Source organism: Vitis riparia, chromosome 12 (assembly GCF_004353265.1).
Source record: "Vitis riparia cultivar Riparia Gloire de Montpellier isolate 1030 chromosome 12, EGFV_Vit.rip_1.0, whole genome shotgun sequence".
Classification (NCBI taxonomy): Eukaryota; Viridiplantae; Streptophyta; class Magnoliopsida; order Vitales; family Vitaceae; genus Vitis; species Vitis riparia.
Window position 1 is genome coordinate 5557482 of NC_048442.1, and position 144179 is coordinate 5701660.

The window sequence follows — 144179 nt, forward strand, 5'->3', positions numbered from 1 at the left end:
ACAGTAGAAAAGCGTAAATATCAGTGACCAGTGGTATTAAATAAATAGTTAGATAACCACAGCAATAATGTGAAATCTAATGAGGTAGGGTGCAGCAAAAATAGTTTGCAAAGAACATCAATCATACCTCCACAATTTCATTAAAATATTGCTTGGCTTTGGTTGCTTTAGCTTTGCCTTTGCCTTTGGTTGCTTTCGCTTTGGCTTAAAGAAGTGAACTTTTGTACGTGCAAGCAAGAATCAATGCAATAGTTCTTTCACTGCAAGACCAATTGTATATGGTTATGAACAAGCATACACCTGTGCATACTATATTTAACATCAACAGTTAGTAGACTAAAGGAATTCTACCTTGATCTCATTCCCTTTTTTTTAGGAAATGACTTTACAATTTGTGTACTTTTCTTTAGGCTGAAATTAAAAATCGCATCATCCTTACTGCAAAGGATGAACAGTTAGTTGATGAAGGTGCCTGCTGCAAATGGACCTTTGCTCTCATATCGTTAAAAGGTGGTTGATCTTCTTCCATTGAAGTGAATAAACAAATGAAAAACCCTTTCAGCCGTCCATTTTTACTCGATGATTGATCAATACTGAATACTTCTCGAAGACACTCCTGGATAACTTCAGAAGCTTCAGAGTTGACTATAATAGAGGTAAGAAACAACTATCAGTGCTAAAGGAACTGAACTAGGGTTTGATGCAAGAAAAGAAACGAATGATCTAGATGTACATGGATCGACAAATAGCTTTCTGGAATTATTTATTTTTGGAGCAATCTGAAGCTTGATGGTGATCAAATTTCTCAGCTTTATTCCATAGAGACAATGCCTGATACTTTTACAGTAGATTCGCTAGTCATTTATGATTTTCAGAAGTAATTCCAACTTAATCGAAATGAATGGTAAACTTAATAATGTCAAACTAAACAATCAGAAAGAAATATATAAAATTTAAGCCCCCAGAACTCAAAAACATTATAGCTTGGTGCAACGCCATCAGACACAAGGCTTTGAAATTTTCTTAACTCTTCTTGTAAGGTTCATTTTTGTGTTTGGAATAATCAAATTCTACCAGCCAAAAACATAAGCATTCTTCCAAGAAACCTCCTCAAACTCTCAAAAACTAGTGGTTCCATTGTGACAAAAATGCAAATCCTAATCTTGATGCAGACGTAAACATGCTGGGATAAATTTGAGTAAAGTATTAATTCAAATAAGTTTTTCTATACAGTAATTCATCACATAGGAAAAGACAGTAAAAGTTGCTATAACTGCTAAATTATGCCTGATAAGGCTTTAGGAAAAATAAAAATTACTTGGTGGTTTTCCTCCTTCCTTCTGGTTACTCTCAAGTTCATTCTAGAAATATTGTATCTCCAAAACTGTCTATCTTATAACAAGCAATAAATTTCATTGAGTTTTCAATGAGCCTAGATGTCCTCTTACAGAGGATAGTGAAACATCTGATTTCATGTCTACATTGATCATTATGTCAAACACAACTCTCCTTCAATAGTCCTGGATATTTATTGGTCATAAAATTACCTTCAAATTCCGAAAATTTTCAAACATTTATCAAAATAAGAACTAAATCTCTTTACAAAAGATCTTTCAGCTTCTCTCTTCTTTATAGTGTTGGTGGTGAGTAGACATTAGTAGACCTTTGATCGGCCACAACATATATATATAAATGGGAATTTTTCTTGAGTTTGCCAGATATCAAAATTTCCAGCAACCACCACAGCAATCAATATACTCATATTGATGCGGGCAATATGAATGTTTTTGATAGAGAATAACACATAACCTAGTTAGGCTATAGATAGCTCAATCTATAAAAATCCCTATTCTCAATTTTACTTACGACTATTACCATACCAAATTTAGGCAGACAAAAGTAGGTTAATGGAAGTTCGGAAAAAAACACTAACAAATTTTTGGCGTGGCCACGACTAGAACCGGAGACCTTCAGTGTGTTAGACTGACGTGATAACCAACTACACCACGACACCCCAATGAAAATTCCAACTGAATGTCATGTTTCTCATTCAGATCAACACCCTAAAGTATATAAACCTAACTCTCAATTCGTATACCCTTCATTCGAAACCCATCAAATCCTTTAAATTGTATCATGTAAACAGTAATACATGATAATACATACATATATAGTTATATATATAGCCAAAGTAGAATCAAAACAACATTGAATAAGGCTTCCAACCAAACTCCAGCATTTCCCGCCACAAAACAGCGATATTGTGGATGCAGAGTGCAGAATCACTTGTGAGTCTAGACTTTGGGAGAGGGTTTGAAGTGAATTCTAAAGACATGGTGAGAGAGTTTTAGAGGCACATTCAACTGAGACAAAGTTCTTTTCTAAGAAGATATGTCTAAGTGTTTCTTGGTACTTAGCCAATTTATTTATGGACAGCAACCAAACATGGCCTTTAGTGTTTTAAATGTTGGATTTTTCTGACATTCTGCAGTTCAAAACTCCTAATTCAATCTTTGACGTAGAGGAAAGAATTAAAAGAAATATTACATGCAAATAAAGCTAAACCCTGAAATAATCTAAGCTAAAACATGAAGAAAAATGAGGAAATTTTAAACACTAAAGATGATGAAATCTGGGCTGTTAACACTCCTCTCTCCATACATGTGACTTTCAATGTTGGAAATTCTGTTGTGACACCATAAGTGGGGAAGTGATTTTTCTTTTCCCTTTTCCTTTGTCTGTGTGTGTGCGTGCGCGCTTTAATGTAGAATCAAAGTCAAATTCTGTTTGAGATTAGAGATTGTCATTTTCGTGGAGCATCGAGGTGGAGATTGGTGCAAAGATGATTAAGTTCAAGAGATTGGGGTGAAGTTGATCAAGTGGTGATCAATGTCATTGCTACTGAGTTGCACAGAAAAGAAGAGGATGAGTAGCCTAAGACATGCTATGGTTTTTAACCATTATGATGTTTTCCACATAATTCTCTCTATGTTGTGATTTATTAGTTGTGATTACAGCAAAGACAACCTAGTCTCTACAAACAGAGAGCATTTAACTCTTCAAAATCAACATTATCCTCATATCTTCGCATGTAGATCTATTTCATACTTGATTGAATTGGCATTCAAAAACCATATATGTTCATTTGGTAATTAATTCTTAACAACTAAATATCAATTAGCCCATATTGCTTCAACATTAGAAAGTTAAAGAATTATGAATTGAGATTAATTGGGTGACTTGTGATATGATGAGATATTGATTGGTTTAAGAGCATAGATCAGACACTTTTTTCATTAATTGATTTCAGTTTACTTCAATATTTTATTCATTTGCCTTATGTATTGATCATCTTAATGGTCTATGTGGATAAGTAACACATATAACTAACCACATACATGATTAGGGCAAAAAACCAATGGTAATAAAGTACACAAAATTCAATCTTTTCTGACAAGTGCTATTTGTAGTTGTTGCCCTAGGTTAGATTTCTAATAATTAAGTTTCAAATTAGAAAATAATTTAATAGAAACTCAATAATCCAAATACCATTCATGAAAATAAAAGACCACTTCTAATTGAAATTGCACATGAGATTTATAAATGCAAAAGATAACAAAATCTATAAATCAATTAAAAATTATGCACAAATAACTTAGGATCAGATATTTTCATTTGAATTTTTAATCAATTCCTTTATCAAAATGATGTGGGTCATCCCATCTAGATATTTAATAGTGGAACATAACTCAATGATATCAAAACTAGAAATTGAAGCTTTTTCTATCAATTCATGATAAATAACTCCAAATTAACCCAAAACAAACAAGTTACTTAATGCTAAATCATTGGTTCAATCAAACGAAACCATATATAGCCTCAAGACAAACATTGTTGCTATCACCATTGTTATCTTCATCTTGGTGCTCTTCTATTATACAAACAATAATTCTTATGCCCCTAAAGTTAAATGATTCTTCGGCGATGAACCATTAGCATCTCTCTCTATAAATACGATAAGCCCTTATACAAGAAAATGAAAAATAGGCTATGATTAGATAGGGTTAACATTACCTAGTAGTGGATGAAAAACATAGATATGTCATTAATTGTGACATTTGTTTGTCTATAAATATATACATATACATAAATTGAATATATTATTTTGATCAAGAATGAAAAAGGTACTTAGCATGTCCAAGTGTTTTGGGTTGTTGATCAAGTATAATAGTGATTCAAGTATAGGGGAGTAGCAATTACTTTCCTCTATTTGCATATACCATATTCTCTCTTTTCTCTTTTTCTTTTTTTCATAGAAATAAATAATTTGAAACTTGGGATTTATCTAGAAACTCATTTGTGGAATATTAGTTGCATCCTCAAAGAGGTTCTAAGAAACCCCTTTGTCCTTTTCTAATTTTATCAATCTCTATTTGATTGATTCCATAAATCACATGGTAGTAAGGTCAAAAATCATATCTGAAGCTTGATTTATGTATTATACATATCCTCAAACTAGTCAATTGTATGCTACCTTGCATATGCTCAGCCTTCTCACATTTCCCATTAGTTATTGATGTTTATAGCTATTTTCATGAATAAGGATCAAAGTCACATGGAGATCAAAGACATTGTCCTAATTTGATTAATAAAAAGTTTTAATCTGGTTGAAAGAGTTAGACAAGTTCAAATGAATTCAAATAAATTTTGTCAAACTCCAGACTCCTTGAAGTGAATCTCAACCAAATTTTAGAAATTTAATTTGGATGTCATTTGCCTAGGTGAATAAATTGGGAAACATTAGTGAAGAGCAGGGAAGGTGCTAAAAGGTTGAGAAAGTTTCTGGTAGAATGGGTGCCACAGTGGTGCAATAGTGGCGCCAGAACTGAAGTTGCTACCACTACTTTTTGTAGTGAGCAAGGTGAGCCACTGGAGAAAGTAGTACTAGGGTGGTGCCATAGCCCATGGTACTGCCACTTTGTCTAATGTTACCGCCGCTTTTTGCTGATGATGTGAGAACACGTAGAGTTCACCTTATTTAGACTTTTCTAATTAACCATTAGATCTTCCACTTCATATTTGGATGCCTCCACGCGGTACACCCATCTAGGACAAGAATGCAGAGCCTATAAAAGGGATTTTAGCAGCCTTTCTTAAGGTTCTTCTTTTCCCATGGAGAAAGCTTTGAGGAGAAGACCTTGTGGCGGCTAGAGCTTAGGTTGCCTCATGTTTTCTCATCTTCTTTTGCATATTTTAGTTGCTTTGCAATATTCTAAACTCGTTTCCTTTGATTGTAATTGGATATAATCATTTTCAAGCCTTAAATTAATGCATTTTTGGATATGAATCACAGGTTTCAATGTTCATTTTCTCATGCTATGTTTTTTTATCTTAAATCTAGTCTTATTTCCATGTCTTTTGAGTAGTTGAATGGGCTAAGAAAAAGGGACCTTAGGCTATTCTTTTTACCCTTGAAATGATCCCCCAATTTTGGTTGATTATTCATTTAATCAAATTTTAATTTAAACCTCTCTATTTTTAATGAAAATGTCATACCTTGATGTTTGTAAATTGAAGTTTAGGGGCTCCTTTAAGGGTATTTCAAGTGCTTGATAGTGAGAACCATTTTAACTTGATACAATTATTATTCAACTCTTAATACTACAATTTAGCAAGGAAATGGGTAGAGGGTGCTTTAAGTATTTTACTAGGAATTCTAACTAACAAATTTGAGACTTTAGTTCAAGTAAATTGTGATTTTATTGAAAATATTCCGACTAAGAGAACCAATATGTATTCTGTATTGACTTAATTTTATTTAAGGATCTTTTCATGGTAAGAAGGAAGCCCAAAGGATCCCTCAATCGTCAACATTTTTTTATTTTTTATTTTTTTATGGGTGATTCGTTAAAAGAAATGTATATATACAATTTGTATAAGTTCTAGAAGATTATAATGGAACTGCATCTAGGGTTGCACTTTCTACATTGTTTTTACCCCTTCATTAATTTCTAAAAACAATAAAAATTAACTTACAAGAAATGATCAAAAAGTATGCAACATGCATGAATGTAAAGTTTTCAAAATAAAGGGAAAGTAATCATAGAAAGATAAAAATTGATAAATTACGAAACTATCAAGAAAGCTAAAATCCTTGTTTTGGTTATACAAAATGGCTGAGTGACAAGTTACTACTACATATCATGGTTCAATGTTGGTCTAATTGTCTGTTGAATACATTTTTTTCTTCTTGAAAGAAGTCCATTGTATTACATATGTATACAATGATTTTAAATAAATTTTGTATGATAATTTGCTGCTCAATCTACTGGTTTTTACACCTTAAAGCACTGCTAAACCCGTTAAACCAAGCCTTGAAATCTCTTCAATCATGGCTTGCTTCCTAAAGGATCATCAAGATTTGAGGAAGAAATCGACAATAAAGCAAGCACTTCTTCCATATTTTCCACTTCCCCGGTTTCAATTGTTTCATGCGTGGGAGACTTGTTAGTGTTTCTGTCACCAGACTGTGAACGCCTAGCTGATGTGCTTGGTGCTTCTCTTGGTGCAACAGGCTTTGTACTTCGCACAAGTGGAAGAAACGGTTCTTTTATTAGGTTTACCAAAGCTTCATTCTGAGTGAATGGGGAAAAGAACATTATTAGTTGTTTTATTCGCTAATACAAGTAGAACAAAAGAAGTTATGTAGATTCTCAAAGCAAGTTCATAAAGAAAAATAAACATTAATCATGGAAAAAGGTATGTAAAATTAAGATGCCAACTACTATTTTATCTAGGTGTATGTGAGTGATCAGAGCCACTATGCCTGAGATTTGTTATTCTTTCTTTTCTCAGCTACCTCAAATAGATTTGACTTCATCAACCCTAAAATTGACACCTCATTGAACTGATAAACATATAGTTCTGTAATTGCCTAACATTACATGGTGATAATGATTACTAATGAACTAACAAGCTTTTATTGGGTTTGCGCAGTCTAAGGTACCATTTCAATGTAAGATCTTTATAGTAGTTGGTTTAAAAGACTTATTCCATTTTCATATGGTAATTTCAAAACTTCCTCTTTGAAATTCACAACTATTCCCAATGTGTAGTTCAACCCCCCAAGAGACAAAAAGATGGGAAATGATGGAGTATCTAGAGAAAATTCCAATTATGCAATTGTAAAGCTTTCGTCTAAGTCCTAAACGTGCATCCATGCAGGAAAGATTATTCTAAGAATCTTTAGAAACATTAGAAAAGTAAACTACCTGCTCCCGCATCCGTGTAAACTTGTCTCGCAGTTTCTCTTCACAAATCTGTGGGCAGAAATGAAGAGGGGTTAAAAATTGAGGAAACTCTGATTTAGTAAAACTAAAATGTGAGAAGAAAGGTAAGAAGGAACAAACGCGAATATTTTCTTGTGCTTCCTCATTACATGGATCCAATTGTACAACTGCAGAAGTGGGAACAAAAATTAGGGCAAAGATTAGTTTAGATTTATAAATGTAATGATTTTTCATGTTGATCAACGTAAATGGAAGAGGTAAATGATACAGAAAATATATGATAATGCACTTGAAACTAGGGCTGAAGAAAATCAAACTCTAAAACTAAAAGAATAAAAGAAAATAAGTAGGAGTGAAAAGAATTCAAGGCTATGTTGTAATCAAACTAAGACTAACCTTTCACAAATCCATGGCAAAGAGCATCGATAATGTTTCCTTGTTCAAGACGGATGTGACCAAAGTGACTATATGCCTCAATGCACTTAGGGTTGATTTCTATTGCTTTCATACAGTCACACAAAGCTGCAGCATACTTTTGATTCCCATAATGAGCAGCCGCTCTGACAGACATGCATTGTTTTAGATCCCAGACAAATTACAAAGGGAAGAACATATGAAATAGGAGGCATCCATATTTGCATGAAATTAATCTAGATTACATGGATCCATAACAAACATGACTAAATTTACTGTTTTATACTACTCCCTACTTTGTCAAGAGCTTGTTTTCAGCCCAGAACCATTAAACCCATGATGTTTTCTTCCAAACAAATTTCGAGCATCCTTGAAAGAGTATTTTAGAGTTCACCAAATAAGGTATGTATGTGTATGTGCATCTGCATGCTTTCCCAACAATAGTATTTATTGGCCTCTTCAATGCTTAACAAATTGTTGCTTTATCTTTACAATATCAAGTACAATTTTATCCATAAAGGCCTACTTAGCATACCTATTGCAGTAGAGGACATCCTTGTTGTCTTCAGAAAGGGCAATGGCACAACTACACAGGTCGACTGCTTTTGTATACTGCTCTAACTCCATTGCCATTTTTCCTAAATAGAGAAGACAATAGTTTCAATCACAATGAAGCCAAATATATTAATCTGCATGAATAATAATAATAATAATAATAATAATAATAATAAAATCTTAATGTCTCTTTATATAGACTTTGGAACCAAGCAAGTCCCTAGAGCCCGCGTGCACTCTCAAAGAAGGCATCCAGAATCCAATGGCAGTTCAATTATTCTTTGCAACTTACACAATATTTCCAATGAACTTAAGCTGAACAGGAATTGAAAAGTGAGTTTCAGCATTCAAACACTAAAATAAGTGGAGTGTGACTATGGTTCAAAGTCGCAATATCGATCATCGACTCGGAGGGTCACGAGGCATATCGGTCTCGGTATCTTGGTTCGGTATCGGGCGATACTTAAAATAAGATAATTAAAATTTTCAAAAAATTATAAAAATATTATATAAATTAAAAAATAAAATAAATATAATTAAATAACCTGAAATTTTTAATAAAACAATTTTTTTTTTCACATTTAGCTCAAAGTTATTTGTGATAATATTAAAAAATTGAGGATTTAATTCTCACTTTGCCATATAAACATTTTAATTTATCATTAAACCTCATCTATATCTTTCATATCATTTTACTTCAGCAAATCGGGGACTCAATTCTCCTAATATGTTACTATTAAATCATATTAAAGTGTTTATATGAAAGGTATTTTCCATGTAAATCGGGGACTCAATTCTCCATGTAAATCCATATAAAAGGCGGTTTTTTACTTTACTAATTTCAGCCCCCAATCTCCCACCCTCGCACACCACCATTATTGTCAAGACCCACAATAAAAGACACCACCTGCAATCGCAAATTTGCAATTGTGCAAGACCTAACACGGGAGGAAGATCAATCTGACTATGAGGGGGTTGTCTTGTCGATGTTGTTGGTGAAAGATTCAGTCCACTTGACGAGTCACCACTACTGACACCAAAGCTCCACCCTCCGGTAATGTTCGATTTTGAGGAAAATCAGGTAACTAAATCCTAAATCATGCCCTCATCCTTTAGTGGTTTCTCCGCTTATTTCTGAACGGGTCACGAGTTGGGTTTTTTCTTCTTCGTCTTCTTTGATCTTTTCATTGATGGTTTAAAATTTCAGAATAAGTGTTTGCATTTGAAAGAGCAATCTCTAATTTTTATTTTTTTATTTTTAAATTATGAAAATGTTATGATATTTTATTGTGATTGGAAATAAAATTTGAAAATTCTCTGTAACCTAACCGAGTCAGCCGAGTTAACTCAGAAACTCAGACGAGTCAACCGAGTCTTATCGATTCCTAGCCGAATTCATGCATTATACTGTATCTAGTATCGGTCTCGTCACAGCAGGTATCAAGGCGGATACAACTCGGCCGAGTCATACCGGACTCGGCGGATACAACTCGGCCGAGTCATACCGGACTCGGCCGATACTTTGAACCTGAGTGTGACTTCATTGCCTTGGATAACTTTCCAGCTACTATGCTAAATATGGATGTTCAACATAATGGTATACGATCACTAATGTAAGACAAATTATGTATAGCCAGTATTGATGAGACAGACAATATTTACAATAGCATAGAAAAGGTAGGCTTTGAAGGACCAATGATGTAGGGTTTGAAGGAGACTCACACTCATTAATGTACATGCAGCTAGCTAGATAGCATAAGAGTACCTTGTGATATTATTGTTTCTGCCAGATTGTTGATGGTAAGGGCTCGAGATGCATTTTTCAGCTCCTGGCATTGCAATTATAACAATATTATTGTCAACAAAAAGGTGTGTAGAAACAATATTATAGAACATCGGATCATTTTATTCATACTCCAGAATTAAATAAGAACTTCTTGTTTTCATTTTTTATTTGTTTATTTTTCACTTTCCAACTGAAGCAGTTGAGGTGAGGTAAGTACCTTACAGATATTATTTAATGTCTCTAAACACTGTTGGCAACATGTAGAGGTTGGTGAATATAATACCATTAGATACGCTTTTCTTAACCATGAAATTAAAACCACCAAGCCAAATCAAACCAATCTATCATGATCTCTTTCTCAGCTCGTCTTTTCGTTCACTCCATCAGAGGAAGGTAGGCGAAGGGTTATCTTTTCAAGACAGGAATAGTTAATTAAGAAAGATCTTCAATACAAAAAATCTAAAAAATTATCCAAATGGGAAATAATCAAAATCATCAGGAATATGGACATCAACTCATTTAATTCATGGTATAGTAGCAGATAGATATGCTTTTAAAAGTGCTGGCAACACATGGGGATGAATGACTAGAACACAACAAGATAAGCTTTTCTTCAAGAGAAATAATCTAGAGAGGCCTTTCTTGACAGTTTTTTCTTCAAGAGCAGAACAGACATATCTCATCCTACTGCAAAATTTATGTTGATATATTCCTCACATTAAACACACAATATATTCATCCTCATGCAACATTAGAATCCTATGAAGAATAAAGGTTACACAAAACTAATTGACTCTTAATTAGCTGAATGTCTCACACAAAAACTTGAAAGTTAGTTTACTTGGATTTGGTTCCTCATATTTTGGGTTCTTGGGACCATGCTCTACCTTTTTAGGAGTGGAAGGTTTTTAAATACGATTCCAAAAAGGTCAAAAGTAGGATCTCAAATCAAAATGAAACTCAACTAATCTTGAGCTCTCAATTGATTAAGCCCATCCCTTTAACCAACTATTGTTTACAATCTAAATGGAGAATGATAGTAAAAAAAACAAAGAACTTTCATTCAATTAATCAAACTAAAGCTTGATTCATGGGGAGTCGATATCACATGTTTGCTCACACAAATTTTAAGATCCAATTTTGATAGTAAAAAATTAGGATATTTATGAGGCTAGTATGAACAAAAGGTCACTTAAGGTGGCTACAATGCAAGATAAATGTTCTAAATCGATGGTTGCCAATATCTCAGGATGTGAGGCTTGTTTTCATAGCTTAGAAGGAAACTCTAACCCAATGAAACTTGTAAATGAATGTGCAAATTCTAGATTCCTAACAATCCCTATCAATGATTCACTATATGTGATTCATTTCCCAATTAATGCACTTACTGTAAAAATCTAGATAGGGATACAACTGGACACAACATGCATGAGTGAGGGTAAAGTAAAAATGCGATTGTTTGCGGCAATCTTAACATAAACAGTGGGGGCTCTTCCCTATAATCAAATGATAGGATGATGTAAAAAATGACTACATGTTTCTTAATAGAGTTCAAGTTTGTGGATCATGTATTTACATATGCATATACATTAAATACTAGTTGAAAACCTACTGTGGTAATTTAACAGCTAAAAGAACACACTTTAGATTACTTTTATAAGACAAGACAAAAAAAAATGTCCATATAAAAATTTTGCTATTTCTATCTAAAAAAAAATAAGAACAAGAAATTTATTGTGGCAGTAGGACACTTGATGCTGCTAAGAGTTGCAAGTAAAAGCCTTAAGAATGATGGCCAAAACATAGAAATATTAAGGCCAAGACAATGTCACAACTAAAAGCCAAAAACCTTAAGTTGTTCAGGGTGATGTATTGATTGCCTCCAATATATAATTAACAAGTAAACCATTTGTTGGCAGTAATTTTCCTGAGCAAATGAAGCAAGAGTTGGAGGGGTTTATAGGCAACCATTCAATGACAACCCTTCATTAGCAGAAATAATGTGAGATTGGAATATAACAGGCCAAAACTATAGTGTAGCTTAGTGATATTCTCATTTTGACTTTTCAATACAAGAAAATATTCTGGCCCTTTCACTCTTATTCTCTTGGATTATTGTATGATCTGGGAAGAAAAGCAATAAAAACACTGAGAATAATTAAGAATAGAAGCTGCAGGGTGAAAAACAATGAAGGCACTGATTGTCATTGGGTACAGAAGTTGCACAAGTGCAATGTATCACAAACTAGTTGATTATATCAAAAACAAAAGTAGAAACAATATAATTCTATGCAACAACATAAATGCCAGCAGGCAGCAGTATAAATAAATAAATAACCATATAACAATGGCAAAGCGGTGATATCTAGTGAGATATAGTTCAGCAAAATAGTTTGCAAATAACATCAATCATACCTCTACAGCATCATGAAAATATTTCTTCACTTTGGTTGCTCGGGTATTAGCATCTTCTGTAGGCCTTGGCTTGAAGAAGCGAGCTTTCGTAAGCGCAAGCAAGAACTGATGCAACAATTCTTTTACCGGAAGACCTGTGGACGACGAATCACCTGCTGGTTGTATATGGTTATCAAGAAGCATCAACATGTGCAAACAATATTTGACATCAACAGTCGAGAGTCGAGACAGACTATTAATTCTATGTTGGTCTTTTTTTTTTTCATCTTTTCAGCAATCACTTTCCAATTTATATACATTTCTCCAAGTTAAAAGTAAAAATTGCATGCATCCTTACCTCCAGAGGATGAATTTTCAGTGGATGGAGCTGGAGCTGCCTGTTGTGAACAGGGCTGTGCTCTTGTATCATTACCGTGTCGAGCTCCTTCCATTGAACTGAATAAACTAATGAAAACCCCTTTCGGCACTCCACCTGCACTTGAGGATTGATCAATATGGAAAACTTCTCGAAGACATTCCTGAATGACTTCAAAAGCTTCAGGATCAACTCCTGCTGCAGGAGTAACTGTAATAAAGATAAGCTATGAGTGCTAGAGGAACTGAACTAGGGTTGTGATCTTAATGTGGAAATTAAAGAAACAAATGATCTAGAAATGCAGTGCTGAAAACTTACTCAGTCCATGATCATCAAAGAGCTTTCTAGAACAATGACTACTGGCAAAGCATTTACAAATTTTTTTTTTTAAGCAATCTGAAGCCAATGGTGATCAAAATTGAAAGCAACAATGCCTAACACTTTTAAAATAGACTCCATAATCATTTACGATTTTGTAAGTATTTCTAATTTAATCCAAATGGATGATAAACAATCATACCAAACTAAACAATCAGTAAGATATGATACTTAAGCAACAACACTCAAAAACATTGTAGCTTGGTTCAACTCTATCACCTAGATTCTCAAGGCTTCGAGAAATCCAAAATGCGCATTTTTTCTAGAAACCTCCTCAAACTCCCAAAAACTAGTCTTTCGTTATCACAAAACTGCATGCAAATCCTAATCGTCATTGTAGACCTGAACATGCATGCTTCAATAAATCAAGTCAAATATTAATTAATTAAAAAATTTATGTTTGTCTATGGAGTAGGAAAGAAAGATAAAATTTACTGTAATTAAGGAATGCCTGAGAAAGAGTTAGGAAAAAGTAATAATTACTTAGTCGCTCATCTCCTTTCTTCTTGTTCTCCTTAGTTTCATTACAGAAATATTCTATCTCCATTGTGTATCTTGTATTAGGTAATAATTTGTAACAATTTTAAGATAAACCTAGGTGTACACTTACAGGAAATTTTAGTTGTACACTTACAGGAGAGGGTGAAATGTCTAAACAAGTTTCATGTCTGTACTGTCACTATGTCAAAAATGGCACTCCGATGGTCCTCGAATTTTACTGGTCACAAACTTATGATTGAGTCTGGAAATTTTCCAAACATCTGTCAAAATAGAGAACAATAAGATCTTCTAGCAAAAATTGAGTTTGGATGTGAGTGGGCTTGGGTGGTAACCGAAAAAAAATCAATATTATTAATGTTTGTGATCAGCAAAGCAAATAAATAAATGGATATTTTTCCTGAGGTTTTCCCATTGAGATAATCTATCACATATTAGCAGTATCAAAGTTTTCTGGCAACCATCACAATAATCAACATACCTGCATTGATGGACATTTTAAATGGATTTGAGGCTAAAGAATGTCAGTCTCCATGACAAGAGAATATCGCACAATAACCTAGTTTACTACAGATACACATTTTTGAAAATCAGAAACTTCAGTCATATAAAGCATCTCTTATAAAATAAAATAAAAAATAAAAAGCCAGTAGAAATCCCAGACTTTATAAAGCCCTAACCACAATTTTTCTTATGAATCTTACCAATTTTAGGCAGACAAAACTATATACATTCTTATAGAAATTCAATATAGTAAAAACCTAACCAAAAATTAAGTTTATATGGTATTTCTCAGTCAGGAGAAAAACCATAAATTGTAGAAACCTAACACTATTCATATTCATGCAAAACCCATCAAACCCTTTGATTAAATCCATGTAAAATACCAAAGATGAACCATATAGATCAAAACCACACTGATATGGGCTTCCAACAAAATGCCAACTTTTCTAGACACGCAGTTCCCTTCATGCAACAAAGATCCCATATCCCAACACCAAAAGACAAACCATCAAATCTCAATTCAACAATAAATTAAATCATCAAGAGACACACTGTAGGGATACCAACAACAATGGCTACATAAAAAGGGGAATTATCAAAAACTTGGACAAAAAATGCACTAAAAAATGAAAAGGTTATGTGAAGATTTATCATTTTGTAGGATCAGCAAAAAGAAAAAGAGAGATCAGAAATCCCTGTGGACTAACCGGAACTAAGAAAATCTAGAAAAGCAAGAACAATGCGGATGCACAGAGGAGAATCACTGCTGAGTCTAGGCATTTTGAAGAGGGTTTGATGTGAATTCTAGAAAGAGAAAAATGATTTTGAAGAGGGTTTGATGTGAACTCTAGAGGGAGGGAAATGAGAAAGTTTTAGAGAGAAACAACTGAGACAAAGTGCTTTCCAAGGAAGATATGTTTGAGTGTTTCCTCACAATTCTCCTGCCTGGCCTATGTATAAACTGACAGAAACTGATGTGTTATAGTGCTGCTCACGTGTTTGTAGCCATCAAATTTTTAACCATTGGATCTTTCTAGAATTTTACAGTTTTGATACCCCAACCCTGGTGAAAGCCCCTCATTGGATGTTTGACTTGGGATTGGTCCTGGAATGAGCATATTAGGTTCAATGTCCAAAAAAGGATAGATGTTATTAGATAGAGGGCCTGTTTGCTATGTCTGGGAGTCACAATTAATGATAATTTGTGGGGGTTGATTTCTTTACTACATTTTTTAATATATATGCACAATCAATTATGACATTTACAAATCTAGAAAATTTATGTGTTTTGTCTTATTAACAATTGTAGAATTTTCTATATCCCTATTTCATTAACTTATTTGGGAAGAACATAACATAATTGACCCTAAATGAAAGACCAATTTATCATCAATTTTTGGACCACTGAAGAACTATTAAGAAAAATTCAATAGTTATTACACAAATCACTAGAATTCACCTAATGAAATTAAGGTTTTCTGTTCTGGTCGCTGACTTTGTTAACATGTATCTTAAGTTAATTCAGTAATGAACTAGTTTTACGTTAATTATAATTTGTTTTGAAACTTGTAAGAACAAACCCTTGTCTACTAGGGTTCTGGTAAGGTGCTTATGGTAGAGTAGTTGTGTAATACATCCAATGGACCAAAAAATTAACACCTAATCCTTATTTTGTCACCACATATGATTTCTGAGACAAATTGTTTTGATAGATCAAATAAAGATATATGGTTAAGATATTAGCATCCTCTGAAATGGTAGGAAAAAGTTTCATATTTCACTTCAGTCGCTTGTTCATCGTCAAAATAAGATAGGATGTCAATAATTTTTTGCTGGCTAAGAATATGAAAAGGTAACATTGATTAAGTAAATGCCTTCTGGTGATGACACAGTTTTTCACTAAGAACTAGCCATGTGCACTGTTTTATTTAACTTTCTTCGTCTCTTTGCTTTTGTTGCTATTTTTTGTACTTTAGTTATTGTTAGCATTACTGATGACTTATAATGACCAGTTCTCCCAAGAAGATTTAAGAGCATAAGATGGAGAGTTTGATAAGGATGGTTTACCTACAGGAGTTAAAAAGGCTAAAAATATAAATTGGAAGTTGGTTGTCTAAGAGTGTTAGGCCACAAAAGAATGCTTTGAAATATGTTGGTGCGGTACATATTCTTCAACCACAGGCTGCCTAGTTAAAAATGGACCTAAAGTTGCAATTTTAGCCATCGAGAGGGGAAAAAAAATGCTTTCCAGGCAATAAGAAGTCTTTTTTCATCAAGTGGAAGGGTGGACCGGAGAGGCTATAAGTTTCTCAATCCATTATACTCCCTCTTGGAATGAAACCAATAAAGTGGACCATGATAACCCTGCTATTGGATATCGAAAGTCATTATGCCATTTTCATTTTTCTTTCAGGAAGTTTTCAGTCGTTTTTTAATTTTTTACTCGAGTATTGTTTTCAAATACTTGGCAGGACCTTTTACACTTTCAGTCAACTTGCAACTTTCATTAAGTTTCCTGTTTTTAATTGCAACAGTGTCATTGTTGTTTTTGTGGACGTCCTACACTTGAACCTCCTTGCTGAACCTACATAGAAGAAAACAAGTAACACAGGGAATTTCTGACTAGGCGTTTGCCCAGAATTTGATGCTTAAGTTAGGGATGAGAATTTGGAAACTAAAGAAGTTAATAGCAGAGAGCAGAAAATTTTATCATACTTGGTTTAGCTGGAGGTCCTTCTACAAAAGGGTTCGTAATAACTTTAATTACTGCTAATGTTACTTTGACATGGTACTGGTGTCTTCTATTGCATGCCTTATTTTTAATTGCACCATTGACGGAGTTATGCTTATCAATGAGGATGGAATAATGCATATAGGGTGTAATTAGTCTACACAGGAACTAATCTACATAGGGCACATTAATTACTTCCTCAATCACATGGATTTGAGTCATGCTAGTGTTTCCAAGAAACCCGTTTGTCATTTTCCAATGTTAACAGTATCCAAATAAAATCTGGTCTTGTTTATGATACATAGCATGCCATGGTCGTATTAATATGGCTTTGTAAATTCCTATTTTGTATTACATCTTTGAAAGTTGTGAAAGAATTCTCCTGTGTATGGTCTCCTCACTTATGGCTAGCTATAACTCTTTTATTCTTTCTTTTTTGTACCAAGGTTGTCATAACTCAATTTCCTACTAAGATGAGAAGTCTTGAGGGCCCTTGTGTCTCCCCTTAGCATATGGTTTCAACTAATAAAATAACCCAACGTGATGGGTGTCCAATCCATAGGGAAAAGGGAGAAGAGGGGTTGTCCAAGTGGAAGTTTAAAGGTAAATGAAGGTGAAATGGGTGAAATTTATAGAGATTTCAAAAAACAAGGAGAAATTGAAGGATATTAATAATTGAATGTTCAATACAGCCAACACATTGGGGGGTGAATTCAGCATTAACCATATTATGATACCTCAAGTAAGCGCAGTTATCTTATTTTCCATGATTAATGCATATTTCTTTTAAGCCTATATATGAGAAACAAAGATATTCATGGATCACTCAATGTGAGTTTGGGCAAAACAGGATTAAGAGATATCTTCGCAGGCCATGGAGGAGTAGGCTATAAAAAAATAATGGCACAAATGTTGTCGTTCCATAGCTGCCACCATTTTTGCCATAACCTAGAGGAGCATTGTACCAAAAACAGTAGCACGGATGGCATCACTCTTAGTGTGCCACTATCCCACCCCAATGTACTGTTAAAAATGGTGCCACTCAAATTAGTCAACCTTTTACTTGTTTCTCAGTTCACCCTTGAATCTTCAACTACTTTTTGGATGCCCTCCCATGGTCAAACAATCAGGGAAACCTTTGGAGCATTATTTAATCTTATTTTCTAATTAAGAGAGAATGTGTGGTGCCTTGCAAGGTGTTCTTCTGGGAGCTCCAACAGTTGGTTCAAGGTTGTTCTCTATTGTTTCTTAGATAATTTGTGTAGTTTTCTTTGCTTTGATTTTATTAATTTCAACTTAAGTACTTAATTGGGTTTAGTTTAATTATTTACAAGTTTTGTGCACTTTGAATAGTCTTAACTTGGCTTTTAATAGCATTTCATTTCCAAATTTGTGTTTATGCATTTTTGCTTTCATGCTAATAGCTAACGAGTAGTCTTTCTTAACTCAGAAGAAATGGTCTTTGGAACCCTCTTCTAGGGCGTTAGAAGTACCTCTTATGTTGGGGTAAATTGTTTGATGGATATCTCTTTGAAATGAAAGCTTAATTGTTGCTTTAAGGGATTTCAAGTACTTAGTGCTATTTTAACCTCTCATGTTTGCCTCTACACTTTACTTGCAAGAAAATCAACCAAAGAGTTTTTGTTCATCTAAGATCCTATTCAATTTCTTAATCTCACTACCTCTCCCTGCACCTCTCTAACCCTTATTTAAAAAATTATGGAAAGAATGCCCATTAAGTTCAAATGAGGGAAAGCTTCGCCTAACCATTGAAGGAAAACATTAGAGGACAACCTCTCCTCCTCAACAATTGTCTACATATGTTCTTCCTCTTAGGAAGACATTAGAGGACATCCTCAATAGATTCATTTTGAAACCAATTTTAACAACCACACCATTTGGCCTATTGATTAAATTAAAGCCTTTTTGTCCATGTTCACTAATTGATACCATAAATTATGTGGTAATAAGAGCAAAAATCATATCTTAAGCTTGATTCCAACATTGAACACTCTCTCAAACTAATCAAATTTATGCTACCTTGCATATTTTCTATTTTCTCACATTTTCCTTTAGTTATCGATGTTTACAACAATTTCATGGATAAGGATAATCTTGGGATCCCCTTGGGATATCCCGAAGGTAAAAACAAAGTATGAGTAGAGCTAAAGGGTTAAAGACACATAAAAGTCAATGACACAGTCCTATTTGGAGCAATCTAAAATTTAAGGATAGTTGAAGAAGTGATTCGTTCCCAATTGGTGTCTCAGCTGATTCGTGTCCAGCTGGTATCCCTTGATTGTGGTTCTCAGGGAGTAATCAACAAAATTTATAACCTATTACACCATGTACTAGGATAGCCTTAGCTAGCATAGCATAGTGGCTCTAGGGTCGTTCACTGGGAAGGGTTTTCAACTCACAACTGATACCAATTCAGAGTTAAATGGGTGCTTTTTCATTTCAAGGTTAGCTTTAAAAGAAAACATAATCTTTGGTTGAAAAGGTTTGGTTTTAAACTAACCAAAAATAAAATAATGGAAATTACTTATGAAGAAAAACATTCCTTGGAGGCTTGGGTTCACTGGGGAGGTTTCTCATGCAAAAACAGAGCTCCGATCATTTGGTTCATTTCCTCGCATTAGAGAATTAACATATAGTCAATTCTCTAACCGGTGTTGTACAGATGTATCCTTTAAATGTATTTCAGCTTTAATTCCCTCTCATTGATGCAACTTGCAATGGCTCGTGCCTCTCACTAAGCATTTTCCATTCAAGATGATCTTTAACTTTGGACTTCCCTTCTCAAGCTCGCAAGAGATAACTAATGGATGTCTCCTTGGAGTCCAAAAGCTTACCAAGTGTTGGCAATTCTAGAAAATCCTACCTTCAAGTCACTTCCCAAAAGTTCGCAAGAGATAAACAAGTGCATCTCAATGGATGGAGATCACTTGCCTTACCAAGTGTTGGCTCAAGTGAATTGAAGGTGTTTTAAGTTAACTAAAAGCATAGAAATCATTAAAGGATCACACTTTCTCTTCATTAATGGCTGAAACCACAAAGCTATAAATTCTTGCACTTGGAACCTTTCCCGGCAACCTTAGCTCCAAGAAACTAAAAGTCTAGCCATTCATTCTCTGAGGAAACTTCCTCAGAGCTTGTTTGGCTAGTGAGGAAAATTAACAAGAAAACACAAATATATATATAAAAAGCAGAGCAAGTGCTCTATAGATATATTACTTATACAAAAGGTTGTCTCTGAGAACAAGCTCCCCAGAATGTTACATGATATCCTGTGTAAAGGAAATTACAAACTATATATAAGAGGTTATTCACCCCTCTGTTCTTACTTAAAGACTAAGGAATCCTATGATAGGTGGGTTACAAGGAGACTTTGGGGATTTAGACATCAAATATCTAAAGCAAAATATCCAAAAATATCTCAAAATGTCGGTCGGAAATATCAGGAAGCTTCAGGAAAACACTATAGCTGTGCATGATGGGGACTTGGTCGTCAGTGTTATCAGAGTTTGCTTTTGATTACGGGCGGAAATGGATCCAGCGAATCGCAAGTGTCTGACGAGCCAAGCTGTCCGGGGAATCTGAAATGTCGGCCACGGATGCTCTCCGGGTAAACGCTATCAGAGGATCCGGATATGTCTGACCGGGGAAGTTGAAACGTCCTCCTCTCCCATCCAGCTGTGAGACATTCGAATGTGAAATGTTGGCGGACGGAATTCCAGATGTGAAACATCCGGAGAAGATGAAACATCGCATGGGGGTCCGTCTGCATGTACAAGGTGTAAAGACCCCTCCCCCTGATGACACGGAGCTCGCATTGCTATCCGGAGCAACTTCATCCGGATCCCCGGGTGGAATGAGCTATACCGCGCATTGCTACCCGGAGCACTACATCCGAATTCCTCCAAGCGGACACATGGCGGCGCTCCCCTATCTGGACTCCCTCAGGGAGAAGCACACGGCAATCGTGAGCATCACTCCCCGGATGATAGCTTATCCTATCCGGATATGTTGTCCGGATCATTGACTTAAAGTGAGCAAGCCTTTCTACAGCCCACGTTCCTCCGCCCTCCTATGGTGTGTCCGGACGCCCTATCTGGACATCTTTTGTCATGGATTCCAAAGAACTCTCCTGAATCTCTGATTGCTTTGGTGATTAAAAAGCTATCAAAACACCAAAACTTAACACAATTTGATTAGAATTGATTGCAAGGGTCCTTAACATGCCAATTGAGTTAAAAGGTAATAACTACTACTCAAAAGTGTTTAAAAGAGTTAATTACAAGCTATTGAAATAGCACTTTTTGAGTAGTAATCAAGAAGTTAGATAAGTCCACATGAGTTTAAATAAACTTTCTTAAATTCTAAACTCTTTGAAGATCAATCTTACCATTTGTCAAAATATTTAGACATTGTTTGCCTATAAAGATTGGTGAAAAATAGAAAAACACTAAAGAAGCTTAGGAGCTTTCTTGAGCAAATGGTGTCAGGATGGCACCACAACAAGCCTTAGTGCAATTTCCTTCCATACCAATGCCATTTTGAGCAAATGAAGCCCACCTATGAGAAAAAATGGTGTCACCTTATAACTTAGTGTTATTTTCTCCAAAAGTGTTATCATTTTATTTTAGAACTCTGAGAATGCATAAGACCAATGTTTTTTTTTTTTTTTTTTTTTTTACTTTTTGTAAGCCACCATTATAACTTTCACCTTGTTTTTTATGCTTCCAAGTGCTATACCACTTAGAGAAACAAGGAAGGGCCTATTTAAAGAGATTTTGTAGCTTGAAAAAGGGGATTTTTAGGAGGAAACCCTTTGGTAGGGAGCTTTTCTTCAACCTCCAACCTTGGGATTTGCTACAACTTCAACCTTTGTTATATTTTCTGAATTTTAAGAGCTTTTTAATGTATTAAACTCCTTTATCTTAATTGTGTTTGCATTTAGTTATAGTAACTCTATAGTTATTAAAATGTGAATCTTAATTTTGGATTTTAATAATTCTTATTTCATGCTCTATTTTTGTTTCTTATTTCAATGTTGAGTTTATATCTATTGAGTAGTTTTTTTCTTCTTTTACTGTTTTTTTTTTTTTTCTTTTTGATTGAAGAGAAAGGGGGTTTTAGGACCTCCTTTATGCCCATGGAATGACCCTTAAATCTTGGGTATTTAAGGATATAATCAACTTGTAAATTGAACCTCCTCATTTTTAATTAGAAAATTAACGCCTTAATGCTTGGAAATCGAAGTTTAAGGGCCCCTCTGAGGGTATCTCAAGTGCTGATTACTACTCAAAAAGTACTCTTTTATAGCTTGAAACTAACTATTTTAAACACTTTTGAGTAGTAGTTAATACCTTTTAACTCAATTGGCACATTAAGGAACCTAGCAAGGGTTACTAATCAGTTTTTGGCAAGTTTTCGTGTTTTTGGTAGCTATTTGATCATTGAAACGAGCCAAGAATGAGAGAGAATTTCATGAAATCCATGGCAATGCAAGTTGAAGCTCAAATACATGAAGAATCCGGGATTTAGAGCACTTCATAGCCCTTTGCCAAGCTTGGCAATAGGTTGCCAAGCTAATCAGAGATGCAAAGAAGAAAGCCAGAGGAAGAAATCCAACAACCAGCATTTTCGCATGGCTATGCGAAATCAAGAGGAGGAGCAGTTGCAGGACTGAGCGAAAGACAATTTCGCACACCATGTGAAACCACAAGAGGCAGCCAAAGAAATTTCGCACACCATGCGAAATCTTCCTGTGCACCGACTCTATTAGATTTTTATCTCCAGATATTTTATATAATTGCCTATTTTCTCCTTGTAATCAACCTAGATATTTTCTTATATATCTTTTTATATTTTTTTTGTAACATCAGGGGGGGGACACACAGAGAGAGGTATTCATTTTAACATTTGTAAAAAATTCTGGTAGTAAGAAATATACAGAGCTTTTGCTCTACTTTTCCTTCTCATTTTGTTTTCACTTTTCTTTCTAGCCAAACAACCTCTGAGGACGATTTCTCAAGGGATGAGTGGTTAGGTTTTACCTTTCTTGGAGTAATGGAAGCTAGGTGAAGGACCCGAATGCAAAGGTGGGAGTTGTCCTTGCTTTAAATGAAAGTAGTTGTTAACCATTAATGGTTTTTATTTCAAGGTTTAGATTTAAATCCCTTAAAATCACCTTGAATGGCCAATACTTGGTAAGCTTTTCGGATTCTATGGATGCTTATTGCTAGATCCATGGATGTCTATTAGTTATCATTTGCGAGCCATTGGAAGGTGGTTCAAGGTGAGGGTCTTTAGTGTTTGAAGCCATTAATGGGAAGCAATTACCATTTTTCATGAACCCTTTGGATCAAATCTTAATTGCTAAATACAAAACCGGTTCGGGAGATAACCATCCTTTATGTTATTGTCCCCAACGCAAGGAAAAGATCCGGAATCTCCCCCTTTGCCTAAGGAACCCGATCCTAGTGACCTAAAGCTCCAAGAGACCTCTTCTTTATAGTTAACTTCACTTATTATTTTTGCTTAACTTAAAATCAATCTTTGCAACCACAATTCCATTTTCTTTAAAAGCTAATTTTCATAAGGAAAAGCACCATTTTATTTTCTTCACTAAAGTCAATTGTACGATGAAAACCCATCCATGTGGACGATCCTAGAGCCACTATACTATGTTAGCTATGCTATCCTAGTGTAAGGTAATTTAAGTTTTATAAATTTTGTTAATAACACCTATCTAGGCCAGAATCAAATGGCACGACTGCAATGGGGACGAATCAAGTGCTCCATAGTTGAGAGCTATCTTGACTTGAGAATACTACTCAATGGTTGAGAGCCATCTTGACTCTAGCATACCATTATGGAGTCCTTAATGCTATGATTTGGAAGTAAATGGATGGTGGAGGTTTCAAGGATATCATAGATGGTCTATTTTTAATTAGAATATTATGTATTGATGCTTAGAAATTAGAGTTTAGGGGCCCCTTTGAGGGTACCTCAAACACTTAATGGTGAGATCTATTTTGATTTGAGACGATGATTATTAAACCCTTAATGCTACAATTTTTCAAGCAAATGGGTGTGGAGGCTTTAAGGATTTTATAAACAGGTTCAACTCACAAGTTTAAAGCATTGGGCTTACAACAAAAAATTTGAGTTTTGTCAACCCACTAAGTTTACTTTTGTAATGGATTTCAGTTATCATAAATTTCTAACACACCTATCCCATTGCAAATTGAGATACCCATCGCTTATATGTAATTTTTTTTATCAACAGTACTTGCAACAATAAATATCTATCAACAAAATGTATTATTACAATGGATTTTAACCATTGCAAATCAACTAATATACTTTGTTATAAAAATAATTTATTCATAAAAATACAAATGAACTTTCACAAATAATTTTCTTTAGATAATAGTTATATAATAAATATAATCTAGCAAGTAACTAGACAATATAATGATGATTTTTTTAATTCAATACCAATTTATAAGAAACCATATTTTTTAATCATAACATTTTAAGTATTTTCATAACCATTTTTTTTTTTTTTTTTTGTCTATTTTAGAAGAAATTATTTAAAATATTAATATATTTTGAAATATTTTTAGCACTCAAGTAGTGTTTTGTTGTATGAAATGGATAATATACTTGATTTATATTTTTTTATATTTTGCAAATTTAAGAAAAAAGTCATGATTTTTAATTTTTTTTTATTACTTCATTTTTAATCATAATTTGATTAAAACAATTATGTTTTTTTTTAATAAAAAAATAATTTCTCATATGATAGTTTTGTAGAGAAAAATTCATGATTTAAAAAAAAAAAATCGTAATTTTTTCCCAATAATAAAATAAATATGAATTTGATTTAAAATTTTATATATTTTTAAAATAGATATTTCATTATTTTCTAAAAAACTTTCATAATTTATTATCATAAGATATTAACTAACATTCATAAGCAAACATAAATTATTTTAATCATAATATTTTTAAAACTCAATTGCTATTCGCAACACCATTTTTACTAATGCAACATTTTACATTCCTAAACTACCCTCCCTTATTCCTTTCCCCTCTCTCTCCTCTTTCCTCTCTCCTCTCTCCTCTTCCCTCTTTCTCCTCTCCCCTCTCTCCTCCCCAACCTCATGTCCCAATTGCACCTTTTTTTTTTATTATTTCCCAACCCCCTCCCCACATTTTAACATTTTTTTTCTTTTATTTGTATCTTCCTTTTCATCTCTACCCACCCAACCCCTACCCCACGTAAACCTTTTTTTTTTTTCTTTTCGTCGATGGTCATTGACTTCCATCCCTACTCCAAACCCTAATCGCCGCCATTACCACCTCCTAGGACATCAGAGCCCCACCCAAGTTGCCGATTATATATATATATATATATATATATATATATATATATATATATATATATATATATATATATATATATATATAAATATATACATTTCTTTATAAAAAAAAAATGAAAGTAATAAATCTTACTTGAAAATTGTCATCAGATGATTGAATTTCGTTATTCATTATATTTTGTATGTGATTCGCAACCTTAATAAACTAGAATTTAGATTCAATATGTTGAGAGAAGGTTAGAGAGAGTTCTTTATTAAAAATGGTATATGTAGAAAAAATATGACAAAAAAATCTTACCTTTAGCAAAAGGGATGTTGTGAATAGCAACCCTCTTTTTAAAATTATGAATATTTTATAATTTGCCTTCCAATATTTATTTTTATAGGGAAAGTCATAAAATATTATTAATATAATATTTGAATATCACAATTTTGTATGATCTAATACCATTAAAAGTTTCATAATTTCTTATAATACAATGCTAATTAAATTGGATTTTAAATTTTCCATTTCTACTTTGTAAATTTTAAGAAAAATGAAATATTTTTTATTTTTTATCCTTTTTATAATTTCTTATTATATTGTACATAGAGTATGAATTTATAATGATTAATTGATTAAAAGGGATGAAAAGATCCCAAATTTTAGAACTAACCTCTCCCATTTTTAAACTTAAAGAATAACCTATTTTTGATATAAATACCTTTCAACATTTCAATTATTTACATGTTTTTTAAAGGAAAAGGTTATTTCTTGCAAGGAAAAAAATGAGGGCATTCTTGTCTAAAATGGGTATTCTTTAGGGTGAAAAAAAGTGGAAAGTTAGTTTTACAAATTGGGGATGATTTCATCCCTTTTAATCAAATTGGGGATGAATTTTTATAATTTCAATTCTAAAAGATTTTAAAAAAAAATTGTGATAAAATATTATTAATTTAAAATTTAGTAACTTTAGATTATTTATTATTTCCTTATTATGATATATTTTATCAAATATTATATTTCCTTATTATGTAGATATTTTACAAAATATTATTTTTCTTATTTATTATTTCTTTATTGTGTATAGATTTTGTAAAATATTATTTCCTTATCACGTTGTACTTAATTAATATTATTAATTTATAGGTGGACATATTTTTAAGACTTAATATTTTTTAAAATTTTAATGTTTTTATGTTTTTGAATTTCTTTTAGAAGAAAAATCATAAAAATTTTCATATGTTCTCATTTTTAAAAATTATTGAACATGAATTTGACTTCTATTTATATTTCTCTATTTTATATATTTTAAAAATTACCATCCTATAACTACTATTTCATAAAATGTGTAGTTCTATTAATATTTTTATGATATTTTGTTATAAAATATTAATAATCATAAATTTGATATATATTTTACTTTCTTTATTTAATATACCTTAACAAACAAATTGTTCATGGTCCTTCCAAAATTTTTGATGACTATTAAAGAAACCTAGACTAGGTTTTTTTTCTATCTATTTCCCCCAAATATTAAAACTCAATACTTCTCATTTTCTCAAACCATATCTTCTTCAAAAGGCATCTTTTGAATATCTCTCTCCTCTCCTCTCCTCTACCTCACATTTACTTTCAAGTGGGCTTTAATTCATCCTTGTCATCACATATGTGCACTTTATATTGCTTATTGTGAAGTGGAATATCTTCTTTTTTCCTTGGTGAAGTGGAACATGTACTCCTAAAGCTGTCAATTCCCCACTTAACTAATTCTTTATTTTTCCAAATTTTTCTTCTAGCTAATAATTTTTTCTTTTTCTTTTTGATTGAAGATGCTCTAGATTCACTTCAACTAAGTTTGGTAACCTAAGAAGTGTTATGGAGACGTAAGAAATTTTTAACCAATACCATACTCTATACATTATTAAACTTTTGTTATTTCGTAATAAGTTGATGTATAATTTGCATTAGTTTAGCAATGATCTTTTATAACTTTCTTTTTGTTTTTTTTTTTTTTTTTGTTGATAATAAACTAATAAGATATTATTTAATATTGCAGGTATTACATAGAGAGATATGTCATCAAGAAAGAAGATTTACAATAGAATGAATGTAGCCTTTAGGGTTTAGGTTTTGATTCTTGAGACCTTGTAGATTAAATGAACATTTTGTGATGGAAGAATAATTATTGAAATTTATATTATTTTTTAATGATGTTATTTAAATATTTAAATTTATTTTATATTTGTGTATAGATAAGTTTAAATTTCTACTATTTTCAATTGGTTAAATATAATTTAAATTACTCTAAAGTGTAGAATATTAATTTATATGAAATTGTTTTTATTAATTTTCAAACATGCCATAAAAATAATAAATAATTGTTTGATTTGTTCGTTATTGATACAACATCTTCTTCAACAAAAAAAAAAATGTTGGTGATAGTGACATACATTATCAGTTGATAAATTAATGAAAATTAATTATTAAATCCTCTTTATTCTTTATTTATGGGGACCAACTTACCACGTTGATAAGAGTGATAGTTTTATTTGTATTTTTTCAACCGACTTAATCTAATGGCAATAGTGATGGTAAAACTCAATTAGATAATTTGTTGCTAAAAAGTTTTGTTTTATTTACATTTTCCAATTGACTTAATCCGGCCATTGGCAATAGCAATCGTAAAACTCCATTAGAAAATCTGTTGCCAAAAAAAATTTTTAGCAACAGATTAAAAATACCATCACCAAACTTTTAGTAACACACCTACCCTGACTACCATGTGTCAAGAATACCTATTGAGAAAAGTTTTTTAGTTGGCAAAAGTCAAATTTCTTATAGTATTAAATTGTCCTTGTATTAAAAATTCTCTAGGTGAGAGCACCTTTCAGTAGTCCCAACTATATTGGCTTCATTGCTAGTCTTTTCATGAAAAGAATGGAGCCCATTAGACTCTCCTATCCTTAGCACTTTTGCAAATCTTGTTAAGTCAGATTTCAATTGAAGTTCACTTAGTTTTTCCCTTGTTTTTCACAAAATTAATCAATATCTTTTTTTTTTAAGCAATTGAATGAAAGATTTTGCCTTTTAAACCTCTCCATTTCCCCTATACACCAAATATCACCTCCTTGTGATTTGACACTCAACTCAACGAGACTTTAAAACTATAACTAGCTCCCTATACTTGGGGGATCACACTTTGGCATACATATCTGAGAGTGATTATTCACCATTGCTAGAGACACTCAAGAGAAAGACAAGTTCCCTTCCCAACCATAACCAAATCATAACTAGAGGCTAATTTGAGGTGGATGAAGGTATACCTAGTAAACCTAAAGTTAATTATGTGAAAGCTATTACCTTTTACAAAAAGTAAAAGGTTACTAAAAAGCCAAAGATAAAAGTTGAGAACAAGGAAAAATGTGTAGACAATAAGAGAGAAGAGAAAACAAAATTATGAGAAAATGATTGAGGATGTAAGACCATTAATGGAGATAAAGGAGATCCAATAAAGACTTCCAAACCCATCCTTTTTCCCCTAAGCCTTGCAAATGAGAGATGAAAAGATATCCTAATTAATCCATAAATCATAGAGATGTTGAAGCAAACAAAAATTAGAATCCCCCTCTTAGGTGCTATCTCCTAAACCCCTCCAAATGCTAAGTTCTTAAAGGATTAATGGACACTAAAAAGAATGATTATTGTTCAAAAGAAGACATTTTTTACCAAGAGAGTTCCACAATCCAAAACAAACTACATCCTAAGTAAAAAAAAAAATCTAGGAAGCCCTAGAATTTCATGTGTGATTTGAAATTCAAGGGTTGATAAAGTACTCCATGACCTTAGAGGAAGCATGAACTTACTTCTATTTTTGTTCTTCAAACTATTAAGGTTAAAAGAACATATCCCTATGAAGATGCCAAAGGGGGATAGTTTAGGATGTTTTAGTTTAAGTAGATAAATTCTTCTATTTGATAGACTTCATTATGTTGAATACTCAATTAGTAGTGACTAGAATCAATCTCGTCTCTACAATCTGAAGAGGGTCTTTTTTAGAGACATTCAATGATGCTACCACAAAAACAAATTATGGTGTTGCTATTAAAATAATGACACTATAGGATCGTAAATTTGTAAAGGTGATGTATGACATAAAATATTTGCATTTAGATATTTTAGTGACACTATTTTTGGATTTATAGTGTTGTTATTTAAAATAAATAAAAAACCATAAGGTAGTAAAAATTTTAAATACGATGACATAAGAACACTTTTCTAAGAAATGGGATAAGACTCTTTTAGAAAATTGATAAGACAAAAGTAGGTCCTTAAATATATATATATATATATATATATATATATATATATATATATATATATATATATATATATATATATATATATATATATATATCTTTTTCCCACATGACCATAACCCGCAATCCCATAACTCCCTAACCATGAAGACTTCTTCTACCTCTTTGAAAAACTAATGATCCAGTAGGGAAACACCTAGAGGGAGGTAAATGGGTGATTTTTAAATATTTAAATTTACGCGTTGAAAGGTTTGATCTAATTAATCCTTTTTAATTCAAATAACCTAGCTCTGAAAGACATTATGAATGATCAATAATAATCCAACACAAATGAGACAAGAGGTTTTTTTACGTGGAAAACCCTCTTACAATAACTATTGAGATAAAAAACCATAGGGTCTAAGACCTTAAATCACAAATCCACTATATGAGATCATGATGCATAGTTTTACTTGATAGATACTACCTAAGACTTACTCTCCAACACATATATCATGATCCAAGTTCCTGAGGCACCTCAAGTGCTCCAATGAATTCATCTCAACTCCTAAAGGGATGCAAGTCCTTTTAACAACCAAAAATTTAATTAAACAAATTGATAAGAGCTTTTGGAAATGGTAGGGCAAGTTAGAGAGTTTTTTCAAAGAAAGCATCCAAGCTTAAAACACATTTTAGAATGGTATATAAAGGCCTAAGAGTCCAAAGGATCAAAAATGGAATTTTTCATAAAAAAATTAAATCCTAAGACTTCAAACTAATGAATTGCTATAATTTGGTAAATTCTGGAATGAGCGCTCGAGCAAACTCAACCACCGTTTGAGCACCTTGAGCGCTCAAATGTTTATTTAAGCACTTGAGCATTGGCTTCAACACTAAAGTGCTTTGGCTAGCACTTAAGCAGTCCTACAATTTTCCATAAATTAATTTAAACAATTTTGCTCAATTTTAAAACGTCTATTCTAACTCTATCTTTTCGAAAACTAACTTGACTTTGCTCAAACCTCTTTAGACTTATCTTTAAAGATCTGATTGATGTATCAGCAACCTTGAATCTTCAAGGTCACTGTCTAAGAAGATCTTGAGGTAGAATGAAAAGGAACAAAATTTTCAACAACCAGAAACAATACATAATTTCCTAACACTCTCTACAACAAGTCTTTGTTTTGAAACCCTAGAATTACCATCATTGACCTTCAAACCCATCTCCATGGGGTTGTTGGGAAAGTTCTTTAGTTGTAGAAGAACAAGACATCAAGAAGCTTGGTTCATTCTAGCTTTAGTGACTTCAATCAAGTACACCTTCGATTCTTGTATCAAAACTAGGGTTGTTACAAAAGCTTTATTTTAAGACCAAGTGACCTCTTTCTCATGGTTGATTTCACTATATTTCATAATGTAAATACAAATATTATTTTGCAGCTTTCAGGTAATTTGGATTTATTGTTTATTTCAGGTTTGATTTTGTAAATATGGGAATGATGTTCTGCGGACCTTATTTTTCACTTTGTAATAAGAGTTCAATTATATAATAACAGTATTCTAATTTTGAATATCTATTAGGGCCTAATGGGGGTTATGTGGATTTCATTTTATATTATTGAATATTGTAATCTAGGTTGAATAATAACTTTGGAGTTCATGATATTTTGACATGCTTTAGAAAATCACCATTGCAATTTTAAAAGATCTCAACCATAAATATTGTCATATATGGTTGTCTAGTTATAAATTTTTTTATTCATCTAGTTTACGTGTTTAAGGATGACTTATGATTTGTAGAATTGTGAAGTGTCTTGCACTGACAACTCAAAATCATAATGGCACGCCTATTCCTCTCTCGGGTCTACAATCACCCTCCTAGAAATGGGTATATTTAGTAAGATAAGGCAATCCTTATTTACGGTTAGTAGGATGGAGCTATATGCAAGCCAATGCCAAGCATTTTGACTTTTAAGGAGAAACCTTCTCTTTAAAAGTGTAGACGCAATCAATGATGGCGTAGAGGACCAAATGCTTCCGCAAAGTTACTGGTGAGATAGATGTTTGTTTATACAACATGTTAATGTTCATGACGTTTAGTAAATAGAAAATAGCAAGAAAGGAAAGACTCTACTTTAATTATTTATCTGCTAAATAATATATAGTATTATAAGATGTTATGTTTAAAAATATAAATAATGACTAGAATAAAATAAAACACTTAATGAATTAGTATATACAAAGATATTATGTTTTATAAATTAAGATAAATGACTTTTGATTTCTATTTATTTATTTTAATTTTAATATTTGTACATTAAAATTTTAGTACTTAAAAGCTAATTTTTGCAATTTATACGATAGACCAATAACAATATACTGCAATTACAAAAAATATTATAATTATTATTACTAATTCAACATAATATATAAATATATTAAAGGAGTGTAAACAGAATTTAAAACTCAAAATAAATAAAATTTTAAATCTCATTAAAAATTTGAAGTTCAATTTAAAATGTACTAATAAACTATCAAAATTTTATAAGGAAAAAAAAACAAAGAACATTAACCATATTTATTAATTAATGAAAATATTTAGAATTTTTAAAAATAAGAAAAAAAAATCACAAAAGTTTCAATGATAACTATAACATTTCACAAAAGCTTCAACAACAAATTTACATGATCGTGATAAGTAATATTAGGAGCTTATTTGTATATGTATTAAAATATTGTCATATTAATTTTTGTCTTGTGATACAGCTTTATTGGCTGTAACAGAAACATATTTGCTCATTATTCAGTAACTTAGTAAACTCAACAAATCAATTAAAGTTATTTAGGATACTTTGGAAATTGTTATTGAAAACAATTTGTTACTATTAGAATAAAAATAAAATTTAAACTTTAAAAAAAAATAAAAAAAATAAAAAATAAAAAAACATGTTAAACTTTTGAATAGAAATAGTTTTTAAAAAAAATTGACAAGAGAATAGGTTATTTTTTAAAAATAAATTTATCATATTTTTAGCTATTTTCTTTAGCATATTACTTTATATTTTTAAATTTCAAAAGATATTTTTTTTGCTTTTAATACTTACAACTTTTTAATGTTTATAAATTATAATTCTAGCACTTAAATTAATATTTGTAACTTATGCAAATTACTTGTAACATACAATATATATAAACATTCATGTCCATACTTGAATATTGCACCTTTTAGATTATTTAATTTAATTTAATGGGGATGAATATTAAGTTGAAAAGTGACAATTTATCATTGAAAATATGCATAGACAGATGCTTTTATTTTTTTGGTGGAATGATGTTTATTTTGTTTATTGGAATTTTTTCCTCTTTCTTAGGCCGGGTTGTAAACTCCTTAAGAAGTGTAGGTTTTGATTTTTACAATGTAAAATATTTTCCTTTATTTTGGATGGGTTGTAAGCTTAATTTGAAGAGCATAGGATTTTTATTATGTTGTTAAAATTTTATATTTTAATTCATGTATGGTGACCAAAGAGAAGAAAAAAGAGGTTCCAATGGCATTCATAGAGGAAAACCATCCAAGAAATGGTGAGTCTTTTTATGGAAACAAGGTTCCCTTTTTATGGTTGTATAAGGAGTAGTGGTATTTCTACCTTTGTATGGTTGAATCCTTCTCATTAGAGAAAAAGGTTGGTGGAGGTGTTCTTCTAGTTGAACTCCAATGGCAATAGTTGTGATTGGTTAATAATGGTGGTGGTTTCATCAACGAAGATGTTGATTTGTAGTGTAAAGAACATCAATATTAGTCATAGTGGTAGCCTTGGCTTTCTTCAACAATAATGGTGTTACACTTGTCCAAGTCAATGTTAAACTCTGTTCAATTTTTGGCCTCAATAATGACTATCCTTTTAGCAATACTTTGATAGTCTACTCATAATTTTGTTGAAGCTCCATAGACTTTGCATTAACTAGAATTTTTGTGTATCACTTCTTTCACTAATTTCTACAACTTCATGGTTAGAAATTCTTCTCAAGGCATCACTCGTCCTCTTATTATATCTACTTCAACTAAGACAACATTTACATATATACCTTGGATTAGGTTTCTATTGTCTAGTTAATTGTTTTGTTCAAAATCCAATTTCTCCTAGTTGACTTGTATGTACTTCTATTGTGGTTTTATGATGTTAAGTTGTTAGTCTACCATGGACTTATAAGTTGACTCATCATTTTTGGTAGACAGACTTTTGATTTATCATCTTCTAGACTCAAGTTTGCTTACTCAATTTCTCTTCCAATCCTATCATGCAAAATTTCTTCCAAATTTTTAGTATTTAGCAAAACTATATATTACATTGTCCACCAATCATAGAGTTAGACGTTAACGCAGGCAATTTGTGGATTCATCAAATATAGCATTCCTCAATATGTAACACCAATCAATTATAGAGTCAGAACATCTGCATCCTTCCTTTTCTCTATCATATCCTAAAAATTTGTAGGACATTATCTTCTTATCAAACTTGCTTCATAGGTGATTAGGCATGAACATGTAGCAAACAAATCATTCCATAACTTTTGTAAAGGGTAAACAAACCCTAGCTTTACCTATGATAACCTATTAATTAAATAAGTTGTTCTAATATACTCAATCCAAAATCTACTAAGTGATATATTTCTACAAGTTGGCTTTCCTTTCTTCCAGGTTAATTTGCTCTGGAGTGCTCAGGGAAGTTAATTAACTAATGCTAAATTTTACATTCCCTTAGATATTTTGAGAATCCATATAATATATACTTGATCTCATTATTTGTATGAAGGTATGTCATTTTCTTTTCACCTTCGCTTTAACTTTACCCTTGAACATTGTGGACCTATTCAAAACTTCTAATTTTTGTTTCCAAAAAGAAACTCATGTATACTATGGGAAATCATCTATACATATCATCATATACACAACCCACTAATTAATGCTTATTTTACTACACCTAACACATCTAAAGGGATGAGTTCCAAAGGTTCTTTAGCTATAAATTTTAAATATTCAAATGGAAGTTGAAACACTTCACCATATGAACACTTAGCAAAAATAGTATTTCCATGAATATTGAGATGAGGGAGACCATTGAGCATTGACTTATATACCATTCGCTTTAGCTTGTGATAACTAACATGCCCTAGTTGTGCATATTGCAAATTTTTAGTCTCATTCTTTTGCGCCTTATCTACATATATAGATTATATTTACATCACATAGATAAACTTTAATTTTCTTCCTTCCATGACTAGTATGCCTAGTGGCTTAAGGATCTAAAATACCTTGACATATTTTCTCTAAACACCGTATAATTGTTTTTTGTCAATTGTGATTGCACTCACAAATTTCGTGGAAGTCCTACAAGGTACGTAAACAATAGAAAAATATGTGAAACAAAAAAATTTATTAAAATTAATAATTGTGGAGTACAATCTCAATGTTAATATTCTTTATAAAAGAATAGTTCCGTTTGATTCTTTCATTTTAATCACAATCTGAAGTAGATGTTGAAAGTGCTTTCTTGATTTAGAAAGTCAATCAAGGGCCTAGAGTGGCTTATTCTTGAATGACTTTATCACAAGCAGAAGAACACATGTGTTATTTTTTTATGATTTCTTGAACTTGCAAGCATATTCTGTGAAGCCTTAAGTCAATTAAGGGCCTATTGTGGCTTATTCCCGAATGACTTTAATCATAATCCAAAAGCAGGTGACAAAAGTGTTTTCTTTATTTTGAAAGTCAATCAAGGGCCTAGAGTGACTTATCCTTGAATGACTTTGTTGAAAAGCAAGGAACGTGTGTGTAGTTCTTCTGTGATTTCTCGAACATGTAAGGAGATTTTGTGAAGCCGTTTTTTTCTTTACAAAGTCTCTTTACTAGTGTAGTCATTTTGTTGATCCGAAGTCTCCTCATTGAAGGAAGTCACCCCTATTTATAAGTAAAATTAGGGAATCAAATTTGAAATTCCCTAAGATTTAGTTGTTTAATTCAAAGAATTTGGTTCCTTGATTTCAACAACTTATCTTCTTCATTAAGGAAACTTGCTAATAAGAGAATTTTTTTTTTTAAAAAAAAAAATTGACTTCAATTGGAAGTTTGATTTTATTTGTGAGACTAAATTTTGTAGACTTCCAAATTTTTGCCACATGTCAACCTTTTAATATATATCACATGTCAAATATGTGTATGACCCACACTTGTTGAGCCTAAATTTTGTTGAATTGAGAAGCCATTATTTTGGAGGTCAATTTAGTGATAATTTAAATTTTGAGGTCTACAAATGCCTCCACTTCAAGACGTATTACATGCATGCCCTATCATGTCTACGAGGTAGGTCTTGAAGTTTAGCCTTCATTTTTCTTTGACTTTACTTTTTTTTCAAAGAAATATTTTAATAGGAAGTTTTCTATTTTAAAAATATCTCTTTCCCACTTTTCCCAAACACTATTTTGTTTTCTTCCTTTCTTTCCACTTAGTATCAAAGGAAGATTTTGCGTGAACAGAAAAGTTTCTAATTTGAACATCCACTTTCCTTTTTTAATGGCCATTTTCCCTTCCAATTTATCTTCCCTATATTTTATATAAAGACGACAACAATTTAAAAAATCCAACTTGAACTCACTTTGAGAAGTCTTTCATCCTTAGAGCATGGGGATGTGGAAGCATGCGTGGAGTAGCACTAGTGGAGCCACACCACGACAAGTGGATGGCACACAATGAAGATGACTTTACATGGATGACTCACCATGAGAATGATGACATGGAAGACTCCTTAACATATATAAATATATGTTATAGTGGAGTTGCCCAATGGACCCTCACCATCTTGTACACATGTCAATCTTCATCATTTACAAAGACGAATTTGCTTTCAGGTATTTAATTTTTTTTTTATAAAAAAAAAAAAAAAAAAGATCAACACTTGAGGAGAAAATTTTAATAAACTTAAATATCCACAAAAAAAAATGAATATTTAAAGTTTAACCCTCATGTAATCAAGTTGTAGCCCTAACGCAAAGCAATGTCGTATTTTCCGCACTTATGTACTAAAGTCTTCACCCATATGAATTAGTTTGATTTGAATGTATAGTAGTGTCCAAGTTTTAACATTTAATTAAAATCAGAATTATATTTAACACTTATGTAAACAAATCATGGCTTTGATGTTGCACAATGTTATCCTTTTGGCACTTAATGTGACTTAAGTGTTAAGGTCCTTACTCAATTGACTTGACTTGACTTGAATGCATAATGGTATTCAAGTTCTAACATTTAATTAAAACTTGAATTATATTTAACACCTATGCAAACAAGTCATGGCTTCGACACTATGCAATATTGTACTTTCAACACTTAATGTGGTTGAAGTGTTAAGGTCTTCACTTATGCAAATTGATTTGACTTGGATGCATAATAATATTCAACTTCTCAAAACTTGATTAAAATTGAAACTACACTTAACACTTATGTAGGCAAGTCATAACCTTGACATTGCACGGTATTGTACTTTCAACACTTAATGTGGTTTAAGTGTTAAGGTCTTTATTCATGTGAATTTGTTTGACTTGGATGCATAGTGATATCCAACTTCTCAAAACTTAATTAAAATTGGAATTACACTTAACATCTATGTAGGCAAGTCATAACCTTAACACTACACACTCAAATCCCTTCCAAAAGAGAAAAAGGTAATTAGAGTAAGACAAATATACAAGGCAACGAAGAATCCAAAAGGAGAAATAAAGAATATAAAGCAAGATTAGCGGCTAAGAGTCATAAGAAATAACAAGGCATCCACTATGTAAACAAGAAATCAACAATTGCATTATCAAAAAATCTAGTTTTCCATTATCAAAGTAGGCACATCAATACAAGATATCATTTTATTAAAAAGTGCATTATGAGAAGGAATTGCAATTAAAATTTGCAAAACCTCAAGATCCAATTGTGGATATTTTTATCAAGCCTCTAAAGTTTGAAGATTTTAGAAGGTTAAGGATGTTATTTAGAGTCATAAATCAAGTTTAAGGGGGCATATTTGAAAGTTAAACTTGATTTGGAAACTTTCTAAATATTAGAATTAAATTTAGTATTTAAAAGTCAATGAGAATATTTTATTTTGAGTGGTTATTTTAGTTTCTATTTTTTAGTAATCAAGTCTTAGAAGGCTTCTATATTTTATTATTAAGAGTTTCTATTTTGTTAAGTGTGAGTATCTATAAATAACATATTATATAATATTGATAAGAGAGAGTAGTAGAAGACAATAAAATTTTAAGTTTCCTTAATTTTTTACCTTCTTTTGTTTTTGTGTGTTTCCATTTCAACCCTATTACTCCAAAAACAAGAAACTTGTCACTAGCCTAAAAGATTGAGTATAAAAACAGGACTATAAATGGTCTAGTCTAGGTAAGGCCTAATAAGAAGTGACTCTTTCATTAAACTAACTAAATTAGGGAAAATGAGTGAAGCCAACTTTCATGACCATAGGATGTTTACAACCCAAGCATAGGATTGGCAACAGGGCGGGTTTGGGCGAGGCCACCCCTACCCCATTCCTGTCCCAATTATATAAATCTATTTCCCATCCCCGTCCCATACCCTGGGCGGGACGGGTTAATGGGATCCCATCCCCGTACCTCTCGGCACGAGGCGGGGTCGAGTGTTGGCCCATGCCACCGGGACCATCAGCGGCATCTTCCAATTCCGGAACAGCTTCAAAATCTCGACGACCTCCCTCAACACATCGGAGTTCTTGATGTTGGCACAGTGGTTGCCGTCGTCCCGAACCACGCGGCTCGGGTGCAGGATCGCTAACGTGAGGACAATGTCGGCAGACATGAAGCACATAAACCCAATGTAAGTATCGTCGTTCATAAACACAGCCTCGCTCCAGTTGTAGTTCAGAATGAAGAGGATGAGCCCGCCGATGACGCCCCCCATATTGAAGATGCTCCAGAACAGCGACATGTATGAACCTTTCCTCCCCGACGGGGGGTACGAAGTCATGATAGCTCCCTGCCCCACCTAGAGCAGTCCTGCTCCGATTCTAAGGATGGCGCCGGCGACAATGGCGAAGCCCTGGTGCTGGTAGTGGTTGTAGTAAAGGAAAAAGCCGACGTAGAGAACATAGGTTGAGAAACTGACTCTTCATCTTCCCCAAACCCCATTTCTCTTCTTACCCACTAGATCATATCAGATCAGAATCAAATTCAAACCCAGAGTCTCTATGTATGTTGCTAATTATAATTTCGAGGCGGGGCGGGGCGGGGCGGGTAACTACAAACCCATACCCGCCCCAAACCAAATTCGGGTTTCACAAAACTATCCCATACCCATCCCATACCCGATTAATTTATCCCATACCTGTCCCAATAGGGGCGGGGCGAGGCGAGTGACCCAATTGACCCATGAAATTGCCATTCCTACCCAAGCACCTATATATGCTAAAAACTATGAATATGTTTATATGAAACTATAGCTAACCATGGTTAAACCATAATTCATAATTAAACAACCTTGGACAAATAGAAGATAGAATGCCAAAGTAAAGCAAGTGAGTGTTATAGCAAAAATACAAGTATTCGTACTCTCTTTTTTCTTTGTCTTTATTATAATTACTCAACTCCACATCCATTCTTTGGTCCTTTTTGTTTCACCTTTACTTTCCTTCTCATGGGAGACATTATTTGACTCTTTTAAGACAACTATTAGCTCTAGTTAGATATGTCACATAGTTCCATATTATTATCAAGAAAAGTTGCTCCAACAATGGTGTTCAAGCTTAGTATTGTTAGAAAGTATCTCAAATTCCTATTTAATATATATTTCTTTTCGTAAAAAATATCATACAAAATATCTCAAAGATTAATATTTACTTATTAAAATAAGTTTCCTTACATAATAAGATAAGATGATAAAAATATCCTTATAAATATTCCATGGCATGAGGGAAAAAGATTATGATCATTGAGAAGAGCTTGTAATGACTATATGGGATTTGATAGATCTAACTATAACTACTATTTTAAAAATAGTGGATTGATCTCCCATCTCCTATTTGATCATCATAGAATCATGCTAAAACCTTTTGTACTTTTGTGTGGATTTATTTTAATCTTTATATTATTATACTAGTACATGCTATTGAAGTTTTCATTGTTATAATAGGTGATATTAGAAATTAACATTTCTTGAAGGATAATATTCAAGATTAAAATATACAAATAACATAAAGTCCTATTCTTTCATGCATTTGTATGTGATACATGGACCAAGTGCAATCAATCCCACAAAAGATGCATGATTTACGTGGAAAATCACCCATAGAGTATCCTAAAAAATCTACACATGTAAAACATAGGTTAATTAACTACAAAAAAAAATTTACTAAGTATGAAAAAATGAGTACACAATTTCACCAATTTCACCTAGACTAAACTCTACCTTCTCACAAGGTCTTCATTTTCTGACACCGGCACTAACCTTGACATCGACAATGCAACTCCCATTTATTTCTGTAGTGAAAGCCTCAACAACTAGAGGAAGATACGATCAATCATCATGAATAAACTCAAACAAGATTTGAGTTTTGAGAGTGTTAGGAATGCACAAAGATAATAGTAATAAACTCTAATAAACTCTAAGGCATAGGAGTGTATAATAGCATAACCAATAGATGAATTCATAGGTAAATAACCCTATTGGACCAAGTGTATTTTGGAAACAAAACTTAACAAAAACCAATTTGGAAATTAATTTCCTTAAAATTAAAACTACACTAAAAAAGGCACAAACACTTGAGCACTCTTTATTGGCACTCTAACGTTACATTTTAAATTTTTATTTTCATGCCCAATAAATTCTAAATCCATGGTGTACCTTATATTGGTCATTATCCTCCAAACAACTCAACCATACTTAAACAACTTAGTAAATGAATTAGCAATGACTTAGTATCCTTAAGGTCAATGCAAAACTGAGCGAAGTACACAGTTGAATCTAAGAATGTATAGAACAAAATTTTCAACTTAAACTAACTAGCCTAACACACTAACAATCTTCCCCTTTAGCAAGTTTTTGATAAAATAACAATTATACATAAACCCTTCAGTATTCTTAATAGAGTTTATATACCACTTTATAATACTCAAATCTAAAACAAACATTCTATATAATGATTTTCAAATTTTCAATAGCAAATCCTAAAAGTTCTTGAAAGTGTCTTGGAACATGTGACCTACACTTTGATGCATATATACAAAACCATTACTTCCAAAGTTAAATCTTCACTTTGAAGCTTCGGAAAGAGATTGACGCATACAAATCAATAATTTGTAGGCCATTTGAAAAAAAAAATAAAAGAAATAAGATAAATGCACAATTATTGAAAAGAGTCAAGGTTGCAGTCCTTTGAGCATGTTAGCAAGATCCTAGCCTTCAGTGCGAAAGGTGGATAAAATGGTTGTGGTTAGCCAGATCAAACTTGACCTTGGGCATTGCAAATCACCAGTTGTAATAAGTGCATCTTTGTTATCATCTTCCACAAAGTTGTATGCATCTTAGAACTGACAACTGAAATGGTTACAGGGGAAAAATCCTTACCAGAAGCCTAAACTTTTGCCGGGATAGATCTGAAAGGCAGCCAAGAATTTTCAAGGAATAATTAGCCTAAATTTAAACTTGAAAAAACAGAGAAGAAGGTGAAAAACCAGTGAAAATTTTTCAACCATATGACTGGCTGTTTATGGTCAATTTCACATTAATTTCTTTTCAAGGGAATTATTGAGCATGGAACAAGTACCTGGCTCTAAACCGTTGTAGCATGAAGTTCATTAGAAAGCTTGGTCATCAATCACTATGCATGGAATGTGGCTTATATAGTGCCAATCTTGCCCTTCCCTAAATTTGCACCTACGTTTCAGCAAGGGGCAGTATCTTATTTCTAGAAAAGAGAGGGATGCAGGAAGCCTCTCTTCTGTCAAGCATTGGAGCTTATGGCAGCCACTGATGCACAATCTTCTAAGACAGTTAAGGTGCTGAAGACCTACTTGTGTTAAGGACTGGAGACTAGCACAATCGCTGATCCTTAATTCTTTAAGAGAAGTAAGATGTTCAAACCCCTGTTCTGCCAAGAATTGAAGCTTGGGGCACCAGTCTACCCATAAATTTTCAAGAAGAGCAAGGTGCTTAAGCCCATTGTTGTCAAGAGACTTGAGATCTGGAAGACGCGAGATTTGGAGAGAGGTAAGATTGGAGGGCAGCAGGCAATCCTTTGGAAATGTCTCCAAGCCTTCACATCCACCACTGATTCTGAAATGAGTAAGAGAGGAGAATCTTTGCAAACCCCAATCCTCCTGGGGACTCAGTTTGTTGCAGTTGTGAATTTCAAGAGAACGTAGTTTCGAGGGAAAACCCTCTCTAGGGAACAACAATTCAGGACAATCATGAAGAGTCAACGTCTGCAAAGATGAGAGAGCGTGCCCTACCGACTGTTGAGAGCTGGCAAGTAGAGGGCATGACGAGTCAAGAGTTGGCAATCCAATAGACACAAGATTAGTACAGCCTTGGATGAACATCCACTGAAGAGACGTGAGACCCGCTTCTGGAATTGTAATTGAAAGAGATTCAAGCCGCTCAAGATCACTGATTTCAAGATGAGTCAACCTTGGGAAAAAGCCGAATGAGAAGGACGAAAGAGAATTACAAGTACCATGGATGCTCAGCCGTTCAAGGAATGGGTGGTGGCATTTCAGAAACTCCTGTAGTAGAAACTCTAGTTTCTTAGAGTTATAGATACTTAGGGATTTCAATGTAGTGGGTAATCCACCTCTCTGCAAGAATCTAGAAAAAGAGCAATGCTTTATTTCCAAATATTGAAGATGAGTGTTGCTTTGCAGCATTCTCTCGAGTGGAGACTCCACAGACTCACAATTATTAATGGAGAGCCAGCGCAGTCCTGGGGGCAATTCTTTCAACTGTGAGATGTCTGAAACTACCAAACTCTCAAGAGAAGTGAAGCCAGAATATTGGATCTGGCACAGCACTTTGCCACATTTGAGCATCTTCAATTTGCGTATTGCTGGAAACCTTGGAAGTGAAACCAGAAGCTGATTACATCCTTCAATCTCAAGTTTTATCAAGGAAGGGAGCTGGATTGGCAAGTCCCCTGTAAGCTTGGGACAGTTCTTTATGTAGAACTCCTGGAGACGAGGGAACTCTCCACCTTCACCTCTAAAAGATAACCATTCTTTCCACTCAGGCAAATCTTCAAATCTTAGGGTTTCTAGGGATGTGAAAGGCTTAGCTGGTAGATAATCATTCCCATAGAACTCACTTCCCACCCTTTCGACTCCGTTCATCCCTCTTATATCAAGAACTTGAAGAGAGGGAAGCGGCAAGAATGGGCAGTGTTTACATTTGTAGAGATGCAGGGTAACAATATTGAAGAATGAAAGATCTCCAAGCCAAACTGGAAATCTTGTACCACCAAAGCAATTAAATGAGGCTGTAACTTGTTAAGTACGTCTGTTCCATGTTGCAGAACACCGTCAGTACTGTGATTCCACTGCAGAAGTAACTCATCCAGGTACCGCTTGTCCTTCAAATTAGCCTCCAAGGCATCCCTAAAACCCAACACATTCTGCAGCCCCGCAATCTGAAGCTTTCCACTAATATAGGGAAGCTCCCTTAACTTTCCAATACTAGACCGATCTCCTTGGCCCACCATAAAAGTACTCAGTGTCTGCAAACTTTTTAGTTGACCCATATCAGCAGGCATCTTTGTTACTTTGGTATCAGTAATATCAAGATGACGCAAGTTAATCAATTTGCCCATCCCCACAGGCAATTCAATGAGAGAAAAGCATCCTGATAATATCATTGTTTGTAAATTGTGCAAGGTACCTATTGATTTAGGTAACCTTATAAGGAATATACAATTGGAAAGATCCAGATACCGTAAATGTTTCAGATTACCTATTGAATCAGGCAAATCAATTATTTTATAATCACACAAAGACAATACCCGCAGCCATCTCAATGTTGGTAGTAGATCATGTGAAACTCTTTTACTCAAGTGGGAGACTGATCCAGAAGCTTGAATTTGTAAAGATAAGAAGGTCCGAAGACAATTTATGTCGTTAAAGGCCTCAAATCTCCCAAAGGCATCACATTCTGTTCTAAAATATGATAAGTGACGAACCTTTTCAAGAGTTTCATGCCTCTCATCATTCTCCAATCGGATACCAAATTCTCCGGACACAAGTTGAGCCAAGTCATTCATGAGGTCATGCATTACAAAACATGATCTATTGTTACTTGATTTCTGGAAAAAAGACCTCGATAACAGTTCATTAAAGTTCTTATCTCCCACTTCCTCCAGTTTAGAGACCCCTTCTTCTCTTTTCTTGCTACTTGGTTCTTGCAAAAACCCTTCTGCCATCCACAAAAGAATCAGCTTCTCCTTTTGGAATTCATAATTCTTAGGAAAAATTGAACAATAAGCAAAACAACGCTTTAAATGTGAAGGAAGATAGTAGTAGCTCAATCTTAAAGAGGAAAAAATTTCATTAGTCGGCAACTTCCACATTTCCTTGTTCAATATATTCTCCCATTCCTCTTCTGCTACCTTACAATACAAGATCCCCCCCAATATTTTTGCAGCCAAAGGGGAACCATTACATTTTCCCACTATTTCTTTGCCAATTGCTTCTAATTTCGGATGTAGACTAGAATCTCCACTTCCAAATGCATGTTTAGCAAAAATAGACCAGCAATCTTCAAATGGCAACTGCCCCAGATGATGAATTCGAGTGGCACGCATGATTAGCGCAACCTTCTCGCTACGGGTAGTCACAATAATTTTACTTCCTTTGGAGCCGGCTTTGAGGGGAGTGTGTAGCAGGTCCCAGTTATTATAGTTTTCATTCCAAACGTCATCAAGAACAAGTAGAAATTTCTTTCCATTAACACTCTCCTTCAATCTAACTTGAAGCAGATTTGGATCCTTCGCTTTGGAATTCAGGGGACTAACTTGTCTAAGAATTGCCTTCATAATTTTCAAAAGATCAAATTCATCTGAGACACATATCCATGATTTGAGGTCAAAATGTGTGTCCAGTCTCTCATCATTATACACAAGTTGACTAAGTGTGGTCTTACCAAGACCACCCATGCCCACTATGGAGATTACACATGCCTCATTGCCCCTTTGATTATCTCACAATAAAAATTCAATTATCTCCTCTTTGCTACCACCCCTACCGTACACCCCAGATTCATCTACCAAAGATGCTGATGGCCATCTTTGTGACCGTTTCTCTCCTACTCCTTCTTTCAACCCAAGAACATCTTTTTGCTGTGCAAGAAATTCTAGTCTATCAATGATGCCCTCTACTGTGGACTCTATCCCTTCACCAAGTGAATCAAGCGAGGTAGAAATGATGCTCCATACCTGAGTTGCACTAGTTTGAGAATCAGACTCCATCTTGCATCTTAAAGCTTCAGTAGCAATCTCATCTAGTAGATCCTCCGCTTCATAGACAACATGTTTAAGCTCCTCTACCCACTTTGTGACCGGTGGATTCGTAATTTGCTTCACCTCCGCATCGTTAAGCACTGTATAGACAGTGAGCAATGTTATCTCCATCTTCTTTAGGAGTTCTGGGTTGAATCTCTGTCCCCGGACGAAGTTCACAACCTCACGAGAAGCCAACCTGTCGAATAGAACTTGAAGAGAAGCCGAGAGAAATGCTCCTCCCACCACAGCCTCAGCCATGTCTGTATTTCCACAGAGGAATTAAGTAAATTTTCACAAAGATGTAAACAAGAAGGAAAAATTCTCTAATGGCAATGTTGACCAAAACAGCAAGCAGAATCTTTCCTTCATCTAACAGTCAGCCAGATAATACAAAAGGGAGGCGCTAGAATAAATGAGACAAATTACAAAGACTGGTTATAAAGGGAGATTTGCCATTATTTACATTAAAAATATATAATTATATGATACATAACAAATATATATCAAATGATAATTGAGGAAAAGACTTTTTCTTTTCCTCTGTACATTGCTTTCTTTTTCTCTTTCGGTGAATTGGAATCCTAGAATAGTGGAAAAGCGTGCAGCTTTGGGAGGCATTATTGTTCCTGTGCTTTTTTCAAATTTAAAATGGCAGCCCGTCACTTTAAATTGAAGTGGCTGCGAAGGGGATTCAAACCCGAGTTTTGGATCAAAATGGCCCCTTTATATAAAAAAGTATATTAGATTTAACCACTTTATAAAACTTATATTTAAATTAGTCTCTTTGATGCCACATAAGAGTCATATCATAGAAATATATTTTTTTTCAAAATTTTAGTTAAAATCTCAATTGGCAACTAAGACTTCATTTTTTAACTGAAGCCGTAGCTACCAACTAAGGTTTCAGTTTTTAAACTAAAATGGCAGTTGTTAACTGAGACTTCAATTTTTGAACTAAAGTTGCAATTGTCAATTAAAACTTCATTTTTTAATTGACGTTTCAATTGACAATTGTGGCTTCATTTTTTAACTAAAACCTTAATTGTCAACTGAGGCTTTAGTTAGTTTTTGTTTTTTTACTTTAAAATTTAATTAAAATTTATTAAATTATAATTTATTATTGAAATTAAAAATATATACTTTAATAATAAATTATTTATATTTAAGTTTAAAAATCTAGTATTGCTTCAACAAACATAAATTAATAAATAGAAGATCTTATAAATTAATATTTTATTTATTAATTTAAGATTTAATTTGTTGTTTTTTAAAATATTAATTTATTTATATTATGACAAATTTATCTTTATCGAAATAATAGTATACTCCTAAACCGCAGTTGACAACTAAGGCTTCAATTAATATTTTTTTTTTTTAGTTTCAAATTTAATATAAAAAACTATTAAATTACAACTTATTATTGAAATTAAAAATATATACTTTAATAATAAATTATTATATTTAAACTTAAAAATCTAGTATTACTTCAATAAACATAAATTGGTAAATATAATATAATAAATTAATAATTTTAAAATAATAAAATTATATGACATACAAATAAGCTATAAAATTTTATAATTTATTAATTTAAGATATTTAATTTATTATTTTTTAAGATATTAATTTATTTATATTATAATAAATTTATCTTTATCGAAATAATAATATACTCTTAAGTTTTAATATACAGATTTTTTGACAAAATTAGTTAATAAAATTAATTAAAAAAAATCTACTTCAAAATATAATTTTTAGTAGCTTCATCAAAGTCACAAAAAATACCCACTAAACATTTATATGCTGAGGGGAAAAAAAAAAAAATATATATATATATATATATATATATATATATATATATATATATGCCTCCACAAGGAGGGAACTTATGGATAAATTTGATATAATATAAATAAATTAATATCTTAAAAAAAACAACAAATTAAATATCTTAAATTAATAAATTATACAATTTTATATCTTATTTATATATTATATAAATTTATTATTTTAGATTATTAATTTATTAATAAATAAAATATTCATTTATAATATCTTCTATTTATCAATTTATGTTTGTTGAAGTAATACTAGATTCTTAAGTTTAAATATAAATAATTTATTATTAAAGTATATATTTTTAATTTCAATAATAAATTATAATTTAATAGTTTTAAATTAAATTTTAAAGTAAAAAAAAATAATAATAACTTAAGTCTCAATTTACAAGTGAGGTTTTAATTCAAAAATGAAGTCTCAGTTGTTAATTAAGGTTTTAATTAAAAAATGAAACCTCAATTGGCAATTGTGACTTTAGTTTAAAAATGAAACCTCGGTTGCCAATTGAGGTTTTAACTAAAATTTTGAAAAAAAATATATTTCTATGACATGGTTTCTACATGGCACTAAAGAGACTAATTTGAACATAAGTTTCATAAAGTGTTTAGATCCAATATTTTTTATATAAATGAGTCATTTTGACCCAAAACTCTTCAAACCCAGGCCAACATTCAAGCTTGTTGCCACTAGAACAAGTTATTATTGGTTAATATATGATAATAATAAATATGTTAAAATTTATTATTAAATAATAAATAAATAAATTTTAATTATTTTATTTTAAATTTTATTTAATTAATTAATAAATATATAAAAACCATCATTATAATTTTTTAAAAAAATATTTTTTAATATCATTTATATGATAATTAAATATTAAAAAGTCGTATGTGCATTATCATTTATTTTACATTATTGAATGCATTTGAATTCAATAAATTATAGTTTAAATATTAAATGTATCATCATTTATCTCATTAATCCTATTTTTTAAAAAAATTACTATCACTTCACTTTTAAAAAAATTTTATTTATCCTTTTAATTTTATTTAATTTTGAATGTTTTTATTTTAAAATATTAAAAATATAAAGTTATTCAAAAAATACTAAAATATGAAAAAAAAAAAAATAATAAGTTGTAATATTTTATAAATTAAAATTAATTTGATTAGATAAATAATAAATTATTAATACCGACATATCTTGCTTATCGATATTTTTCTCTTTAATCATACCTATATCAATTACAGTTAAACAAATAAATTTAACATTTTTATTTATTTTATCATTTTTTATATTTCTCCAAATATTTTCATGAAGTTCGAATAATTTTTATCTTATCGATATTTTTGTCAAAATATCCACCGATATTTTTCAATATATCCACCGATATTTTTTCAACATATCTGTAAAATCCCGATATATTTATATTTATCAATATTTCAAACCTTGGTTCTACTACAACGAACTAATTGTGAGGTTGGTTGTATGAATATGTATATACACACATATGAATATTCTATCTAGGAAACCAATTGTCTAATTATAATATATAGAAGCTATTTTTCATTTGTCTAATTATAGTAGAAAGTTATACTTTCTCTATAAGAATAGAAAGATCTCTTGCGGAGATTATCATAATTGCAAAATATGAAAGAATTAGAAATTACTTAGAAAAGGGAATTTGAGGCACTTTTCTACAATCTTCGTCTAGGTTCAAATTCTCAAACTTGTAGATATTGTCTCATTTACAATAGGACCAAGTTGTACTTCCTTTAAGTTCATTTTCATTTTATCATCAATGCTTCACATCGATATGTCTTATTTTACCATGAAAAACTTGATTATTTGTTAAATGAATGACACTCTGACTATCACAATATAACAATACACTCCCCTTTTCAAAATTAAATTATTCGTCAAAGCCTTTCAAACGAATAACATTAACATCCTTTACGGCTTTACTAACCATCGTTTATTTTGCCTTCGTCATGGAAAATGTAATTGTATACCTCCAACAAATGAGTTTACTCGTAAATCAAATAAATAAATAACCAATCATAAACCTCTTAGCATTAAGGTCTCCTGCATAATTCAACATATCCAACAACTTCAGCAAATACTGCTTCTTTATGGTACTAACTCTATTGACCAGAGCTATGTGTCTTCAATAATCTAAGTATTAATAGAAAGATTGAGATGTAGCACTATGAGGTGTTGAGATGGTCTTCTAAGATCCAAGCTCTATATTCACAGAAAGAATAAAACGTGGCACCATGAGGCATTCAGATATTGAGCCACTCCCTGAAGACAGTCTGAAAATTCTAGCCACTCCATCGGAGTTCCAACCTGGAATCAATTCTTCACTGCTTTACTGCTAGAGTGAAAAACAGCCAGTGCATGCAAGAACAGAATGGGTAACAGCTCTGAGACCTTCCTCTCCTCCAATTCTAGCTGCTTTTGCTGCTGCATGCCAACAGATGATTTGTGGAGTTCCATAAATAAATCTGTAACCTGCTTTAATTGATCACCTCTTCCAACATTTCTATCCTGCAAGTTGTAAATGATAAAATCAATAACTGATGAACTATAATCCTGTTTAAGAGACAGGTAGAACAAATGAAATAAATTTGGACCAAAAAGATAAGCTGAACTAAACAACTACACAGAAATAGACAAATCCACACATGGGTCATAATTCAATACTGTTGGGTATTAAATCAGGTTATACTGCTGCTTGAGAACATTATTGCAGTGTACCACATTGTAGGGGAGACACAGCAAGAATCCCAACGAGTCCTTCATCTGGTAACCAGTCCGAATTTGTGTGATCCTGACCTCCAATTAGTGACTGACCCAGGTTAGACCAGCTCTTGCATAACGCAAACCCAAAGGTCACTTTTGCCTCCTTGTAACTGAACCACCAAAGAAGTGATGGAGAGTTTTAGAATTACTCTCCTGTTATTAATGCAGCCACAAAATCTGTCGACTGTGGCATGTAACACAAAGCCTGATCAGGTATGCAGATAGCCCTGCAAGTGGGTGACATCCAAACTTTTGACATCTCAGCTTAATATTTTTTCAATGGACTGATGTATTGATTATCTCAATGATCCATATACTGCAAAATGCTGATAGCACCACTGTGCATGAATAGGGAAGTACACCTAGCACAGCCTCTTAGACTTGGGTGAAGTGGTGATGGTTGAGAAGGGTGTTATTCTAGGTTTGATTCCTCATAGAATAGTTTCTAAACAAAGAATGAATGATGCAGTAGACCAATCAATCATTTGAATAACAATGATGATGCTCAAATATATCAAAAGCACTCAAAAATTACACTCCCAGCTCAAGTTAAACATGAATTTACTGAATAAGAAATCAATGATAGAATCTATAATATGATAAACAAAATACCAAAAAAAAAACCAATAGTTAACATATATAACTTAGAAAACCAGATGTGCCTCCTCTATTGTTGACTTGTTGCTTTCCTAGACTGATAGGAACAACTGGATCTGAATAACGAATAATAGAACATAATTCAATGCTATCATATGAATCAGGGTTAATCTAACTTTATTTTACAATTTGTTATATTAGAAACAAAAATATTTTCATTAACCGAGTAAAAAAGAGAAGGATGAGAATCCTTCCCTAAAAACAAAACCTAGTCAAAACAAAGGAAAAAAAAAAAAAAAAAACCAGAAGACATTACAAACATCTCGATATTTCTATTTTAATCCTTTTGATCTACATATTGAAATTCAATTAAGTTGAATAAAGTTGAGAGGAATGCCTTTAAAAGTTGTAGTAGTCGATGCCCCAAAAGATGAATAGAAATAGATTAGATTCCATAATGTTTTGGAAGTCCACCACTTGTCCTCAAAGATCCTTGCATTTCTTTCCCACCATACTATCCAAATCAATGTAGCACTCCCTAGGAAATCTCCACAATCACTCCCCTAATTAGAGGGCCGTATTTCTCAAAGAAATGTTCCTGAACACTAATCCTCCTTTCCCCTTAGGCTTGTACATTTGGATCCAGCTAATAAGATGATCTCTCTTTCCCTCCCCAAACCCTAACCAAAGAAAATCCTTTTGCATATTCTCAATCATTGCTACCACTGAGAATGGAATCTTGCACACTAAAAGGAAATAGCTAGGTATGTGAGACAAACAAGACTAAATTAGATGGAAAACGGACTCATACAAAAATTCATAAAAAAATAAAAAAAATAAAAAACCTTGGAACTACAAGTTTCCTGTATGTTGAATCACTGATCCCAATCAAATCAAACCCTATATCAAAGATTATCCTCACCATCATTTCATACTTTTCTAGTTTGCTAGTAGCACATTTCATGTCCACAAACTTAACTCTCAATTTTTGTTTCAAAGAATAAATCACCAATATCTCTAAATATACAATGAACCTTATATGATAAGAAGAAAATTAAGGTTAAGGTTAGGACACGATTATAGTTATCTTGTACTGGAAGAGAGCTGTCTTTTATTCTCACTAAAAATAACCTTGTTTTTTCCATCTCTACAAGTCAAATTTTGCATAGATGTGCTGGCAATACATTTGCCTTGACAATATTAAAATTACAATTTTTTAAAATACTTTGAAGAACATTTACACCATTATTGCATCTATGTTTAAATTAAAATATAAAAATTTATACATTTATAGATAAAAAAATATTCAAAAATGTAAAAAGTACAATTTCTTAATCATAATAGTTGAAATCAAAACAAGTATATGTTTATAAACTTTAAGATTTAAAAATAATTATTTTGAACTATCAATAAATATTTTTTTCTTTGTTCATTTTGTATAGGATTTTATAATTTTTTTTAGTTTCTAAACCTTTTTTTTTCTAATTATACTTTGCATCAGATAGCGATAAGGAATAAATGGGGAAAGAAATATTCATTGATAATGGTAGTGATTTGTACTGATGTGGGTCTAGAAATCAATTTCCTAAATTACATGATGCACCATTTAGCAAATAACCAATCCAGAACTCATTTTCTTGTAAGCAAGGGATAAAACAAATGTCTATTGCATAACCTGAGGATAATGCGAGTTCAGAAATTTGTTCTTGGTGTTTCCATTTATTCAAACATACATATATAATTGAATACCATTATAGGTGCAGTAGACACATGTTCATATTGACTGCTAACCAAATTTGTTTCTCTGTTGCCTGAAAATTTTATCAAATTCAAATAGGAAGTGCTATCCTACAATTAAAAGAGAATAGGACAATTATTAAACAATGTGTCAGTACAGAAAACATCTAATCTTCTAGGAGAAGAAATGGAGGTCCATTACTTTGCCACACAAGTTATAATCATTTTTACTTAACGCTAAAACATGCATTCAAACTGTGTCTCTAGTAAAAGTCAAATCACACGTATAAGTAGCCTGTGTTGATAATGATTAATGGGATAAATTATGCCTGCAACAGAAATGCATCTACAGCAAATAAGAAGAGGAAACAGAAAAAAAAAAAAAAAAAAAAAAAAAACAGCTCTATATTCACAGGAAGTTTGAAAGGTGGCACAATGAGGTGTTGAGACATTTGAAACATATAAGTAAAGGACACAAAAGACAAATAAGAGAAGTAGAAGAAAAGCTCTGTATTGACAGAAGATTGAAATGTGGTACAATGGGGATTTAAGATAGCCCCTACCAAAATAGAATTATTCCAAATTCAAGCTTTGATCCCCTCAATGTTAGCTGGAGACAAAACCATAATCCAAGCAAAATACTTAGAAATTTTTGCAGGTGAAAGTGCCCAACAACCATGGTAACAGGGATACTTACAAATGTAAATCCAGATAAAAGGATTGACTCTGCACTTTGCCCCAGTTTTCTGGGATCATGCTGCAATATTAGAAGCAAGAAAATGGTTAGTTCTTGCAGTACTTCATGATATAAGATTAGCAATTTACAAGAAAACCATGGTGTTTGAAAACTTATAATACATGGATGTTGGTTGCTGTATCAAGGTGAAAATCTTCTCAAACCGAACTGTTTGTAAAACAAACTCCCAGTCTGTATTTGAGGCTTTGGGTTTTATACATTTCATAAACTTCCACGAACTAATTCCATCTGTCTAAGTAAACAGAGTTCAATATTGAGGTCAAAATTTGAAACGTCAGTCGAAGCTAGTATAGGATGACCACAAATCCCTTCAGATTAACTCCAATATTTCACCCAATACACAAAATGGAGATAAGATACCCGTGCTGATGTCATCTTAATTGACACAACTTCAAAACTTAGTGTCCTCCTTGCATGGTCACCAATAATCTCCGCAAGAACAAGAACCATCTTTGAAGCAATGGAACCGATTCAAATCTCTCACAATTATCTCCCGCTCATAGATTTTTGATATGAACTTAGTAGCCGCATGGCAGTCTCCACAAATTCGAAGGTTTTTTGTTACTCGGAGAACTACTCCAGGGCTGGTGTTAAGAAGCCCAAAAGCAATTGCCAGCTTCTCACTGTGCGTTGTAAGGTTATATTCTTTTTCTTCTTCACTAATATCATGCAACACAAAGCTAGTATCTGGTATGTACCCAGCCATCTTAATCTTTTCAGGCAGGGCCTCCAAAAATTTGTAAATTTCCTTAGCCTGTGGGTGAGATTTATCAGCCCCCATAAACAAATGGGATTTCCCATTAATCTTGATCCAACTGCATCCAGGACTCTTCTTCATGCCTTGATATTTTAAAAGAGCCCTCAACTTCTTTACCTCCTCCCACATCCCAGCTTCAGCATACAAATTTGATAGCAGAACATAATTCCCACTGTTATCTGGTTCTAAAACAAAGAGCCTTCTAGCTGCCAACTCTGCTATCTCCAAATTCCGGTGGCTCCGGCAAGCAGCCAACAGTGCACCCCAAACGCTTGGTCCAGCTTGCATCGGCATTTGACTAATCAGCTCCTTTGCTTCCACCAATCGCCCAGCACGGCCGAGAAGATCTACGACACATGCATAATGCTCAACTCTTGGTTCAACTGAGTGAATTGTACTCATATCATTGAAGTACTTCAAGCCAGCATCAATAAGACCTGAATGGCTGCATCCAGATAACAATCCCATGAATGTTACAGCATCAGGTTGAACCCCAGCTCTTAACATGTTCTCAAAAATTGAAACTGCTTCTACACCACAGCCATGAGAGGCATAAGCCGTTATCATAGTGTTCCAAGCAATCAAATTCTTTCCATTTTGAGCTATCGTATCAAAACAGCGCCGAGCTTCAACGAGGCTCCCACATTTGGCATACATCCCAGCAAGTGCAGTCTGCACTGATGAATTCAAATGCAAACCAATTCCATTAGCAAAATTATGAATCCGCCTCCCACGCTCAAGAGCAGCTGACTGAGCACAAGCAGGGAGAACACTCACAATAGTTACCCAATTGGGCTTCATCTCTGAACCCTCTTGCAACATCTCATCAAACAAACCCAGTGCTTGCTCCGCAAAACCATTCTGTGTGTAGCCTGATATCATAGCAGTCCAAGAAACAATATTCCGGCGCTCCATCCGTTCGAACAAATCCTCAGCAACACCAATCTCGCCCTCTTTCATATAACCCGCAATCAAAGCATTCCAAGAAGCCACATCCCTAACAACCATTTTATCAAACAGCTTACGGGCATCACCAATCACACCACATTTCACATACATATCAATCAAAGAAGCCCCCACGTAAAAATCACCCTCCAATCCAACTCTCAAGCCCTGCCCATGAACGCATCTCCCCATACAAACACGCGACAAGTCCGCACACGACTTGAGAACAAACGGGAGCGTAAAATTATCACTAAGAAGTCCCAGAAAATGCATCCGGGCATAAGCTTCGAGGGTTTTTTCAGGAAACCCATGTCGAGTATAAGCCCGAATAATCGAATTATACAACAAAGAAGATGGGTTATCAATCCTATCAAAAACGACCACAGCGGAATCAAGATCCCCGGAGCTGGCATACATTGCCACCATTTTGGCGGCGAGGAATGCATTGGGTTGAAGGCCACGGAGGACTATTTGGGCGTGGGCTTGCTGGCCTAGTTTGATGAAGTTGTGGCGAGTAAGGAACTGGAAAATGGGTGCATAGGATGAAGGGTGAGGAAAGTGTTGGAGGATGGGTTGTAGGAGGATACGCAACTGAAGGTTTAGGGAGGGTTTTGGAGTAAATTCAGGTGAAGGTGGAGGTGGAGGTGCTGGTGGCGGAGGAATTGGGTGAGAGAGGAGAGATTTGAGTGGTAGGATTGTTGCTGAGACTGGTCTGCGAAGTCCATGTTGCATTGACTGAGGATTTTGAAGGACTTTGGCAGAGAAAATGCGTTAACATTCGGTGGTAGAGACTAGTTTTTCGCTAACTCCACAATGCTTCATAAGATTTTCTTAATGTCAGGATGTTTAAAATTCTACCCTCTAAATTTTGTTTGCCATTTTTGTTGTATTTTCTCTTTTTTAAGAAAATAAAAATGTATTTAATAATTATATAATAAGAAGTAGGAAAAAAAAACTTAGGGAAAACCCACTAATTAAAAAAAATAGAAAAAAATAACCCTAAATTCTATAAATCAAATTTATCTTCATAAATTTAATAATATTTTAAAATACATATAATTTTAAAATGATCATTTTACTTATTAGGTATCAACTGACAATTTTTTTTTTATTATAAAAACTAATTTAAGACCAATAAAATAAAATTAAAAATACAATTAAAATTTAAAAACTTTAAATCTAAAAATATAACAATAAAATATTAACTTTCAGATCAAGCACACTAATAAAAAATATAGATATCCAAAAAATTTTGAAATACAATAGGAGTCAATATTTTTTTTTTAATTTTTAAGTATTTTTGTTTTAATCCTATTTAATTTTTATGTTTTTTATTTTAATTGTATTTAATTTTTAAGTATTTTAGTTTTAATTTAATTTTTAATTTTTAAAATTTCTTATTTTATTGTAGATCTCAACTAAAATTTTTTTTATTCAATTTTATCAAAAAAAATTGAAAAGATTAATGAATTAATATAATACAGGATATAAAATGTTTATTAATTAGAGAATTAGAAAGATTTTATTTACGAGATAATTTATATCTTATATAATTAAAAATTTATAATATATTTATTTGTAAGATAGTTTTATCAAATTACACTAATAAATTAATTTTTTTATAATTTTATTTTAATATTATCAAGTAAAATAGTATTTTAGAAAATAATTATATGATTTATGAAAAAGTGTATGTATTTTAAAATATTTTTAAATAGACGAAGATAAAATTGAATTATAAAAGTTCTCAGTTACCTTTTCCATATTTTTTCAAATTAGTAAAATATTTTTATAATTTTGTTTTTTGATATTTTTTTTTTCAACAGGTAAATAATTTGGAATAATTAACTAGTAGGTATTATCATCTCATTTTGAAATTTGGTTTTAAAATTTTGAAAATCCAGATATTTTTAGAGTGGTACTTTTAATTTAGCATAAAAATTATTATTTTTTTAAAATAAAATAAAAAAGCTTGAATGTGAATTTAATATTATTTATTAAAAAATAATCAGTTTTCCAATTTGGAATGTACTAGGCCAATTTCTTTCTTTCTTTCTTTCTTTCTTTTTTTCCTTTTTTTAAGACACTTCTAGACCAAAATTATTGTGGAATTTTAGCCTAAAAACTGGTACTCTTGAAATCTTGCAACATATTTGTTGAGAACTTTTTTTAAAAGGTTTAAAAGTATTTTTAGGGGGTGTTTGGTAAAATTTAATACTTATTACTTAATTATTTAAATTAAATTTAAGTTAAATTATACTTAAGTTATTGATTTAAAACTTTTTACTTAATTTTTACTTTAAATATTAAATTTTTTTTTATAAAATTAACTTAAAATTTATTCTAAATTATCAAATTGATATATTTATCCTCATAAATTATAATTAGGGCAAAGGACCTTTAGTAACAATAGAGATCGTGGAGTAACAAAAAATATCATGAAGGTAACTAGGATAAATGGAGTAAAAAGATAAAATGAAGATTTAAATTTAAGAATGAATTAATTGTTTTTACTTATTACATAAAGTTATTTTTGACTTTTAAGTCATACTATTAAGTTATTTTATCGAGCATAATTTATTTTATAACTTAAATGAAGTTATTAAGTCACTTTAAACTATTCAATTACTTCATCAAACACCAAGGTTTGAGAAATTGTTTTTTTTTTTTAATTTCCGAGGCCAAAAATCGGTTATAGGCGGTCAAAACAATTTTGGCCATTGAGAAAAAAATTGGTCAAATATAATAATAATAAAAAAAATCGTTGGTATATCAATAAAATTTTGATTTTAGAGCGAGATTTCACGAAAAATCGAGCATGGGGCAATGCGCATGTGAGTAGGGTGGTCTCAAAAAATATTTATTGCCCATTTTTTTGACAATTTTAAAAAAAAATTATATGTATTAAAGGAATTTAAGCTATTTTTTTTTATAAAAATTTGATAAATATTATTTTTAATCATACTTATGTTAATTAAACTTATAAAAAAACTTTAATATGTGTATTTTTACTTATTTTATCATAGTTTTAAAGTTTTCTAAATATTTTCATGAATTTTGAACTATTTTTTATATTTTTGTTAAAATATCCACCGATATTTTTCCGATACTTTTTGTATATCCATAAAATTCAAGTATCAATGTATCTGTATTTACCAACATTTTAAACCTTATCAAACACTCACTTAATGTTTTATAAAATTAGACATTTAACCCTATTTTAAAAATCACTTTTAAAAAGCTAAAAAATCATTTAATGTGATTTTTTTTTTATCTATATTTGATATATACTCCTAAAAGTCACTTTGCTTTTGTTACGTAATTGTTATAAAAAAATATTTTCAAAACATTTTTTATTTGCATTAAAATATTTTCATAAAAATGTTTCTTTTCTAATAAAAGTGTTATCAATAAAAACCCAATAGGTTAAAAACCCCTTACAAAATTTAGTCCCAAACAGACCTTAAAACTATGTTTAATTCCCAAAAAAATTGAGGAAAAATGAAAGGAAAAAAGAAAAAAAATTAAAATCAATAAATTATTATGATATATTACTTCATGTTCATTTCGATTATTTTACCACAAAGTTAAATAACTTAAAAATATATAAGTTTTTAATTAATTTTAATTATATTTTATTTTCTTTCATACTTTTTATAACAAAACCAAATATGAAAAGATCAAATTGTCAAACATTCTTTTTCTTTTCTTTATACTTTCCACGAACCAAAGATAATCAAAATGAACAGAGCTATCGACTTGGTGCTCTAGCTTGACTTGCTTGCATCCTAACGAGACTAAACAAGCCAAACTCAAAATTGAAAATCTAGATTTAGTAACACAAGGTGCAGCTAAACCAAGGCTCAAGAACAGTTTAGATAGACTTGGCACAATCATATTAACATAACCCTCAAGAAACTAATACTATATTTCTATCAAGGAAGAACTTGATCCAAGTCAAACCAACTTAACCTTGAACAGCCCTAATCCTAACACTTCATCTAACCAATTACACCCATATAAAGATACATGCCAGCAAACATCAATTTACATTACAACCCTAAGGGAAAAGCCAACTTCACATCTGCACCCAAGGCAAGACTGGGCTGATTGCTCACTTTTGTTGTGCTACAAAAGAGAGGGAGATATGAGTCTAAAAGGATGGTGCATGCGTCAGCCAGTCAATTAACTCAAAAATGTGTGACTTGGGTTAGTTGGATCTGCCCATATCTTGATCAACTTCTGGCTCCACTTGGATCCTTGGCAGCAAGATCCCAATAGAGTTTGCATATTGGTGGAACTACATACATGTACACACAAGATTGGGAATTGTCTTTGTTCTCATATTTATGAAACTATCTTCAAACATCAAACAAGTATGCATTTATAAACCAAAAGAAGTGTCAAGAGATAAGAGGAAAGTTATATGCAAGGAAGTACGAGGGGCTCTTCCATCATATGAAACCATGGAAGTAAGGATTACAAGGAGCCCAAAAACCCCTATATAGAAAATGATGCAGTATTGTGAAGAGTAGAGATAATCCCTAATAAAGCTCAAGGAGGACAACAGCAGTCAAAATATTTGTCTGGTTTCCTTGGTCCCATTCCAAGAACAGGATGAGCATATTGAACGGTGTTTATGTGTGTTGCAAACTTTGGTAAAATTTAAATTTTATCTCTGGGTCTTGGTGCTGGTTGAGTCAAGCACGAAGTCAGAATTTCAGTTACTTCATAGTTTCACAAACATAACAAAGAAAGGATAGCAATGGAAGTGTACCTCTTTCACAATCTCTTCACCCTTGTGGGCCAACTTTTGCTGTTTAGCTGCTCCAGATTCTTTTACTGAATTAATCTTTAAAGTTGTAGCATCAACCTGAAAATTGAAAGGCAAGAAGAAAAACACAGATGTCTAACAATTTCAGGTAAAGATGATTTGAATCAGGGTAAGAATCATACTGCAAGAACAGTACCTCTGCTGCCTCAGCTTCAACCTTCCTCTGCCTTGCTTCTAACTCACGCCTTTTTGATTCCACTGCCAACTTGACATTATTTAATTCTTTAGCAGCCTCCTCACACTTAAAATTTCGTTCTTTTTCTAATTGCTTTCTTAGTTCATCTAACTGTTCTACTGAGAAAAGAAGTGTTGTAAGTTCTAGCTGAATTATGGACAATGACCCATGGTAGCCCAAATGAAACAGTACCTTTTCTTTGTCGTTCAAGAAGTTTGGCCTCAAAAGACTTATCCAAGACTCCCTCTTCACTCAGCTTAGTTTTTAGAACCTTGAGATCTTTTTCTATGGCTTTGGCAGAGTTCACCTGTTACAGGGGCCAATCTTAATAACTCATCTTTGATAATGATCACAGGAAATGGAGATAGGCATGCACAAACTTTTCTCAGGAGGAAAACCTTGGTGAATGCAAGTAGACTATCAGCACACCTGAATATATTATTGAAACTCTCCAGTCTATCGTACCATTTTGAACAATAGCAAAGAGTAATGATGTTGGCCCAAGAAGTTCCTTGGCTAACATTAACTCTGAATGCCAGTTCAAGGGCACCATATCGCTGGCAGCGGATCTGATTTCTTTCATTAAGAGGTTTCTTCTCCTAGGGCCATCAGTAACATTAAATCTGAACTCTGTTTCAAGGGCACCATATTGCCCACAGAGGATTTGATTTCTTTCATTAAGAAGTTTCTTTTCATATGGCCATCAAACCAAACCATGCATTGTAGAAAGGAAGACCAGCTAAGATTCAAGCTAACCTGTTCTTGTATAGCCTGCATTTGCGCAAAATGCTTGGACATTTTTTTGCCAGCCTGAGAAACAAAAAGAATAAAAGCAGCATCAATAACCTTTTTGACTAGAATTCAATACAGAGGAATTCTTGTATATATTTGTGTGTAAGCATTCATGCATGCATGTTGTCTCAATTTTTTTTATTTTTCTTCCAAGTTTCACCAGTAAGTAATACAAAAGATTTTGAACACCTAGTTTCTTGAGAAAAATCGAGTTGAAAATTGATATTTAGGAAGCAGTTTGTTCCAAAAGATTTATCTAAAAACACATGAAAAGGATTCAGATACTATAAAAGCTTCAAAAAGACAAAGGCAGTCTTTAGAGCTTTTGAACAAGGAACTTAGTATATGATGGGATGTAGATGGTCCAGAGGCAAACTTTTAACAGTCTGGAGGAAGATGCTCACCATGCTGTTTCTTTAAGATAATATTGTTCAGGGTAAGGTAGTGTTTCTTTTGGAGCACAGGTGAACTTAATGGGCATGTTAACCCTCAATGAGTAGAAATGTAAACTTTAAATCTTGAAACCCATAAGAGAGATTTTATGATAGAAGATTCAGAAACCTGCCCTTGAATAATCCTTAGTAGGCTTAGAGAAGGGTTATTGTTCAGATTCATTAGCAAAGTATTAGCACAGAGACACATGCATTTGGTGACTCCATATCAATCACCTTTGGATTTCTCAGGGTAGGCTTGTAGGCAGCTGAATGCAGAATCATTGATCTTAATAGGGTTGTGACAATTCCTTCTTTTGGAAACCTAGGTTGTCCAATTACGTTGGGTTCACCTGGCTAGGCAGGAATTTCCTTCTAATGAGTTTGTTGAGTTGGTCTTATGGGTATGTAGGCATATGCTCCAGCCTTTTCCTTTTTCCTTGTTTGGTTTGAAGAGTAGCCCATCATTAATAGTACTTCCTCCTTCAAATAAAAGGTTTCAAGTTTCCTATTCTCTTATTTAGAAAGTAAACAAATGGGCAAATGGTTTCAACATCCACCAGAAGTATGCAGCATTCACAATTTAGCCATCAATCAATAAGAAAAAAAAAATACTCGTAAAAAATAAAATAAAATAAACTTATCTTATTCCCCAACCGCATAGAATTTGGTAACTTGTCCATCACATTAGTTCTGAAACGGTTTTCCAAAATTCAAATTCTAGATGTTCTTAAGGGGAATACACTTCCTACTTTTGGATATTAATGGAAGTTGATAACTAAAATACTATTTTGTTATATAATAATTGAAGTTCAATGCGCCTCATCATTATACAAGGGGATTCAATTCATGGAAGTTCAGGGAAATTAATGGAATCTTAAAGAATATTTGTCCAATACCATATTTACAATTTTACGTACAAGAATTCAGGGATCTCAAAGATATCAACCAAATGAGTATTCTAATAGTATCAACATTATTGCTAAACACATTAAGGCAATAAGACACCTTTTATGAAGCAAAGCTACATTGACACGTACACTGTAGAAAGTTTAGGCCATGTTTGGTAACTGTTTTAAAACATAATTTTCTATTTTCCAAAAAAAAAAAGAAAAATATGTTTGGTAACCAAAAAATAAAAAACGGTTTTCTATTCTTAAAAACAGAAATGATGGTGTTTTCAGATAACATCTTTTAATTATTTAAGTTGTCTTCACTTATTTTCTTAAGGTTATTTTAAAAAATAATTATACAAATATAAAGAATGATTAAAAATAAAACACTACATATAAAAGTTATTTTTTAAATATATTTAAAAACATAGAAAAAAAAGGTTAAAAATATTTCAAATACCTAAGCAGACATTTACTTCTACAAAATATCATATAATAGTTTTTAAAAATTGTTCAAAAACTGTTTTTCAAAAATAGTTACCAAACAGGGCCTTAGAGTGCCTTACAAATAAATAAACAAAACTAGCAAAATATATAAGCTCTTTTCTCCAAGATGCAAGGTAGATAAAAGACAGTAAAAGGTTAACATATTATTTTATAGTGAAGTACCTTTGTGTAGACCTCAACAATGGCAGACTTCTCCTGAAAAGATTGCATTGCTGATCTTTCTGCATTCTTTGCCTCAACTCGAACAGATTTTTTCTCCTCTAAAGTCCTCTTTAAGCAAAAAAAGTGGTAAACCATTAAAGTGTGATTGAGGAAAAAGAAACTACTAAAAACAATAGAAACAACCAACAAAAAGAAAATCCATGGTTTGACAATTAATTGAAGCTAAAAGACATTCTCTGAGTCTGATCAAAAAAAGAAAAAATAAAAATAAAAGACAATCTCTGAGCAACATAATAGCAAAAAGTTAAAGACATCACTCAAACAGAAAAGAATGATAATGAAAAGGAATGATATAATAGGCCCCTTCTTTAGAAACCAGAAATACATGAGATCAAGGATCATAGCCACTGCCACATGATTGAAAAGGGAAATATATCGCTTTTTCATACCTCTCCATGAAGCCTATGTAACAAAATAACTCCAATTTCAGTATTTCGCTTATTTTATTTTATTTTTATTCTTTTGCCATTTCAATCACACTGACACATGAATGTTGGGAACTACTTCAGGCACAACAGCCAAACTTATGCTGGAATTCGTTCTGTTTTGTTTTGTCTGGAGTTCTCAGTTGTACACTTCAAACTAGTATTGGACCAACATCATCTTTGATCTTCTCATGTGCCAGGGTATATAATAGGTATTACATTTGATATTAAGTATTGCTCTCATCGATCCAGAACATGAGTTGATACTTCTTTGAAGATTAGCATTCAAAGATGCTAATTGATGGCCATCTCTGATCCACAGAACCCATGTTCATCTTCCTGAGTCATTGACTCATTGTTCCTCCAACCGCATTCTTCAATTTTATCATGTTGCATATTCTCCCCTTTTAGGGAGTTTCAATTTCATTTGTCCCACCCCAAATTGATAAAAAAGATTAGAGAAATAGGAGGGATTGAGAGGAGACACGTAATAAGTTTTTCAACATTCCTTTCCCTCTCAACAATTAAAACAGGTAGCATATAGACCCTCTTCTTAATGAACTCGTTAATCATCTTAGTTTTTAGCATTGGAAAAAGGAGGACGTAAATATTTCACTCACATTACAAGCTGACATCATACAGCTGCTTGGGTTATTGACTTTTTCTTCTCCTTTTTATGGGTGGTTTCTTCATTTTTATGAAGAAATTTAATACCACTATTTAGAAGGGTAGGTGATGCAGCCTAGTCCATGAAGAGTTTTGGCAGCAGCAGGAATCCCTGCAGCATGTCTGTAGACCCCAAGCAAGTCCACAATGTCCTAAAAAAAATTTATTGTTTTCTAGTATTCCTCTTAATTTTTTGATTTCTATTTTTTAGTTTTTCATCTTTTACATTATTTATCCTCTTTAAATTTTCCATTTTAGTTTTAGATAATTAAGCTTACTACAATTAGGATTATTTTGCTACTAATTTTGGATTGGGAGGATTATGAACATTTCATAAAAGATTTATGAATATTTTATTCCTACATCTGTTTTTATTTAGTAACATGAATTGCATTAACTTTCTCCATGTTCTCCTTCTCTTACTTTTGTCTATTGTTGCAATAGATAGTAGATTCTCCACTTGATATGGCAACATCATAGGACATGGGCTCTTAAGCTCCTAAAAAATCATACTTAAAAGGTTAATTAATAGGAACTAGATAATACATACATTTAACATATTTTGCTAAGGGACATTGCAAAATTATCCTTTGTATACCTAAGTTTTATCCCCAGTTTTGGCATTACATTGTACAACATTCTCAATAACACAGTAAAGGTTAGTGATATAGTCATGTAAGGCATTGTATTTTTTTCATTTACACATGCATGTTGGAGATCATCTTTAACTTGTAGCTGAAAATACCTCATATGCAAAAGTTCACGAACCTTATATAAGGATATCATACAACCAACAGCAGTGTATTAACAATAGTGTAATACAAATTTGTATGTTATAACTTTCTAAATAAATTTAATGAAATCAAGAGAACCTGTAGTTTATCTGGTGATTGTACAATTTTCGAACGTAGATTGGCATTTTCTTGGACACTTTGTACAAGGGCAAACTCCGCACTAGAAATCTGAGCAAAAGGAAAAACAAAAGACAAATATAGTAACAACAGTAAATGGTTCAATTTTTTTTAAAAAAGAAAGAAAACCAATAACTGAACTTCAGGGTGAACCTAGCAAAGAAATTTTAAGCAAAAACATGGTAATAGCACCCTTCTAAAAGAACATCATAGTTGAAATGCACAAAAGAAAAGCCCCAAAAAAACTGAATTGAATACACAATTTGTTCACTGAGTTGATATATGATAATAGTCTGTGACCGCAAAAAAGTGGCCTCCAAAAATTAAGCAACGGATATCACAACAGGAAGAAACTTCCAAATGTTGTGAAAGTAGACACGAAACTTCACAAATGATGATGCTGATAAAATTTTGGTAACTGATAAAAAAGGAGAACTCTATACCTTAAGGAAATTACGAATTTGAGATGAGACGTAAAATCTATAATCTTTAATTGGAGCTTATTCAATTGAGTCAAAGAGAAATAATAAGTGCTATGTGTCAAAACCTGACCTTCTCATCCATTTCTGCAACCTTCTCCTTCATTTTTCGGAAAGATGTTCTCAATGACATCTGCTGATTGTTGAGGCTTGGAATGGCCTGACGCAAGTCTTTAACCTTTACCTCTATCTCCTGAACAAGAGGCATCGCTCTTTCTCTCGCTTCATTGTAGTCTGTAATCTCTGCATCCAACTGCAAGGCATATGCATAACGTCAAAATGAATATTTGATAAAAACTAATGCTTGCATTCAAAGTATTTCTCTGTTCTTTTTTCAGGAGAGATACCTGGGAAATTCTATCTTCCAACAGCTTTCGCTCCTCATCTAGAAGATTTGATTCCTCTACAATTGGTCTTAGTTCATTCATTTTTGAATCTCTGAGGGTGGAAGAATCAATGAAGAATAAAATGAAGCTTGAATAATTGTAGAACAAAAAAATATGTTTTGTGCATAGTAAAATCATGAATCTATGTTGTGTGAATAATAAAATCATGAGTTTGTATTTGTATACTTAAAAGTAATACAATAAGACCATCATTATAAGTCAACCTAGAAATCATTTTTGTTTCCTTCATGAGATTCTGCATCTAAAAATGTAGTCACCAATTCAGAGTCACACAGAGAAATTCATGTCATTTAAAAGACCCTAACATTTCATTAGCACAATTCATTTTTCCATATATTTGTTCACTGGAAATCTTCCTTATTCAAAACTAGAAGAATACTCCATATATGAGGGTTGGAATTGTACTCTATTTTTATAATGTAAGATTGGTATCTCTCTAGATCAATTGGTATGTAAATCAAATGTAAAGTTAGGGCTCCAAAGTACGAAAAAGGAAACAAAAAACAAACTACACCTAGAAGATTGTTGGACTGACCACTACAAATGGATATGAAAAATCATTTAAATTGGTAGTTAAGATTGAATTTGAGTTGATGAGAAATGTTGTGGTTTGGAGTAAGGTTGGTTATATAAGTGCAATATCAATGGCATCATATAATATTTGGAATAACCACAGCAGATCTATCAATTCAATGGGAACCATTTAGGTTGAACAGCCAGCCCCATCAAATCAATTTATCTGTTACTCTATTGAGTGAAGCAGATATAAGCACCTAAGAATTTTTTTATAGGCAAATTTTTGTTCCCATTGGGATTTGAACCCTAAACCATCCACAAAGAGATTAGGGGCTTGGTGGTGGGCAGGTGGTGACTTATATTTCCTTGTTAGGGAAACAAACCTTTTCTGCCATTTTCTAGACAGTCAAGATACACTTACAAAACTAAATGCCACCTAGTAAAACTAAGTAATATTTACTGGTAGTTCCCACTTCCCACAAAAAGTTTAAGATGAAACGGTAAATAGTTCCCGGCACTTTCTAAGCACATTGTGAAGTGTCAAAACCCCTTTTATAAGCATGTGTTGCCTAATACCTCGATGCCAACAAGACAATGACACTGATGGATCACCCACTGTCACTACACCGAAACCAAATGACTTGTCGGTAGTGGAAATAAAAATGGGTTTTTTCATAAAGCTTTTCATTTTCAACAATGAAATTGTTCAATTTTTGGATCACTTAAAACCGATAAGAGTGCATGAATTTTTAAAATATTTTTAATACTTTCTAACACTGACCTATTTTATGACAGACTGAATAAATTTGTAAGCATCACTTATATTTTTCTTTCTTCAAAAAGTCAAGAATTCTTATTTTCACCACCCCACATTATGTATCTTTTTCTTTCTTTCTTTCTTTCTTTCTTTCTTTTTCCTTTTTTTCTTTTTTTTTTTTTCAGTTGTTGACAAAATCTCAAGAACTGCTTCAACAAACCTTCACCTATAATTCTAACGCAAGTAACCCACACAATTATGCATGCAAGCCCAGACTTACTCTCATTTTCCCAAATACAGAACTCCCATTTCTTTTTTTCAAGTTTTATCGGGAACCAAACAGCCAAAAACTCAAAATAAAAATAAAAATTCTATTAAAATAAATCAGTAAAAATCAAAATTGAAATGTGCAACATACTTGTGAAGAAAGAAATTCAGTATAGTGCCGAGAAACTTCTCGGTCCTGTCCCTATCGGGGCGTATGAGATCTTTGAGGGTAAACTTCCAAGGGCAATCCAGCGAAGCCACAAGCTCCTTAATCTTGCTGTACAAATTCATGATACGAACAGAATCACGGTGCCAATCTGGGTTCTCGAGCCGCTCCAAGGCGGCAAATTCGACTTGCCCAGGATCTTCCCTACAGAAACCACAATACCCAGAAAGACAAAATTTTCAGAAACCCAGATAGCAAAGAAGGGTTCAGAGACCCTAGAAAAGCATAGCAGAGCGAAGTTCGCTAAAGGGTGTTTTGGAATCTTAGACAAGGGAAAAACGGAAGAGAGGAAAAGGGTAGTACTGGAGAGAGTCGAGGTGAATGAGGAGCCTGGTGTAGAGATCGGAGACGAAATCGGGGTTGGGATTGATGAGATCCTCATCGTAGACCGTTGCAATTTTGGACTCGTTAAGGATTGCTATGATTTCTGAGCGTGGAATCATTGGGTATTCGAATTTCGACATTGTTGCTTGGGAGATCAACTTGAAATGTATCAGAGAGACGAGTGAAGTTTGATTGCTCTTCAGCGAAACAAGGAGATAGAAGAGATGGAAAGAGATAGAGAGAGATTTCCCGCTCTAAAGGGTGGACTTTGATTTTAGTGAAACCGCTACAAAATATGGCGGTTTCTTAAGAGATTGCTAAATAATAAGTTCCCATTTGATTATCGTTAGTCAATATGACATAATGTTTTTAAGCAACGAGACCCACCTCAAGAACCGCCTTGAGTGGAATTGACGAGTTTTTATCAATAATACTCTTTTTTTAAAAAAAAAAATAACATTTACATTATAAAATTATAGTTGATAATTATAATTTTAAATTTTTTAAAAAATAATAAAAAATGCAATCATCAATTACGAAATTAAATTTAAGTTTAAGCGATGATTTCGGTTTAAACTTGATTTTTGAGTCTTAATTACTAATTACAGTTTTAAGTTTAAATTTAAGTGGGAGACCCATCCCAAATTGGGCCCTTACCATCCCTAGTAAGATAGCCTAAATTACTCATAACATTGATCAGTCTAAATACTCCATATATTCACCAACAAAAAACATGAAGCAATCAACTAGTCATTGGAGTATATGTAGGGACTAAATCGGTCATAAACTCAGACATCATAAACACCAAAATTTTGCACATTCATCCTATGTACGATCATTACAATTATTTCATGTGTCATCCATGTGCCATATCATGAAAAATTTTGTAATCAATGCAACAACATGCAGCTTTTGATTAAATAATGGAAGAACTTATTCTCAGATGATTTGTCAATAGTACTTGTACAACGTCTTCTATGCATCCACTGCATAAATATGAGATTTAACTGGAGATTCTTGGGAGTACAATTATCATTATTATTTTAGCCCTCTAAATTCCTGAAGCAAATGATGATAGCTCCAAGAGAGCCATTGCTATATAGTCTAGTTCTTTGGAGGAATAAGAATGGTGCTGTTTTTGGTCTTTGACATGAAAAGTTGCTTAAACTCTGGAGCCACATTGAGAGCGGCTTGTAGAACTTGTGGGGATAATACTCCCCATACTGAAGTCTTCCCAGTAAGTTCACCAAATACAGGCCTGCGGACAACAGGAAATAAAGCAATTAAGAAATAGTAAATGTCTGTAAAATCACAAGTTGGTCAATAAAAGTTTGTAAAAGCAATGAAATTTGGTCCTTTCAGTGTAGAGTGGAAAGGAAACCATTCTTACTGTGTAGATGTTGTAATGGAGAAACACTCCATTCCTTCACCATCTGCAATGGCAGAAGCCACAAAGAACCTTGGCACAACGCACATGTGACCAGCCTTCATTTTCGCGTCCAAGGCACGCTCACCATTGATACCAACAACTTGAATTCTTCCACTCCCTTTTGTAACATAAATTGCTTGAACTGATGAATCCGCAGCATACATTGGTGAGGACATGGCATTGGCATGCAGTTTTAAGCGGGTGGCACTGAGCCCAACTTGTCCAAGGAAGGGAAACTTCATCTCAGTCAGTGCGGTAAGTGATCCAGCATTTTTGACATCGATATCAGGTAACGCAGCATCAACATCGTACACAATTTTATCAATGCTATTGTTCTCACATGGTTGGGGCATTTTTTGGCCTTCGTCTAGCTTAATTATCAAAACACTAGTCTGGCTTTTTGCAAGCTTTTTTGCTTCTTCCTTGTTGATATTATAGGCTCTAGAGTTAAATATAGTGGAAAATCCTCCGAGGATTCCTTGAGTTCCAGTTAATAGGAAGTATGTGAACTCTCCAGGAACATAGGCATTAGAAGTTTCACCCAGGAATACAATATCGAGTTCTGAGTCTCCTTGATTGTACCACCATGAGACTACTCCAGAGGGCACCGGAATGGTATCTCCTTTTTTGAGTTTCAGCACCACTTCTTCTGATGCTTTGGGGAATACCATCCCAACTATTCCACAGGTTCCTGCATGTGGACAAACTATATTGTGAATAAACTAAGTTTTGTAAAGTGAGCAAGCACTTCATTCTTGATGGAGACAATATTAAAGATATATGACATGCTATTTAATATTAGAGAAACATTTAAGAAAGTTGTTTGAAGTGTTGGAATTCAGGATCTAGCAATCTCATCTAAAAACCAATTGGTTGTTTGCAAGATTAAGCTAATCTTTTTAATTTATGTGGTTCAATGTTACACTCATCGTGAGGCTTAATCATCTAGAAGTATACAATTCGGACTAGAGCTGTCCCAAACAACACACCCATCTTGGGGCCTTGACTCATTGCTTATAGTAATGCTCAACCATCTTTGACCTTACACATTCAAAAACCATTTTTTTTCCTTAGGGAGCTGATTTGTTGCATACCTAATACTAGCTAGATTAATAAGAGATAAAAGCTTGGGTATGCACAAACCTTGAAGAACATAACCGATTTTGTTGCAATCAGCATAGTGAGGCAGGCCAAAGCCACGAGGCTGCAGCACAAGCCTTCCACCACCAACCTTTGCCTCCTTCAGCAACTCAAATTCAGTACTCGACCAACTGTAATATGATCCACCTTCTCCTTCAAAGGCCTTCTGTGCAAACTTGGGTGATAAGTTCGACTCCATTGGGTATATGTCTGTATATTTCTCCCAACAAAGCAAATTAATTAAGAACAAAAGTATCTTCAGTCAGCCCTGAGGAGAGAGATGAAAATCATCAGGATAAATCAAGCTCAGGTAGATTTGAAAAGGGTGTGCTTAGCTTCAATCAAAGAAAATGGAAAATGCTGTAGGGCAGGTGTGGGACAAGCCCTCAAAAGTTTTGCTAGTCAATAAGAATTAATTTCACTCATCTTCACTCATGCATGAAGTTTTGATTACATACATCTCTCCTTTGTTATCTTTCTCATTTTAGAGGGAAGAAAGGTGAAAATAACAAATGAGAAGGGTAAAAGGGTATTTAATGAAATTTCAAATTAATCAAGAACTCGGTGCATTTAACACTAGACAGTAAAGAATTATATATATTACTCGCTTAGAAATGATAAGATGGAGAAATCAATAAAAGATCAATAAGAGGCCAACAACCATATATCAAAATTCACTTAAGGAGAGAGAGTACCTTGATTTTATGAGAAAACAATAGAAAGAAATCTGAAGGTTAATATGGAAGAGATAGAAAGGCTGAGGCATATGACTACAAGGAAGACTACAGGAGTATATATAGAGTTGAGAAAGAGGTTGAATGGTGGTGCTGCCCATCTTCTAGGTATGATCATTTTTCCACGTTTAACATACATTATCTTATTATTTTATTCAATTTATACACGCAACATTATTGTTCACAGATGTCCTTATCTTATCTTCATGGTTAAAATTTGGCGTATATAAAATATATTTAGCTTTGTTTCCCCTTAAATTATGGTTTTTTCCTTTCAAGATACTGCCAATTGTTGGAGAGGGGATGGTGGCCACGTCTCACTCAACAAAAATACAAATGAATAATTTGAATTTTTATGGGTCGGCAGGCAGAGTGGTCCTAAAAATAAATCCAAAACCTCCTCTCCTTATCAACTGATTACCAAATGACCATATCAGCTTTCAACCCTTATTGTGAGATATTATTTCTTACAAAATATTATCCATGACACTCTCTCGGACTCTTGGTAATGCTTATCCATGATTGAACAACCAATTTTGCTTGGGAATAAGATTCTCAGCTTCCAAAGTGAGTATTAATGGTAATAGCTAAAAGAAAAGTATCTCCTTATGATGATATTGAAGAAGTCATGGAATCAGAGACCGCAACATGGTAAAAAAAAAACAAGTAGGGGGAATTATGTAAACATGCATTATTTACAAAATATGATTAAAAAGAGAACCCAAAAAAGTCATTTTCATGGAAAATCCATTTTGAAGAAAATAATTCTCATTTCACGCACTAGAATAATTTCTACCTTATATTACCCAAAAATACCCTTACAATACTCAATGCATAAGCAAAATACCCTTACTTTTTGAGGTATCTAAGTTTGCCCATGGAAAAAGGAATTTTATTTACTAAAAATTCAAATCATCAAAGTGTAGATGTATATATTTATATTGACTTGCTGGAGTAGTAGATGACAAATGATACACTTCTGGTTACTGTACTTTTGTAGGTGGTAACCTCATTATAGGGAGAAGCAAGAAACAGAATGTTGTAGTTTGCTGATCAAGTGCAAAAGCTAAATACAGAGGTATGACCCTTGGACTCTGTGAAGCATTGTGGCTAAGGATGCACTTGAATGATTTGGGCTATCCATCTCAACAACCAATTTGATTTTATTGTGACAACAAAGTTACATGTGATATTGTCCATAATCCAATTCAACATGATTAAACAAAGCATGTAGAGGTAAAAAATTCTTCATTAAGAAGAAGTTAGATGAAAAAATTGTCAAGTTGGCCAAGATTCAATCAAAAGACTAAATGGTTGACATTCTCACCAAAGGGGTGTCAAATCGAGTGTTCTCAAAGTTTTTAGACAGGTTGAGCATATGTGACATTCATACACCAACCTGAGGGGAAGTGTTGAAATTTCTTGATTAATTATAATTATCCTTAATTCTCTTTGTTTTCATTTATAGGTTGATTGACTGTAAATCTTGTTGTACAATATTAGTTGTAGATAAGTCATTAGAGTGGTGATAGAGCTTAATTTTAAGTACTCTAATTGAGATTGATCCCTATAAATATTGATGTATCATTTCACTACAGACGTATGAATGAAAATGAATATTCCCTTCTATTTTGAGTTAATACATTGTGACCGACTATTGTACGAACTACCTTCTCCTTTAAAGATTTTTTGTGCAAACTTCCATTGAATATATAATGTGGGTGTATTTCCTCCAACAAAGCAAATTAAAAACTACATTTAAGGAGTTAATAAAATCATTAAGCAATGCTCCGTATGTATCAAGAAGTTTGAGGAAAAGAAAATAAGGAAAGAAAAGAGAACTAAAGAAAAAGTATAAAATTTTTATTTTATTTGATTGTTTATGAAAAAATGAAAGAAAAAAATTATGAGGAATGGTTTTTTTATTTTAATTTTTTTATTATTATTTTAATTTTTAATTTTTTTGTTTTAGAAAAAAAATATGAAAGATAATCTTTTAGTATTTACTCTATTTTTTCCTACACTTTTTCATGGTATGCATATGTGAAAAATCTTTTTTACTTATCATCTAATTATTTTAATTAATTTATACGTGTAACATTATTGTCCATAGAGGTTCTTATCCTTTAGGTTTTCAAATTCATCTTGTATACACCATGGAAGAAAATATCGCCGATATTTCATGGAGAAATATCGGTCTAGCGATATTTCGGAATAAATCGTGAAAAATCGCCGATTTCTCGCGATAAATCGGCGATTTTCACGATATATCGCCTGGTCAACGCGGGTCAAACGAAGTCAAACCCGCTACAGTGCAGTCAACGCGCTACAGTGCTCCACAGTGTCCCCGCTACAGTAACTTCCCATTTGCTGCCGAGGGGATTTGAACCCCAAACCAAAAGGTTTGGGGTTCAACCACTTACCGTTTGGGCTAACTAGCCCCTTATTATATAATGCGCAAAACATATATATATACTTAAACTCAATATGAAAATATTAAAAGAATATTTTAAAAAGCAAATTAATTATAATTAAATACAAGATCTTTTAATTAATTACCAAAAATATAAAAATTATATAATTCTCTTCATAATGTTTTTAATATCATTAATAATTAATTAAATATTAAAAAAATTATATAGATATCATAATTTATTTTATATTGTTTAATACAATTGAATTAAAAGGATCATATTTTAATATTAATATATATTTTAAAATTAGACATATTATAATCAAATATCATAATATTAGGTATAATTTAATAATAAATATACACTTATAAAATTCATATTTTTATCGATACATACGATATTATTATCAAATATAATAAATCATGATATACATATATCAAAATTTTCAATAAAATAACTTTAGAATGTCTATTATACTTCTAATTATATTATTATGAGATTTTCCTTATATTTTTATGAGTTTTTAACAATTTTAAGCTTATCAATATTTTTTTCCAAAATATCCACCGATATATCTCCGATATATCCGATATATCCGTAAAATCGAAGTACCGATATATCCGTGATTACCGATATTTTCATCCTTGGTATACACCCTTAAATTATAAGTTTTTCCTTCCAAAATACAACCAAGTTGGACAAGGGATGGTGGCCAAGTCTCTCTCAACAAAAGTACAAAAGTAATAATTTGAATTTGTTGGGGATGGTGGCCAAGATGGGTCCTACACGAGGGATGGCGGTGCCTGCATTCTTGGTTATTTCCCCTTCTGGCTCTGAAAAAATAAAAATAAAAAATAAATCCGAAAGCTCCTCTCCCTATCAAATGATAATAACAGATTTCAACCCATATTGAGAGATATTATTTCGTACAAAAAATCATCCATGATATTCTCTGGTACTGTTGATAATGTATATGAAGTAGAGTGTGACACTCTCCAAGATTGTACAACCAATTTTGCTCGGAAGTAACATCCTCAGATTCCAAAGTTAGTATGAATTAAAGGTAATGCAATCAGACACTGCAACATGGTAGAAAAAATGTCTAATTATTTAATTAACTGCATGTTATAAGGACCCAGATTTCTAGAAGAGCACATCATAAAAATTCCTTGAAAAGATAAGAAAAATATCCAAAGTTCAAATGGAACACACAAGAGGATTGCACAAGAAATTTTGATTGAAGATGGAGTGAATTTTTCTCTCATTGGCATGTGATATATGAAACATGAACTTTGTTATCTAGAATAAGTGCAATCTCTTAGATCTTGAATGGTGGAAATGGTGAAGTGGGTAAATAATTTTTGAATCTGAATGGATATGCTAGAATCCAAACAGAGAGTGTGTGATGGATGATGGGGTCATGGCATATGAGGAGATCGTGGTGCATAAGAAAGTCATGATATGGAGTCAAGATTAATTTGATTCAAGCAAGTTTATAGGTAGAATACAAAAATTGACCACCTTAATTATGGTATATTAGAGAAGTCATGTGCACTAGTAAAAACTTGTGTAACAAGCATGGAAGAAAATATCGGGATATTTCGGCGATATATCGCCGAAATATCGTCGTATCGAAGAACAGCGACACGATATTTCATGGAGAAATATCGGTCCAGCGATATTTCGGAATAAATCGTGAAAAATCGCCGATTTCTCGCGATATATCGGCGATTTTGGCGATAAATCGGCGATTTTCACGATATATCGCCTGGTCAACGCGGGTCAAACGAAGTCAAACCCGCTACAGTGCAGTCAACGCGCTACAGTGCTCCACAGTGTCCCCGCTACACTTACCGTTTGGGCTAACTAGCCCCTTGTTATATAATGTGCAAAACATATATATATACTTAAACTCAATATGAAAATATTAAAAGAATATTTTAAAAAGCAAATTAATTATAATTAAATACAAGATCTTTTAATTAATTACCAAAAATATAAAAATTATATAATTTTCTTCATAATGTTTTTAATATCATTAATAATTAATTAAATATTAAAAATTATATATATCATAATTTATTTTATATTGTTTAATACAATTGAATTAAATGGATCATATTTTAATATTAATATATATTTTAAAATTAGACATATTATAATCAAATATCATAATATTAGGTATAATTTAATAATAAATATACACTTATAAAATTAATATTTTTATCGATACATACGATATTATTATCAAATATAATAAATCATGATATACATATATCAAAATTTTCAATAAAATAACTTTAGAATGTCTATTATACTTCTAATTATATTATTATGAGGTTTTTCTTATATTTTTATGAGTTTTTAACAATTTTAAGCTTATCAATATTTTTTTCCAAAATATCCGCCGATATATCTCCGATATATCCGATATATCCGTAAAATCGAAGTACCGATATATCCGTGATTACCGATATTTTCATCCTTGGTAACAAGGCTATATGAATTACAAAATTTTATATAACAAAGAGATAAAAAGATTGACTAGATTAAATTTGATCAATGTTATAAAGTAAAAAAAGTTGTTAACAATATTTTTATAAATATTATATATAGATCATGAAGGGGAAAAATTATGAGATAAAAATGATCATGTACATGAGAAAGAGTGCCAAATGTTTGGTGAAATAAGATCTCATGTTTCAAGTTATAAATATAAAGAATAAAAAAACATGAAATGTTTCAAAGCCTGATAGTTGTGTTTAATTTCTATTTAATTTTTGTAATATTTTTTATGGTAATATTAAAATAGTTTACTCTCATTCAATATACATTGTAACCAACCTATGAAATGTATCATATTGCTATAGTTAGTGGTCATAAGAGTATATGGACTGAATTGTATAAAGCTTTCTCTTTAATAATTTATTGCTAATTTATGGAAAAGGATTCATAATCTCAAGAAACTTTGAATTTTGTGATTTCACAATAATAAAGTTACTAGACATACCTTAATGCATAATTGAAGTCTTGTTTGAAATCAAGAGCTATGTTGGTATGCAGAAAATAGATTTTTCTTTTTTAGTCATCTTAAATATTTGTCATAAAGATAATTGATATCATGTGATATGGATCTATAACTTTTATAAGTAAATAGAGCCCCATTTTCTAAGGAAATTACAACTTACTGTCTATCAAAGTAAAAATTCAAAGGGAAACAATTTCCCATATATATATTATATATAGGAAAACTTTGGGTATTTTTGGCATTACGAGAAAATCATAACTCCCATATATATATAAAAACCTTAAAAGAGAATGTAATGAAAATCGATTGCATGCATGTTGTCTTATCTTTTATTTCCTCTTTGATTTTTCTTTCTTTTTTTTTTAATTATTATTATTATTATCATTATACTTAAAGACAAGTTCCCATTGAAGTTATCTCTTTACTAGAAAACTTTCAATTGAAATTTCACAAAAGTCATAAATTTGAAAATACTTTTAAAATTTTTATAAATCCTAAAATATTCTTACAATTGTAATTTAATAAAGCTGTATAAATATAAAAAACTCCAAAAAAAAAAAAAAAAAAACCGTGGGAATCTCCTTTCGTGCAGAGTTTAGTACTCTTAAAGTTGATAGTTTAAAGTTAAAATTTAAGAATTAGAAATTTAAAATTTAAAATTGAAAGCTAAAACATAAAATCAAAAGTTAAAAATTAAAGATAAAATTAAAAAGAAAGCTTATGTGCATCAAGGTCCATGTACCATACTTGTGCGTCAATAAGTACAATATACAATATTGGAGATATGAGATTAACTATATTCATATGAAAATAATTATACAATAAGAATCTTCTAAAAATAATTTAAGTTTTATATATTCATTAGTCAAAAGCAATATCTAAGATGGTCAAAGGTAGCACCTACATCATTCAAAAATAGTACCTGAATAGTTAAGATAATATATTTGACGAAAAAATATATAAAATGTTAATTATTTTTAGATAATTACCTAAAATTTGTATTTTCTAAACTTAGATTCTTATTTTGTGTTTTTATTTTTATTTTTTTTATATGAGTGTATAGAAATACACTTGTCCCAATGTAATAAAAGTATAATAGAGAGACGACTTTAGAACTGTGCCAAACTGTAATATCCAATTCAGTAAAAACATAAAAATGGGTTCATGCCATATTGGTAGGAAAAAAAATAGTGATCTACAATATGATGTTGTTCTCCAAATTTATTTTCTAATGTTTTGATACAAACAAATTATTTTACTCAGTTGAAGAGTATACACAAGGAGATAGTTATCCATTGAGTCTTGGTTCTCCCTTTCTTAAGTTTTCAATAGCAATCTTTAAAGATTCCTTCAACAAAAATAGAGTTTACATAATTTGTTAGTCTTAATACGAAGTTGAAATATACATTAAGGAACATGAGGTACTGTGCCAAGGACATGAATGATTGTGAAGATTTTGATCGATACAAAGCCATATAAAGTAGGCACATCCGGATCTCTTTTTCAATTTTAGTAGATTTATTAAGAATTGTTTGAATCGTGATATTAATTTTACATTTGAAGAGTTTGATTGAAGGAAAGAGATGGGAGCAATGTCCACATTCATAACCAATTTTACAAGAAAATGAATCTCTCTTTTATAATATCACATATATAACAAAATTAGGAAGGGATAAATTTTTGTGCACAAAATTAAACCCAACTCCTTGTCACTAAGGTTCTTAACCTAATTTAAGGCTTTTATTTGGCCTTATATTTTGAATTAAATTTCCAAAATCAATGCACCAATAGCTTTTCCGAACCCAAAGGAACAACTTATTGCCATGTAATTAATAGTTGCACAACATTTTCCATCTCACAGATGTACATATAAAAGACACGCTTAGGAGTACAATTATTGTACTTGAATAGCCCTGTAACTCCTGAAAACAAATGATGATACTTCGTAAGGGCCCTTGGTTATTAATCAATCTAGTTCTGTGGAGGAACAAGAATGGTGCTCTTTTTGATCTTTGCCCTGAAAAGCTGCTCAAACTCTGGACCCACATTGAGAGAGGCCTGTAAAACTTGTGGAGATAATGCTCCCCATACTGATGTTTTCCCAGTAAATTCACCAAATACAGGTCTGTAAACAAACAAACCAAAAACATGTAACAAATAGTTAGTAACCCACAATCAATTATGTTTCATGAGAAAACAAGTCATTAATTAAATTGATGCTTACTGTATAGTTGTTATCATTGAGAAGTACTCCATTCCTTCACCATCTGCAATGACAGAAGCCACAAAGAACCTTGGCACAACACACAAGTGGCCAGCCTTCACTTTCGTGTCCAAGGCGCGTTCACCATTGATACCAACAACTTGAATCCTTCCACTCCCTTTTGCAACATAAATTACTTGAACCGATGAATCAGCGGCGTATATTGGTGAGGACATGGCATTGGCATCCAGCTTCACAAGGGTGGCACTGAGCCCAACTTCTCCAAGGAAGGGAAACTTCTTTGCTGTCAAGGCAGTAAGCAATCCAGCATTTTGGACATGGATATCAGGTAATGCAGCATCAATATTGTACACCAATTTATCAGTACTGTTCTTGCAGGGGTGGGGCATTTTGTGGCCCTCTGGTAGCTTAATTATCAAGACGCCAGTTTGGCTTTTGGCAAGCTTTTTGGCTTCTTCGTTGTTGATATTATAGGCTCTAGAGTTAAATTCGGTGGAAAAACCTCCCAGGATTCCTTGAGTTCCGGTTAATAGGAAGTATGTGAATTCTCCGGGAACATAGGCCTTAGAAGTTTCGCCAAGGAATACGATGACTAGCTCTGAGTCTCCATCATTGTACCACCATGAAACTGCTCCATAGGGCACTGGTATTATATCTCCTTCCTTGAGTTTCAACACCACCTCTTCGGATGCTTTGGGGGATACCATTCCAACTACTCCACAGCTACCTGTCGGTGGACTAAATTTATTTTCATATATTATTTGTTAAATGAGCCAATGGATTTGTAGATTAGGGCAGCTGTGGAAAAAATGTATTTTCATAATTTATTTTATAAAGCCCGACTTTCTCTCTCTCTCTCTCTCTCTCTCTCTCTTTTCAAATAAACATAAAAGTAAAACTTCCTTTCCTTTTCCCTAACCCTCAACTTCTTTCCTCACTTCTTCTTTCTCTCTCTTTACCCTTCTCTTCTTCATTTCTGGTCTCCTTTTTCTTCTTTCATTTTTACTATGTTTTCCTCGGCGGCATGCCATGGCCGCCTCTCTCTCTCACTCACAGTTTGAAAAAGAAAAGAAAGAAAAGAAAGAAAAGAAAGAAAAAAAAAGGCAAAAACTAACAACATCAGTCACAGCCGACTACCATGGCTGTGTGCCCTCTTTTTGTTCTTTTAAGAAAATTAAGGGAAAGGACAGAAAGGAAAGAAAGAAAAGAAAAATGGAGGTGGGGTTAGGATTTTGGAAATGTGGTTAGGGATAGGGATGAGAAAGAAAGAGAGAGTTTTTGCCCTTTCAAACTAATTTTATTTTAAAAAATTGAGGTGAATAGATTAACAATTCTCAAAAGAAAAAGAAAAAAATACAAAACGAATTCTAGTTAAGAATAAGAAATAAAAAGCTTGCGGACGTACAGACCTTGGAGAACATAACCAATTTTGTTGGAGTCAGCATAGTGAGGGAGAGCGAAGCCACGAGGCTGAAGAACAAGCCTTCCACCACCAACCTTTGCTTCCTTGAGCAATTCATATTCAGCACTTGACCAACTGTAATATGTTCCACCTTCTCCTTCGAAGATCTTTTGTGAAAACTTTGGTGCTAAGTTCAACTCCATGGATTATATTTGTATATTTGAAAGAAAGCAAATGAACAACTGCCTGCAAAACACAGATCAAAAGGTTAACACTACAATTAAGATCCTGTAGAGAGATAATGAAAACCATATCCATAGGTCACTATTTTTTTCCCCTTTGGAAAAACAGGTGGAGTAATGGGGGCTAATGGGGAAAAACTAGCTCAACCTTCATCTTGAAATTCATGTCATATCATTCATCCATAGTTCTCAGATGCATACATTGAAGGCGACTAACATATATATATATATATAGCGAGAGAGAGAGAGAGAGAGAGAGAGAGAGAGAGAGAGAGAGAGAGAGAGAGAGAGAGAGAGAGAGAGAGAGAGAGAGAGAGAGAGAGAGAGAGAGAGAGAGAGAGAGAGAGAGAGAGATAAGAGTGAGTACAAACCTTGATTTTATGAGAAACAATAGAAAGAGACTAAGGTGGTGTTTGTTTTTTGGCTGAATAGAAAAAGTCAGAATATTTGGCTTTTTCTATTCAGCTAAAAGTAACATGTTAACATTATCCAATATAATTAAATTGAACCGATTGATAACAAGTTCATTTTAACTATGTTGGATGATGTCAACATGTTACTTTTAGCTGAATAGAAAAAGCCAAAATATTTGACTTTTTCTATTCAGCCAAAAAACAAACACCACCTAAGTTGAAGGTTATGAAAGAGATGAAGAGAGATTTTTGAGAGATGAATATGAGGAAGATTAGGGGAGTATTTATAGAGTTCGGGAGGAGGTTGAGTAGGAAAATTGCCCATCTTCTAGACTTTACGTGTACAATAAGTTTTTCTCTTTGTTTTCCACATAAGCCATTAAATTACTAGATCCATCTTCTAGGGTTGACATAATGGTATGCAATAATGCCTAAAAGTGATGTATTTTTTTTTTTTTTTTTTTTTTTGTCGTGAATCAACATTTTTGGACGTGTGGAAATTTGACATTTTTGTCTATTGCCTAAAAATTGGTTGCAATTCCTTACCGAATTTTCCAATTATGACAAAGGATGAAAATATCGATAATCATAAGTATATCGGGGATATATAAAATATATCAGATGACGTTTTGAAAATAAAAAATATCGATAGACTTAAAATTGACTAAAATTTATGAAAATGTAAGAATTGTAAAAATGTAATTAGAAGTATAATAGACATTTTAAAGTTATTTTATTGAAGAATTTGATATATGTATAATATGATTTATCATATTTGATGATAATATCATATACATCAATAAAAAATATGAATTTTATAAGTATATATTTATTATTAAATTACATTAAATATTATTTCATAATAATATTATGATATTTGTTTATAATATGTCTAATTTTGAAATATATTTACTATTTAATTATAATATGCCCATCTTCTAGACTTTACTTGTACAATAAGTTTTTCTCTTTGTTTTCCACATGAGCCATTAAATTACTAGATCCATCTTCTAGGGTTGACATAATGGTATGCAATAATGCCAAAAAGTGATGTATTTTTTTTTTTTTTTTTTTTTTTTTGTCTTGAATCAACATTTTTGGACGTGTGGAAATTTGACATTTTTGTCTATTGCCTAAAATTAGTTGCAATTCCTTATCGAATTTTCCAATTATAACAAAGGATGAAAATATTGGTAATCACGGATATATCAGAAGATATTTTGAAAATAAAAAATACCGATAAACTTAAAATTCATCAAAATTCATAAAAATTTATGAATTGTAAAAATGTAATTAGAAGTATAATAGATATTTTAAAGTTATTTTGTTGAAGAATTTGATATATGTATAATATGATTTATCATATTTGATGATAATACCATATGCATCAATAAAAAATATGAATTTTATAAGTGTATATTTATTATTAAATTACATCAAATATTATTTCATAATTATATTATGATATTTAATTATAATATGTCTAATTTTGAAATATATTTAATATTAATGATTTATTTAATTCAATTATATTAAATAATATAAAATAAATGAGGATATATATACAATTGTGATATTTAACAATAATATTTATAACTAGAAAACATACTTTATGCATAATCATCTAATTTTGATGTATTTAATGACATAAAAGAAATAATGATACTTTGTAGAAATATTTTTTATTTTAAAATTTTGATAATTTTATTAAAAAATTTATATTTATTATATATATAATTATTATAGAAAAGTCACAATAACAAAAAATAATTTATTTATAATGATTTTATTCTAATTAGTTTATAATATATGTATATAATTTATAATATTTGTTTTTATATATGGTAAATATATTTAATGCTAATAATGTATATATACATATTTGTCAAATGAAGCATGGTTGGTCGGTGGTGTTGGTGGACAATCATGAGCCCCTTAGTTCTATTTCTAAATTCCTAAAACCACTATAAAACATATTCTAAATTCCAATTGCAAGTTACTTTTACTAGTATCATTCTATTCTATAGTATCATAAAAGTTTTCAATTAATTATAATCCATCATATATTCAAAAAGATTTATGGTGGTAACATTTATTTTTCAATGAAAAAAATATCTTCACAAAGTTCAAAAGTAAAGAAATTATAAGCACGAATGACGTGTCAGATAAGGTTATAAGGAGCCTTATCTTATAAATAGTGTATCAACGTCCCTTGTGGGAGCGTCTTGTGAAAAAAATATCTTCACAAATAGTCTTGGTCCACCAAAATGTCATGTTCTACTCTCCACTACTGAATAGCTGGTAAATATTTTATTAATTTTTTAAATTATTTGCCCAACTAATATAAAAATAATTAAATTCGTGATTTAATAAACTTGATCTTCTTTGTAGTTGATAATTTAAAGTTTATATTAATTATTTAATTTGATATTTTTTGTGGACATTTATTTTGGTTAATAAAGATGAAATATCATAGTAAATGAAAAATAAATTAGAGAGGGATTAATTATTGTAAAATGATTTTTTTTTTAAAATCCAATTCATAACTACCTTCTTAAAATAAAAAAAAGAAAAAAGAAAAAAATATTTTTGGATTTAATCTATTAATGTATTTTTGGAAGCACAATAAATATTATGATGCACCTTTAGCCGTCTTTACTTCCAGTCATGGCTCTTCTACTAGCAATTTGAATAACTTGGCTAAACTTTGGTGTTCTCGTCTTGATCATTCTGTTGTTGATATTTTGAAGCAGATTCTTACATCTTGTAATATCTCCAATGATTGTGATAGACATAATGTTTGTTGTGCTTGCCAATATGCAAAAAACCATAGATTACTTTTTCCATTATTTGAATCTAGAGCTTCTCAACCTCTTGCTTTAGTTCATACTGATTTGTGAGATCTTGTCATTGTTATCTCCACAATTAGTGCAAATTATTTCTTATTATTCTTTGATTTTTCTCGGTTTTCTTCACTTCATCCCTTACATACTAAAAGATCAAGCTTTGCCTACCTTCCTTAAGTTCAAAACCTTAGTTGAAAATCAATTCAATTCTCGATTATAATGTTTATAATTTGATAATGGAGTGAATTCAAAGCTTTCACCCTCTTTCTAGCTACACATGCGATTGAATATGACAAGCTCGGTTTGAAGGAAAAAAAAAAAAAAGAGAAAAAGAAAAAAGAAAAAATAAATAAATAGAAAATATAGGGAGTTTAGGGTGTAAGGTGGAAGTAAAAAAAATAAAAAAGACAAGAATATAAAGACGGCGCATTGGTTAATGCGTGTGGCAATGGAAAAAAAATATAAATGAATAAAAGATACTTTTGTAGTTAAGGAAAGATTGTAACGAAGGGAGAATGCGGTGTGTTTAATATATAAAGGAAAGAAAAGATACTTTTGTAGTTAAGGAAAAATTGTAACGCAGAGAGAATGCGGAGTGTTTCCTATATAAAGGAAAGAAAATAAATAAAATAAAAAAGAAAGAAGAAAGGTAGTCTCCTTAATGAAAAATGAAAATTTTAAAAAATGTTGAAAATTTGGTAAGGTATAAAGCTGATATAATAGTAATAATAATTTAATAGGACAATTTTAGGAGTTTTAGTTTAAAATATATAGGTATTGAATGATTCCTGGAATAGAATTTTAGAAAGGACATAAGTTTTATGGAAATTTGGAAATTCTTTAATTAAATTGTTATTGATTAGGAAATTGAAAATAATATTAGTGATAATAGTATTAATATAAGAAATTATTTAGGATTACTAATAATAATATAAAATATTATTAGGATGGTGTAATTTATAAATTTTTTATGTAATAGTTATTTTTTATTATATTAGGTGAAAAGTAGATTCTTTACGATTAATTTCTCTAAGGTTTTTGAGTGTTTATTTGAGGTAAGAAAAATTAATGAGATATAATAATTGACATTTTCAGCCTTAATCAATGGGATATAATATTTGACATTTTTCATTCTTATCAATAGCATATAATAGTTGGCCTTTACATTTCTTAATGAAATGTAATTGTTTTGAATCCCAACTTTTCGGGATTTGGTTAGATATTACCAGTACTAATAGTGTTTGACTTCGTCCACCTTAAAATGAACAAATTTGAAGTTAGTCTGTCATTTGTAAAGTTTCACTTAATTAGGTGTCATTTTAAAAATATTTTGAACATATTTTATTTGAATTTGATATAAAATTGTTTTCACATAAATATGAAATTTTGAACTCAAAAGTTTTTATGAAAAAAAAATTATACATTGTATCTCTTATTTATAATCAGAATTGAAAATGTTTTATCCATAAAATTATATTAATATTCTTGTTAAGTTTTGAGTTCATTCTCTTTTTTGACAATTTTTTTTTCTTCGGATACTCTCTATTTAGGTTAGAAGTGATGGTTAGATTGAGAAATTGTGTTTATTAGGATTTTGATTCAAACTTTATTTTGGATATTGTTTAAATGTTATAATTTAATTATTATTTGAATTATTTGAGTTTGAAGTTATTTGAATAATAGTATTTTGGTTGATGTGTTAATTTTAAAGTTGAGATTTGAGAATTATAGAAATTTTTTATTTTACTTTTCAAAATGAGTTTGAAATTTTTTTATTTTCTTTGAATAATAGTAACCTTCCAATCACAAAATGATTGTTTGACTAGTTTGGATTTTGAAGTTTTGAGCTGGAGGTATGAAATTGACATTACAGGGGTTTTGGGACATGACAAATGAACAATGATGAACAATGATGAGTTTTTAATATGGATTTCAAGCCAAAAGTCAACATTTCTTGTCTTGTTTCCTTAGTCCAAAACGGTGGCATAAAATAATAAAACATGAGAATCTCCTTTATGTAAAATCTAGTCTTGAAGATTTTTTTTTTTTTGGTAACCTAGTCTTGAAGATTTTTTTTTTACCAAAAAAAAAAAAAAAAACCCCCATGGGCTCCTATACATATAGAAACTTTAAAAGAGAATCTAATGAAACTTGATTGCATGTTATCTTATCTTTTGTTTCTTTTTTAATTTTTTTTTTTTTAACTATAAGTTCCTATTGAACAGAAAATTTTCAATTGAAATTTCACAAAGAGTCATAAATTTGAAATTCTAAATATTCTTATAATTGTAATTTTATAATTTTTTTAAGGGAAACTTTAACTTTTATAAATCAATTTTATTTTCATCTATTTAAAAATATTTTAAAATACATACATTTTTTCATAAGATAATTATTTCTTAAAATATCCTTTTATTTGATAATACCCTTATAAATAAATGTATTATAAATTTTTTATTATATGATATGAGACATAAATCTTTGTGGAAATTTTTTTATCAAGTTGATAAATAAAATCTTTGTAATTTCATGATTAATAATGATTTTACATCTTGTATTACATAAATCAACTCATCTTCTCATCTTTTTTATTTATTTTTTATTTTTATAAAATTGAATAAAAATTTTATTAGTTAACATTAACAATAAAATAAAAAATTTTAAGAATTAAAAATAAAATTTAAACCAAAATACTTAAAAATTAAATACAATTAAAACCAAAAAACTTAAAAATTTTAAAATTAAAATATTGACTCTCATTGTATTTCCAAATTTTTCTCCAAATTTATATTTTTTGCTAGTGTGCTTCAACGAAGTGAAAGTTAATATTTTATTTTTATATTTTTACCATTAAAGTTTTTTTTTTTTAGTTTTAATTGTATTTTTAATTTTTAAAATTTCTTATTTCATTAACTTAACAATTGGTAAAAAAAAAAAAATTATCAAGGGAGAATTATCTTTTGGGGGTAGATGGACCCCCAAATTAACAAAAGGTCCATATAACTCTTCAAATTGAGTTGAAAGATATGAAATAGTAACGGACAAATATACCCTTTAAGAACATATATAAAATATTTTATAAAATTAAGATAAATAATTTTTTTCAATAATTTTTTTCAAAAATATTAAATTAAATAATTTTTTTTTCAAAATATTAAATTAAATTTTTTTTCAAAAATATTAAATTAAATTAAAGTATTTAAAAAAATATTAAATTAAATATTTTTTTAAATATTAAATTAAATAAATTTATTTTAAAAAAAATATTAAATTAAATAAATTTATTTTTAAAAAATATTAAATTAAATAAAAGTATTTTAAAAAATATTAAATTACATAAAAGTATTTAAAAAAAATATTAAATTAAATAAAAGTATTTTTCAAAAATATTAATTTTTATCCTTCAACTCAATTTCCATACTTTCATTGGGTCTTGGGCTCAATTTGAAGAGTTACATGGACTTTTTGTTAATTTGGGGGTCCATCTACCCCCAAAACATAATTCTCTCAATTATCAATTGATGTTATTAATCTGACAAGTAAAAGGATTATTTTAGAAAATGATTATTTAACTTATGAAAAGTACATATATTTTAAAATATTTTTAAATTGAGGAAAATAAAACTGATTTATAAAATTTGAAATTATTATTTTTCTATATTTTTTAAAATTAGTGAGCCAAGACAATTTGTGCAAAGCTAGTTTACTCTTAAAGTTAATTTTTAAGAAATAGAAATTAAAAATTGAAAGTTAAAAATTAAAATTAAAAACTAAAAGATAAAATTAAAAAGAAAGTGTATGTGTATGAGAGTCCACGTGTCATATATTTGTGCATCAATATATACCATATATAAGATTGGAGAGGGGATTAAAGTCATCAATGAGATTAAGACGACTTTAGAATGGTGCCAAAGTGTAGTGCCCGATTCAATAAAGGCATAAAAATGGGTTCAAGCCATATTGGTAGGAAAAACTTAGTGGTCTACAATATGATGTAGCTCTCCAAATTGATCTTCCAATGTTCGAAAATAAACAAATCACTTTATTGAATTGAGGAGCATACGCGAGAATATAGTCCTCTCAAGTTTTCAAGAGCAATCTTAAAAAGATTCTTTCAACAAAAATAAAGGATACATAAAACATTCTTAAATTTCATTGTTCTTTGTAATTGATAATTTAAAGTTTATATTATTTAATTTGATATTTTTTGTGGACATTTATTTTGATTAATAAAGATGAAATATCGTAGTAATGAAAAATAAATTAGAGAGGGATTAATTATTGTAAAATGATTTTTTTTTTTTTAAATATCCAATTCATAGCTACCCTCTTAATTTTTACACAATAAATCTTATGATGCACCTTTAACCATCTTTACTTCCAGTCATGGCTCTTCTACTTGCAATTTGAATAACTTGGCTAAACTTTGGTGTTCTCGTCTTGATCATCCCATTGTTGATACTTTGAAGCAGATTCTTACATCTTGTAATATCTCTAATGACTGTGATAGACATAATGTTTGTTGTGCTTGTCAATATGCAAAAAACCATAAATTACTTTTTCCATTATTTGAATTTAGAGCTTCTCAACCTCTTGCTTTAGTTCGTACTGATTTGTGAGATCTTGCCACTATTATCTACACAATTAGTGTAAATTATTTCTTATTATTCCTTGATTTTTCTCGGTTTTCTTCACTTCATCCCTTACATACTAAAAGATCAAGCTTTGCCTACCTTTTCAAAACCTTAGTTGAAAATCAATTCAATTCTCGATTATAATGTTTATAATTTGATAATGGAGGTGAATTCAAAACTTTCACCCTCTTTCTTGCTACATATGAGATTGAAAACAGATGCTCTGTCCCAAAACAGAAAAGATGAGGCATATAGTAGAAACTGGTTTGGCTCTCTTAGCTACTACTTGTTTTGGCTCTATGCGTTCCAAACTGTCATATTCCTTATTAATCAAATGCTTACCAAGGTACTCCATCACTTTCAAATTGTATTTGGGAAAACACCAAATTACCATCACTTTAAATTTTTTGGATGTCTCTACTATCCTATATTCGCCCATATAATAAACACAATTAAACTCCTATGTCAATCAGTCTACTGCATCTTTCTTGGCTCTAGCACAATTCACAAAGGTTAGTTGTGCTTAGATTACAATTCCCTGACAATTCATCTCTTTGTCATCTCATACCTCTTTTTATCCTACCTATTCCCTGACAATTCTACTCATTCTTCATCTGTTATCACTAAAAAAGTCACCAATATGTATTATTTTTAATATTTAAAATAAAAATTATATCATGTAATAAAAATTTTTATCTTAAAAAATGAAATTTCTCTAATATTTGACAATATTTATGATTAAATTATTTAAATTTTATAAATTAAATTTTTTAATATTATGCTATTCAAAATATAAAAATAAATTATATAATATATATTAATATTTTTTTATTTTTTTAATGATGAATTTAATTTATAATAAAAAATTATTTTGCAAAATGAGTATATAAAAAATAAAAAATTATTTTTAAAATAAATTTAAGATATATGAGATATACATATTTCATATCTTAGTATGAAATTAATATATCTCATATAGAAGGGATAAAGAAAAAAGGTGGATAATATATTCCATCACTTATTCTATCCGATGTTTGGTTGAATATAGGATAGGATAAGTGATAAGATAATTTATCATATCTTATCGCCATCCAAATATGGGATAAGATATAATATATCTTCTCTTATTCTATCACATGTTATATAGTCAATCAAACATGGCCTAAAGACATAAAAATGAGCTCATGCCATATTTGTGGGAAAAAATTAGTGGTCTACAATATGATGTAGCTCTCCAAATTTATCTTCCAAAGTTTGAAAATAAATGAATTACTTTATTGAATTGAGGAGCATACACATGAATATAGTCATCCTTTTAGCCTTAGTTCCCCACCTCTCAAGTTTTTAAGAGAAATCTTGAAAGATTCTTTGAACAAAAATAGAGGATACAAATACAATTTGTATGAAGTTAAAATATTCATTAAGAAACATGAGATATTGTGTCAAGAACATGAATGATTGTGTAGGTTTTGATTGGCATAAGACCATAAAGAGTAGGCACATTTAAATCTCTCTTTCATTTTTAGGAGATTTATTGATGATGATTTGAATCGTGTAGTTTACATACAGAGTTTGATTGAAGCAAAGAGATGATAGCATTGTCCACATTCATCGGTCAATTAGGTAAATGATGGGAATGAACCGATCACTCTCAATGAGTTCAATAAGGTTCACAACCTAATTTAAGGCTTCTAATGGGCTATTTCTTGAAAATTTTCAAAATCAATGCAGCAATAGATTTTCTGATCACACAAAGGAACAACTTATTGCCATATAATTAATAGTTGTACAACATTTTCCATCTCACAGATGTACATATAAAAGACACTTAGGAGTACAATTATTGTATTTTAATAGCCCTGTAACTCCTGAAAACAAATGATAATACTTCATAAGGGCCCTTGGTTATTAATCAATCTAGTTCTGTGGAGGAACAAGAATGGTGCTCTTTTTTATCTTTGCCCTGAAAAGCTGCTCAAACTCTGGACCCACATTGAGAGAGGCCTGTAAAACTTGTGGAGATAATGCTCCCCATACTGATGTTTTCCCAGTAAATTCACCAAATACAGGCCTGTAAACAAACAAACCAGAAACATGTAACAAATAGTTAGTAATTAACCCTACAATCAATGATGTGTAATGAGAAAACAAGTTATTGAATTGATGCTTACTGTGTAGTTGTTATCATTGAGAAGTACTCTATTCCTTCACCATCTGCAATGGCAGAAGCCACAAAGAACCTTGGCACAACAAACAAGTGACCAGCCTTCACTTTCGTGTCCAAGGCACGTTCACCATTGATGCCAACAACTTGAATCCTTCCACTCCCTTTTGCAACATAAATTACTTGAACCGACGAATCTGCCGCGTATACTGGTGAGGACATGGCATTGGCATCCAGCTTCACAAGGGTGGCGCTGAGCCCAACTTCTCCAAGGAAGGGAAACTTCTTTGCTGTCAATGCAGTAAGCAATCCAGCATTTTGGACATGGATATCAGGTAATGCAGCATCAATATTAAACACCAATTTATCAGGACTGTTCTTGCAGGGGTGGGGCATTTTGTGGCCCTCTGGTAGCTGAATTAGCAAGAGGCCAGATTGGCTTTTTGCAAGCTTTTTGGCTTCTTCGTTGTTGATATCATAGGCTCTGGAGTTAAATTCAGTGGAAAAACCTCCAAGGATTCCTTGAGTTCCGGTTAGTAGGAAGTATGTGAATTCTCCGGGAACATAGGCCTTGGAAGTTTCACCAAGGAATACGATAATTAGTTCTGAGTCTCCATCATTGTACCACCATGAAACTGCTCCGGAGGGCACTGGTATTATATCTCCTTTCTTGAGCCTCAACACCACTTCTTGGGATGCATTGGGTGATACCATTCCAACTACTCCACAGCTGCCTGGATGTGGACAAAATATATTTTCATAAATGAGCCACTGGGATAGGGTTTGATGGCACAGTGGGTAATATCAAAGAATCATTTTGAAAGAAACATAAAAAAAAAATAAAAGAGAAATATTGAAGGGCCCACTTTCTCTCTCTCTCTCTCTCTTTTCAATTTCTTTTTCCTTTTCCCAAATATAACCCTAGCCCTCAACTTCTTTCATCTCTCTTATCCCTTTTCTTTCTTCAATTCTAGTCTTGTTCCTTTCTTCTCTTTTTCATTCTTGCATGTCATGGCGACCCCCTCTCCCTCTCACACCAGTCACAGCCGACTACCATGGCTGTGTGCACTCTTTTTGTTCTAATTTTTGAGAAAGAAAAGAAAATTGAGGAGAAGAGATTTTAGGGAGGAATAATTAACAATTCTCTAAAGAAAAAGAAAAAGAAATAGAAAAAGAGTTCTAATTAAGAATAAGACATAAAAAGCTCGGGGATTTACAGACCTTGAAGAACATAACCAATTCTGTTGGAGTCAGCATAGTGAGGGAGAGCGAAGCCACGAGGCTGCAGAACAAGCCTTCCACCACCAACCTTTGCTTCCTTGAGCAATTCATATTCAGCACTTGACCAACGGTAATATGTTCCACCTTCTCCTTCGAAGATCTTTTGTGCAAACTTTGGTGCTAAGTTCAACTCCATGGATTATGTCTGTATATTTGAAAGAAAGCAAATGAACGACTGCCTGCAAAACACAGATCAAAAGGTTAAGACTACGATTAAGATCATGTAGAGAGATAATGAACATCAGGTGGAGTAATGGGGTAGAGTAGACAAAGTGGGCTAATGTGGAAAAACAAGCTCAACCTTCATCTTGAAATTCAGGTCATATCATTCATCCATAGTTCTCAGATGTGTACATTGAAGGCCACTAACATATACATATAGATAGATAGATAGATAGATAGATAAGAGTGAGTACAAACCTTGATTTTATGAGAAACAATAGAAAGAGACTAAGTTGAATGTTATGAAAGAGATGAAGAGAGACTTTTGAGAGATGAATATGAGGAAGATTAGGGGAGCATTTATAGAGTTCGGGAGGAGGTTGAGTAGGAAAATTGCCCATCTTCTGGACTTTACTTGTATAATACATTTTTCTCTTTGCTTTTCACACAATCCATCTTCTAGAGTTTGGAAGATTTATCCTTTTCTTTTGACTTCTGCAAATTCATCATCTCTTCCTGGTTTTCAAACTCTTCACAGACTAATATTTCTATAGAATTTGAGTTCATAATGGGCTTTGACAAAAGTGCATGCAATACAATTAATCAAAAGATAAATATAACAATAAAGTTTGAATGGTGCATAAGACGTTCCCTTGGAGAGATGATGGTGGCAAAGTATATCTAAAATTAGTTTTATCTTGTAAAAATTTTCTACTTGAGAAAACGCTACAAATAAAAATTGTATCCAAAAAGGCCTAAAAGAGACGTATGTTTTGTCGTGAATCAACATTTTTGGATATGTGGAAATTTGACATTTTTGTCTACTGCCTAAAAATTGATGCCCTTGTTCTTCCTTCTCGAATTTTCCAATTATCACACGTTGGAAATTATTATCGTAACATTTTCTTATTCAATGAAAAAAATATCTTCACAAAGTTGAAAAGTAAAGGAATAGGAATTAATTATAAGCACGAATGATGTGTGAGATAAGGTTTATCAGGAACCTTATCTTTGTAAGTAGCTTCTCAACGTCCCTCGTGGGATAAGGTCCACCAAAACTTCATGTTCTATCACCATGCAATAGCTTGTAAATATTTTATTAATTTTTTGAATTATTTGGACAAATATAAAAATAATTAAATTTATGGTTTAATACATGTTGGCCTCGATTTAATGAATCTAACAAAATGAACACCTTGATAGTTGATAATTTAAAGTTTATATTATTTAATTTTATTATTTTTGTGGACATTTATTTTGATTAATAAGGATGAAATATCACATTGCATGGAAAATAAATTAGAGAGGGATTAATTATTGTAAAATGATTTTTTTTAAAATATCCAATTCATAGCTACCTTCTTAAAATTATTAATAAATAAATAAATAAAAGATTTTGGATTTAATGTATTAATTTATTTTTGGAAACACAATAAATATTATGATGCACCTTCAGTCCTCTTAATTTACTTCCAATCATGGCTTCTCTATTATGAATTTGGATAACTTGGCTGAACTTTGGCACTCCCATCTTGGTCATCGTGTTGATAATACTTTGAAGCAAATTCTTACATCTTATAATATCTCTAATGATTGTCATAGACATAATGTTTGTTGTGCTTACTAATATGCATAAAGCCAAAGATTACCTTTTCCATTATCTGAATCTAGAGCTTCTCATCCTTTTGCTTTAGTTCATACCGATTTCTGAGGTCCTGCCACTGTTATCACATAATTTTTCTTAGTTATCTTGGCTTTATCCCTTACATACTAAAGATCAAGTTTTGCCTACCTTCCTTAAGTTCAAAACCTTAGCTGAAAATCAATTCAATTGTTGATTACAATGTTTATAATCTGATAATGGAAGTAAATTCAAAGCTTTCACTCCCTTTCTTGTTACACATGTGATTGGAAATAGATGCTCTTGTCCCAAAATATCGAACAAAATGTAGGGTTGAACGATTGAATGATTATTGACAATAGATTTTTGGAAAGAATATGTTTTATGGAAATTTGGAAATTCTTTAATTAAATTGTTATGGTTTAGAAAGTTGAAAATAATATTAGTGATAATGATATTAGCATAGGAAATTATTTAGGATCACTAATACAAACAAAAAATATTATTAGGTTTGCCTAATTTATAAATTTTAGATAAATAGTCAATAGTAATGGTTTTTTTTTATGTGATGTAAGGAGTAGATTCTACACAATTAATTTCTTCAAGGTTTTTGAGTGCTTATTTGAGGTAAGAGAAATTAATGTGAATTTTATAAAAGAAAATGATTTTCTTTTTATATGTTATTTTCAAATATGTAAAATATTATTTTTGTTTCTATGTATGGATCAAATATATTTTGCTTGAAAACATATATTAAAATATTTTTCTTTTGATTATAACAAAAATATATAGAGATATTATGTTTATGTATGTTTGAATAAATGAAATGAAGTGTTTGATTCTGATTTGTTTGGCCCTAGTCAACAAGATATAATAGTTGACAATTTTTGCCATAATTAATGAGATATAATAGTTAACCTTTATTGTCCTTATCAAAGAGATATAATAGTTAACCTTTATATTTCTTGGTGGGGAATGTAATTGCTTTGAATCTCAACCTTTAAGGGTTTGGTTAGAGGTTACTAGTATAGTAGTATTTGGTTTCGTCCACCTTAAAAATAATAAATTTGAGGTTAGCCACCCATTTGTATAATCTCACTTAATTAGGCATCATTTCTTATCTAATAACCAAAGTAAAATATTTTGAATGCATGATTTGATATGAAATTGTTTTGACATATATATATATATATAATTAAAAAGAATTGAAAAGATTTGGATGTTGTAGTATATTTAAACTCATTTATGAAAAAGATTGTATATTGTACCTCTTATTTGCATTGTTTTAAAAACTGGACCGGACCAACCAGTCCGACTGGTCGGATTGTCAACTGGTGAACTTTCTAGTGCAGTCCATCTCAATGAACTGTTTCATGGTCAAATCGGCATGGAACCATTCAAACCGACGGTTGAACGACCGAATCGGACAAACCGTCCCGTTTTTTACAAATTGGCCAGACCTCAATTGCTACAAATATTTGTTTACTATTAAGAGGCCCATTATCCATCAGGCCCATTCCACGCCCACTACTTTTAAAACTAAAACTTATTATAAGCCCATATTTGGTCCAAACCACTAGGCCCAATCCAATGACAAGAAATGCTTATAAAACTTATATTTGGGTCATGCCTCCAGGCCTAATTTGCTAGCAAGTTTGGCTTATAAGGGATGTTGCAAGGTATTTATAGAGCACTTAGAACACATATAATTCATTTGCTTCCAATGTGGGACTGGGACTGGGATTGATTAGAAGTAAAACATTGCTTCTTGGAGGGTTGGATGCACGGATCTCTTAAATATTAAAGTTTGAAGTCTTTGAACCATTGAGCATTGCACCATATTTATTAAATGATGTTGTTAAAAAATATATATAATAAGAATCTATTATTAATGTTTTTATTTTCAAAATTTTATTATATAAAATCTTTAAAGAAATGTAAATATTTAAATTCTTGTTCTTTTTTATAATAATAATATGATAATAATTATAATATATATATATATATATATATATATATATATATTAATTAATTAATATAATAATTTTAAAACAATAAAAGACAAAGACAAAAAGATAAAATTAAATATTATAAATTTTTTCATCTTAAATATATCTTCATTCTTAAATATTACATATTTATTTAATAAAATTTAAAATATTAAACTTGATCATTTAATTTAATATACCAAATATAAAAATCAAACATTATTAAAAATTGTAATTTTATATATTTTTTATTTTTTATAATTATTTTTAATTTTAAATAATATATAAATTATATATTTATTGCATGACTGGTTCAACCATGGTACGACCGCCAATCTGACCAATGAACCATGAACCGGTAATTTTTTTGGTTCAATGACCGGTCCGGTTATGAAAACATTGCTAATATGTAATCATCATTGAAATTGTTTGATTTATGAAACTATGTTAGTATTTCGTATTGGGTTTTGAGTTCATTCCCTTTCATTGATAATTTTTTTCTAGTATTCTCAATTCAAGCGAGGAGTGATGGTTAGGCTAGGAAATTGTCTTTATTAGGATTTTTTTTTAACTTTATTTTGGATATTATTTAGATGTTAGAATTTAATTATTATTTGAATTATTTGAGTTTGAAGTTATTTGGACAATAGTATTTTGATTGATGTGTTAGTTTTAAAGTTGAGATTTAAGAATTATAGAAATATTTTATTTTACTACTTTGAACAAGAATTTAGTAATTGTTAACCTTCTAGTTATAATATGATTGTTTGAGTCATTCGCACTTTAAGCCTTTAAGCTTGAGGTGTAAAATGACCATCACACCCTTAGAGTAGGTTTTGGGGCGTGACAAAATGGTATCAGAGCATTAGGTTATGATCTTGTTGGGAACTTGATTTAGTTTACTTTAGGGATAGATGAGTGACACATTAGTTTAAGTTTTAGCTTCATCTAATACAAATTAATCCTACATATTCTTCCTCATAATTTTAAATTGCCTAATTGGTTTCTTAGTGGTGAATCCAAGCACAATGCACTATTTTGTTTCAATATCTTTCATTAGTTTGTTACGTACGTTAGTGGCTAGCATGGACTTTGATTTGATTAATGTTGCTATTCTTTTAGGAGATTCTGATGTGGCCAATAGAATGCTTAAAGATTATCTTATGATGATATATTGGTTATAGGGAGATGTTAGTTAACTTAGTATTCCTTGACCTCTAGCATTTTTAATGTGATTTTAGGAATGGATTGATTAGCTTCCTATCATGCCTCTGTTGATTGTTTTGGAAAAAGGATGATGTTTCACATTTTTTGTCAACTCGAGTTTAGTTTTGAGGGGAAACATGTGGACAGACCATTGCATATGATCTCAACCTTGCAAACTAGTTATTTGCCCGATAAGGAAGGGTTATCAAGGCTTTTTGGCATATGTGGTGAGTGACGAAAATGATTTAAGGTTGGAGAACATACCCATTGTAAGGAATTATCCTTTGTAAGGAACATGAGTGTATAATGATGCCTCTCATTAGGGTTTGGGGTGTGTTCTTATGCAAAATAAGAAAGTCGTGGCTTATGATTCTAGACAGTTAAAGCCTTGTGAGCAAAACTACCCCACTCATGATTGGGAGCTAGTTGTAGTGTTTTTGTACTTAAGATTTAAAGACATTTCCCTTCCAGTGAAACTTGTGAGATATTCACAAATCATAAGAGTTTGAAGTGTTTGTTTTCTTAAAAATAATTAAACATGAAACAAAGGAAATGGATAGAGTTACTTAAGGACTATGACGACATTATTCAATATCATTTGCAGAAAGCAAATGTTGTGGTTCATGCCTTGAGCAGGAAATCAATTGGTTCCTTAGCAACTATCAAAAGTTGTTAGAGGCAGTTACTAAAGGATTTGAGGTGTTTACAAATCCATACCATTGTTCGGAACTCAAGAGCTCTTGTAGTGAATTTCATAGTACAACAAGACTTGATTAGGAGAATTAAGACCCCATAAAAGAATGATTTGCAATCAGTCCAACTTATGAAGGAAGTTAAGAAGAGCGGTAAGCTTGACTTTATGTTATCATATGATGAAATCTTAAGATTTGGGACTAGACTTTGTGTCCCAAATGATGGAGACTTAAGAGGAGAGTTTTTGAAGGAAACTCATTGTCCTAGACTTATAATCCATGTAGGAGGCTCAAAGATGTACAAGGATTTGAGGCAGAATTATTGGTGGTCAGGCATGAAGCGAGATATTGCACAATTTGTGGCTTAGTGTTTGGTGTGTCAACAAGTGAAAGCTAAGCATATACACCCAATAAGGTCTTGGCAGCCAATTTCTATTCTTAAATGGAAATGTGAACATATTACCATGGATTATGTGATAGGGTTGACACTTAGGCAGTAATAATTTGATTTAGGTGATTGTTGATCGATTAACAAAGTCTACTCATTTTCTACCTATGAAAGTTAGTTTCTCCATGGACTGATTGTAAGAATGTAAGAATGCATAGGGTACTTATTTCTATAGTATTCAATAGGGATTCTCGTTTTGCTTATAGATTTTGGCATAGTTTACAGAAAGCTCTGGTTACTAAGTTGAGTTTTAGTATTGTTTTCCATCCTCAAACCGATGGTCAATTAAAGAGGGTAATTCAGGTTTTAGAAGATTTGTTGAGAGCTTATACTTTAGACCTGAAAGGTAATTGAGATGATTAATTACCTTTAGTAAAGTTTTCCTATAATAATAGCTTTCAAGATAGCATTGGGATGACACCTTTTGAGGGGTTGTATGGTAGGAGATGTCGATCTCCTGTTTATTAGGATGATGTCAGAGAGAGGAAACTTTTGGGGCTTGAACTTGTGCAGTTAACTATTGAAAAGGTTGACTTGATTAAATAAAGATTGAAAACAACTCAAAGTAAACAAAAGAGTTATGCTGATAATCACATATGAGATTTGGAGTTTGAGGTTGGTGATCATGTTCTCTTAAAAGTTTCGCCTACAAAGTCTACAATAGGATTTGAGAGAAACAGAAAGCTTAAGTCTCGGTTTGTGGGACTATTTGAAATCTTAGAAAGAGTAGGCACTTTGGCATATAAAGTGTCCTTGCCCCCAAAATTGTTTAAGATTCATAATGTGTTTCATGTATCGGCTTTGAGGAAGTATGTTTTTTATCCCTCTCATGTTGTAGAGTTGAAGCCTATTCAAATGTCAAAGGATTTGACTAATGAAGAAATACCTGTTCTGATTGTAGATGTGATAGATAAGGTACTAGGTTATGCTTATTGCCAAGGTTGTAGAGGTTCAATGGAGCAATTACAATATTCGAGAGGCCACTTAGGAATTAGATGAGGAGATGAGAGAAGCATCCACATTATTTTTCAAGATTCAGATATGTCACTAGGAGTTTTAGTTTAAAATATATAGATATTGATTGGTAATAGATTTTTGGAAAGAACACATATTTTATGGAAATTTGGAAATTCTTTAATTAAATTGTTATCGATTAGGAAGTTGAAGATAATATTAGTGATAATAATATTAGCATTGGAAATTATTTAGGATTACTATTATTAATATAAAATATTATTAGGATTGTCTAATTTATAAATTTTAGATAAATAGATAATAGTAGTAGTTATTTTTTATTTATTTATTTATTTATTGGTTAAGTTAGGTGATGAGTAGATTATTCACGATTAATTTTGGGGCAAATTAGGCTTCGATGCATGCATAAAATGAAAATTGGACTGCTTTTGAAACTTATATGCAAACTAGTCCCTTTAGATCCATGTCAACCTTAAATATATATATATATATATATATATATATATATTCTTCTAATTTACTTTACTTCCCCCCTTCTCTCCATCTCATTCTCACTCTTTGTCTAAAAATAAAGTTTTAATTATCAATTGTGGTTTCAGTTAAAAAATGAAGTTTCAATTAGCTCTTGAGGTTTCAGTTCAAAAATGATGCATCAATTCTCAATTGCAATTTCAATTAAAAAAAATGAAACATCAATTGACAATTGAGGTTTTAACTTAATTTTTTTTTTTTTTAAATATTTTTTATAACATGACTTCTACATGGCAATAAAGGGACTAGTTTGGACATAAATTTTACAAATAATTTAAACCATATATATATATATATATTTTTCTATAAAAGGGCTATTTTGCCCCATAACTTAGCTTAAAGTTAAAATTTAGGAATAAAAATTAAAATTCCAAAGTTAAAGCTTAAAATCAAAATTTAAAAATTGAAAGTGAAAGCTTAAAATCAAAATTTAAAAATTAAAATTTATAACTAAAAGATAAAATTAAAATGAAAGTATATGTGTATCAGAGTCCATACGTCATATATTTGTGCATCAATCTACAAAATATATAGGATTGGAGACGGGATTGAAGTCATAAATGAGATTAAGATAAAAGGATAATAGAAAGATGACTTTAGAATGGTGCCAAAGTGTAATGCCCGATTCCATAAAGGCATAAAAATGGGCTCATGCCATATTGGTGGGAAAAAATTAGTGGTCTACAATTTTGATGTAGCTCTCCAAATTTATCTTCCAGCATTTGAAAATAAACAAATTACTTCAATGAATTGAGGAGCATACACAAGAAATAGTCATCCTTTAGTCATAGTAGTCCACCTCTCAAGTTTTCAAGAGCAATCTTGAAAGATTCTTTCAACATAATTTGTTTGATTAAGTAGCATGAGGTATTGTGTCAAGAACATGAATGATTATGTAGGTTTTGATCGGTATAAGATCATCTACATCTCATAGACAGTTTGATTATTGAAGGAAAGAGATGATAGCATTGTCCACTTTCATTAGTCAATTAGGTTAATGATGGGAATAAAACCATCACTCTCCTAGACAAATATATATGCACTCAGAATGAGTACACTAAGGTTCATAACCTAATTTATTGCCATATAATTAATAGTTGTACAACATTTTCCATCTCACGGATACACATATAAAAGAATACTTAGGAGTACAATTATTGTATTTTGATAGCCCTGTAACTCCTGAAAACAAATGATGATACATCATAAGGGCCCTTGGTTATTAATCAAGGAGGAACAAGAATGGTGCTCTTTATGATCTTTGCCCTGAAAAGCAGCTCAAACTCTGGAGCCACATTGAGCGAGGCCTGTAAAACTTGTGGAGATAATGCTCCCCATACTGATGTTTTCCCAGTAAATTCGCCAAATACAGGTCTGTAAACAAACAAAAGACATGTAACAAATAGTTAGTAATTAACCCTACAATCAATGTTGTTTAAAGAGAGAACAATTTATTAGATTGATGCTTACTGTGTAGCTGTTATCAATGAGAAGTACTCCATTCCTTCACCGTCTGCAATGGTAGAGGCCACAAAGAACCTTGGCACAACGTACAAGTGGCCAGCCTTCACTTTCGTGTCCAAGGCACGTTCACCATTGATGCCAACAACTTGAATCCTTCCACTCCCTTTTGCAATATAAATTACTTGAACCGACGAATCAGCAGCGTACATCGGTGAGGACATGGCATTGGCATCCAGCTTCACAAGGGTGGCGCTGAGCCCAACTTCTCCAAGGAAGGGAAACTTCTTTGCTGTCAATGCAGTAAGCAATCCAGCATTTTGGACATGGATATCAGGTAATGCAGCATCAATATTAAACACCAATTTATCAGTACTGTTCTTGCAGGGGTGGGGCATTTTGTGGCCCTCTGGTAGCTTAATTATCAAGACGCCAGATTGGCTTTTTGCAAGCTTTTTGGCTTCTTCGTTGTTGATATCATAGGCTCTGGAGTTAAATTCAGCGGAAAAACCTCCAAGGATTCCTTGAGTTCCGGTTAGTAGGAAGTTTGTGAATTCTCCGGGAACATAAGCCTTGGAAGTTTCACCAAGGAATACGACAATTAGTTCTGAGTCTCCATCATTGTACCACCATGAAACTGCTCCAGAGGGCACTGGTATTATATCTCCTTTCTTGAGCCTCAACACCACTTCTTGGGATGCTTTGGGTGGTACGATTCCAACTACTCCACAGCTGCCTGGATGTGGACAAAATATATTTTCATAAATGAGCCACTGGGATAGGGTTTGATGGCACAGTGGGTAATATCAAAGAATCATTTTGAAAGAAACATCAAAAAAAATAAAAGAGAAATATTGAAGGGCCCACTTTCTCTCTCTCTCTCTCTCTTTTCAATTTCTTTTTCCTTTTCCCAAATATAACCCTAGCCCTCAACTTCTTTCATCTCTCTCTTATCCCTTTTCTTTCTTCAATTCTAGTCTTGTTCCTTTCTTCTCTTCTTCATTCTTGCATGTCATGGCGACCCCCTCTCCCTCTCACACCAGTCACAGCCGACTACCATGGCTGTGTGCACTCTTTTTGTTCTAATTTTTGAGAAAGAAAAGAAAATTGAGGTGGAGATTTTAGGGAGGAATAATTAACAATTCTCTAAAGAAAAAGAAAAAGAAAAAGAAATAGAAAAAGAGTTCTAATCAAGAATAAGACATAAAAAGTTCGGGGATTTACAGACCTTGAAGAACATAACCAATTCTGTTGGAGTCAGCATAGTGAGGGAGAGCGAAGCCACGAGGCTGCAGAACAAGCCTTCCACCACCAACCTTTGCTTCCTTGAGCAATTCATATTCAGCACTTGACCAACGGTAATATGTTCCACCTTCTCCTTCGAAGATCTTTTGTGCAAACTTTGGTGCTAAGTTCAACTCCATGGATTATGTCTGTATATTTGAAAGAAAGCAAATGAACGACTGCCTGCAAAACACAGATCAAAAGGTTAAGACTACGATTAAGATCATGTAGAGAGATAATGAAAATCAGGTGGAGTAATGGGGTAGAGTAGACAAAGTGGGCTAATGTGGAAAAACAAGCTCAACCTTCATCTTGAAATTCAGGTCATATCATTCATCCATAGTTATCAGATGTGTACATTGAAGGCCACTAACATATACATATAGATAGATAGATAGATAGATAAATAGATAGATAAGAGTGAGTACAAACCTTGATTTTATGAGAAACAATAGAAAGAGACTAAGTTGAATGTTATGAAAGAGATGAAGAGAGACTTTTGAGAGATGAATATGAGGAAGATTAGGGGAGCATTTATAGAGTTCGGGAGGAGGTTGAGTAGGAAAATTGCCCATCTTCTGGACTTTACTTGTATAATACATTTTTCTCTTTGCTTTTCACACAATCCATCTTCTAGAGTTTGGAAGATTTATCCTTTTCTTTTGACTTCTGCAAATTCATCATCTCTTCCTGGTTTTCAAACTCTTCACAGACTAATATTTCTATAGAATTTGAGTTCATAATGGGCTTTGACAAAAGTGCATGCAATACAATTAATCAAAAGATAAATATAACCTTAAAGTTTGAATGGTGCATAAGACGTTCCCTTGGAGAGATGATGGTGGCAAAGTATATCTAAAATTAGTTTTATCTTGTAAAAATTTTCTACTTGAGAAAACGCTACAAATAAAAATTGTATCCAAAAAGGCCCTATAAAAAAAAAAATCAAATTTCAAAATCAAACAAACTGATAATACCTAAAAGAGACGTATGTTTTGTCGCGAATCAACATTTTTAGATATGTGGAAATTTGACATTTTTGTCTACTGCCTAAAAATTGATGCCCTTGTTCTTCCTTCTCGAATTTTCCAATTATCACACGTTGGAAATTATTATCGTAACATTTTCTTATTTACTGAAAAAAATATCTTCACAAAGTTGAAAAGTAAAGGAATTATAAGCACGAATGATGTGTGAGATAAGGTTTATCAGGAACCTTATCTTCGTAAGTAGCTTCTCAACGTCCCCCGTGGGATAAGGTCCACCACAACTTCATGTTCTACCACCATGCAATAGCTTGTAAATATTTTATTAATTTTTTGAATTATTTGGACAAATATAAAAATAATTAAATTTATGGTTTAATACATGTTGGCCTCGATTTAATGAATCTAACAAAATGAACACCTTGATAGTTGATAATTTAAAGTTTATATTATTTAATTTTATTATTTTTGTGGACATTTATTTTGATTAATAAGGATGAAATATCACATTGCATGCAAAATAAATTAGAGAGGGATTAATTATTGTAAAATGATTTTTTTTAAATATCCAATTCATAGCTACCTTCTTAAAATTATAAATAAATAAATAAATAAAATATTTTGGATTTAATGTATTAATTTATTTTTGGAAACAGAATAAATATTATGATGCACCTTCAGCCCTCTTAATTTACTTCCAGTCATGGCTTCTCTATTATGAATTTGGATAACTTGGCTGAACTTTGGCACTCCCATCTTGGTCATCATGTTGATAATACTTTGTAGCAAATTCTTACATCTTGTAATATCTCTAATGATTGCCATAGACATAATGTTTGTTGTGCTTACTAATGTGCATAAAGCCAAAGATTACCTTTTCCATTATCTGAATCTAAAGCTTCTCATCCTTTTGCTTTAGTTCATACTGATTTGTGAGGTCCTGCCACTGTTATGTCATAATTTTTCTTAGTTATCTTGGCTTTATCCCTTACATACTAAAGACCAAGTTTTGCCTACCTTCCTTAAGTTCAAAACCTTAGCTGAAAATCAATTCAATTGTTGATTACAATGTTTATAATCTGATAATGGAAGTAAACTCAAAGCTTTCACTCCCTTTCTTGCTACACATGGGATTGGAAATAGATGCTCTTGTCCCAAAATATCGAACAAAATGTAGGGTTGAACGATTGAATGATTATTGACAATAGATTTTTGGAAAGAACATATGTTTTATGGAAATTTGGAAATTCTTTAATTAAATTGTTATGGTTTAGAAAGTTGAAAATAATATTAGTGATAATGATATTAGCATAGGAAATTATTTAGGATCACTAATACAAACATAAAATATTATTAGGTTTGCCTAATTTATAAATTTTAGATAAATAGTCAATAGTAATGGTTTTTTTTTTTTTTTTATGTGATGTAAGGAGTAGATTCTACACAATTAATTTCTTCAAGGTTTTTGAGTGCTTATTTGAGGTAAGAGAAATTAATGTGAATTTTATAAAAGAAAATGATTTTCTTTTTATATGTTATTTTCAAATATGTAAAATATTATTTTTGTTTCTATGTATGGATCAAATATATTTTGTGTGAAAAAATATATTAAAATATTTTTCTTTTGATTATAACAAAAAAATATAGAAATATTATGTTTATGTATGTTTGAATAAATGAAATAAAGTGTTTGATTCTGATTTGTTTGGCCCTAGTCAACAAGATATAATAGTTGACAATTTTTGTCCTAATTAATGAGATATAATAGTTAACCTTTATTATCCTTATCAACGAGATATAATAGTTAACCTTTATATTTCTTGGTGGGGAATGTAATTACTTTGAATCTCAACCTTTAAGGGTTTGGTTAGAGGTTACTAGTATAGTAGTATTTGGTTTCGTCCACCTTAAAAATAATAAATTTGAGGTTAGCCACCCATTTGTATAGTCTCACTTAATTGGGCATCATTTCTTATCTAATAACCAAAGTAAAATATTTTGAATGCATGATTTGATATGAAATTGTTTTGACATATATATATATATATATATTTCTTATCTAATAACCAAAGTAAAATATTTTGAATGCATGATTTGATATGAAATTGTTTTGACATATATATATATATATATAATTAAAAAAAATTGAAAAGATTTGGATGTTGTAGTATATTTAAACTCATTTATGAAAAAGACTATATATTGTACGTCTTATTTGCATTGTTTTAAAAACTGGACTGGACCAACCAGTCCGATCGGTCGGATCGTCAAATGGTGAACTTTCCAATTCAGTCCACTCAATGAACTGTTTCATGGTCAAATCAGCATGGAACCATTCAAACCAACGGTTGAAAGGCCGAATCGGACAAACCATCCCGTTTTTTACAAATTGGCCAAACCTCAATTGCTACAAATATTTGTTTACTATTAAGAGGCCCATTATCCATCAGGCCCATTCCACGCCCACTACTTTTAAAACTAAAACTTATTATTAGCCCATATTTGGTCCAAACCACTAGGCCCAATCCAATGACAAGAAATGCTTATAAAACTTATATTTGGGTCATGCCTCCAGGCCCAATTTGCTAGCAAGTTTGGCTTATAAGGGATGTTGCAAGGTATTTATAGAGCACTTAGAGCACATAGAATTCATTTGCTTCCGATGTGGGACTGGGACTGGGATTGATTAGAAGTAAAACATTGCTTCTTGGAGGGTTGGATGCACGGATCTCTTAAATATTAAAGTTTGATGTCTTTGAACCATTGAGCATTGCACCATATTTATTAAATGATGTTGTTAAAAAATATATATAATAAGAATCTATTATTAATGTTTTTATTTTCAAATTTTTATTATATAAAATCTTTAAAGAAATGTAAATATTTAAATTCTTGTTCTTTTTTATAATAATAATATGATAATAATTATAATATATATATAAATTAATTAATATAATAATTTTAAAACAATAAAGGACAAAGACAAAAAGATAAAATTAAATATTATAAATTTTTTCATCTTAAATATATCTTCATTCTTAAATATTACATATTTATTTAATAAAATTTAAAATATTAAACTTGATCATTTAATTTAATATACCAAATATAAAAATCAAACATTATTAAAAATTGTAATTTTATATATTTTTTATTTTTTATAATTATTTTTAATTTTAAATAATATATAAATTATATATTTATTGCATCACTGGTTCAACCATAGTACGACCGCCAATCTGACCAATGAACCATGAACCGATAATTTTTTTTGTTCAATGACCGGTCCGATTATGAAAACATTGCTAATATGTAATCATCATTGAAATTGTTTGATTTATGAAACTATGTTAGTATTTCGTATTGGGTTTTGAGTTCATTCCCTTTCGTTGATAATTTTTTTCTAGTATTCTCAATTCAAGCGAGGAGTGATGGTTAGGCTAGGAAATTGTCTTTATTAGGAATTTTTTTAACTTTATTTTGGATATTATTTAGATGTCAGAATTTAATTATTATTTGAATTATTTGAGTTTGAAGTTATTTGGACAATAGTACTTTGATTGATGTGTTAGTTTTAAAGTTGAGATTTAAGAATTATAGAAATGTTTTATTTTACTACTTTGAACAAGAATCTAGTAATTGTTAACCTTCTAGTTATAATATGATTGTTTGAGTCATTCGCACTTTAAGCCTTTAAGCTTGAGGTGTAAAATGACCATTACACCCTTAGAGTAGGTTTTGGGGCGTGACAGAATGGTATCAGAGCATTAGGTTATGATCTTGTTGGGAACTTGATTTAGTTTACTTTAGGGATAGATGAGTGACACATTAGTTTAAGTTTTAGCTTCATCTAATACAAATTAATCCTACATATTCTTTCTCATAATTTTAAATTGCCTAATTGGTTTCTTAGTGGTGAATCCAAGCACAATGCACTATTTTGTTTCAATATCTTTCATTAGTTTGTTACATACGTTAGTGGCTAGCATGGACTTTGATTTGATTAATGTTGCTATTCTTTTAGGAGATTCTGATGTGGCCAATAGAATGCTTAAAGATTATCTTATGATGATATATTGGTTATAGGGAGATGTTAGTTAACTTAGTATTCCTTGACCTGTAGCATTTTTAATGTGATTTTAGGAATGGATTGATTAGCTTCCTATCATGCCTCTGTTGATTGTTTTGGAAAAAGGATGATCGATGTTTCACATTTTTTGTCAACTCGAGTTTAGTTTTGAGGGGAAACATGTGGACAGACCATTGCATATGATCTCAACCTTGCAAACTAGTTATTTGCCCAATAAGGAAGGGTTATCAAGGCTTTTTGGCATATGTGGTGAGTGACGAAAATGATTTAAGGTTGGAGAACATACCCATTGTAAGGAATTATCCTTATGTCTTTCTAAATGATTTGCCTAGCTTTCCCCTAGAGGAAGGTGGAGTTTACCATTGATTTGGTAACATGAAGAACTCCTATCTCTAAGGCCTCACACAAGATGGCACCTATAGAACTTAAGGAGTTGAAGATTCAACTTTAGGAGTTGTTAAATAAAGGTTTTATTAGGCCCAATGTTTCACCTTAAGGAGCTCATATTCTATTTGTGAAGAAGAATTACCTATCAATGAGACTTTGCATTGATTATAGAGAGTTAAATAAGGTGATTGTGAGAAACAAATATTCTCTTCCTCGGATTCATGATTTGTGAAGAGAGCTCCTATTTTATTGGTGAAGAACAAGGATGGATTAATAAGACTTTGCATTGATTATAGAGAGTTGAATAAGGTGATGGTGAGAAACAAGTATTCTCTTTCTCGGATTAATGATTTGTTTGATCAGCTTCAGGGTGCATGTGTGTTCTCTAAGATCAGTCTTCGGTCTAGATATCATCAATTGAAGGTTAGAAATGAGGATGTACCCAAGAATGTTTTTTGAAACTATATAGCATTATGAGTTTTTTACTATGCCTTTTGGTTTAACTAATGCACCTACTGCCTTTATGAACTTATAAGGTATTCAAACCCTATCTAGATTAGTTTGTCATGGTTTTTATAGATAATATTTTAGTGTACTCGAGAAGTAGAGGAACATGAGTGTATAATGATGCCTCTCATTAGGGTTTGGGGTGTGTTCTTATGCAAAATAAGAAAGTTGTGGCTTATGATTCTAGATAGTTAAAGCCTTGTGAGCAAAACTACCTCACTCATGATTGGGAGTTAGTTGTAGTGTTTTTGCACTTAAGATTTAAAGACATTTCCTTTCCAGTGAAACTTGTGAGATATTCACAAATCATAAGAGTTTGAAGTGTTTGTTTTCTTAAAAATAATTAAACATGAAACAAAGGAAATGGATAGAGTTACTTAAGGACTATGACTATATTATTCAATATCATTTGCAGAAAGCAAATGCTGTGGTTGATGCCTTGAGCAGGAAATCAATTGGTTCCTTAGCAACTATCAAAAGTTGTTAGAGGCGGTTACTAAAGGATTTGAGGTGTTTACAAATCCATACCATAGTTCGTAACTCAAGAGCTCTTGTAGTGAATTTCATAGTACAACAAGACTTGATTAGGAGAATTAAGACCCCATAAAAGAATGATTTGCAATCGGTCCAACTTATGAAGGAAGTTAAGAAGAGCGGTAAGCTTGACTTTATGTTATCATATGATGAAATCTTAAGATTTGGGACTAGACTTTGTGTCCCAAATAATGGAGACTTAAGAGGAGAGTTTTTGAAGGAAACTCATTGTCTTAGACTTATAATCCATGTAGGAGGCTCAAAGATGTACAAAGATTTGAGGCGGAATTATTGGTGGTCAGGCATGAAGCGAGATATTGCACAATTTGTGGCTTAGTGTTTGGTGTGTCAACAAGTGAAAGCTAAGCATATACACCCAATAAGGTCTTTGCAGCCAATTTCTATTCTTAAATGGAAATGTGAACATATTACTATGGATTATGTGATAGGGTTGACACTTAGGCAGTAATAATTTGATTTAGGTGATTGTTGATCGATGAACAAAGTCTACTCATTTTCTACCTATGAAAGTTAGTTTCTCCATGGACTGATTAACTTCTCTTTATGTCAAGGAGATTGTAAGAATGCATAGGGTACCTATTTCTATAGTATTCAATAGGGATCCTCGTTTTGCTTATAGATTTTGGTATAGTTTACAAAAAGCTCTGGTTACTAAGTTGAGTTTTAGTATTGTTTTCCATCCTCAAACCGATGGTCAATTAAAGAGGGTAATTTAGGTTTTAGAAGATTTGTTGAGAGCTTATACTTTAGACCTGAAAGGTAATTGAGATGATTAATTACCTTTAGTAAAGTTTTCATATAATAATAGCTTTCAAGATAGCATTGGGATGACACCTTTTGAGGGGTTGTATGGTAGGAGATGTCGATCTCCTGTTTATTAGGATGATGTCAGAGAGAGGAAACTTTCAGGGCTTGAACTTGTGCAGTTAACTATTGAAAAGGTTGACTTGATTAAATAAAGATTGAAAGCAACTCAAAGTAAACAAAAGAGTTATGCTAATAATCACATATGAGATTTGGAGTTTGAGGTTGGTGATCATGTTCTCTTAAAAGTTTCGCCTACAAAGTCTACAATAGGATTTGAGAAAAACAGAAAGCTTAAGTCTCGGTTTGTGGGACTATTTGAAATCTTAGAAAGAATAGGCACTTTGGCATATAAAGTGTCCTTGCACCCAAAATTGTTTAAGATTCATAATGTGTTTCATGTATCGGCTTTGAGGAAGTATGTTTTTTATCCCACTCATGTTGTAGAGTTGAAGCCTATTCAAATGTCAAAGGATTTGACTAATGAAGAAGTACCTGTTCTGATTGTAGATGTGATAGATAAGGTACTAGGTTATGCTTATTGCCAAGGTTGTAGAGGTTCAATGGAGCAATTACAATATTTGAGAGGCCACTTAGGAATTAGATGAGGAGATGAGAGAAGCATCCACATTATTTTTCAAGATTCAGATATGTCACTAGGAGTTTTAGTTTAAAATATATAGATATTGAGTGATTATTGGTAATAGATTTTTGGAAAGAACACATATTTTATGGAAATTTGGAAATTCTTTAATTCAATTGTTATCGATTAGGAAGTTGAAGATAATATTAGTGATAATAATATTAGCATTGGAAATTATTTAGGATTACTAATATTAATATAAAATATTATTAGGATTGTCTAATTTATAAATTTTAGATAAATAGATAATAGTAGTAGTTTTTTTTTTTTTTTTTATTATTATTATGTTAGGTGATGAGTAGATTATTCACGATTAATATTGGGGCAAATTAGGCTTCAGTGCATGCATAATATGAAAATTGGACTGCTTTTGAAACTTATATGCAAACTAGTCCCTCTAGATCCATGTCAACCTTAAAAAAAAAAAATATATATATATATATATATATTCTCTTAATTTGCTTTACTTCCCCCCTTCTCTCCATCTCATTCTCACTCTTTGTCTAAAAATAAAGTTTTAATTATCAATTGTGGTTTCAATTAAAAAATGAAGTTTCAATTAGCTCTTGAGGTTTCAGTTCAAAAATGATGCATCAATTCTCAATTGCAATTTCAATTAAAAAAATGAAGCATTAATTGACAATTGAGGTTTTAACTTAAATTTTTTTTTTTAAATATTTTTTATAACATGACTTCTACATGGCAATAAAGGGACTAGTTTGGACATAAATTTTACAAATAATTTAAACCATATATTTTTTTTCTATAAAAGGGCTATTTTGCCCCATAACTTAGCTTAAAGTTAAAATTTAGGAATAAAAATTAAAATTCCAAAGTTAAAGCTTAAAATCAAAATTTAAAAATTAAAAATTGAAATTTAAAAATTAAAATTTATAACTAAAAGATAAAATTAAAATGAAAGTATATGTGTATCAGAGTCCATACGTCATATATTTGTGCATCAATCTACAAAATATATAAGATTGGAGACGGGATTGAAGTCATAAATGAGATTAAGATAAAAGGATAATAGAAAGATGACTTTAGAATGGTGCCAAAGTGTAATGCCCGATTCCATAAAGGCATAAAAATGGGCTCATGCCATATTGGTGGGAAAAAATTAGTGGTCTACAATTTTGATGTAGCTCTCCAAATTTATCTTCCAGCATTTGAAAATAAATGAATTACTTCAATGAATTGAGGAGCATACACAAGAAATAGTCATCCTTTTAGTCATAGTTGTCCACCTCTCAAGTTTTCAAGAGCAATCTTGAAAGATTCTTTCAACAAAAATAGAGGATACATAATTTGTCAGTCTCGGTATGAAGTTGAAATATTCATTTGAGGTATTGTGTCAAGAACATGAATGATTATGTAGGTTTTGATCGGTATAAGATCATCTACATCTCATAGACAGTTTGATTATTGAAGGAAAGAGATGATAGCATTGTCCACTTTCATTAGTCAATTAGGTTAATGATGGGAATAAAACCATCACTCTCCTAGACAAATATATATGCACTCAGAATGAGTACACTAAGGTTCATAACCTAATTTATTGCCATATAATTAATAGTTGTACAACATTTTCCATCTCAAGGATACACATATAAAAGAAATACTTAGGAGTACAATTATTGTATTTTGATAGCCCTGTAACTCCTGAAAACAAATGATGATACATCATAAGGGCCCTTGGTTATTAATCAATCTAGTTCTGTGGAGGAACAAGAATGGTGCTCTTTTTTATCTTTGCCCTGAAAAGCTGCTCAAACTCTGGACCCACATTGAGCGAGGCCTGTAAAACTTGTGGAGATAATGCTCCCCATACTGATGTTTTCCCAGTAAATTCGCCAAATACAGGTCTGGAAACAAACAAAAGACAAATAACAAATAGTTAGTAATTAACCCTACAATCGATGATGTTTAAAGAGAAACAATTTGTTAGATTGATGCTTACTGTGTAGCTGTTATCAATGAGAAGTACTCCATTCCTTCACCGTCTGCAATGGTAGAGGCCACAAAGAACCTTGGCACAACATACAAGTGGCCAGCCTTCACTTTCGTGTCCAAGGCACGTTCACCATTGATGCCAACAACTTGAATCCTTCCACTCCCTTTTGCAACATAAATTACTTGAACCGACGAATCTGCCGCGTATACCGGTGAGGACATGGCATTGGCATCCAGCTTCACAAGGGTGGCGCTGAGCCCAACTTCTCCAAGGAAGGGAAACTTCTTTGCTGTCAAGGCAGTAAGCAACCCAGTATTTTGGACGTGGATATCAGGTAATGCAGCATCAATATTGTACACCAATTTATCAGTACTGTTCTTGCAGGGGTGGGGCATTTTTTGACCCTCTGATAGCTTAATAAGCAAAACACCAGTTTGGCTTTTGGCAAGCTTTTTGGCTTCTTCGTTGCTGATATTATAGGCTCTGGAGTTAAATTCAGTGGAAATTTAATTTATTGTACTACATATTATTTGATAATATAATCATGTTATTTATTTTTCATTGTGGTCATATGGACTCACATATTTGCTTGATTTTTATGGCTCATCTAATTCACTTGACTGCATAGTCAGTATCCACTAGATGTTATGTGCATATATATATATATATATTATTTATTTGTATTTATATATAAGAGAAGTGTGTTTTTGAGTACTCTCTTTCTTCCTTGAAGAGCATCGACAAACACCACACAATGGACTGAATTGTAGAAAGGAAAGTCATGATCAGCAACACTCCACTTGGACGATTTGGAACAAGGAAAGCTATGATGTATTCGGAGCATCACGCCCGGAACAGATTATGATATCAAGGAGCAGAAATGCTTTCAAGCACGAACTAGGTAACAGACTGAATTTGCTATTAAATGAATGCTAATTGTCACATGTGATTATGCTATTAATTCTCAGAAAACGATAACTAGTTCTGAGTCTCCATCATTGTACCACCATGAAACTGCTCCAGAGGGCACTGGTATTATATCTCCTTCCTTGAGTTTCAACGCCACCTCTTCGGATGCTTCGGGGAATACCATTCCAACTACTCCACAGCTGCCTGGATGTGGACAAAATGTATTTTCATAAATGAGCCACTGGATTTGTAGATAGGATTATTAAAGGGCCCACTTTGTCTCTCGTTGTCACGGTGTGTCACCCTCTTTTTTAACAAATAAACATAAAAATAAAACTTATCTTTCCTTTTCCCAAAATATAACCCTAACCCCGAACTTTCCTCGCTGCTTCTCTCTCTTTTCCCTTCTCTTTCTTCATTTCTGGTCGTCTTCGTTTATTCTCTTCTTTTTCTTCTTTCATTTTTACCATGTTTTCTTCTTTCTTTATTCCCAAAAAATCTCTTAGTCAATGAAACAATATATATATATATATATATATTATATATATATATATATATATATATCTTCACAACTAAGATTTTAGATGTTAAAAAAAATAAGGAAATGATGTTGCAGATAAGCGTTATCTTTATAAATAGATTGTCAGCAACTCTAGCGGGAACAAGTCTTGGTCCACCCCAACATGTCACGTCTCCAACTTTCAATAGCTTGTAAATATTTTATTCTTAACATCTTGGTTGCAATTGTATCAAATAATTTAAAATTTTATATTATTTAATTTGATCATTTTTTTTTGTGGACAATACTTATTTTGAGTAACGACGAATATTTATTTTAGAATGAATTTAAATTAAAAAAAAATGTCCACTTCGTAGATAATTCCTTAGGCTATGTTTGATTCTAAAAAATTTAAAGGAAAATGTAAGAAAAAGTAGAAAAAAAAAATAAAGAAAAATAAAAAAGGTAAATTAAAACTCAATAAATCATTTTCATTCGATTCTTTAAACTTATTTTACTTATTTTAACTCATCGATATAAAGATTAAATAATTTTAAAATATATAAGTTTCTAAATTAGCTTTAATTATATTTGATTTTCTTTAATATTTTTTATAGTACAATCAAACAAAATCATTTTTCTTAATATTTTTTTCTCCCTTTAGTATTTTGTTGTAATAAAAAAAATGTTAAAAATAGATTTTTGGATCTAATATTTTCATGTATTTTTTGAAACATACTAGGAGTATGTTTGACAATATTTCTACTCAAAATGTTTTTAATAAAAGTGTTTTTTCAAAAAGTGTTTTTAGGATAATCACTTATAAAGTATTTTTCTAAAAAAATACTACAAGTAATTTTTAAAATTTTGTCAAACATCTAATTTTTTTTTTCAAAAACAATTTTTAAGTTAAAAAGAACTTCTTATAATTACTGTTAAACATACTCTAAAAACTAATTTGGTTATGATTTTAGGAACAGCTTTTAATATTTTTAATACTTAAAAAAATTTATCATTCAAGTGTTATAATTATTAAAAACGTTTTCTAAAATCACTTTCAAACACACTCTAAATAATGTTAAATTATATCTAAGATGGATGTAATAATGTCTTTCTAAATTTGAAAGTTTTCTTAAGCATTATAAATAATAAGACATATAAATCTTATTTCATAGAGCTTTTCAAATGCTAAAAGTAATATTTTAAATTCAATTGGAACTTTTAAAGTGCTAGGCCTAAAGAAACAAAATTATTTAGACTTAGACAAATCAGGGATGAAAATAAACATGATATTGGCCAAAGAGATATATATAAGTTCAAGTCTCATTTAGAAATTTTTTTTTTTAACCTAGGGCGAATTTACCTATTGCCTTATTGTGATTATATATACCATAAATAAAAAATTAGAAACATATATAAAAAATTATTATCAAAATAAATTATAGAAATTAATAATACTTATTTATTTTTAAATTATATTTACTTTTAATATAACTAAAATATAAAATAATTTTAAAAAATTAAATGAGGAAGTTGTAAGGATGACAATTTATGTTGATGGGTCATAAATAAATCATTTCAAATAGGATACGAATCATAATTGAATTAAAAGTATCAAATATCAACCAATTATCAAATAGATACCAAGTTTTGTAGCCCATTTAATAATGAAATCTATTGGAGTTGGGTGGGTGTCTAAGTTAGGTTGATCTAACCCGATCCAACCAAATCAAAGATCAGGGGGAGCAATTTGTGGGAGTTGGAACGTTAGAAACCACCCACTAAATAAATAATAATAATAAAAAAGAGATCTCTCTCACTCACTCTCTTGCTTACTTTTAATTCTTCTCTGAAAAAAGAAGACAAAGAGAACTCTAGAAGAAAAGTTCTCTAAAAAGAGGTCAAAGGCTTTTTGTGATGTGAAACAAAGTGATTCCCGATTTTACTATGGTTCCATTCTCGACCTAGGGTGAAGAATTGAACGGTGAAACAACTCTTTTATATATATATATATATTGAATCCTACACTTTTTCAAAAGATAATCTAAAGATTTCCAACAAAATCTTATTTAATAATCAAGACGAAATTAACCTCCAAACATTATACATTTTTTACTCAATTAATCTAGTTTTTTAAAATCAAATTTTAATGAGTTAAATGCAAGTTAAATATGATGTGGTTATAATAAGGTTAACCAACATAATTATTAAATAGATCAATTCTATTCAAATTTATATTATGTAGGTTGATCAAAAAATAATTTGTAATTTTTTTGTTAAACATGTTATATAAATGGACATGAATTTGATTTAAACACGATTATATCCGACCAAAGTCAACTAATCCTATCAAGTTGTCCTTAAAGACAATGAGCCAACCTAGACATAAGTTAACTAATCCTATCAAGTTCTTACTCTATTTAATTGACCATATAATATTCGACAATTAAAGAAATTGTTAAGAAGTAGCTAAATTATATATAAAATAAAATATTATAATTAATAAAAAATTAATAAATATAAAAAAAAAATGTAGAAGGTAAATTATGAGGTGGCCTCTTGGCATCCTTGGAAGAGACCTATCATTTTTCTTCCTCAAATGCAATATAGAAAGAAGATTTTTATTTAATTAAACTATCTAAAACATCACACTTATCCTTATTTTAATAAAAATAAAATTATTCTACTCCTTTTGTTATCAAATTCACTAGAAGACGTAAATATTATCCTATATAAACTACAAAGAGGAGTCGATATTTACCCAAGTGTACATGCTAAAAAGTTTGATAATTTAATAATGAATGTATTAAATCCCTTTTTTTTTTCAAACTTTATATGGTAAGTTATATAAAAATAATAATAATGAATACCCTAAAATTAAAAGAAACAAATATTATTAATAGGGTTAAATACAATTTACCCTTTTAATCTTTGGCCTATTTTACATTTTGACCCTTCACATTCAAAAGTCAACACTTTGTTTCCTAGATTTGTTAAAAAATAACAATTTACCTCTTAAACTTATTAAAAAGTTCATGAATAAGTTTTAAGTAAAGAAACAAAGTTGAAAATGTAATAAAAAATATTTATTATTTAAATTCGAAGTTGCCAAACTGTGTAACGACGTATAAAAATCACAACTAGTCATGCAAACATCTATATAAAATTAAAAATCAAAATTAGTAACTACTATATTTTAAAGGCATTTAAGAAATTTCACTTGAAAGTTGTTAATTCAAAGTTATTTCTATCCAAGTTCAAATCAGTGCTTGAACGAGATAGTGAAAAAAAAAAAAAAAGCAATCCCCTTTTATAATTTTACGAAGAGTTTGCAATTAGGTGCAAAATGTTGGTGTTTAACAAGTTTGGAGTAAAATTTTGACTGAAAAATATAAGAGGGAAAAGTGTGAAATACACTAACGATGAAGAGGAAGGTAAGTGTATTTAATCCTTATTAATATTTGATTGTCATTAATTTATGGGAATGTGGATTAGGGCGGAATCTGGGTATGGTGCATTTTCTTGATTATTTTTATTTTTTATTTGTTATTTTTTATTCTATGCATCTCCTTATCTCTCTATTTCATTATTTCCCTTATAATTGATCATTTCCCATATTCATGCTAGCACATGCTCGTTCCCAAAAATTCAAAACCAAAATGAAAAAGAAAATCATACCAAGAGAGACTAAGAGATACATTTCTTAAAAATAAATAATAATAATAATAATTTTTATATAAAATGCAAAAATTTGTGAGACTTTTATTTTATTTTTTAAATTAGGATACACTTCTTAAAAATAAAAAGTGCTCTATCTAACACGAAAGCGCTAAGATTAAATTCAAAAGAAAAAAACTATTTTCTATTAAGTTTCAACAATTAAACAAACCACAAAATCCCAATAACCCAACAAATCATAATAATCAAGCAACCCACAAAATTCTAATAACATAATAAACCATAAATCATAAGACTTGGGATTATTGAATGAAGGAAGAAGGATATTAAACCCCATTCTTATTAGACATGGGATTATTGAATGAAGGATATTAAACCCCATTCTTATTCTCACCCAACCCAAGCAACAATCTTAAAAGATTCTTTCAACAAAAATAGAGGATACATAAAAGATTCTTAAATTTGATTGTTCTTTGTAGTTGATAATTTAAAGTTTATATTTATTTAATTTGATATTTTTTGTGGACATTTATTTTGATTAATAAAGATGAAATATCGCAGTAAATGAAAAATAAATTAGAGAGGGATTAATTATTGTAAAATGAAATTTTTTTTTTTTGGATTAATTTTTAATCTATTAATGTATTTTTGGAAACACAATAAATATTGTGATGCACCTTTAGCCCTCCTTACTTCCGGTCATGGCTCTTCTACTAGGAATTTGAATAACTTGGCTAAACTTTGGTGTTCTCACCTTGGTCATCCTATTGCTGATACTTGAAGCAGATTCTTACATCTTGTAATATCTCTAATGACTATCATTGACATAATATTTGTTGTGCTTGCCAATGTACAAAAAGTCATAGATTACTTTTTCCATTATTTGAATCTAGAGCTTTTTGATCATCCTCTTGCTTTAGTTCGTACTGATTTGTGAGTTCTTGACACTGTTATCTCCATAATTAGTCCAAATTATTTCTTATTATTCCTTTATTTTTCTCGGTTTTCTTCACTTCATCCCTTACATACTAAAGATCAAGTTTTGCCTACCTTCGTTAAGTTCAAAATCTTAGTTGAAAATCAATTCAATTCTCAATTATAATGTTTATAATTTGATAATGGAGGTGAATTCAAAGCTTTCACCCTCTTTCTTGCTACATGTGAGATTGAAAACAGATGCTTCTATCCCAAAACAGAAAAGATGAGGCACATAGTAGAAACTGGTTTGGCTCTCTTTGCTACTACTTCTTTACCTTTGAAGTTCTGGCTCTATGCGTTCCATACTGTCATATTCCTTATTAATCGCATGCCTAACATCACTTTGCACAATTCACAAAGGTTAGTTATGCTTAGATTACAATTCTGGCAGAATGTAATAACTCGGCATATCATCTTTGATGAAGTGGTGTTTCCATTTCACCAATCATTTGACCACTCCATCTCTTTGTCATCTCATACCACTTTTTATCCTACCTATACCCTGACAATCCTACCCATTCTTCATCTGTTATCACTAAAAAGTCACCAATATGTATTATTTTTAATGTTTAAAATAAAATTATATCACATTCTAATATTTTTTTATTTTAAAAAATGAAATTTCCTTATATTTGACAATATTCATGATTAAATTATTTAAATTTTATAAATTAAAAATTTTTATATTATGTTATTCGATATATAAAAATAAATTATATATTATATATTATATATTAATATTTTTTATTTTTAATCATGAATTTAATTTATAATAAAAAATTATTTTACAAAATGAGTATAAAAAAATAAAAAATAAATTTATGATATATGGATATGCATATTTCATATCTTAGTATGAAATTAACATATCTCAGGAATAATATATTCAACACTTATCATATCCAATGTTTGGTTGAATATAGGATAGGATAATTGATGATATAATTGATCTATCCTATCACCATCCAGACATGGGATAAGATATAGTATCTCTTTTCTTATTCTATCCCATGTTAGGAAAAAATTAGTGGTCCACAATATGATGTAGCTCTCCAAATTTATCTTCAACCGTTTGAAAATAAATAAATTACTTCATTGAATTGAGGGGCATACAAGTGAATATAGTCATCCTTTTAGCCTTAGTTCCCCACCTCTCAAGTTTTTAAGGGCAATCTTGAAAGATTCTTTGAACAAAAATAGAGGATACATATAATTTGTCACTCTCAGTATGAAGTTGAAATATTCATTAAGAAGCATGAGATATTATGTCAAGAACATGAATGATTGTGTAGGTTTTGATTGGTATAAGACCATAAAGAGTAGGCACATTTAAATCTCTCTTTCATTTTTAGGAGATTTATTGATGATGATTTGAATAGTGTAGTTTACATACAGAGTTTGATTGAAGCAAAGAGATGATAGCATTGTCCACATTCTTCGGTCAATTAGGTAAATGATGGGAATGAACCCATCACTCTCATAGACAAATATGCACTCGCAATGAGTACAATAAGGTTCACAACCTAATTTAAGGCTTCTAATAGGCTATTTCTTGAAATTTTTCAAAATCAATGCAGCAATAGATTTTCTGATCACACAAAGGAACAACTTATTGCCATATAATTAATAGTTGTACAACATTTTCCATCTCACAGATGTACATATAAAAGACACACTTAGGAGTACAATTATTGTATTCTAATAGCCCTGTAACTCCAGAAAACAAATGATAATAGATCATAAGGGCCCTGTAACTCCTGTTATTAATCAATCTAGTTCTGTGGAGGAACAAGAATGGTGCTCTTTTTGATCTTTGCCCTGAAAAGCTGCTCAAACTCTGGAGCCACATTGAGAGAGGCCTGTAAAACATGTGGAGATAATGCTCCCCATACTGATGTTTTCCCAGTAAATTCGCCAAATACAGGTCTGTAAACAAACAAAAGACAAATAACAATAGTTAGTAATTAACCCTACAATCGATGATGTTTAAAGAGAAAACAATTTATTAGATTGATGCTTACTCTGTAGCTGTTATCAATGAGAAGTACTCCACTCCTTCACCATCTGCAATGGCAGCAGCCACAAAGAACCTTGGCACAACAAGCAAGTGACCAGCCTTCACTTTCGTGTCCAAGGCACGTTCACCATTGATACCAACAACTTGAATCCTTCCACTCCCTTTTGCAACATAAATTACTTGAACCGACGAATCAGCCGCGTACATCGGTGAGGACATGGCATTGGCATCCAGCTTCACAAGGGTGGCGCTGAGCCCAACTTCTCCAAGGAAGGGAAACTTCTTTGCTGTCAATGCAGTAAGCAATCCAGCATTTTGGACATGGATATCAGGTAATGCAGCATCAATATTAAACACCAATTTATCAGTACTGTTCTTGCAGGGGTGGGGCATTTTGTGGCCCTCTGGTAGCTTAATATCAAGAGCCAGATTGGCTTTTTGCAAGCTTTTTGGCTTCTTCGTTGTTGAATCATAGGCTCTGGAGTTAAATTCAGTGGAAAAACCTCCAAGGATTCCTTGAGTTCCGGTTAGTAGGAAGTTTGTGAATTCTCCGGGAACATAGGCCTTGGAAGTTTCACCAAGGAATACGATAATTAGTTCTGAGTCTCCATCATTGTACCACCATGAAACTGCTCCAGAGGGCACTGGTATTATATCTCCTTTCTTGAGCCTCAACACCACTTCTTGGGATGCTTGGGTGATACCATTCCAACTACTCCACAGCTGCCTGGATGTGGACAAAATATATTTTCATAAATGAGCCACTGGGATAGGGTTTGATGGCACAGTGGGTAATATCAGAGAATCATTTTGAAAGAAACATCAAAAAAAATAAAAGAGAAATATTGAAGGGCCCACTTTCTCTCTCTCTCTCTCTCTCTCTCTCTTTTCAATTTCTTTTTCCTTTTCCCAAATATAACCCTAGCCCTCAACTTCTTTCATCTCTCTCTTATCCCTTTTCTTTCTTCAATTCTAGTCTTGTTCCTTTCTTCTCTTCTTCATTCTTGCATGTCATGGCGACCCCCTCTCCCTCTCACACCAGTCACAGCCGACTACCATGGCTGTGTGCACTCTTTTTGTTCTAATTTTTGAGAAAGAAAAGAAAATTGAGGTGGAGATTTTAGGGAGGAATAATTAACAATTCTCTAAAGAAAAAGAAAAAGAAAAGAAATAGAAAAAGAGTTCTAATCAAGAATAAGACATAAAAAGTTCGGGGATTTACAGACCTTGAAGAACATAACCAATTCTGTTGGAGTCAGCATAGTGAGGGAGAGCGAAGCCACGAGGCTGCAGAACAAGCCTTCCACCACCAACCTTTGCTTCCTTGAGCAATTCATATTCAGCACTTGACCAACGGTAATATGTTCCACCTTCTCCTTCGAAGATCTTTTGTGCAAACTTTGGTGCTAAGTTCAACTCCATGGATTATGTCTGTATATTTGAAAGAAAGCAAATGAACGACTGCCTGCAAAACACAGATCAAAAGGTTAAGACTACGATTAAGATCATGTAGAGAGATAATGAAAATCAGGTGGAGTAATGGGGTAGAGTAGACAAAGTGGGCTAATGTGGAAAAAACAAGCTCAACCTTCATCTTGAAATTCAGGTCATATCATTCATCCATAGTTCTCAGATGTGTACATTGAAGGCCACTAACATATACATATAGATAGATAGATAGATAGATAAGAGTGAGTACAAACCTTGATTTTATGAGAAACAATAGAAAGAGACTAAGTTGAATGTTATGAAAGAGATGAAGAGAGACTTTTGAGAGATGAATATGAGGAAGATTAGGGGAGTATTTATAGAGTTCGGGAGGAGGTTGAGTAGGAAAATTGCCCATCTTCTGGACTTTACTTGTACAATACATTTTTCTCTTTGCTTTTCACACAATCCATCTTCTAGAGTTTGGAAGATTTATCCTTTACTTTTGACTTCTGCAAATTCATCATCTCTTCCTGGTTTTCAAACTCTTCACAAACTAATATTTCTATAGAATTTGAGTTCATATTGGGCTTTGACAAAAGTGCATGCAATACAATTAATCAAAAGATAAATATAACCATAAAGTTTGAATGGTGCATGAGACGTTCCCTTGGAGAGATGATGGTGGCAAAGTATATCTAAAATTAGTGTTATCTTGTAAAAATTTTCTACTTGAGAAAACGCTACAAATAAAAATTTTGTATCTAAAAAGCCCCTATAAAAAAAATCAAATTTCAAAATCAAACAAACTGATAATACCTAAAAGAGACGTATGTTTTGTCGCGAATCAACATTTTTGGACATGTGGAAATTTGACATTTTTGTCTACTGCCTAAAAATTGATGCCCTTGTTCTTCCTTCTCGAATTTTCCATTATCACACGTTGGAAATTATTATCGTAACATTTTCTTATTCAATGAAAAAAATATCTTCACAAAGTTGAAAAGTAAAGGAATTATAAGCACGAATGATGCGTGAGATAAGGTTTATCAGGAACCTTATCTTTGTAAGTAGCTTCTCAACGTCCCCCATGGGATAAGGTCCACCTAAACTTCATGTTCTACCACCATGCAATAGCTTGTAAATATTTTATTAATTTTTTGAATTATTTGGACAAATATAAAAATAATTAAATTTATGGTTTAATACATGTTGGCCTCGATTTAATGAATCTAACAAAATGAACACCTTGATAGTTGATAATTTGAAGTTTATATTATTTAATTTGATTATTTTGTGGACATTTATTTTGATTAATAAGGATGAAATATCACATTGCATGCAAAATAAATTAGAGAGGGATTAATTATTGTAAAATGATTTTTTTAAAATATCCAATTCATAGCTACCTTCTTAAAATTATTAATAAATAAATAAATAAAAGATTTTGGATTTAATCTATTAATGTATTTTTGGAAACACAATAAATATTATGATGCACCTTCAGCCCTCTTAATTTACTTCCAGTCATGGCTTCTCTATTATGAATTTGGATAACTTGGATGAACTTTGGCACTCCCATCTTGGTCATCGTGTTGATAATACTTTGAAGCAAATTCTTACATCTTGTAATATCTCTAATGATTGCCATTGACATAATGTTTGTTGTGCTTACTAATATGCATAAAGCCAGAGATTACCTTTTCCATTATCTGAATCTAGAGCTTCTCATCCTTTTGCTTTAGTTCACACCAATTTGTGAGGTCTTGCCACTATTATCTCCACAACTGGTGCAAGTTATTTCTTAATATTCCTTGATATTTTTTCTTAGTTTTCTTGGCTTTATCCCTTACATACTAAAGATCAAGTTTTGCCTACCTTCCTTAAGTTCAAAACCTTAGCTGAAAATCAATTCAATTGTTGATTACAATGTTTATAATCTGATAATGGAAGTAAATTCAAAGCTCTCCCTTCTTGCTACACATGGGATTGAAAATAGATGCTCTTGTCCCAAAATATCGAACAAAATGTAGGGCTGAACGATTGAATGATTATTGACAATAGATTTTTGGAAAGAACATATGTTTTATGGAAATTTGGAAATTCTTTAATTAAATTGTTATGGTTTAGAAGTTGAAAATAATATTAGTGATAATGATATTAGCATAGGAAATTATTTAGGATCACTAATACAAACATAAAATATTATTAGGTTTGCCTAATTTATAAATTTTAGATAAATAGTCAATAGTAATAGTTTTTTTTTTTTTTTTTATGTGATGTAAGGAGTAGATTCTACACAATTAATTTCTTCAAGGTTTTTAGTGCTTATTTGAGGTAAGAGAAATTAATGTGAATTTTGTAAAAGAAAATGATTTTCTTTTTATATGTTATTTTCAAATATGTAAAATATTATTTTTGTTTCTATGTATGGATCAAATATATTTTGCGTGAAAAATATATTAAACATTTTTCTTTTGATTATAACAAAAAAATATAGAGATATTTTCTTTATGTATGTTTGAATAAATGAAACGAAGTATTTGATTCTGATTTGTTTGGCCCTAGTACAAGATATAATAGTTGACATTTTTGCCCTAATTAATGAGATATAATAGTTAACCTTTATTGTCCTTATCAACGAGATATAATAGTTAACCTTTATATTTCTTGGTGGGGAATGTAATTGCTTTGAATCTTAACCTTTAAGGGTTTGGTTAAAGGTTACTAGTATAGTAGTATTTGGTTTCATCCACCTTAAAAATAATAAATTTGAGGTTAGCCACCCATTTGTATAGTCTCACTTAACTGGGCATCATTTCTTATCTAATAACCAAAGTAAAATATTTGGAATGCATGATTTGATATGAAATTGTTTGACATATATATATATATATATATATATAATTAAAGAAAAAATTGAAAAGATTTGGATGCTTTAGTATATTCAAACTCATTTTATGAAAAGGATTGTATATTGTATCTCTTATTTGCATTGTTTTAAAAACTAGACCGAATCAAACCCCGAATCGGACAAACCATCCAGTTTTTTACAAACTGGCCAGACCTCAATTGCTACAAATATTTGTTTACTATTAAGAGGCTCATTATCCATTAGGCCCATTCCACACCCACTACTTTTAAAACTAAAACTAATTATAAGCCCATATTTGGTCCAAACCACTAGGCCCAATCCAATGACAAGAAATGCTTATAAAACTTATATTTGGGTCATGCCTCCAGGCCCAATTTGCTGGCAAGTTTGGCTTATAAGGGATGTTGCAAGGTATTTATAGAGCACATAGAATTCATGTGCTTCCAATGTGGGACTAGGACTGGGATTGATTAGAAGTAAAACATTGCTTCTTGGAGGGCTGGATGCATGGATCTCTTAAATATTAAAGTTTGAAGTCTTTGAACCATTGAGCATTGCACCATATTTATTAAATGATGTTGTTAATATATATATATATATATATATATATATATAAAATAAGAATCTATTATTAATGTTTTTATTTCAAATTTTTATTATATAAAATCTTTAACGAAATGTAAATATTTAAATTCATGTTTATTTTTATAATAATAATATGATAATAATTATAAAAAAATAATATAAATTAATTAATATAATAATTTTAAAACAATAAAATACAAAGACAAAAATATAAAATTAAATATTATAAATTTTTTCATCTTAAATATATCTTCATTCCTAAATATTACATATTTCTATTTAATAAAATTTAAAATATTAAACTTTATCATTTAATTTAATATACCAAATATAAAATCAAACATTATTAAAATTTGTAATTTTATAATTTTTTATTTTTTATAATTATTTTAATTTTAAATAATATATAAATTATATGTTTATTGCATCACCAGTTCAACCGCAGTACAACCGCCGATCCAACTAGTGAACCATGAACCGATAATTTTTTAAGTTCAATGACCACTCCGGTTATGAAAACATTGCTAATTTGTAATCATAATTGAAATTGTTTGATTTATGAAACTATGTTAGTATTTTGTATTGGGTTTTGAGTTCATTCCCTTTTGTTGATAATTTTTTTTCTAGTATTCTCAATTCAAGCAAGGAGTGATGGTTAAGCTGGAAAATTGTCTTTATTAGGATTTTTTAAAAAACTTTATTTTGGATATTATTTAGATGTTAGAATTTAATTATTATTTAAATTATTTGAGTTTGAAGTTATTTGGATAATAGTACTTTGATTGATGTGTTAGTTTTAAAGTTGAGATTTAAGGATTATAGAAATATTTTATTTTATTACTTTGAACAAGAATTTAGTAATTGTTAACCTTCTAGTTATAAGATGGCTGTTTGAGTCATTCTCACTTTAAGCCTTTAAGCTTGAGGTGTAAAATGACCATCACACCCTTAGATTAGGTTTTGGCGCGTGACATAATGGTATCAGAGCGTTAGGTTATGATCTTGTTGGGAACTTGATTTAGTTTACTTTAGGGATAGATGAGTGACACATTAGTTTAATTTTTAGCTTCATCTAGTACAAATTAATCCTACATATTCTTCCTCATAATTTTAAATTGCCTAATTGGTTTCTTAGTGGTGAATCCAAGCACAATGCACTATTTTGTTTCAATATCTTTCATTAGTTTGTTACGTACGTTAGTGGCTAGCATGGACTTTGATTTGATTAATGTTGCTACTCTTTTAGGAGATTTGATGTGGCCAATAGAATGCTTAAAGATTATCTTATGATGATATATTGGTTATAGGGAGATGTTAGTTAACTTAGTATTCCTTGACCTTTAGCATTTTAATGTGATTTTAGGAATGGATTGATTAGCTTCCTATCATGCCTCTGTTGATTGTTTTGGAAAAAGGGTGATGTTTCACATTTTTTGTCAACTCAAGTTTAGTTTTGAGGGGAAACATGTGGACATACCATTGCATATGATCTCAACCTTGCAAACTAGTTATTTGCCTGATAAGGAAGGGTTATCAAGGCTTTTTGGCATATATGGTGAGTGATGAAAATGATTTAAGGTTGGAGAACATACCCTTTGTAAGGAATTATCCTTATGTCTTTCTAGACGATTTGCCTAGCTTCCCCCTAAAGGAAGGTGGAGTTTACCATTGATTTGGTAACATGAAGAACTCTTATCTCTAAGGCCTCACACAAGATGGCACCTATAGAACTTAAGGAGTTGAAGATTCAACTTTAGGAGTTGTTAAATAAAGGTTTTATTAACCCAATGTTTCGCCTTAAGGAGCTCTTATTCTATTTGTGAAGAAGAATTACCTATCAATGAGACTTTGCATTGATTATAGAGAGTTAAATAAGGTGATTGTGAGAAACAAGTATTCTCTTCCTCAGATTCATGATTTGTGAAGAGAACTCCTATTTTATTTGTGAAGAAGAAGGATGGATTAATAAGACTTTGCATTGATTATAGAGAGTTGAATAAGGTGATGGTGAGAAACAAGTATTCTCTTTCTCAGATTAATGATTTGTTTGATCAGCTTCAGGGTGCATGTGTGTTCTCTAAGATCGGTCTTCGGTCTAGATATCATCAATTGAGGGTTAGAAATGAGGATGTACCCAAGAATGTTTTTTGAAACTAGATAGCATTATGAGTTTTTTACTATGCCTTTTAGTTTAATTAATGCACCTACTGCCTTTATGAACTTATAGGGTATTCAAACCCTATCTAGATTAGTTTGTCAGGGTTTTTATAGATAATATTTTAGTGTGCTCGAGAAGTAGAGGAACATGAGTGTATAATGATGCCTCTCATTAGGGTTTGGGGTGTGTTCTTATGCAAAAAAAGAAAGTTGTGGCTTATGCTTTTAAACAGTTAAAGCCTTGTGAGCAAAACTACCCCACTCATTATTGGGAGCTAGTTGTAGTGTTTTTGCACTTAAGATTTAAAGACATTTCCTTTCCGGTGAAACTTATGAGATATTTACAAATCATAAGAGTTTGAAGTATTTGTTTTCCTAAAAATAATTAAACATGAAACAGAGGAAATGGATAGAGTTACTTAAGGACTATGACAACGTTATTCAATATCATTTAGAGAAAGCAAATGTTGTGGTTGATGCCTTAAGCAGGAAATCAATTGGTTCCTTAGCAACTATTAGAAGTTGTTAGAGACGGTTACTAAAGAATTTGAGGTGTTTACAAATCCATATCATTGTTCGGAACTCAAGAGCTCTTATAGTGAATTTCATAGTACAACAAGACTTGGTTAGGAGAATTAAGACCCCATAAAAGAATGATTTGCAATCGGTCCAACTTATGAAGGAAGTTAAGAAGAACGGTAAGCTTGCCTTTATGTTAGCATATGATCAAATCTTAAGATTTGGGACTAGACTTTGTGTCCCAAATGATGGAGACTTAAGAGGAGAGTTTTTGAAGGAAACTCATTGTCCTAGACTTATAATCCATATAGGAGGCTCAAAGATGTACAAAGATTTGAGGCAAAATTATTGGTGGTCAGACATGAAGCGAGATATTGCACAATTTGTGGCTTAGTGTTTGGTGTGTCAACAAATGAAAGCTAAGCATATACACCCAATAAGGTCTTTGCAGCCACTTTCTATTCTTAAATAGAAATGTGAACATATTACCATGGATTATGCGATAGGGTTGCCACTTAGGCAATAATAATTTTATTTAGGTGATTGTTGATCGATTAACAAAGTCTACTCATTTTCTACCTATGAAAGTTAGTTTCTCCATGGACTGATTGACTTCTCTTTATGTCAAGGAGATTGTAAGAATGCCTAGGGTACCTATTTCTATAGTATTCGATAGGGATCCTCGTTTTGCTTCTAGATTTTGGCATAGTTTACAAAAAGCTTTGGTTACTAAGTTGAGTTTTAATATTGGTTTCCATCCTCAAATTGATGGTTAATTAAAGAGGGCAATTCAGGTTTTAGAAGATTTGTTGAGAGCTTATACTTTAGACCTGAAAGGTAATTGAGATGATTAATTACCTTTAGTAAAGTTTGCCTATAATAATAGCTTTCAAGATAGCATTGGGATGACACCTTTTGAGGGGTTGTATGGTAGGAGATGTCGATCTCCTATTTATTAGGATAATGTCAGAGAGAGGGAACTTTTGGAGCTTGAACTTGTGCAGTTAACTATTGAAAAGGTTGACTTGATTAAATAAAGATTGAAAGCAACTCAAAGTAAACAAAAGAGTTATGCTGATAATCACATATGAGATTTGGAGTTTGAGGTTGGTGATCATGTTCTCTTAAAAGTTTCGCCTACAAAGTCTACAATATGATTTGAGAGAAACAAAAAGCTTAATCCTTGGTTTGTGGGACTATTTGAAATCTTAGAAAAGAGTAGCCACCTTGGCATATAAAGTGTCCTTGCCCCCAAAATTGTTTAAGATTCATAATGTGTTTCATGTATTAGCTTTGAGGAAGTATGTTTTTTATCCCTCTCATGTTGTAGAGTTGGAGCCTATTCAAATGTCAAAGGATTTGACTAATGAAGAAGTACATGTTTTAATTGTAGGTGCGATAGATAAGGTACTAGGTTATGCTATTGCCAAGTTGGTAGAGGTTCAATGCAATAATTACAATATTCGAGAGGCCACTTGGGAATTAGATGAGGAGATGAGAGAAGCATCTACATTTTTTTTCAAGATTCAGATATGTCAAGTTTAGAGGACTAAACCCGACATGGGTGAGTGAAAAATTTAAAAAAAAAATTAAAATAAATTTTGAAAATTTGGGAAGTACAAAGTTGGTATAATAATAATAATAATAATTTAATAAAAGACAAAAAGAAAACAATTTTAGGAGTTTTTGTTTAAAATATATAGATATTGAGTGATTATTGGAAATAGATTTTTGGAAAGAACATATATTTTATGGAAATTTGGAAATTCTTTAATTAAATTGTTATCGATTAGGAAGTTGAAAATAATATTAGTGATAATAATATTAGCATTGGAAATTATTTAGGATTACTAATATTAATATAAAATATTATTAGGATTGTCTAATTTATAAATTTTAGATAAATAGATAATAGTAGTAGTTATTTTTTATTTATTTATTTATTTTTTGGTTAAGTTAGGTGATGAGTAGATTATTCTCGATTAATTTTGGGCCAAATTAGGCTTCGATGCATGCATAATATGAAAATTGGACTGCTTTTGAAACTTATATGCAAACTAGTCCCTTTAGATCCACGTCGACCTTAATATATATATATATATATTCTTTTAATTTACTTTACTTTCCCCCTTCTCTCCATCTCATTCTCACTCTTTGTCAAAAAATAAAGTCTAAATTGGCAATCTTCATCGAAGTATAAACATGATCTCCCAATGACAGGTCTTGCTAGAGCTGGCAACTCCTTGAGGCTGGAGTTAATCTCAGGTTGGTCCAAAAACTACATAAACAGGCTGGATCTAGGTAAGATTCTGGACTGGGAAACCTAAGTCAACCCTCATTAACAAATATATTATTTTTCCAAAGTATTGACTGGTATCCAATATCAATGCAATTAATGCTACCTGTGCATATATCTGTATATACAAATTAAAAATCAATGCACATAGAATCAAGTGATCCAACAAAACCCAGTCAGTCAATCAATCAATTACTTGCCTATAAATGCATTGGTAGACACACTACAAAACACACATACGAATATCACCATTTTTGACCAAGGAATTTTCCAACTAAAAATGGATTTCCATAGATGTAAAAAAGGCTAAAATCTAATTGAAAAAAAAAAAACAGTTTTGGAACTGTTAACTCATTCCCAGATACTGTACATTGGCATTGGCTATTAATTTGCACAAAACCAGAAAAACCCAACAATCCAGTATGAGACCACAACCAAAAGAGGAAACCAAACAAAACCCAGAAGGGAAACACCAGTATCAGAAGCAAATCAACTTCAATAACAAAACCCAAATACAAAGAACTGCAGGCCCAATTGATGCAAATACAAGAAAAAATCAACCAACCCAATCATCAAACACACACATAGATATAGAAAAGAAGAGAGAAATCATTAATCAGGGTTAGCGTTTTGATGCTTACAGAAAGAACCCATGATCGTTGCCCCCTCTGTCTCTCTGGACAGGTCTCCTCTTGACTAAAGTTTATCCCTCCTGGCTGTGGCTCTGAACTCGGTATATATATGAATGGGTTGTCATTGCAGTATGCTGCGCGGAACTACTCAAAGCTGTGGTCCGCCGAGTTTATAGCCTTGGATCTACCTCTGACCCAAGAATATCCCCTTGTAGATTCGCCTTTGACTCTCTTTCATGAGAAGGAATGACAGCGGTGCAAGGCCCCTTGATAATGGGGACGTGGGTGATGATTGATTGAAGGAAAGAGATGATAGCATTGTCCAAAGTCATTAGTCAATTAGGTTAATGATGGGAATAAAACCATCACTCTCATAGTATATGCACTCAGAATGAGTACACTAAGGTTCATAGCCTAATTTATTGCCATATAATTAATAGTTGTACAACATTTTCCATCTCAAGGATACACATATAAAAGAAATACTTAGGAGTACAATTATTGTATTTTGATAGCCCTGTAACTCCTGAAAACAAATGATGATACATCATAAGGGCCCTTGGTTATTAATCAATCTAGTTCTGTGGAGGAACAAGAATGGTGCTCTTTTTTATCTTTGCCCTGAAAAGCTGCTCAAACTCTGGAGCCACATTGAGCGAGGCCTGTAAAACTTGTGGAGATAATGCTCCCCATACTGATGTTTTCCCAGTAAATTCGCCAAATACAGGTCTGTAAACAAACAAAAGACATGTAACAAATAGTTAGTAATTAACCCCACAATCAATGATGTTTAAAGAGAAAACAATTTGTTAGATTGATGCTTACTGTGTAGCTGTTATCAATGAGAAGTACTCCATTCCTTCACCGTCTGCAATGGTAGAGGCCACAAAGAACCTTGGCAAAACATACAAGTGGCCAGCCTTCACTTTCGTGTCCAAGGCACGTTCACCATTGATGCCAACAACTTGAATCCTTCCACTCCCTTTTGCAACATAAATTACTTGAACCGACGAATCTGCCGCGTATACCGGTGAGGACATGGCATTGGCATCCAGCTTCACAAGGGTGGCGCTGAGCCCAACTTCTCCAAGGAAGGGAAACTTCTTTGCTGTCAAGGCAGTAAGCAACCCAGCATTTTGGACGTGGATATCAGGTAATGCAGCATCAATATTGTACACCAATTTATCAGTACTGTTCTTGCAGGGGTGGGGCATTTTTTGGCCCTCTGGTAGCTTAATAAGCAAAACACCAGTTTGGCTTTTGGCAAGCTTTTCGGCTTCTTCGTTGCTGATATTATAGGCTCTGGAGTTAAATTCAGTGGAAAAACCTCCAAGGATTCCTTGGGTTCCAGTTAATAGGAAGTATGTGAATTCCCCGGGAACATAGGCCTTGGAAGTTTCACCAAGGAATACGATAACTAGTTCTGAGTCTCCATCATTGTACCACCATGAAACTGCTCCAGAGGGCACTGGTAATATATCTCCTTCCTTGAGTTTCAACACCACCTCTTCGGATGCTTTGGGGAATACCATTCCAACTACTCCACAGCTGCCTGGATGTGGACAAAATGTATTTTCATAAATGAGCCACTGGTTTTGTAGATAGGATTCGAAAGAATATTAAAGGGCCCACTTTGTCTCTCGTCGTCACGGTGTGTCACTCTCTTTTTTAACAAATAAACATAAAAATAAAATTTATCTTTCCTTTTCCCAAAATATAACCCTAACCCCGAACTTTCCTCGCTGCTTCTCTCTCTTTTCCCTTCTCTTTCTTCATTTCTGGTCGTCTTCGTTTATTCTCTTCTTTTTCTTCTTTCATTTTTACCATGTTTTCCTCGGCGGCATGCCATGGCCGCCTCTCTCTCTCACTCACAGTTAGAAAAAGAAAAGAAAGAAAAGAAAGAAAAAAAGGCAAAAACTAAGTGTGACCAGTCACAGCCGGCTACCATGGCTGTGTGCCCTCTTTTTGTTCTTTTAAGAAAATTAAGGGAAAGGACAGAAAGGAAAGAAAGAAAAGAAAAATGGAGGTGGGGTTAGGGTTTTGGGTGTGGTTAGGGATAGGGATGAGAAAGAAAGAGAGTTTTTGCCCTTTCAAACTAATTTTATTTTAAAAGGTTGAGGTGAATAGATTTTAGGAAGGGATGATTAACAATTCTCAAAAGAAAAAGAAAAAAAAAATACAAAACGAATTCAAGTTAAGAATAAGAGATAAAAAGCTTGCGGACGTACAGACCTTGAAGAACATAACCAATTTTGTTGGAGTCAGCATAGTGAGGGAGAGCGAAGCCACGAGGCTGCAGAACAAGCCTTCCACCACCAACCTTTGCTTCCTTGAGCAATTCATATTCAGCACTTGACCAACTGTAATATGTTCCACCTTCTCCTTCGAAGATCTTTTGTGCAAACTTTGGTGCTAAGTTCAACTCCATGGATTATATCTGTATATTTGAAAAAAGCAAATGAACGACTGCCTGCAAAACACAGATCAAAAGGTCAAGACTCATGAGAGAGATAATGAAAACCATATCCATAGGTCACTATTCATTTCCCCTTTGGAAAATCAGGTGGAGTAATGAGACAGGGCAGACCAAGTGGACTAATGTGGAAAAACTTGCTCAACCTTCATCTTGAAACTCGTGTCCTACATACAATGAAGGCTACTAACATATACATATATGGATAGACAGATAGATAAGAGTGAGTACAAACCTTGATTCTATGAGAAACAATAGAAAGGGACTAAGTTGAATGTTATGGAAGAGATGAAGGGAGACTTTTGAGAGATGAATATGAGGAAGACTAGGGGAGTATTTATAGAATTTGGAGGGTGGTTGAGTAGGAGAATTGTCCATCTTCTTGACTGTACAACTCACCTTTACTTGTACAATACATTTTTGTCTCGTTTGCCATACAAATCATCAAATTACCTGCATGACCATCTTCTAGAGTTTGGAAGATTTATCCTTCTCTTTTGACTTTTACAAACTCGTCATCTCATCATGGTTTTCAAACTATTATTTTTATAGAATTGGAGTTAATGTTTGACTGTCAGAAAACTGCATGTAATCAAAGTAATAAGTAAATATAACCATAAAGTTTGAAGCAGCAATCAAGTTGGAGAGAGAGGAGACGGTGGCATAAATGGAGAAATTTACCCTTTTAAACTTTAGCGTATTTTACATTTTGCCCCTTCACATTCAAAAGTCAACACTTTGTTTCCCAAATTTGTTAAAAAACAACATTTTACCTCTTAAACTTATTAAAAAGTCCATGAATAAGTTGTTAATTAAAGAAGCAAAGTTGAAAATGTAATAAAAAAATATATTTATTATCTAAGTTCGAAGTTACCAAACTATGTAATGACATATAAAAATCACAAATAGTCATGCAAACATCTATATAAAATTAAAAATCAAAATTAATAACTACTATATTTTAAAGGCATTTAAGAAATTTCATTTGAAAATTGTTAATTCAAAGTTGTTTCTATCCAAGTTCAAATCAGTGCTTGAACAAGATAGTAAAAAAAAACAAAACAAAATAAAACAAAAAACAAAAAACAACCCCTTTTATAATGTTACGAAGAGTTTGCAATTAGGTGCAAAATGTTGGTCTTTAATAAGTTTGGAGTAAAATTTTGACTAAAAAAATGTAAGAGGGAAAAGTGTGAAATACACTAAGATGAAGAGGAGGGTAAGTGTATTTAATTATTATCAATATTTGATTGTTATTAATTTATGGGAATGTGGATTAGAGCGGAATCTTGTATGGTGCATTTTTCTTGATTATTTTTATTTTTTATTTTTTATTTTGTTATTATTAATTCTATGTATCTCCTTATCTCTCTCATTCATTATTTCCCTTATAATTGAATCATTTCCCGTATTCATGCCAGCACATGCTCGTTCCCAAAAATTCAAAACCAAAATAAAAAGATAATCATACCAAGAGAGACTAAGACATACATTTCTTAAAAATAAATAATAATAATAATAATAACCTTGAAAAACTTAAATGAAGAGAGAAAATAGGAAAAAAATTACCTTCAGCAAGTTGGACGGTGATAATGACCGTTCAACTAGTTAGTGAGAAACACAGAGATGAGGGGAGTTTCGACCGGGTTTAAAAATTTTATTTTTTTTATTCAATAAAGAATTTTTAAAATTAAGTAATAAGTTATAAAAAATTATATAAAACAAAAACAAATAACTTGAAGTTTGAAAATAAATTTATTTTGGTAAAAAGTTAAAAAATAAAAAATAAACACAATGTAAATCTACAATTATTATATAAGGATAATTATGTTTCATATAAAAGTTAGTTGTCTTTTCAAAGTAATTTTTTATTTGATTTTTCATAAATTTTCAAAAATTAGAAAATAATTTTAAACTCTCACATTTTAAAAGGTAATTTAAAAAGATTGTGTTTTCCTTTTTGTCAAAACCCTAGCCTAAGTGTTGCACATTGGTTAGAAAAATTGATCAGATGCTAGCCCACCGCTATAACCTAATAATTGTAAAGCTTAATAATTTTATGGAAGCATGCGAAACCCTAAATTATTACAACCAAATTATTCTACGCACGCATCGGAAACTCCTATGATTGTGACACTTTGTGCCCATAATGTCATAAACGACTCACCGTTACGTAGATGACTAGAAAACCAATCATTCCACGCGGTAGCGCATCTCGTGCCAACCAAGCAAGTTTGAAATTTAAATAAATTAATTAAATTTAAATTTAAAAAAGTATTCATTAAATTTAATATTTATTATTTAATAATTTAAGTTAATTTTAAGTTAAGCGATACTTAAATTATTATTTAATTATTACTTTAAATATTAAGATTGTTTAATAAAATTAACTTAAAATTTATTTTAAATCACCAAATTAACATATTTATCATCATAAATTATAACTAGGATAAAGTAAATTAAGTAAGAATGGAGATAGTAAAATAGAAAAAAAGATTATGGAGATACTAAAGGGAAATGAGAGTAAAAATGTAAAATAAAGATATCAACTTAAAAATAAGTTGATTGTTTTTATACTTAAAATTATTTTTTACTTTAATTCATATTATTAAGTTATTAAGTCACTTTATGTCATTAAGTTGGTTTATTAAATTCCTCATAAATGTTATATTTTTCTTGTATTAATTATATATAAAATTAATTTAATTTAATTTTTAATTTCATATTTTTAAATATATATATATATATATACACACATGTTATAATAAAAATGGAGAATTACCCAATAGGGTAAGCTGGAAAGAATAATTACTAGAAAGACACACTCATCTCAATGATTTTTATAGGACAATTTTACCCTTAAATATATTTTCTACATTATTTATAAATAAATTTGAGATTGTCAATTATGTGGGGCCCATACATGATTGCAAGTTCAGGATGATAGGTAAAAAAATTGTTGTTCACTTTTGAATAATCAAGTGACTGTTTAAAAATTTGCCATTTTTTTTTTTTAAATGACACTTTTTAAAGAAGATTGTAAAAAAAATAATTTTCAATATCTCATAAATAAAAACCATATCCTAAAGTTATTATATCGTTTTATATATGAAACATACAATTAAAAACTTTGTTACCATAATATAATGAATAATTATTTTTTATGAGCACTCAACAATTGAATAATATATAAATATTCAATTGACTAACACACACATATTAAATGGAATAACTCACAATTATTCATTGGGTAATATAGCAAGTGAAAAAATTAAATAAAAATAAATTAAATTATATTGTAATATATTGTAATGATAGTGTATTTATATTGTAAGTATAATGCATTTATGTCGTATCTATATTTCATTACAAAAGTAATAATTTTAAAAATGTTTATTCATACCTATTGCTATCAACACATCCTATCAATATATTAACAACATTTATCTAGTGTATTGAAATTATTTAATAATTTTTGTACATAAAAAAAAATTACGAATCTCGTGAATTTAAATTAGTATTTTATTTTGTTTCAAAAATTATTTATGATATAGGTATATTATGAAATATAGTATGATCATACAAAATTATCATTTTTATAAAAAAATTTCAAAAATTTCCTAATTAGGTTTTATCGTAGTGTAAGTGCATTTATATTGTAATTATAACATATTTTTGTTGTACCTGTATTTTATAATAAAAGTAATAATCTTAAGGATCATCTTTTATACCTTATTAATATTCAACATATCAAATATATTAACATTATCCACTCGATGCATTGAGAAAAAAAATTATATATGAAAATGAAAAAAAAAAAAAACATTATGCAAAGGAAAAAAAAAATCATATAAATTTTTAAAAATTATTTTATTATAAAAATAAAAAATGATTAAACAGTCTCCGTCATTTTCCTATTCTTTTTAGATAACGTGAGTGAAAAAATAAACATTTTATCTTTTTCGAATTTAATACAAAAACATAATTTATCAATTTAAAATTAATATATATATATATATATATATATATATGAAAAATCATCATTTTTATTATATAATTATAAAACTTATTTTTTCTTAACAAAATTAAAAATTAGAATAAAAATAAAAAATGTAATAAAAAAACAATAAATGATATTTTGAAAATATTTTTTAAAAGTATTTTTGTTTTAAATAGTAAATTTAAACAGCAAATTATATATAATTATAAGGGTTAAACCCAATAAATGTGGAACCCACGCACCATAAATGTCATGATAAATCAAGTGAATGTTTTAAATGCTTTGAATTTTAAAAGTTTTAGTTGAAGGACAGCTTTGGTATTTAAGCCTATTAAAATCCTCTCCAATAATTATTAGAAGAAACCACCCTTTCTAGTAATTGCTTCGGGCAGTTTTGGTATTTAAGCCTATTAAAGTCCTCCCCAATAATTATTAGAAGAAACCACCCTTTCTAGTAATCACTCCGGGCCAGCCTACCCTATTGGGTAATTCTCTCTAATAAAAATAAGTTATTAAAAAATACAATATTTTAAATATTTATAAAATATATTTATTTTCATGTAATATAATTTTTTTAAAACTTTTTTTATAAAAATTATTTTAAAAATTTTATATAAGATAAGGTAGAGTGAGGTGGGTATAAGAGATTGGCATGCCCACCATATTCTACTTAATATTAGGCCTGCCTAAATGTTGTTTGGATGGATAGCAGACGCCTAAGCCTGTCACATGCTAGCGTAATGCCACAACTCGTCTTAATGCTCTTAAGGTGTATATAAATTTTGGTGGCATGCTAACATACTTTTACAATCTAATTGTTGCATGGATTGAAATTTTCATGACTGTGACAATACGCCTACCATTAAATACAGATTGTGATAGTAGGCCTCTTGGAAAAATTAGGAAAGAGTCGTAAGAGGCCGATTAACGTGTACAAAAGAATCAAAACAAGGAAAAGATTAAAACCGATCTATACTTATATAGTATCAGAAACTCTCTCTCTTATCCAATATAAAATATCAAAATAATTCTAAAAGATAATTTTAATATTATAAAATTTTCAATGTTTATAATGATAATATATAAAATTAATTTATTCACTTTGAATATATTTTTTTCTATTTCCACTTTTTTTAAAAACCAAACATAAATTTCCTCGTATTTCCACTTTTTTCGTAAAAAATACATAAAAGGTGCATGCTATAACTTTTTTTCTAGAGAAGGGATAAATTTTATGCTTCAAGGAAATCAATCTTAACAAAGGATTATCCTTGCCAATATTTTCAAAATTAGATTTGATCGATCCATTTACTATCAATCTAAAATATAGGATTTTAATATTTTTTTTGATAGAAAAATCTAAATAAATAGAGAAAATGTTGTTAAATTTTTAATAAAATTCATTATATAGATGTATATTTATTTATTTATTATTTATTAATATTAAAAAGTTAAAAAAAAAAATTACCATATATTCACAATGTGATGAGATGGCATAAGAAGCCAGTCAAAGCAAGTAGTTCATCAGCACCAGCAACTTGTGATAATAATGAAGCAAGGGTGGGTTTTTTTCAAAGAGATTTTTTTCCCACATGACTTGTCGCCTGTCTTCTTCCCCCATCTCATTCCACAGCTTCTGCCAGGAGGTCGATATCAATCATAAAGTCTATATATTGACCTTTTACTTCTTATTATTTATACCGAATTTCATTCTTTTTTTCTTTAGTCAAAAGTATTTATATTTTAGTCGAATACATATTCAATGACCGGGATTATATGTTTCATACTTTTCTTCCCTTCATTCAACTTTATCAAAGCTCCTGCCCATCTCTCGACCCTTGTCTCCATTCTTGAAATATAGGTCATGGTTCTTCACAAGTATTAAAAAATAATAGTAATAATAATAATTTAAAAATAATTTTCTTATTTTTAATTTTATCATAAAAAAATAAGAAAAAAAAATCAAATATACCTAAAAAAAATAAATAAATAAAATAAGTTTAAAAGAATATATAAAAATAATTTTTTTTCACTTTTTTTCCTTTAAATTTCTCTCCATTTTTTTTTCATCATATTTTTCTTCAATTTTTTCAGAAACCAAACGTAACCATAGAGTTGGTACAGAGGGAAAATCCCCACCAGATTGTAGTAGCACTAGTAGCCGAGGAGACTGCTGGGAGAGGGGAACCAGAGAGGCCTGCAAGGTCCATTTTCTTCAATTTTCTTTTAAGATTTCCAACATCCAATTAGGGAATGTTTGGTTCTTCCTCCCAATTTCAAAACAGAGCAAACTCAAGTTTAAATTTAATTACATATTGAAAGTATTGTATGCAGTTTGGTGAATGTAGGCGTCCTTTCCAATTTGTTTGGCTAGTAAGAAAAATTGAGAAGAAATGAAAACTATGGATCTATTTACATCGGATTGGCACCAAGTGGTGGCTTGTCGGCTACTTAGTAGGGAAGGGCGATAAGCCACCAGAAAGAGACAAACATCTAACAAGGACGATTTTGGAAAGAGAGACTTATCAAGAAACATACCAAAATCAAGTAGGTCACACACTCAAGGCAGCTAGGTTTCCAAGAGATGGGGGCCTTCTAGTAGAATCCTCAGGGCTCAACCATTTCCTTGATCAGAGTTGGATCAAAGGACTAATAGGAAGTAGAAACCTACACTTAAAACTCATGCAGAAGTCATGGAATCACTGAAGAGAGAGTGCCTACACATACAACTCGGGTTGGGGTTGGGTTGGGGTTGGGTTGGGGTGGGGTTGAATTTGGTTTCCACCCAACCTGAATGAATAAACAATCAACACAGACCCTAGCCTAACCCCAACTCTTAATACAAATTGCTTAACCCAAATCCAACTCAACCCCATTTTTTCAAGTTTAGGTAAAGTTCAAGTTAGATCGAATTGATTGGGTTAGCCTTGAGCAAAACTGGTTGCTTGAGTTGCAGAAGTCAAATAATTGTCATTAATATTATTATTAACAACTCAATTTGGGATCAAGCTGTCCAACATCCCTGGCCAAACCCAACCCAAATTAAATTCAGGTTAGCTTTTTTCGCTGAAGCCCAACCCAAATTGGGAAAGAGTCTACCTAAGCCCACCCAACAATGAGTTAGGGTTAGATCCAACCAAATTGCACCCTTAGATGGGTTAGAAACTGCCAACCAAAATCTGGACTATAGTCATAAAAATTCAATGCATCAATGAGACAAGAAGCATACGATAGGTTCCAAGATTACTGAAATCCTCCAAGTTTCCAACTGCTCTTCCAATGAGGAAAAGGTACAATTACAAAATAAAAGAGTCTTCTATTTACACAAGACTACAGAGAGGAAAATTATGACAATCTCATATCATATACAAAATTGTCATACTGATACACTAGCCTAATCACACAAGACACAATGACTCTCTGCCTATGACTAACTAACCATTATTGTGCAAACACACTAGAAGAAAACCCTGATAGACTTGTTTGCATAAATGGTCTAGTTAAAAGAAACTGAAAAAGAGGAAGTTTTGACCTAGAGCCTGTGCAACTTATGTTGGCCTAAGCCATAACCAACTTTTAGATATAGTTGGCTATAAACAGTATTACAAGGTCAGAAACTTCGTGCAAATAATCAGCATATACTTACAAACTATACAAATTGGCAAACCATATAAATCTATGCACACTATCATGCCCAATTTCAAATGTTACACCATGAGAGTGAGCATAACCCACTTGCACATACTGGCTAAAATTAAAGGAAAAACAAAAGCCTGAGTATATATTCACAATAGCACCTGATAGACATGAGTATGAAGTCACAAAAGAAGCAAGCAACCAATATGACTAATATGAGAATGTGAAATCACGAGTTGAAAAGAAGTATCAAATCACCAAATAAAATGTAGAGATCAATACGACTTTATGGAAGCGAATACCAACGAATACAAGCTTATCACTCAACAACAGAACCATCCCCCTCTTACCTCTCATGAGCAAAAACCCAATATCAACAACTATCAAACAATATCACCTGGGTGCTTTACTGTGAAGAGAAAAGCTGTTGGCTGCACTATTGCAGTGCTAAATGCTTGCATGCCTGCATGCAGTAGATATTACTATATAGTGTACATAACATCTGTATAAAGAAAACATAACTAAATAGCTAAAATGCATATAATGGCAGTACCTTTGAAAGAGTAGCATTCAAATAGATACTCCCATGCTCATCTGCAGAATTCTCTCTTTGTAGCACTTACAAGAGAGAAGATGTTAAAACCACAAAGAATTCCAGTTCCATAATTCAACAGAAGTTACAAAATGAAAATTCACATTGTCATCAGAAAGCTAACAAACCTCCATGTAACAAGTTGGAAAATAACTGGTTGAATTGCAAATGCTGAGATATCCAACAGTTTTTCATGATCCTTTCCAACTGCACATCTACCAACCCGTAAACCTACTCATAGTGTAACAACCAATTTCCTAGGTTATACCATAAACGTGAACTTACTCCACCCCTGCTCCACCATTGCCAGGGAAAAAAAGCCTGAGCATGTGGGTATAATCACACCATGAAACATGATTAGGAAACCATAAAAGGATAACAGTGATATAGATGACTTTATTAAAGCACCACCAGAAATGACAAAGCATAAACCAACATGAAAATGTTAAAACACCGATCAACTAAGATGTGTGGATAAGAATCACGCCATGAACATGAGAGTGAAATCAACATGATACAAGTGACCAACATGACAGTTTGAAGCACCCACCAACAATTACAAGGGTCAAGTATCAAATAACATGAGAACGTGAAGCCACCCACGAACCAGCAAAAGAAAACACCAATATCAACAGCTACATCAACCTTGTCCATGAGTGCTTTATTATAGACAGAAAGCTCTCGGCTGCAATTTTATTGCTCTAACCACTGGCAGACCTGCATCCAGGAGAGTAGTCCTATATATTAGATATAAGTAATATACAAAGAAAACATAACTATATAGCATCCAGGCCAAGTTTGCCTGTGCTATAAATCAGACATGCAGGAGAGCATATCAAATATATAAGAATTTTCTTGAAAGAGTAGCATCCAACCAAGTATTCCCTTGTTCATCTTATATTCTTGACTTGTAACACTTACAAGGATGCATCTGAAACTGCAAAGAGCTTCCATTCCAGAAATAGAAGGGGGAAAAAAGAAGAAAACAGAACACTAGAAAACCAAAATTTACCAGGTTACCACAAGCCTAATAGACAACTCACAAAAAGGTGGGAAATACTGGTTCAGTATCTACCAAGCTGTTTCATTAATCTTATGTTCATGATAAATATGCCTGCTTGCCAATTAAGACATCATTTTCCAGATCCTTTGCTGGAGGTCTTTGGAGGTCTTTCATTAATGCTGTATCCATAATATGAAGTTTGATTATTTAATCAAAATACCAATTTGTTACATTTTCACAACCTCCATGCTTTAGTAGGAAAATGAGCATAGGAATAACTCAAGAGTCCCTTAAACTCTGTCATCCAATTGAAACACCCAACAAGCTCAAAAAATGATATATACATGTATCAGTTTCACCAATCTACACAAACAAATATTCATATAAGATAACATATACAAGACATATACAAGTCAAGATTGCATATCAAAACCTAGGAAAATAATCAGGGATTTATATAAGAACCCATACTAAAACTGAGATTTAGATCTAAGGCTAGTATCTAGCAAAGGGAAAGCTATTCTTTAGGTTCAAAAAGCAGGAAGTAATTTTTCAAGCCTCAAGTCTAGTCTGGCTTGCCACCAGGACACTGAGGTTGCACAAAGTAGTAAATACTAACAAGAATAATACTTAGATGTGCCATTGGTGATTCTTGTGTAGGATTAGATACATTCAACTCAAATTTGGGCATGTTACAGAAACATGATAGTGTTATTGTGCCTTAATAGCATCCGAAAATACAAATCAGCACTTCTCAACAAGACCACTGCTACAGGAAACTCGCAGCCATTATCACAAGGATTGTTATGTCTAGAACTGATATTGACATAGAATATCACATTTCTTGTTTTCTTCTATCCTTAGATTAAAAACTGCTCATGCCTATCCATTGATAGGCCCAGTGTACAAGATCTGCACAACACTAATCACATATCTCTGCCTGCATATATTATAATTCTTTTTAACCAGTTTATTTTTCTAAGAATGATGCTATAAAAAGTTAAACATCATGTATCACAAAAATCCTTTGAATAGAACATGGAGATATTTCCTACCATGCATTTCGAGGAATACAACCCCTATCATCCCATTTTGTTTTAAAAAACGCCCTCCTCAATTTAGTTCAGTAATATAGTGTGTTTCTTGGCAAATCATTTTCCCTCTTCCTAAGGCACTGATAACAATCTCAAAACAATACACCTCAGATTCATCCAACTATCTAGCACTTGGTCTCAAAACGTTTTAAGCCAAGCACATTAACTTAATCCTGACACATGCATGCACATTTGTACTATGATAAAGGCCCCATTCAACACTGTTTAAGAACCTGAAAGTTCACTTACAGTCAATCTCTTTGCTTTTTTGGCCCTGTTTTTCCAGTACATATAAGAACATCATATTAAAACATTTAGTGAATTGGAATTGCAACACAATCCAATGCCATGTGGATCATTTGAACCACTAACTTCTGACCATGGATTTCCAGTGGAAGCCCCCTAGACAATCCTGGTAGCAATATGGTGTTTCTCAGTCTTGTTCCAGTTCACATGATTAGTTGTATTTAGGACCATAATTAAAGAGTGACAAACTACATACCTATCCACATACAACATTTTCTTATCAATTCTGAGGAAACCATCCAATTCTCTCTTTATGAGACCCAATAGAAAACTACCCAATTTTCAATTTATCACCCCATACAGAACTTCTCAATTGCATCAACCTAACAGAATCTACCCAAATCAATTGTAGCTAATAAATTAACATCCTCCAAGCCCCATCTTAACCACTCATTAGCACTACCCTCAGCACAAAACCAATAATCCAATCACTATTGCAAGGCTGTATGCTAGAGATGCAAATAAAATTTCATCTCACCTGCCATTCATCTTCTCTATAACAGAGATAAACCCTTGAGCACCAAGCTTTCCGTCTCCATTAGCCACCATCACCTCAAACAATTGCTTGTTCAAGGCAGCCCCTGGCAACACCGCCACCCTCTCATCCTCCTCCTCCACGATATCCACACCCATCCCCAAGTCCTTCACCATATACTCCGCATAACCGCCTGGTCTAAAGTCCCTCTCAATCATCCTTCCCCCGAACAACTCCATCGCCTTCGACCCTGCAGCCCCGCCCCTCACCGCATCCATCCATTGCTGCTTATCCAACCCTGCCCGCTCCGCAAACACCAGCCCTTCACTCAGCCCCAACATATTCGCCGCCACAATCATC

General features: G+C 31.6%; 11 protein-coding genes and 2 pseudogenes across 16 annotated transcripts; all 13 read right to left on the reverse strand.

Annotated features, from left to right (window-relative positions):
• Window positions 1-6389: 6389 nt before the first annotated feature.
• On the reverse strand, window positions 6390-14974 carry LOC117925916 (small glutamine-rich tetratricopeptide repeat-containing protein). The gene is made up of 9 exons (XM_034845026.1): window positions 14902-14974; window positions 12797-13024; window positions 12460-12611; window positions 10024-10087; window positions 8239-8341; window positions 7686-7849; window positions 7410-7456; window positions 7272-7319; window positions 6390-6635 (listed from the first exon to the last, which is right to left on the reverse strand). Exons 1-9 carry the CDS (start codon window positions 14972-14974, stop codon window positions 6390-6392), a joined length of 1125 nt encoding a protein of 374 aa, XP_034700917.1.
• Window positions 14975-41467: 26493 nt separating this feature from the next.
• On the reverse strand, window positions 41468-42994 carry LOC117925917 (disease resistance protein RGA2-like). Its single transcript, XM_034845027.1, has one exon. It carries the CDS (start codon window positions 42992-42994, stop codon window positions 41468-41470), a length of 1527 nt encoding a protein of 508 aa, XP_034700918.1.
• On the reverse strand, window positions 42987-44833 carry LOC117926429 (putative disease resistance RPP13-like protein 1). Its single transcript, XM_034845524.1, has one exon. The coding sequence runs from the start codon at window positions 44806-44808 to the stop codon at window positions 43000-43002; it is 1809 nt and encodes a 602-aa protein (XP_034701415.1). The 5' UTR covers window positions 44809-44833; the 3' UTR covers window positions 42987-42999.
• A 4185-nt stretch (window positions 44834-49018) lies between these two features.
• On the reverse strand, window positions 49019-55396 carry LOC117927288 (pentatricopeptide repeat-containing protein At5g66520-like). 6 transcript variants are annotated; one of them, XM_034846760.1, is made up of 5 exons: window positions 52990-55396; window positions 52829-52888; window positions 52695-52741; window positions 49680-50024; window positions 49019-49542 (listed from the first exon to the last, which is right to left on the reverse strand). In XM_034846760.1, the coding sequence occupies exon 1, from the start codon at window positions 55320-55322 to the stop codon at window positions 53307-53309; it is 2016 nt and encodes a 671-aa protein (XP_034702651.1). In that variant the 5' UTR covers window positions 55323-55396; the 3' UTR covers window positions 49019-49542; window positions 49680-50024; window positions 52695-52741; window positions 52829-52888; window positions 52990-53306. The 6 variants fall into 6 exon arrangements, with proteins under 6 accessions (XP_034702651.1, XP_034702652.1, XP_034702649.1 ...); XM_034846761.1 differs by lacking the exon at window positions 49680-50024; XM_034846758.1 differs by having other exon boundaries at window positions 49019-50024.
• Window positions 55397-58404: 3008 nt separating this feature from the next.
• LOC117925891 (kinetochore protein NUF2 homolog) lies at window positions 58405-67722 on the reverse strand. Its single transcript, XM_034845001.1, has 11 exons — window positions 67402-67722; window positions 67024-67242; window positions 65273-65363; window positions 64999-65178; window positions 64408-64497; window positions 62385-62492; window positions 60356-60409; window positions 59792-59906; window positions 59561-59718; window positions 59368-59463; window positions 58405-58890 (listed from the first exon to the last, which is right to left on the reverse strand). The coding sequence occupies exons 1-11, from the start codon at window positions 67560-67562 to the stop codon at window positions 58801-58803; spliced, it is 1362 nt and encodes a 453-aa protein (XP_034700892.1). The 5' UTR covers window positions 67563-67722; the 3' UTR covers window positions 58405-58800.
• A 519-nt stretch (window positions 67723-68241) lies between these two features.
• LOC117926424 (cocosin 1-like) lies at window positions 68242-70753 on the reverse strand. The gene is made up of 4 exons (XM_034845518.1): window positions 70687-70753; window positions 69995-70259; window positions 68813-69542; window positions 68242-68680 (listed from the first exon to the last, which is right to left on the reverse strand). Exons 2-4 carry the CDS (start codon window positions 70188-70190, stop codon window positions 68527-68529), a joined length of 1080 nt encoding a protein of 359 aa, XP_034701409.1. The 5' UTR covers window positions 70191-70259; window positions 70687-70753; the 3' UTR covers window positions 68242-68526.
• A 7212-nt stretch (window positions 70754-77965) lies between these two features.
• Window positions 77966-80447, reverse strand: LOC117926299 (glutelin type-A 3-like). Its single transcript, XM_034845389.1, has 4 exons — window positions 80407-80447; window positions 79801-80039; window positions 78392-79118; window positions 77966-78292 (listed from the first exon to the last, which is right to left on the reverse strand). Exons 2-4 carry the CDS (start codon window positions 79994-79996, stop codon window positions 78139-78141), a joined length of 1077 nt encoding a protein of 358 aa, XP_034701280.1. The 5' UTR covers window positions 79997-80039; window positions 80407-80447; the 3' UTR covers window positions 77966-78138.
• Window positions 80448-89666: 9219 nt separating this feature from the next.
• On the reverse strand, window positions 89667-91851 carry LOC117925849 (11S globulin seed storage protein 2-like). The gene is made up of 4 exons (XM_034844961.1): window positions 91794-91851; window positions 91314-91552; window positions 90100-90826; window positions 89667-89999 (listed from the first exon to the last, which is right to left on the reverse strand). Exons 2-4 carry the CDS (start codon window positions 91507-91509, stop codon window positions 89846-89848), a joined length of 1077 nt encoding a protein of 358 aa, XP_034700852.1. The 5' UTR covers window positions 91510-91552; window positions 91794-91851; the 3' UTR covers window positions 89667-89845.
• Window positions 91852-100028: 8177 nt separating this feature from the next.
• On the reverse strand, window positions 100029-102231 carry LOC117925896 (glutelin type-A 3-like). Its single transcript, XM_034845007.1, has 4 exons — window positions 102174-102231; window positions 101686-101924; window positions 100467-101193; window positions 100029-100370 (listed from the first exon to the last, which is right to left on the reverse strand). The coding sequence occupies exons 2-4, from the start codon at window positions 101879-101881 to the stop codon at window positions 100223-100225; spliced, it is 1071 nt and encodes a 356-aa protein (XP_034700898.1). The 5' UTR covers window positions 101882-101924; window positions 102174-102231; the 3' UTR covers window positions 100029-100222.
• An 8985-nt stretch (window positions 102232-111216) lies between these two features.
• LOC117925918 (13S globulin basic chain-like) lies at window positions 111217-112450 on the reverse strand. Its single transcript, XM_034845028.1, has 3 exons — window positions 112383-112450; window positions 111674-112150; window positions 111217-111578 (listed from the first exon to the last, which is right to left on the reverse strand). The coding sequence occupies exons 1-3, from the start codon at window positions 112448-112450 to the stop codon at window positions 111425-111427; spliced, it is 699 nt and encodes a 232-aa protein (XP_034700919.1). The 3' UTR covers window positions 111217-111424.
• A 6865-nt stretch (window positions 112451-119315) lies between these two features.
• On the reverse strand, window positions 119316-121493 carry LOC117926687 (annotated as a pseudogene).
• A 9180-nt stretch (window positions 121494-130673) lies between these two features.
• Window positions 130674-133048, reverse strand: LOC117926688 (glutelin type-A 3-like). Its single transcript, XM_034845908.1, has 4 exons — window positions 132949-133048; window positions 132473-132710; window positions 131066-131792; window positions 130674-130969 (listed from the first exon to the last, which is right to left on the reverse strand). Exons 2-4 carry the CDS (start codon window positions 132666-132668, stop codon window positions 130816-130818), a joined length of 1077 nt encoding a protein of 358 aa, XP_034701799.1. The 5' UTR covers window positions 132669-132710; window positions 132949-133048; the 3' UTR covers window positions 130674-130815.
• Window positions 133049-141309: 8261 nt separating this feature from the next.
• LOC117927285 overlaps window positions 141310-144179 on the reverse strand; it is a 3655-nt pseudogene continuing 785 nt past the window's right edge.

Bases quoted from the DNA above. Each gene is read 5' to 3' on its own strand.
- LOC117925916 (XM_034845026.1), bottom strand. From the start codon at position 14,974: ATGCCTAGACTCAGCAGTGATTCTCCTCTGTGCATCCGCATTGTTCTT. The intron at 12,612-12,796 runs GTAAGGATGCAT...TACAACCAGCAG, and splicing joins TGAAAATTCATCCTCTGGAG to GTGATTCGTCGTCCACAGGT. The intron at 7,320-7,409 runs GTTTGTTCCTTC...TTCTGCCCACAG, and splicing joins AAGCACAAGAAAATATTCGC to ATTTGTGAAGAGAAACTGCG.
- LOC117925917 (XM_034845027.1), bottom strand. From the start codon at position 42,994: ATGAACGGAGTCGAAAGGGTGGGAAGTGAGTTCTATGGGAATGATTAT.
- LOC117926429 (XM_034845524.1), bottom strand. From the start codon at position 44,808: ATGGGTGGTCTTGGTAAGACCACACTTAGTCAACTTGTGTATAATGAT.
- LOC117927288 (XM_034846757.1), bottom strand. From the start codon at position 55,322: ATGCAACATGGACTTCGCAGACCAGTCTCAGCAACAATCCTACCACTC.
- LOC117925891 (XM_034845001.1), bottom strand. From the start codon at position 67,562: ATGTCGAAATTCGAATACCCAATGATTCCACGCTCAGAAATCATAGCA. The intron at 64,498-64,998 runs GTCAGGTTTTGA...CCTTTTGCTCAG, and splicing joins TTGCAGAAATGGATGAGAAG to ATTTCTAGTGCGGAGTTTGC. The intron at 62,493-64,407 runs GTTCTCTTGATT...TTTTGCTTAAAG, and splicing joins AATCACCAGATAAACTACAG to AGGACTTTAGAGGAGAAAAA.
- LOC117926424 (XM_034845518.1), bottom strand. From the start codon at position 70,190: ATGGAGTCGAACTTATCACCCAAGTTTGCACAGAAGGCCTTTGAAGGA. The intron at 69,543-69,994 runs GTTTGTGCATAC...GTCCACATGCAG, and splicing joins AATCGGTTATGTTCTTCAAG to GAACCTGTGGAATAGTTGGG. The intron at 68,681-68,812 runs GTAAGAATGGTT...TGTTGTCCGCAG, and splicing joins TCCATTACAACATCTACACA to GCCTGTATTTGGTGAACTTA.
- LOC117926299 (XM_034845389.1), bottom strand. From the start codon at position 79,996: ATGGAGTTGAACTTAGCACCAAAGTTTTCACAAAAGATCTTCGAAGGA. The intron at 79,119-79,800 runs GTCTGTACGTCC...GTCCACCGACAG, and splicing joins AATTGGTTATGTTCTCCAAG to GTAGCTGTGGAGTAGTTGGA. The intron at 78,293-78,391 runs GTAAGCATCAAT...GTTTGTTTACAG, and splicing joins TCAATGATAACAACTATACA to ACCTGTATTTGGTGAATTTA.
- LOC117925849 (XM_034844961.1), bottom strand. From the start codon at position 91,509: ATGGAGTTGAACTTAGCACCAAAGTTTGCACAAAAGATCTTCGAAGGA. The intron at 90,827-91,313 runs GTCTGTAAATCC...GTCCACATCCAG, and splicing joins AATTGGTTATGTTCTTCAAG to GCAGCTGTGGAGTAGTTGGA. The intron at 90,000-90,099 runs GTAAGCATCAAT...GTTTGTTTACAG, and splicing joins TCAATGATAACAACTACACA to GCCTGTATTTGGTGAATTTA.
- LOC117925896 (XM_034845007.1), bottom strand. From the start codon at position 101,881: ATGGAGTTGAACTTAGCACCAAAGTTTGCACAAAAGATCTTCGAAGGA. The intron at 101,194-101,685 runs GTCTGTAAATCC...GTCCACATCCAG, and splicing joins AATTGGTTATGTTCTTCAAG to GCAGCTGTGGAGTAGTTGGA. The intron at 100,371-100,466 runs GTAAGCATCAAT...GTTTGTTTACAG, and splicing joins TCATTGATAACAGCTACACA to ACCTGTATTTGGCGAATTTA.
- LOC117925918 (XM_034845028.1), bottom strand. From the start codon at position 112,450: ATGACTTTCCTTTCTACAATTCAGTCCATTGTGTGGTGTTTGTCGATG. The intron at 112,151-112,382 runs GTACTCAAAAAC...ATTTAACTCCAG, and splicing joins CTCTTCAAGGAAGAAAGAGA to AGCCTATAATATCAGCAACG. The intron at 111,579-111,673 runs GTAAGCATCAAT...GTTTGTTTCCAG, and splicing joins TCATTGATAACAGCTACACA to ACCTGTATTTGGCGAATTTA.
- LOC117926688 (XM_034845908.1), bottom strand. From the start codon at position 132,668: ATGGAGTTGAACTTAGCACCAAAGTTTGCACAAAAGATCTTCGAAGGA. The intron at 131,793-132,472 runs GTCTGTACGTCC...GTCCACATCCAG, and splicing joins AATTGGTTATGTTCTTCAAG to GCAGCTGTGGAGTAGTTGGA. The intron at 130,970-131,065 runs GTAAGCATCAAT...GTTTGTTTACAG, and splicing joins TCATTGATAACAGCTACACA to ACCTGTATTTGGCGAATTTA.